This window comes from Artemia sp. Qi Xiang Cuo, chromosome 15 (genome assembly GCF_049724085.1).
Source record: "Artemia sp. Qi Xiang Cuo chromosome 15, ASM4972408v1, whole genome shotgun sequence".
NCBI classification, from domain to species: Eukaryota; Metazoa; Arthropoda; class Branchiopoda; order Anostraca; family Artemiidae; genus Artemia; species Artemia sp. Qi Xiang Cuo.
The window spans coordinates 42,652,907-42,774,802 of record NC_142808.1 but is presented as its reverse complement, the minus strand read 5'-3'; the positions used below and the strand labels follow the sequence as shown (position 1 = coordinate 42,774,802).

Genomic DNA, 121,896 nt, shown 5'->3' with positions numbered 1-121,896 from the left:
AGCTTCGGTTGAGCCAGAGTCTCAACCTTTATATCCCTTATAAGCGCTTTGGATCGCTCATTTAGATTTTTTACAACATTTTTTAAAACATACGCTTCAGATCTTTTGTTAGCACTTCTAAATTCTTTGTATCACTTATAAACGCTTTAAATCTTTCGTTAGCACTTTAGGTCTTTTACAACATTTAAGGTTACTTCTAAGCCTTTTTTATTACTTATATACGCTTTATTTTTGATAATCAGTTTACGTCATTTACATCGCTTTAAGTCACTTCTAAACCCTTTATATCACTTACAAACGCTTTAGATCATCATTTAGTTATAAAAGACTTAAAATGTTTATGCGCGATCTAAACCGTTCATAAGTGATACAAAGGGTTTAAAAGTGACCTAAAGCGCTGTGAAAGACCTAAAGTGATCTAAAATTCTATAAAAGACCTAAAATGCTTATGAGCTGTTCAAAGCGTTTATAAGTTATAAAAGACGTATAAAAGACTTAAATTGCTTAAGAGTGATCTAAAGCATTTAGACGCTTTAGATCGCTCTCAATCTCTTTAGGTCTTTTATAACGCCTTTGGATCACTTCTAAACCCTTTATATCATTTATAAACGCTTTATGCATTTCATTAGCACTTTAGGTCTTTTACATCATTTTAGGTTACTGCTAAACCCTTTGTATCACTTCTAGATGCTTTAGATCGCTCATTTAAAACATTTTAGGTTACTTCTAAACCCTTTGTATCTTTTATAAACGATTTAGATCGTTCATAATAACTTTAGGTCATATATAACGCTTTAGGTCACTTTTAAACACTTTATATCACTTATAAGCGCTTTGGATCATTAACATTTTTTACAACATTTTAGGTTACTTCTAAACCCTTTGTATCATTTATAAATGCTTTTGATTGTTCATAATCACCTTAGGTGTTTTATAATTTTTTCGGTCATTTTTAAACCCTTTATATCACTTATAAACGCTTTAGATCTTTCGTTTACTTTTTAGGTCTTTTACAACATTTACGGTTAGTTCTAAGCCCTTTTTATTACTTATATACGGTTTCTTTTTCATAATCAGCTTAGGTCCTTTACAACGCTTTAAGTCACTTCTAAACCCTTTATATCGCTTATAAACGCTTTAGATCACTCATTTAGGATTTTTATAACGCTTTAAGTTACTTATAGCTCATGGGTTAAACGCATTAGACCACTCTTAAGCACTTTAGGTCTTTCATACCGCTTTAAGTCACTTCTAGTCCCTTTATATCACTTATAAACGATTAAGATCACTAATAAGCACTATAGGTCTTTTATGAGCGGTCTATTAGCACTATAGGTCTATAGGGCTTATGAGCGGTCTAAAGTATCTATAAGCGACATAAAGGGTTTGGAAGTGACCTAATGCATTGTAAATGCTCTAAAAAACGATCTAAGGGTTCGAAAGTGATACATAGGGCTTAGAAGTAACCTAAAATGTTAAAAATGACCTAAAGTGCTCATAAAGATCTAAAGCGCTTATTAGTTATATTAAGGATTTAGAAATGACCCCCTAAAAAATACCTTAAGTGCTTATGAGTGGTTTGAAGTGCTTATAAGTGATATAGAGGGTTGGAGAGCAACCTAAAGTGAAAAAAAAAAAAAAAAAGTGCTTATGATGGTCTAATATGATTATAAGTGTTTATACATGTTTATAAATATCTAAAGCGTTTATTAGTTGCATAAAGGTTTAATAATACCTAAAAAGCAATAAAAGATCTAAAGTCCTTATGAGCGGTCTAATGCATTCATAAGTGATATAAAGGGTTTAGAGGTGACCTAAAGCGCTATAAAGAACCTGAAGTGCTGATGCGTGATCCAAAGCGTTGTAAAAGACCTAAACTGCATACGAGCTCTTTAAAGCTTTTTCAAGTGATATGAAGGGTATAGAAGTGACCCAACGCGTTATAAAAGACCTAAAGAGCTTTTGAGCGTTCTAAAGTGTCTATAAATGATGTAAAAGCCTTAGGAGTGACATAAAGAATAATAAGACATTGAAGTGTTATAAAAGACCCAAAGTGCTTTTGAGTGATCTAAAATTTTTAGAAGTTATATCAAGGATTTAGAAGTGACCTAAAGCATTATAAAAGACATAAGGAGCTTATGAGCAATCTGAAAAGTTTATGAGTGATATAAAGAGCTAAGAAATGATCTAAAAAGTTATAAAACACCTAAAAAAGGTTATGAGTGATCTAAAGCTGTCATAAGTGACATAAAAGGTTTAGGATTGACCTAAAGCGTTATAAGAGACCTTAAGTGCTTATGAGCTGTCTAAGGCTGTTCTAAAAAAAAAAACTTTAGTGCTGTTTAAAGCTGTTCTAAAAAAAAACTTTAGTGCAAAGAGAGAGGTATTGAGGAGAGGACGATCCCCCTCATATATATGACAATTTCTGTCCGTTTTAAGTTTTAATGTTGCTCCTTACTTTCAGTTGAAAAAGCTTTTTTTTAAATTTAATTTGAAGATTCAAGCTACGCAAAAAATAGTTGGAAATTAAAGTGTAAAAAAATGAACAGTCGTATATCTCCAATGAGTTACTTACTAAGTAATATAAAGTAACATTAAGTAATATAAAGGGCTTAAAAGTAACCCAAAAGCGCAAATGGAATACCTATGAGCTTATGATCGATCTAAAGTGTCTATAACTGATATAAAAGGCTTAGGAGTGACATAAAGAATAATAAAAGATCTGAAATGCTTGTGATTAACCTCAAATATTTATAAGTGATATAAAGGGTTTAGAAGTGACCTAAAGCGTTATAAAAGACATAAAGTGCTTATGAGCGATCTAAAAAGCTTATAATTAATATAAAGAGCTTAGAACTAACCAAAAGTGATATAAAAGACCTAAAGGTCTTATGAGCGGTCTAATGGGATTATAAGTGATATAAAGGGCTTGAAGTAAACTAAAGTGCTCATGAGCTAAAAGGTTAAGAAGTGACCTAAAGCGCTATAAAAAAACTAAATCAAAGAATTAAATCGTTTATAAGTGATATAAAAGGTTTAGTAGTGACTTAAATCTTAATAAATGACCCAAAGTGAGTATGAACGATCTAAAGCGTTTATAAGAGGCAAAAAGGGTTTAGAACTAACCTAAAATGTCGTAAAAGACCTAAAGTGCTAATGAAAGATCTCTAAAGTTGCCTCTACTTAATCAGGGCTAAAAATTCGGCAGTGTGTTATAACTAAGGCGTTGGTAATGTCGGTACTCAGAATCCAGTGACAACTGATGTTTATTATAAAAGGAAATAAAAGGAAAATGTTCTAACTCTAATGATTTTAAATACTTCTTAACCTCTTCTAGGTCTGTTGTCTAATATTGTATGGGTCTGCTCGTCCAATCCACGAATATCTACCAAAAAATGGATCACGTTAATTCTAGGCTATCGAATTCTTCTAATTGAAATAGCTACAGTTTACTAATCAGACAGACTTGGATACAAGTGTAACTAAAATTATTTGCATTAAATTATTGTTTCTCGGAACCTAAGAATAGCCTTTTTATCGGATCCCACTGGTAGTATAAAATAAACCAAGTTTCCAGTTTATATCCTGAAAGGGAAGTTAATGTTCTTGGAACTTTGATAAACTTCAACTTTCTAAAGCAAATTGGATCTTTGGACGGAAGAGATTGGAAATCTTAATTTAGTAATTTAATTCCTCTTTCTTCCCTAGCCGATCTGTAGAAGATCAGAGTCGCCTCTATATAATATTAACATGGGTTGAAATGCAAAGGTGGCTAAAAGAGGAAACAGTGTCCCTGTTTCGTATAACGTCAGAGAATTTGCTAGGGGAGGAATATTGTTTTGTCCTTTAGTTCCTATCTTCTTATATATAAGATTTTAATAAACGCTAAGTAAATTCCTAAGGTCACTAAGCTGGAAGGAGGAGGCTAAGGCTCATTAATTTATTCTTTAAGGTTAAGAGGTTCAAATTGTAATTGAACCTTAGGTTATTTCCATGTTCTAGTTCCTAAGACGAAACCAATTTTATTTCTATTTCAATCCTTAGAAAATGCTGTATTTCATCTAGGGTCTCTAAGTCTTTCTAACCAAATATACCCCAAATCACCCAATTATAATAAAATGTTTTGCTTTGGCTTCAGTACTAGTTTTTATTTCTCCCATATACGTATTAAATTCATTACTTAAACTGGTTTATCCAGGTCACAGAAATCTTTCAGAAGTTTACTTCTTATCTCAATTTTATCTTCAAAGGGGAATTCAGACTTCAATTGTTAACTTAATTCAACACGGAAATGGGATCTACTCAGCATGGTCTAAAGTGACGAAAAGGTTTAATATTATTATTTTAACTTTACATTTAAAGAAATTGAGCCAAGGTAGATACTTGCCATAATTCGTTAAGAAGGTGACTTACCAAGAGTTCCTTTCTAGTCCCCTCTCCTCACAAGAATACCCCTATATTCTCTCCCCCATACGTTTTATTCATTTGTTACTTGATTCGTTTAGTAACCTTTCCTTGCTTTTTCAGCCAATCAACAAGTTTTTGTTAAAAGGTAGATTTTTTCAGTATTTCAAGGCCTTGCATTCCTTCTTGTTTTATACTCAAAACTGGCCTAAATTATGTCTTCAAATATTTATCACGGGTTCAAAAGTCTTTCGATTCTTGGACAAAGAAGTTTCACTAAAAGATTTATGACTAGTTACGCAAAGTGAAATTATTTTCAAATTCAAGCTGATTTGAAATTGTCGCTATATTTCTGATCTATTGAAGAGAAAGGGAATTCCAAGCTTTGCTAAAATTGTATTACCAAATTACACAAAATTAAGGCCTCCTTACAATCTTCCCCACGTAAAATCTCGATAACCTGTATATAAATTTCTTAATTTTCTGAATATCAGTCCTACTGAAAGAATCCAAATATATATATTAAGAGTGTAAATAAGCTCTTTAGGTCTTTTATAACGCTTTTGGATCACTTCTAAACCCTTTATATCACTTATAAACGCTTTATACATTTCATTAGCACTTTAGGTCTTTTACATCATTTTAGGTTACTGCTAAACCCTTTGTATCACTTCTAGATGCTTTAGATCGCTCATTTAAAACATTTTAGGTTACTTCTAAACCCTTTGTATCTTTTATAAACGATTTAGATCGTTCATAATAACTTTAGGTCATATATAACGCTTTAGGTCACTTTTAAACCCTTTATATCACTTATAAGCGCTTTGGATCGCTTAGATTAAGATTTAGATTTAGCGCTTTGGATCATTTACATGTTTTACAACATTTTAGGTAACTTCTAAACCGTTTGTATCATTTATAAACGCTTTAGATTGTTCATAATCACCTTAGGTGTTTTATAATTTTTTCGGTCATTTTTAAACCCTTTATATCAATTATAAACGCTTTAGATCTTTCGTTAGCTTTTTAGGTCTTTTACAACATTTAAGGTTAATTCTAAGCCCTTTTTATTACTTATATACGCTTTCTTTTTCATAATCAGCTTAGGTCCTTTACAACGCTTTAAGTCACTTCTAAACCCTTTATATCACTTATAAACGCTTTAGATCACTCATTTAGGATTTTTATAACGCTTTAAGTTACTTATGGCTCATTGGTTAAACGCATTAGACCACTCTTAAGTACTTTAGGTCTTTTATATCACTTTAAGTAACTTCTAATCCTTTTATAACACTTGTAAGCGATTAAGATCACTAATAAGCACTATATAAGCACTAAGAAAGGTTTAGTAACCTTTCCTTGCTTTTTCAGCCAATCAACAAGTTTTTGTTAAAAGGTAGTTTTTTCCAGTATTTCAAGGCCTTGCATTCCTTCTTGTTTTATACTCAATTAACGTGACCTAAAGTAACGTAAAGTAAAAGTAACCCAAAGCGCAAATGAAATACCTATGAGCAAATGATCGATCTAAAGCGTCTATAACTGATATAAAAGGCTTAGGAGTGAAATAAAGAATAATAAAAGATCTGAAATACTTGTGATTAACCTCAAATATTTATAAGTGATCTAAAGGGCTGAGAAGTGACCTAAAGCGTTTTATTCATTCGTTACTTGATTCGTTTAGTAACTTTTCCTTGCTTTTTCAGCCAATCAACAAGTTTTTGTTAAAAGGTAGATTTTTCCAGTATTTCAAGGCCTTGCATTCCTTCTTGGTTTATACTCAAAACTGGCCTAAATTATGTCTTCAAATATTTATCACGGGTTCAAAAGTCGTTCGATTCTTGGACAAAGAAGTTTCACTAAAAGATTTATGACTAGTTACGCAAAGTGAAATTATTTTCAAATTCAAGCTGATTTGAAATTGTCGCTATACTTCTGATCTATTGAAGAGAAAGGGAATTTCAAGCTTTGCTAAAATTGTATTACCAAATTACACAAAATTAAGGCCTCCTTACAATCTCCCCCACGTAAAATCTCGATAACCTGTATATAAATTTCTTAATTTTCTGAATATCAGTCCTACTGAAAGAATCCAAATATATATATAAAGAGTGTAAATAAGCTCTTTAGGTCTTTTATAACGCTTTTGGATCACTTCTAAACCCTTTATATCACTTATAAACGCTTTATACATTTCATTAGCACTTTAGGTCTTTTACATCATTTTAGGTTACTGCTAAACCCTTTGTATCACTTCTAGATGCTTTAGATAGCTCATTTAAAACATTTTAGGTTACTTCTAAACCCTTTGTATATTTTATAAACGATTTAGATCGTTCATAATAACTCTAGGTCATATATAACGCTTTAGGTCACTTTTAAACCCTTTATATCACTTATAAGCGCTTTGGATCGCTTAGATTAAGATTTAGATTTAGCGCTTTGGATCATTTACATGTTTTACAACATTTTAGGTAACTTCTATACCCTTTGTATCATTTATAAATGCTTTAGATTGTTCATAATCACCTTAGGTGTTTTATAATTTTTTCGGTCATTTTTAAACCCTTTATATCAATTATAAACGCTTTAGATCTTTCGTTAGCTTTTTAGGTCTTTTACAACATTTAAGGTTAATTCTAAGCCCTTTTTATTACTTATATACGCTTTCTTTTTCATAATCAGTTTACGTCATTTATAACGCTTTAAGTCACTTCTAAACCCTTTATATCACTTAAAAACACTTTAGATCACTCATTTAGGATTTTTATAACGCTTTAAGTTACTTATAGCTCATTGGTTAAACGCATTAGACCACTCTTAAGTACTTTAGGTCTTTCATACCGCTTTAAGTAACTTCTAATCCCTTTATATCACTTATAAGCGATTAAGATCACTAATAAGCACTATAGGTCTTTTATGAGCGGTCTATAAGCACTATAGGTCTATAGGGCTTATGAGCGGTCTAAAGTATCTATAAGTGACATAAAGGGTTTGGAAGTGACCTAATGCATTGTAAATGCCCTAAAAAATGATCTAAGTGTTCGAAAGTGATACATAGGGCTTAGAAGTAACCTAAAATGTTAAAAATGACCTAAAGTGCTCATAAAGATCTAAAGCGCTTATTAGTTATATTAAGGATTTAGAAATGACCGCCAAAAAAATACCTTAAGTGCTTATGAGTGGTTTAAAGCGCTTATAAGTGATATAGAGGGTTGGAGAGTAACCTAAAGTGATAAAAAAATCAAAAGTGCTTATGATGGTCTAATATGCTTATAAGTGTTTATAAGTGTTTATAAAGATCTAAAGCGTTTATTAGTTGCATAAAGGTTTAATAAGACCTAAAAAGCAATAAAAGATCTAAAGTCCTTATGAGCGGTCTAATGCATTCATAAGTGATATAAAGGGTTTAGAGGTGACCTAAAGCGCTATAAAAGACCTGAAGCACTGATGGGTGCTTTGGGGGTTCTAAAGCGTCTATAAATGATGTAAAAGCCTTAGGAGTGACATAAAGAATAATAAGACATTGAAGTGTTATAAAAGACAAGTGCTTGTGAGTGATCTAAAATTTTTATAAGTTATATAAAGGGTTTAGAAGTGACCTAAAGCATTATAAAAGACATAAGGAGCTTATGAGCAATCTGAAAAGTTTATGAGTGATATAAAGGGCTAAGAAATGATCTAAAAAGTTATAAAACACCTAAAGTGGTTATGAGCGATCTAAAGCTGTCATAAGTGATATTAAGGGTTTGAATTGACCTAAAGCGTTATAAAAGACCTAAACTGCTTATGAGCTGTCTAATGCTGTTCTAAAAAAAACTTTAGCGCTGTTTAAAGCTGTTCTAAAAAAAACTTTAGTGCAAAGAGGGAGGTATGGAGGAGAGGACGATCCCCCTCATATATGTGACAATTTCTGTCCGTTTTAAGTTTTAATGTTGCTCCTTACTTTCAGTTGAAAAAAAGCTTATTTTTTAATTTAATTTGAAGATTCAAGCTACGCAAAAGCTAGTTGGAAATTAAAGTGTAAAAAAATAAACAGTCGTATATCTCCAATGAGTTACTTACTAAGTAATATAAAGAAACATTAAGTAATATAAAGGGCTTAAAAGTAACCCAAAGCGCAAATGAAATACCTATGAGCAAATAATAAAAAGGATTAAGTTAATTCTAGGCTATCGAATTCTTCTAATTGAAATAGCTACACTTGACTAATCAGACAGACTTGGGTACAAGTGAAACTAAAATTATTTGCATTAAATTATTGTTTCTCGGAACCTAAGAATAACCTTTTTATCAGATCCCGCTGGTAGTATAAAATAAACCAAGTTTCAAGTTTATATCCTGAAAGGGAAGTTAATGTTCTTGGAACTTTGATAAACTTCAACTTTCTAAAGCAAATTGGATCTTTGGACGGAAGAGATTGGAAATCTTAATTTAGTAATTTAATTCCTCTTTCTTCTGTAGCCGATCTGTAGAAGATCAGGGTCGCCTCTAGATATTATTAGCACGGGTTGAAAAATGCAAAGGTGGCTAAAAGAGGAAACAGTGTCCCTTTTTCGTGTAACGTCAGGGTATTCGCTAGGGGTGGAGTATTGTATTGTCATCTAGTTCCAATCTTGTTATATATAAGATTTTTATAAACCCTAGGTAAATTCCAAAGGTCACTAAGCTGGAAGGAGGAGGCTAAGGCTCATTAATTTATTCTTTAAGGTTAAGAGGTTTAAATTGTAATTGAACCTTAGGTTATTTCCATGTTCTAGTTTCTAAGACGAAACCAATTTTATTTCTATTTCAATCCTTAGAAAATGCTGTATTTCATCTAGGGTCTCCAAGTCTTTCTAACCAAATATACCCCAAATCACCCAATTATAATAAAATGTTTTGCTTTGGCTTCAGTACTAGTTTTTATTTCTCCCATATACGTATTAAATTCATTACTTAGCCTGGTTTATCCAGGTCACAGAAATCTTTCAGAAGTTTACTTCTTATCTCAATTTTATCTTCAAAGGGGAATTCAGACTTCAATTGTTAACTTAATTCAACACGGAAATGGGATCTAATCAGCATGGTCTAAAGTGACGAAAAGGTTTAATATTATTGTTTTAACTTTACAATTAAAGAAATTGAGCCAAGGCAGATACTTGCCATAATTCGTTAAGAAGGTGACTTACCAAGAGTTCCTTTCTAGTCCCCTCTCCTCACAAGAATACCCCTATATTCTCTTCCCCATACGTTTTATTCATTTGTTACTTGATTCGTTTAGTCAGCTTCCCTTGCTCTTTCCGCCAATCAACAACTTTTTGTTAAAAGGTAGTTTTTTCCAGTATTTCAAGGCCTTGCATTTCTTTTTGTTTTATACCCAAAACTGGTCTAAATTATGTCTTCAAATATTTATCACGGGTTCAAAAGTCGTTCGATTCTTGGACAAAGAAGTGCCGCTACAAGATTTATGACTAGTTACGCAAAGTGAAATTATTTTCAAATTCAAGCTGATTTGAAATTGTCGCTAATTTTCTGATCTATTGAAGCGAAAGGGAAATCCAAGCTTTACTAAAATTGAGTTACCAAATTACACAAAATTAAGGCTTCCGTACAATCTCTCCCACTTAAAATTTTAGAATAATTTTTGTTTTATAAGGAATAAAAGAAAGTAAATAGAAATTCACTAGATGCATTGTAACTCAATTTCTCTTTATACTACTTCTAGATGAAACCCCTGAGGCTTTTGACCTCGATTACTTACATATAAATTTCTAAATTTTCTGAATATCAGTCCAACTGAAAGAATCAAAATATATATATAAAGAGTGTAAAAAATGTTATACTTCGATGTCCAATATGTTGTTACATCTTTCCCTTTTTCTTCTTGCAAGGAAACTCGTATTTGCCTCACTTCATCCAGGCCAATGGTTGCTCTAAATCTATTCTAAAAGTAAATAAAAAGTAGATATTCAATTTCGTTTTCCTAATGTAGTAGAACTTATGCGAAGTTCTCAGCCAGAATCTTTATGAGTTCATGCGAATATTTTTAATCTATGTTTTTTTTTCGTATCGCGGCATCCGAAATCAAACCCCTGCTCTTGTGTTGCTAAGCACAGATAAATCGACTGTTTGATAACTTTAAGTTCAAAATTGAGCACATATTTAATAAAAGGAAGACATATTAATTGACCTTTACGAACAGCTTAATTTTATTTTCTTATTTGGGCCTTTTCAAACTGTATTCACAATTTTTTTCCTAATTGTAAGTGAATACTCGAAAGAGCATTTAAAGCTGCCAAAAGGTCCAGTAACAATGGAAGAATTGAAAAATCAAATGTAAATACATTCTACGATGAAAGAAAAAAAATATCTGTACCCGTTCTCTAAAAAAATACAGGCTATGAAATTTTGAGCTTTTCGAACATTCTGAACTCATCTCCTTTGTTGGAGACAGAAAAATCACAAATTGTGACTGTTTAAGTTAGTGTGTGGTTGTATTACAAGGAATCTCTTACATAATACCTATAATTCTTATCCTGCATTTGACGGACATTTTAAATCCTATCGGCAGTGCCTTTTATTTTCAACAATATTCTAAATCCCATGGGCAATGCGATTTAGTTTTATAATTATTCCTTGATGGTGCCACTACTAATTTTTACCAACGTGCAATATCTAATATTATCTCTAAGATAGGGGTAATTAACGCTAAGTTTATCTCTGCTCGAACATAGTTCATAATTTTTTACTGCCTCTTTAACCTGGCAGTACATATATACAAAGATACCATATTGTCTTAATTTATTCAAGTTTTTGACAGCTCCCATCTGCCCCCCCCCCAAAAAAAAAGGACTTGAATGCATGGAACAGATGACTCCATTAACTAGTTTTTTTTATAAAATGATCTTAAATTGACGTCTTTTTTTCTTGTCCGAAACATTCAGTGTATACAATAAGACATTCACGGGAACCAAGCGGAGATCTCCTAACCTTTTCCTAAGAAAATGGGACTTCCTTTCTTTCCTGAATTCGAAATTTTGGTTCTGAGCTCTACCCAAAATGTCAAATCTTAGAAATATTTCGCTATCCTGCTTACTTTAGAAACCATTTCAGTAGAATGCTAGCTTTTTTTGTCTCAATTCTTAACCTGGGAGACTCCAATCTAGTTTCAATATCATAACTACTCTGTAAGTATATGCATATGCAGCCTTTGTGTGCTGGGATACAACACTTTTTTGTATCCCTGTGGATGAGAACCTTTTTTTTTGCTTCCTAAAGAGGTGGACGCAACCCATTTTTGCATCCTTAAGAGGTGTCCTCTCAACCTCCCTCTGAAGTACATGACTCAATGTCATGACATGTCCATGACTCCCAGTCACACTAGGTCTACTTCTAACGGTTAACCTATATCTACAAAACTATGGAATGTGGGCCTGTGCCTTCCGGTGGCTCCCTAACCATCGCTCGGAGGCCGCAGTACTTTCGGCAAAAATTGTCCTAAAAATTTTCTTGGGGTTGTCTTATGGGTGCTGGAGCTAAACAATATTTTGCTTTATGTCCTGTTTCACTATAGCAGATACAGGTTGGAGGTTTTTCACATTCCAATTGTCGATGACCCCCGCGACCCCCGGACCCCCGCGAGTCCAGCATTTTATGCGAGTGTTTTTTCTTTCACTAAGTTTATTCCTGGAATAATTGCTCCTAGTTGGTTTTGGCATATCTATTCTAAAATAGCTAGACTCTCCACAGTTCAAACATTTTTTTGGGTTGTTTTTATAATCGCCTACGTTTTGAAATTCTACTCTGGAGTTATCTCTTTGTCCTCCAGGGGAAGTCTTGTCTCCTGAGTCAACCACCGTTGCTCCCAAAGACATGTCTGAGGAGTCCGTATGCATTAAATCAATCGATTCAAATCTCTTTGCCAGCGCTAATAATTCATCCTTGTCGTCTGTTGCTTTAGTTTTTTCATGAACTTTCCTTCCAACTGAAGGGACCATGCCACTTTTAAAAATACTAATAATTATATCGTCTGGCTTTATACCAGGAGATTTTTTTGCATACTCTAGTGTCTTTCTACTAATTCAAGAGTAAAATTGGTGTACCAACTCAGATGGCCTTTGTTTCTCGGATAGGAGTTCTTGCAGTTTTTGTGCGGCTGGTTTTTCATGGAAAAGGGATTCTTTTAAAAGTATTTCTAAATGGTCTAAATCTCTGATTTTAGACATGTCTGAGCTCGTCGCAAATCTTTGGATTTCTCCCCGTGTATAGCAAATAGCTTGATTAATCATAGCAAGGTCATTTTTTTCTAAAATCCTTTGTATTTGTTTAAGGGTCGTAATCCACGAACAGATTTCATTTGGATATGTTAGTAACGAGATAGGAGGGGCCTGTTCTGCTAATAGATTTTGAAGCCTACTTGTGACGGTGGCATCTCAATATTGCCCGTCTAGAGCGTTTATTCTAGACTGTGCTTGTTGTAATGCAATTTCTAACTCTTTGATTTTGTTTTCATTTGAACTCATGATGGTTCTTTTCTTATAAAATCTTGATGTGGGAAACGTTTTGAACCTTTAAATTGTTTGAAACTACTAAAATGAGTTAGTTTATAAATTACATAAGAATTAGCTCAATACCTTGACTTAAATTAACCCTAAAGGCTAATAGTATGATTACACTTTTGAAGATGATTAACCTATGACACTAGTATTAAAAAATTTTTGAGCAAACTACAGATGATACGGATACTGGAACTTTTAACCAAGAGAAAGAAAAGGAGAGGAACGACAGAATCTTCGGAAGGTAAAAAAGCTGTCTAAGCTTTCTTTTAAGTAGATTTATTTTTTTTTCTTTAATGAAAACATTTTTTAAACTTTTTTGTTGCTTCTGGGACTTACGATCATAGTTAGAAACTTAACACCAAACTAATTGGAATGAGACGAATAATCCCTTTTACCAAAATTTATAATTTTTTACTAATTCCCCCCCCCCCCCCGTAAACGAAAGTTCCATCGCACTTGAGTACCGCTGACACCAGTTGTAAGGTTGCTCCTACTTAATTAGGGCTAAAATTTGGTAGCGTGTTATCACTGAGGCTTGGGTAAGATCGGTACTCAGAATCCAGTGACAACTTATACTATTATAAAAGGAAATAAAAGGAAAATATTCTAACTCTAATTATTTTGAATACTTCTAAACCTCTTCTAGGTCTGTTGTCTAATATTGTGTGGGTCTGCATGATCAATAAACGAATTTTTACCGAAAAAAGGGTTAAGTTAATTCTAGGCTATCGAATGCTTCTAATTGAAATAGCTGCACTTGAATCATCAGACAGGCTTGGGTACCGGTGTAATTAGAATTATTTGCATCAAATTATTGTTCCTCGGAACCGAAGAATAACCTTTTTATCAGATCTCACTGGTTGTATAAATTAAACCAAGTTTCCAGTTTATATCCTGAAAGCGAAGCTAATGGTCTTGGAACGTTGATAAACTTTAACTTTCTAGAGAAAATTGGATCTTTGGACGGATGAGATTGGAAATCTTAATTTAGTAATTTAATTCCTCTTTCTTCCCTAGCCGATCTGTAGAACATCAGGGTCGCCTCTATATAATGCTAGCACGGGTTGAAATGCAAAGGTGGCTAAAAGAGGAAATAGTGTCCCTCTTTCGTAAAACGTCAGAGAATTCACTAGGGGAGGAATATTGTATTGTCCTCTAGTTCCAATCTTCTTATATAGAAGATTTTAACAAACGCTAGGCAAATTCCAAAGGTCACTAAGCTGGAAAAAGGAGGCAAAAGCTCTTTAATTTCTTTTTTAAGGTTAAGGGGTTTATATTGTACTTAAACTTTAGGTTATTCACAAGTTCCAGTTTCTAAGACGAAACTAATTTTATTTCTATTTCAGTCCTTAGAAAATTCTGTATTTCATCTAGGGTCCCCAAGTCTTTCTAACCAAATATACACCAAATCATCAAATTATAATAAAAAGTCGTGCTTTGGCTTCAGCACCAGTTTTTATGTCTCCTATATGTGTATTAAATTTATTACATAGCCTGGTTTATCCAAGTGACAGAAATCTTTTAGAAGTTTACTTCTTATCTCAATTTTATCTTCAAAGGGGAATTCAGACTTCCATTGATAACTTAATTGAACACAGAAATGGGATCTTCTCGGTATAGTCTAAAGTGACGAGAAGGTTTAATATTGCAATTTTAACTTTACATTTAAAGAGATTGAACCAAGGCAGATACTTACCATAATTCGTTTAAAAGGTTACTTACCAAGAGTTCCTTTCTAGTCCCCTCTCCTCAAAAGAATACCCCTATTTTCCCTCCCCCGTACGTTTTATTCATTTGTTACTTGATTCGTTTAGTCAGCTTCCCTTGCTCTTTCCGCCAATCAACCCCTTTTTGTTAAAATCTAGTTTTTTCCAGTATTTCAAGGCTTTACATTCCTCTTGGTTTGATGCCCAAAACAGGTATAAAATATGTCTTCATATATTTATCATGGGTTCAAAAGTCGTTTAATTCTTGAATAAAGGAGTGTCACTACAAGATATAAGATTAGTTGCCTAAAGTATAGTTATTTTCAAATTCAAAATAATTTGAAATTGTCGCTATGTTTCTGATCTATTGAAGAGAAAGGGAATTCCAAGCTTTACTAAAATTGGGTTACCAAATTACACAAAATTAAGGCCTCCTCACAGATATAAAACGTATATGAGTGATATAAAGGGTTTAGAAATGACCAAAAAAGTTATAAGAAACCTAAAGCGCTTATAAGTGATCTAGTAACCTAAAATTTTATAAAAGACCTAAAGGGCTAATGAAAGAGCTAAAGCGTTTAGGAGGGATATAAAATGCTTAGGAGCGACCAAAAAATTATAAAAGACCTAAAGTGCTTATGAGCGATCTAAAGCGTTTATAAGTGACATAACGGGTTTACAAGTTACCTAAAATGTTATAAAAGACCTAAAGTTCTTATGAGCGATCGAAAACGTTTATAAGTGATATAAGGGGTATAGAATACCTAAGGTATTATAAATAACCTAAAATGATTATGAACGACCTAAAGTGGTTATAAGTGATACAAAGGGCTTAGAAGTAACCTGAAATGTTAAAAAAGACCAAAAGTGCAAAAAAAAATCTAAAGCGTTTATGAGTGATATAAAACGTTTAGGAACGACCAAAAAGTTATAAAGGACCTATAGTACTTATGAAAGGTCTAAAGTGTTAATAAGTGACATAAAGGGTTTAGAAGTAACCTAAAATGTTATAAAAGACCTAAAATTCTTGTGAGCGATCTAAAGCGTTTATAAGTGAAATAAAGGGTTTAGAAGCGACCTAAAGGATTATAAATAACCTAAAGTGATTATGAACGAGCTAACGTGTTTATTAGAAGAAACTTAAAATGTTATAAAAGACCTAAAGTGCTAATGAAAGATCAACGAATTTATTATACCAAATAACAAGAATTAAACGAGACAAAATATAATTTAAATAATCACTCTTCATTGTCACTAAAAGTTTCAACTTTATGCCATTAGTGTTTTATCTGCAGTAATCGTAGAAGCAGCATTAAATGAGTACACACAGTGTCTTCTGGCTAGCTCAAAACCCACAACCTATGAAGGTATGAAGGTGACATTTTCACAGAATATTTCTGCTGTACTGATGACAACCTGCCATCTGTATGCAGGTGGTCAAAAGGGTATATCAACAATATCTTAGGAACAGTTTTGTGTGTTAAATTAAAATTTACAACGCTTGTCGGGGGGGATGTTGAACTAACCAAAAGACAAAATTTGCATCATAATATTATTCCTTCTAATCCTAAAACTACTGCTACTATTACTATTACTGCTACTACTACTAAATCTAACAAACAAAAGACTACTACTATTAGCTTTGCTCCTACTGCTACTACTATATTTACTGGTGCTACTACTACAACTAATAAACCTGAGGGTATTAAGGCGAAAATGTTCGGCAATATTGTTATTGTTTTGAAATAAATCGAAACACACTATGCCCATATATTTTGTCAAGAGGACGTATCAGCAATGCTTCAGGACCGACTTATTATATTAAGCTAAAAATTTCATCGTGTGTTGAAGGGGATGTTGAAAAACAGGGGGTAGCTGCGCTCTGATCACTTTGACTCTTGAAAAGGGGACTAGAACTTATGATTACCAACCCGATGAGTCCCTTCCAAAGCATATATGAACACCCTTTTTATGAAAATATTATGTGCTCGAAAGGGCATAATTTAAAACCCTTTCCCTGAGAGCTGTAAGGGGGTGGAGGAAGCTATCTTCCTCACATAAATAACTTCCAAAACCATCACCTACGATGAATAAAATTGTTATCTCCGGATTTTGACTGGGGGTGTTAAGGCAACTGATGAGCGTGGAGGGGGGGGGGCTCTTTGCTCTCAAATCACTTTGACTCTTCAAAATGGAATTTCAAATCAATTAAGCCCCATCCTCCATCCCTTTTGACGCTTAAAAAGAAATAGAATTTCCAATTTTTAAACAGATGAGCCTCTTCTAAATTTAAACAACCATCCCTTCCATAAAAACCTTAAATATCCACAGGGCATAAATTACAACCCTTGCCCCTAATCTCGGGGGTTCGTTTCAACCCCAAAAGCCATTGCATATGATATTTAGACTATTTTGAATAGAATGGATATCTAAAAATTTCTATTAGAAGCATTACGGGACAAAACGACGTCTGTGTGCGTGGGGGGGGGGGGTCAGCTGCCCGTCGATCACTTTGACTCGTAAAAAGAGCAATACAGCGTCAGATCACCAATCCAATGAGGCCCTTCAGAAGTTTATATGAATACGATTTCTATAAAACCTTATATGCCCCCGGGGCATAACTTACAACCCTTGCCCTGAGGGCTTTTGGGATTTGTTAGCCTCAAGGACATAATTTCCTGGCCTTTCAAATACCTTGAACAAAATGCCTATCTCAAAAATTTGATTGGAATTGTTTATTGAAATGATGGGCATGGGGGGAAAAGAAAAGGTAAAGGATGCGGCACTAGACCCTTAAGGTCCAAACCGGCGGTGCTGACCTCCGTTTCGTGGCCCTTCAGCCAGGAAGTGCAATGGGGGGCTGGGGGCCAGCCAACCTATGCTTTCGCAAACCCTTCCTGTTTAGCTTCCCCAGATTTCTCCAGGTACCCATTTAGAGCTGGGTTGACTCTGGCTAAGCTTACAGGGTCACACCACTGACCCACGTCCCAAACTAAGAAACTGACCACACCAGGGATCGAACCCGAATTCTCGGATTCTCAGCCCAGCGCGCGTCCACTCGACTTTTCGACTATTTTCGACTATTAAAAAGGCACTAATCCTCTCAATTTCTAACTGAATGAGCTCTTTTTTAAGCTTCTACAACAACAATTTCTATAAAAACCTTATGTACCCAAAGGGTATAACTTACAACCCCTGTCCTGAGGGATATGTGGGGGCGTCTTCCTCAAAGACATAATTTCCAGACCTTGCAATGCGTTGAACAAAATGACCATGTCAAAATGCTGAACGGAAGTATTTGGAGAAATGATGGGTGTGGGGGGGGGGAGGGCAGTGATTCTCACCCCTATTATTTTCGACTACTAAAGGGCAATAGCCTTCTCAATTTTCAATCGAATGAGCCCTTTTTGAAGTTTTTACCACAACGCTTTCTATAAAAACTTTATAAACCCCATGGCATAAATTACAACCTTAGCCCTGAGGGCTGTGAGGGTCATACTCAAAGACATAATTTATGGACCCTTCAAGTACGTTCAACAAAATGGCTATATCAAAATGTTGATCGGAACTGTTTGGGGAAATGGGGGTCTTGGGGGGGGGTCATTTGCCTTCCGATCGCTTTTGACTATTAATAAGGGCACTAGCCCTCTCAATTCTTAATTGAATTGACTCTTTTTGAAGTTTCTATGACAACATTTCTATAGAAATCTTATATGCCCCCAGGGCATAACTTACAACCTTCGCCCAAGGGGTTCCGGGGGGGGTTTTTCATTCTCAAGGACATAATTTCCCCAACCTTTTAACTACGTTGAACAAAATTGCTGTACAAAAATCTTTAGTGGATGTGTTTGGGGAAATTCTGGGTTTGAGAGGGGGGTTAATTGCCCTCCAATCACTTTTGAATATTAAAAACGTTAGTAGCCATTTCAATTTCCAATGGAATGAGCCATTTTTGAAGTTTCTACGACAGCACTTTCTGTAAAAACCTTAAATACCCCAAAGCATAACTTACAACCTTTGTCCTTGGGGTCTGGGGGGTTTGTCAACCCCAAAGACATAGTTTTTAGACCTTTCAACTATGTTGGACAAAATGGCTATCTCAAAATTTTTATTGGATGTGTTTGGAGAGGTGCTGGGCGTGAGAGGGGGCTTAGTTTCACTTCACTCACTTTTGACTATTAAAATGGGCACTAGCCCTTTTAACTTTCAATCGAATGAGCCCTTTGTGAAGTTTTTACGACAGCGCTTTCTATAAAATCCTTATATGCTCCCAGAGCATAACTTGCAAACCTTGCCCTGTGGGTTGTCGGGGGTTGTCATTCTCAAAGACCTAATTTCCAGAATTTTCAACTACATTGAACAAAATAGTTATCTCAAAATTTTGATTGGATATTCTTGGTGAAATGGTGGGCGTGAGAGGGGAGTTCTTTGTCCCCCCCCCATTCACTTTGGATTATTAAGAAGGGCACTAGCCCCTCCAACTTCCAATCAAATAAGCCCTTTTTGAAGTTTCTACGACAACTCCTTCGATACGAAGTGCCCTGGTCTAAAAGATAAATACTACATTGTGCCAACATCTTTCTTTAGTTAGGTATCGCTATTGCGCTGCTTATGATATACATAAGTATTTTTACTACATGAAGGAAACGAGACGAAAAAAGCAGGATTCCAATGAACTTGGCTGAAAATAAAACCAAGGGCAGAACACACATCTTTTTGTGCCCTTTTTCTTAAAAGGCCAAGGGACTTCAAGGTGATGATTATGAAGCGCTTGGTTTTCCCGCTATGATTAGGAGTATTCATATTTGTTAACATGGTAGATTATGAAGTATGTATTAGGTTGTGTTACCAAGCTTATCTTAAGCTTCTTCGCATGCTGACCAATGTTCTGCATTGCGCATGTACTAATTTCCTGATTCAATGCTTCCGGCTGGGACTGCAATGTGTGGTTGGGGGGCAAATCATCAGATGCTTCCCGTGTTTTCCCCCAAATTTCTCAAGGTACCCATTTAGAGCTGGGTCAACTCTGGATGAGCCTACAAGGTCACACCAATAAGCCCCATTCCAAATCAAATAACCAGCGACACCAGGACTCGAACCCCTGACCTCGGGATTTCAAATCCGGATCGCTAACCACTTCGCTAGGACGGGTTTGTTAGGAGGTGTAGAAACTCTGATGGGAAATATACCCTACCATTTCACAGCTTTGAAATTTCTTGGTAAGTTTTGAAATTTCTATTGCCAAATTTATCAAACTACATTGGATGCAGTTTTTGAAATCTTTGACAGCTTAAAAGATGTTTAGACTCGCTTATTTGCTAAAACATTGTAATTACTGCGAAGTTACTAAGTATGCTTATTGTTAATAAACATTATCATTCCAAATACAAACTCAGATGAAACTACACATGTTGAAGAAACGTATAGGTCAACTGCAGCTAATTTCTCTTTTTTAAGATTCCAGTTGTTAAGTGACCATCTATGTTGGTCGCTCTCTGTTAAATTTTGCATTTTACAGTGATTTCTGAAAATTGCGTAATCATTTAATTATGGCAACTATGCGATAGATTGTGGATGAATGAATGAATGAATGATTTTATTCAGTGATTAAACCCGTACAGAGTATTTCACTATTTAATCTACAAAATATAGCATAAAATATCAAAAACTGAGAAACACAAGCAAAATACTAAACACCACACAGAAATAAGGAAAAGGAAAAACGATAAATTGACAACAATTATTATCACTTAATAGTAATTAAATGAAGGAGAAGAAAAAAAAAAAAAAAAAAAAAAAAAAAAAAAAAAAATCATACAATATCTAGTCTCTTTGTTCGGTTCAAGTATTCCAAAACGGCATACCGAGCCTCTTTGATGAACCAGATAACATTAATATTAAAATTATTAGAGTAAGAAAAACCTTGTAATTTACATTGCATTTCAATTCTTTCATTTTCAAAAAATTTACACTCAAACAGATAATGATATAAAGACTCCTCGTCACCACAATCACAATATAGATTGTGGATAATTTAAAAATGGAGACACATGACTTGTTTTTAAGTTGCAGGAGAGGAGATTTGTACAGAGTAAAATATCTAGTAGAGCAGAAAGAATGCGACTTGAATTTTAGAGATAAATGGGATAGTACACCATTGTGAGATTTATTTTATAATGAAGTTTTTATGTACAAGTTGAGAATCCTTTATGAAGTTTTATAAGCTACAGGAGAGGAGATTTGCAAAGAGTAAAATATTTTGGGTAAATATTTGTATTAATTGGGTATTCAGATAGCTCAGAAACAAACTAGGGTGAATTTTCGTTATTCATATTATTGACTTACAAATAAACCACATGATGCCTTTTTTTGCTCTTTCCATATATAAGAATCATTTCTGTCAGAAATGAATTTTACCCCCCACACCCCTATATATACCAATTCAGGGTATATAATTGCACATTAGAGGGGTGGGGGAAAGTTTAAACACCTCATTTATAGCAGAAATAAAACTTAACCCCACCCCCCTAATGTGCAAATATATAGCCTACCCTGATTAGTATATAGCCTAGGGCTTGAGGTAAAATTTGTTTCTGACAAAAATTATTATTATATTTAGAAAGAGCCAAAAAGGCATCAAGTGGTATGTTTGCTTTATTTGTAAGTCAATAATAACAAAAAATTTACCCAAACTAGCCTAGTAAAATCCTTTTTTAGCTACTTTTGGCTATCTTGGAATGTGGTTAGGTTAGAAAAATTAAACTTTCAGGGATGGGTCTAAAGGATCTAGTATTTCCTCGGCAAGGGCAGATCCAGGATTTTTTTATGCGGGGGGCATAAAATAGGTTGATCCAATAAACTTGTGTTAGGAGCAAGTTGAATTAACAGAAACTTGCATTAATTAAGTAAATTAAACTATTTTAGAGTACTTAGGGCAGTGGCAACCCTCCCCCCTTGCCCCTCCCTTGGATCCGCCACTGATTTGCTCCTGTAACTGTAAGTAAAATTCATTTGAGTCACTAGTATCTCTGTCAGTGGGTTCTACAGGGGCATATACCACTATAAATGATAACCTCTACTTTTTAGTCATAAAATGAGCAATTAATATTCTATTATTAATACCATCCCAACCTAAACAGGACTTAGCAGCTGCCTTACTAGGTTGTTTTGTTTACTAGGCTGTATTTTCCTCAAGGGGTGCCACCCCTCAAGTTGGGATTGAGTTGGCAGCAAGGTCCCCAGTTTTGCAAGTACCTGCAACCCTTTGGAGAGGCCATTTTTCACAGATCTTATGGCCTGCTCCAGCTGTCCTCCTATAGAGGATCCTCCCAGGATGGTATTATATATATATATATATATATATATATATATATATATATATATATATATATATATATATATATATATATATATATACATATATATATATATATATATATATATATATATATATATATAATATATATATATATATATATATAAAATATATATATATATATATATATATATATATATATATATATATATATATATATATATGTATATATATATATATATATATATATATATATATATATATATATATATATATAATACCATCCTGGGAGGATCCTCTATAGGAGGACAACTGGAGCAGGCCATAAGATACAGATCTGTGATATATATATATATATATATATATATATATATATATATATATATATATATATATATATATATATATATATATATATATATATATATATATATATATATATATATATATGTGTGTATATATATATATATATATATATATATATTTATATATATATATATATATATTTTTTTTTTTATATATATATATATATATATATATATATATATATGTATATATATATATATATATATATATATATGTAATCCTTTTAATTTTATTTATATAATCCTTTAATTTTCATTAGCTTAAAAAGGTTATGCCTCTCCTTTTAAAGTTTCATCAGTTTAATTTACAGTCTAGTTTATTCCTTTGTTAATCTTGTGTCTAGGGTACTGTCTCAGTGCCTTGACATTGCCTAATTTCTGAAACTATTTTGTAAAAATGAAGTGCAAAATTTCACTCTTGTTTTCTGGCTCTTTTTTGTCACAATCAATGTATTTAATGGGTAAATGGGTTGAAACAAAAGACATGCATTGGCAGAATGCATGGGAAGTAAATAATTTGAGATACATATTTGCAAAATAGGACAGATGGATTGGAAGTAAAGTACAGCAGATCTACATGCAAAATGTCTTAGCTACTTCTGCCACATGTAACTTGTTTTTCTAGTTTTTGTTTTGTCATAGTTGATTCAATTTACAGGTACATTAGCTGAAACAACTGAGAAGCATTGGGAGAATAGATAGGACATATATAATTTGGGCTATATATTTGGACATCATGAAGGGGGGAGTACAGTAGGCTATAGTGGGGTTGCATGCAAAATGTGTTAACTATGATGATTCTGCATATTATAAAGTAAGAATTATTTTCTTAAGATAGGAAACATATAATTTGCACTATTTATTTCCACATTAGGGGCAGGGGTATAGTATAGCAAGGCTGCATGTAAAATATGTTAGCTATGATTAATCTGCATATTATGAAGTACAAATAATTGTTTTCTTAACATGTTCCATTTTCTCCAGTTAGTTCTCTAGGGAAATACCTTAGATTTTCATCCTGAACCCAAATATGGCATTTGTTTCCATTACAAATTCACTTTTAAGCCCTTTACAAACTTTCAAAGATGATACCTTTTTCTGTTATTTTACATACAGCTCGTATACCTGTGTAAGTGTCAATCTTGTTAAAACTGGTTTACCCATAAATTGAATGGACAGTGACAAAATTGAGAATAAATTAATGCATAGAAAATATTTAACATAAGCTATATATTTGAGGGGCTAGGTAACTATTGAATTTGCAATGGGAACGAATCTTATATTTGGATTTAGGATAAAATTCTGATTCTGGTGGTAGGCTTGTTTCTTAGCTATATAAATACTCTGTTAATTTAAATATTTACCAATCATATTTAGAATCCTTATTTAGGCTAAGCAACTTATTTTAATCCAATAAATCTACTTCAGTCTTCAGAAACTATCAAACAGATCCAAATCAAGGTTTGATCTGAGCATTGTTGCCATGCATTTTACCAGTGTGCCATTTGTTGTATATTATATTTCTTGTGGCACAGTTTGGCTGTTTTTGACCAAGCTGGGGTATTTTTTATGTATTGGTACTTCTTTATGACTCTACGAAAAATTTAATCCATGCTTTCATATGTGACTTTCCCAATGAAATGTTTACTTCCTTGTTGTTGAAAATAAATTAATGGGATGATTTTTGCCATAGAACTGATTAGACATTTGATTTTCTTCAATTGTTGAATAGGCTCTGATCTTTATCTAAAAATAGTTTATTAAAATATTTTAGAAACTGTTTACATATTTAATACAAACCCTGTTTTAAGATTGCTACATTAGAAACTTTTGGTATAGATAGACTAGAGATTTGGGGTCATTTCATTAGATGTCACTTAAATGCACAGGAGTGTTATAATTAAAATATCCAGTTAAGCTTGACATTTCAGTGTAATTCTGCACCATAACTCCCAATAAATCATCTGAAATGTTTATGGCATGTGCTTCTGTGTGTATTTTAACTCACTATTAAAACAAAATATAAGTGTAGTGTATATTCTCCCATGCAAAGGTACTGAATCTCTGGACTGATAGAAGGAGGCAAGATATTTGCCAAAAAACTCCTATGATCTTACAGAGATCTGTATGTGTTTCTAATTGTTTTGGAGTTGCAAAATCACCCTAAATAACTTAGAACAAATGTGGACAGAGATTGTGATAAATATTTAAAAGAAGTGCTATTCTGAAGTCCTTAGTGCTGCCCTGTTGTGTAAGTAAACCTGATAAGAATCATGTAATTATATATATATATATATATATATATATATATATATATATATATATATATATATATATATATATATATATATATATATATATATATATATATATATATATATATATATATATATATATATATATATATATATATATATATATATATATATATATATATATATATATATATATATATATATATATATATAAATATATATATATAAATATATATATATATATATATATATATATAAATATATATATATATATATACATATATGCATTACAATGAATATCTAAAATTGGTTAATATCAAAATTCACTGGTGAATGTCCCAAATACCCTTTTTCTCCTTGTATTTAGTTAGCATTACTGGTCAAATTGTTTAGTTTTATTCCAGGTTTGATGGTGACAGGTAAGGTTAGGTTTTTAACCCATTTCTGAACTTTATAACCTAATTTAACCTAACTTTTATTTTTACCATCAAAGCTTACATAAGACTGAAAAAGCTGATTTGCAGACCTAACTGAATCCAAGCAGAGAAAAGGGGAATTTTGGACATTCACCTGTGAATATTGACATTAACCAGATTTTGGACACAGTAACATAAACATGACATTATCTCTCTGACACCTTAGATTAAGGAGGTTATATTTCTTTTAGATTTTCAAAAGGAAATTATGGAAAGGTACCTCTGTGAGGGGCAAGGCCGTACCCAGGATTTTTTTCGGAGGGAGTTTTACTAAAAAAAAATAAAATTAAAAATTAATTTGATGGTTAAAGAAAAAAACATCATAAAATGCATACAAAATTTGTTTATATCCATTTTTGTTACGTTTTTGAGTCAAACATTTTTTTTGGGGGGGGGGGTCCAACCCCCCCCCCCCCTCTGGGTACAGCCTTGGTGGGGGGGATCTTATCACTAGGGCTGTTGGATCTTAAAAAGAATCGCTGGGAAATAGGAGCTAATTTTTTAGTTTTGCCTTTTGGGGATAAGAATCCCATCGGACCTTTAATTTGCTAATTATATCATTTCATGATCTGATATGTCTTTCTGACTTTTGTTAAATTCCCCCTCCCCCCCCGCAATACTTCAAGAATGAACGTATCTCAGGGTTAATGGGATAAAAAAATTTTCTACTATATCTTTTATTTCAGAAAAGAAAGCAGCAATAGAAAAGGTTATTAGTTAAATGGTGGACCTTAGAGTTTTTGCTCATGTTCTTGGTTTATGAAATTAGCCGAAATGTCACTCTGTTTTTTTTTTTTTTTTTTTTTTTTTCAAGGCCCTAATGTGAAACTTTCAAAAAGTGTTGGTGGTAAGTCACTACAGATAAAACTGGAAAACTAATGTTAGAAAGGTCTTGAAAAAGAAAATGCTTATTGATGCAGATTTGCTTTAAAAAAAAGATTTCCATTTCAAACGTTTGGGAAGATAATTGTATTGTAGATGCAACACTTTCAACTACAAACTGACTGCATTTGTTGTATTCAAAAATGCTTTAAGTGAAACACTTGTAAAACATGAGCATAAAACCAGATAGTTTTGGGGTGAGGAGCCCCGCTCAAATACATGATACTTCATGTTTGTTTTGGGTTTTAATGTTGCTCTTTACTTTCATTTGAGAAAAAAACTTTTTTATTGAATTATTTGACAAAGAGCCAGCTCGTTTGGTAATAAAGTTGTTTTGTTTTTCTTCCTTGTAGATTTTGCAGTTTAACTCCTGCTTAAGGCCTTTTTTTATGAGCTGGAAGGTGGAGCTGGCTCAAATTTCCATAGTTTTTTTTTCCATTATTCATGGCTAACGAAAACCTGTCAGACCATTATTCACAAGAAGACAAGAAAATTGAATCTAGAGTCAAAAAGCATTAAACAGTATCTAGTCAAAAGCATTTTTGGTGCTAAGCTGGCAAGTGGCTTTTGGTGCTAATTTCAAGTTATTGTGTTCATGTATATAATAAAACTTCTAATTTTGACTTTTCTTTTTCATGTCATTATCAATTACTTCAAGAAATCACCACAATAGCATTTTTAAAACTCACAAAAATAATCACCAAGTCCAATTATTAGCGTTGGGTTATACCATAAAAATTGATTATAACTATGGCAGTGTGGTCAGTTTTTAAACAGTTTGCTTTTAGTCTCATTATTCATGACCAGTCATTGTGATTTGCATCGTTTTTTTTATAGGCACTCATTTGCTGCTCAGACATGTCTTGTTGCAAAAAAAAACCTTAAAGAGGATAGCCCAGCAAACTTTGGAAGCTTTGGTTATTTTGAACAGGATTTTTGGTGAAGATAATGACATGGAATTCTGTTACTTACAAAGTGTAGTTGTCAGATTATGCTGTTTGAAATATTCTAAATTCTGTATTTAGTGTTGTTTTTAAGATTTTTCAATGTAAAGAGAGGACATTACCTCCAAATGGATTTCAAGTGTTTCCCTAGGGATAATAGTGTCCCCTTGATAATGTAGGCTATGTTGTTGGCAAAAATTTGATGCTACAATTGTGCCTTTTAGGTATTATGCATGCTTGTGTGGACATTCAGAACTGGTGGAATATCTTCTGGTAAATGGTGCGCGATGTGAAGCCAATACATTTGATGGTGAAAGATGCTTATATGGATCACTGACAGTGCACATACGGAATATTTTATTAAGATTTAATATTGTTACTTCACATATCATCAGAAGAGATTTATTTGAAGAGTTCTTAAGGAAGTATGTTGCTTTTTAAAAGTTATTTTTTGTCTAACATATATAATTAACGGTAAAGCAACTTAAAATGTCAAGCATATAAAAATAAAAATAGTGAATGGTATTGCACCAAAAAATTAAGAATTTTTTGGTATATTTGGCTTAGTATTTTAAGGGTATAGAATCGTTGTATATTTTCACTATCTTAGGTGTGCATAGGCTTGTCCCTTAAGAGGGATTGGGGTAGGGAGAAAAACCACAAGACATTTCCAGGGGTCAGGATGTAAATAAGTCATTGTTTAGGTCAATATTTTTAAGTTTTCCAGTGGGAGGTCCTTTGGTTGAATCTCAGGAGAGTGGAAGATCTTTTTTCCTGGTGAAGGTACATGCATCAATGTTAGTCCTTATTATAAGAAACAGGGCAAATTCGTATTTTGGAGAATTCATCAATCATCCACAATCAAAGCAGTTCATGTGCTTATTTTTTATTTTATTTAGGAGGCTATTGAACCATTCAAGTATTCCTGCTAGTCATGCCACGTGCTATGTATGATCAGCATACGTGTCCATTGCTCTTGTAGGGAGAGAGGAAACTTTGTTTTGGAGTATAGCAGTCGAGGCCTTGAAGAACTCTGTAGTTAATCTGGAAAGAAAAACATATGCTTCTAATTTGATAATATTTAGTTAATATTTGTATTCTACTCTTCAATTTTTCTGAAATTTTCAGGTTTTTTTGGTTCCAACCTCACCCCACCGCCTACTTTTTAGCAGAAAGACAAGTAGTTTTTTCTCCCACCAATTGGCTTGTACTTTCAGGGCAAGTACCTTTGGCCAATGTGATATCAGAATAATATGTTTGCTAGTGTATGTCCCTTCTTTAAATTTTATTCGTTGGAAATTTACAAAACAAGAATCTTGAGCCAAGGGTACAAAAGGGATGGAATTTCAAGGTGCATCTCAGTTTTGTGCGTCACCCATCTTCTGTGGGACATTTAATGAATAGATGGAGACGTCAAGGAGATCTCATTCATTAATGTGTAGACTTCTTTACTAAAACAAAACTATTTTGGACAGTGTTGTTTTTTTGTGGCATAAAGAATAATAAAACGAAATCCTAATCAAGTCTACAGGCAGGAATAAGAGAATCTTTGTATAAATTTATATCTTGTTTACAATTGAATCTTATTTTTTTTTCTATTTTTCCTGTTGGTTCCATTTTCCCCCAATTAATAGAAAGTTGATACAGTGGAACACTTAAGACATCAAATGGTAATTATTGAAGCAGCCCTTTTGAATTAATTGCTTATCAGACTAACGAAACCAAATCAGTTCTTTATGACATATAAATAAAAATAAGATAAAAAAAAACTAAAAAAATGGAAAATTGGCATGGTTCTTTACAATATATAAATAAAAAATCAGATTAAAAAGCCCCAAAATAACAAATGAAAAAAGAAAAAATGGGAAAAAACCTCACAAGTTGTCTCAGAACTGGATTGTGTAACATTACAATTAAAAATAAACCTTAAAAATATGGTGGTTTTTCAGTGCCAATGATATTCCAGCTTTTAGAAGTTTTTGCGGTGACACCTCTGTCATTTGAGATAGTTTCATAGTTTAAGTTCGTCTTGATTATTCTTTCTTATTTTTGTCCATCTTAGCTTTCTTTTGTTTATAGTGAGTTTTTACGTTTTATCTTTGACTTGATTATTCATTTTAATCTCTGTTAGTCTTTTATTTTGATTTATGATATATGAATTTAAATTCGCTCTTTTTGAGTTTTTAATATAGCTCTTAACTATTCTTTGAAAAATCTCGTATTATGTCTGATTTTATAATATAAAATGTAATACAAAAGAGATCGCCTAAGTTTGATATACTGCATAACATAATATTTAAAATAAAATATAGGATAATATAGCCTAAAATTACGTTTATCTTCAGTACACTGCTACTATGGTATAGTATGATATAATTGAAAAGAAAAATCCCGCAGAGTAATGACCAAAAAGAAAAAAAAACATTAAAAAAAACCATACAAATACGATTAAAGGATTCAATTTAAATTTTTGATCCAAGCGATTAAAGCACAGAAAACCATTTGGAAACACTAAAACAAACAAACACAGAAAATCATCACAAAGCACTCTCACGATGGATTATACCTACACGAATAAGCCGCGCCAGATTCTTAATACTAATAAAACACCCATTCCCCAGCAATTTTTCCACCCAAGGCTCACCCCCCCCCTCATCCACTCCAAAAACTTCCTTTCTCAAGACCCTTAACCCTTCACACTTCCCCAAAAAATGCAATAAAATTTCCTCCCACTCTCCATACATCAAGCAACTGTAAGCATCACTCTTCATTCTAATCCTTCCCAAATATCTTCTTCTTTCCCCCAAGTAGCATAAAATTCCTCTACAAGAAATTCCCACTTAATATCCTTCCTAGATAGCCCAGCTCTAAAATATATCCCCTCCCCCCATGCCTCTTTTGCCGTAGAATAAAAACCAAGAGAATCAGATGTTCTGATTTGGTATCCCCACTTCTGTATTTCCTAATTGACTAAAATAGAATATACCTGTTTGGACACCTCTCCCACATGCCAACCCCTACCATACCGTTTATTCCATTCACCTGACATTCCACATGAATCCAAAATTGCATTAATCTGCTCCATCCACGAACATCTTCTTCCATCTAACAGAGACTCCGCCAATGCTCCCCTCACTAGTCTATGGTTTTCCATATTTATCCCTTTTTCCCAATACTTCACAATTTTTGCTAGCCTCATACTTCTTAGCGACAAAATTCCCAAAGCACCTTTAATAACTAAACTATTAAACCTCTCACTTAAACTTAGCATCCTTCTATAACTTTAGCGGAAAATCTTTCTAATATAACACCCTTATCAAATCCCCAAAACTTCTGCTCCACACTCCATTACCGAACTAATCTAGTCTCAAGCACGCGCCTCTGTACTTTAATATCTCCAAGGCCTAACGACCTAAAGAGACTACTTAGGACCATTCCCATTACCCTATTCCCTTTTTTCAACTAATTCTAAATGCTTGCCCCACTTACCCTCCTTTGTTAAACTACACCCCAAATCAATAAACCCATCCACAAAAGGTGAATTCTGCATTCCAAACCTTACCTCCTCTTTCTCCCCCTTCTGACTTCTCCCAAAAACCAAAACTGCTGATTTGCTAACATTATGTACTAACTTTTTCTCTCGTAGATTTCCCTCTAAAATGTCGAAAACCGTCTTTATGTTTTTTGCTGAGTCAGCCAACAGAACAATGTCGTCAGCAAACATTAGAACAAAAAATAGCGTCAAATTAAGCTGTACCACTGGCGCCTGATTTTGCTGAAACTTATCCTCTAAATCATTCACATACAGTGCAAACAATCTTGGGGAAACTGTGCAGCCTTGCTTTACTCTAAGTCTACTTACCACAACTCTAAAGACAGATTTCCCAACCCTTCTACTATCTTAACTAACAAATAAATATCAACTAATATTTTTACAAAGCGTGTTGGAAGTTTCTGTGTTGGAAGTTCTTTGTTTCTGTTAGCTTTATAGTTTAATTTATTATATATGGTTTTATATTCGCTCTTTTTAAATTTTAATGCAACTCTTTACTAATCTTTGAAAAATCCTCTCATAATATGTTTCATTTTACAATATAAAAATATAAAATAAAGTATAATACATAAAATAGCATAAATATAATATACTGCATAACATAACATATAAAACATAATATAGTATGATATAATATAAAATTATGTTTGATTTTCAATACACTGCAAATGATATTTCGGCCTTTTAAAGTTGATGGGGTTGACAGCCCCACTCTAATTTTGGGCAAATTCTTGTTTTATGTTTGTCTTGATCATTTATTTTTCTTTCTGCCCGTCTTAGTTTTTGTTCATTCCTAATAATGTTTGTAGATTTTCATGCTTGACTTAGTTATTAATTTTAATTTCTGTTAGTTTTATAATTGGATTTATTGCAAATAACTTTTTTTTTTAGTTTTAATAAAACTTTTTACTGTACTTTGAAAAATCCCTTTATGATTTTCTGTTTTGATTGATTAAAAAAGAAAAAAAGATGGCTGCTCTTGTGGCTCTTTTCTTCTTTTAAGTACAGTTGATCCTACATTTTTGGTTCGTTCAAGGTAAAATTTGTGCATATTGACAAGTGGCTAGTGAATCAACCTGTTCATTTAAGGAAATTTGCACCAAGGAGACGTTACCCTATGCATACTTGAATGCCTGGCCATTCAAGTCAAGGCAAATTACTGTTTTTGGCGTCATAAAGGAATAACCCTGCGCTATAGCATCGGCCGAAGCAAGGATTTTTGTAGTTAAAATTTAGTCTTATTTTGTACCCAAATTAGGTGAAATATTTGGTTGTCATTTTACTTGGACCCTGATATCCTTTTTTGCGTTGCCTTCTTTGTATGATAAGCGTATGCTTTCGCCCTGGATGTACTTCAGAATCATTACAACATCTTCAAAATGTGAATGAAAGCTATTGCCTTCTGGTATTATGAAAAATGGAACGGTCTCGAAAAAAATTAACAATCTAAGATGATAAAAGAATAGGAACTATCCTGAATAGGAAGAAAGGCTGTCGCCCTTTCAGTCTTAATGCCAAAGTGTCATCTAGACTCTACTGAAAACTCTATATGGTTCTCCAAATTCATCTACAAATTAACTTGAACATGTTGAATGATAGTTCGTAACTGGAAATGTCTAGTTTCCAGTAAAGCCAATATCTTATTTATTTTCAATTATTATATTTATCTTTTTTCTTCTATGACATTTTTTGTGTTAATATTACTATACCCAACAGCCAGCAAGGGCTCTGAGATTGTTCTATTTATAGATATGTTTCGGTTTCGGAATAATCGAACTTGGGTATCACTGTCCCCCCTAACAGTCCTATTTGATATTCTCATATTTCTATAAAATTACTACTAAATAGCCTTTGCTAAGCTGTTCTCAAAGGGATGATCAGCTGGGCAATGTAGATGAAGCGGATCAAAGGCTGGTTGAGCATGCAATGTCCTGGAGATTCTCCCTTTAAGAATAGAATAGCAAAATATTTTTCGGTAATCATTTCGAAACTAAGAAAATGTCAGTTGCTACCGTTAGGTCTCACAGCGGAAATATAGATACCTTACTTGGTATTTTACAGAGTATCATTCCTTTGATGTTAATTGTTATTATTTTCTTTTATTCTTTTGTATTGTTTTTTTTTTTTTTTTTTTTTTTTTAGGTTTCTTGAATCTGGAGAATATAGTGACGCAACTTTTATTGTTCATAAATTGAAATTTTCACTACTTTTAAAGCACCTTTTTTTTTTTTTTTTTTTTTTTTTTTTTTCTTATTACTTGAATCTGGAAAATTTAGTGACACAACTTTCATTGTTCACGGCGTGAAATTTCCACTACTTTTAGAGCACCTTTCTTTTATTGTTAATTTTTTTTTCTTAGTTTATATTTATTCTAGATTACTTGAATCTGGAGAATTTAGTGACACAACTTTTATTGTTCATGGAGTGAAATTCCCTGTGCACCGATGTATTCTTTCAGCAAGATGTGGCTATTTTAATGACATATTCCAACAGAAATGGAAATATAAAAATGTCATAAAGTTAAATAATAAACTTGTAAGTTTCTATTTCATTTACATTCTTGATAATTGTTTTATTTAGTTTTTATCTCATGTCTAGAGTAGGTTTGTTTGATGAATTGTATTTTTTATTTTTGTTTTTTTTTTGTGAATTTTGCCTTTATGTTTCTATAGAAAAAAAATCACAGGATTCGATGGATTTTTGGAAGAAGACGAGGTGACTGAAGTTTATTAATTATAATTATCCATTTAAGATGAAATAGAATAAAAAAAAAGATAAGTAAGAATAATTCAAACAACTTGTAATAGGACCTCGTGGAGACAGTAAAACCTTCAAAAGTCGAATGTCTTCAGTTTTGTTATGTTTTGTTATGAAGCATAATTAGTAGATAAAGTTTGTTTCTTTTCTTTAATTTTTTTTTTAAGAAGCCCCTTAGAAGTACTTTTAACTGTAGTCTAACGAGACAATGGGGAAAAGAGGAACTTAAAAGAAAGAAAAATTCAGAAAAAAAACTGAAATTCTCCTAAGTTCAGTTTATATATCCTAAAAAAACTGAAAAATTCTCCTAAAAACTGAAATATATACCTCTAACTTGTAAATTGGTCTCTTAAATGCAGTTAAAAAAAAACTTATTTGAGGGCGTTACGTAAAGTCCACGGGAGCTATCCCCCTCTCCTTTCTTCAGCCATTTAGTAAATAACCCCCACGTCCAAATAAAAATCCTGAAACGTTTTTGAGTCAAATAGAGCCAATGGTATTTTTGAAAGTCTTACGGTACAAAATTACTATCTATAAAAGTAATATAAAACTATATTAATATACAGGAATAACTATATAAGACTGTATACTATAATAATTATATAAAACTTTATTGCAATCAAAAGCTATCTATAAAAAGACAAAATATTGACAGATGCAGAGCGGAAACTTTGAAATAATACATTTTAACAACCGTTCAATACTTCGATTTTTCGTATTTGTAGGACTTTATAATTCCAGGCCAAACCTGCTAATGATAAGGCAGGTAACTTTCATTTACGCGTATTTAAAATCGCGTTTGAAAATAATGTAATTTCATCCTTTGCCTACTATTTATTAATCGTCAGCGTGAATCAATTAAAAAAAATTTTCTGAGAGAGCTGTTTCAAGGCTCATTTTTAAAGAAAATTACTAAATCTCCGTGCTTTTCATATTAACAACAAAAAATGTTTTAAACAAAATACATTTTGTATGTATCTAAGATTTGGAAGTGAAGTAAATCGTCTTAGTTGGTGATATCAAATGATGCCAGCGGAGTACTGCATTTTCCACAGTTAAATGGAAGGGCCCAAGTATTCTATAGAAACATTTATTTAAAAAAATGTGTATAAAAATCTCATGTTTTTTTTTTGATAGATGACTCAGTCCATTTTTCTGTATGTGATTGACCATTGCATTCAATTCAGATTATTATTTCGCTGGTCTCTTAAATCTGTTTTATCAGCGCTAATCTGTTTTATCAGCCTATAAAAATTCAATTTTGAATCTTTCTTAAACTTTTTTTTTATCTTTCAAATTTAATATAGAAATTTTATATATTCGTCTGTATTCAGACTAGCGCTTTACTGAAACCTGTGATTGCTTTAGGCTTTTTAGAGAGTTAAAATCAAATTCAAGTTTGCTTTTTAATCTACATCTACCGTATGCTTATACATTTTATTACTGCCTTCATGACAAAATGAATCCGAAGATATTTTTAGTTTGTTGGGGAATTTTGCCCTTTGCCAACTTACTAATTGAAAAGAGTGTAAAGGCACCTAGTGATTTGAATCCAGATATTTGAACTTCAGAAGATACTCTTTTTTTATTTTAGAAGCTAAATTCGTTAATTACCTGCGTTGATTTGAAATTCCTCGCCCTGCTAGTTTAATTAAGCATATTTGAAAGACGCAGTATTTTGCCCTTTGCCCACTAAATCATTTGACCAACTAATTTAACTAAAAACTTTTCGAAGTCCCTTTGGCCACTGAGTAATTGAAAAGAATGGAGAGATATGTAGTGAATGTGCAACCAGATATTTAAACTCCCGAAAATCTTCTCTTTGATTTTAGTAGATAAAATGGCTGCGTTAATTACCAGGAATAATTTGAAAGTTGTACATCCTTTTGCCTACTAAGTATTAAACATTTTCCGAACTAATTTAACTGAAAACATTATATAGTCTTGTAATTTTACCTCTTGCCCACTTAATAGTTGAGAAGAGTGTAGAGGTGCCTTCTTCTCGAATATTGAACTTAAAAATACCTGTGTATAACTACTTACTTACTTTTTCGCATGCTGACCAATGATCGGCGTTACGCAGGTACTTATCTCCTGATTCATTGCCTTCGACCGGGATTGCAATGCGTGGTCGGGGGCAAATCATCCGATGCCTCCCCTATTTTTCTCCCAGATTTCTCCAGGTACCCATTTAGAGCTGAATTGACTCTGACTGACCTTACAGAGTCACACCATTGACTCCCGTTTTAAACCAAAATAAACAGCGACATCAGTACTGGAACCCCTGTTCTCAGGATTTCAAGTCCAGTGCACTAGCCACTCAGCTAACATGGCTAATCGTCCTAGCCGAGTAGTAGTAGTTAATACTACTATTACTAACAAATCACTGCAGCACCAAGGCCCTTGAGGCAACCATAGCTGCGCACGTTCCTTCTCCATTCCAAGCTTCACTCTTTACCCCCTCCCATTAAGCTCGAATTTCCGTTAAGTCCTGCCTTATGACCTCTTCCCATTCCAGTTGGGGACAACTTTCCTTTTGTCTAGTCCCAGATGGCCAAACAGCATTTGAATAGTTTTTTTTTTTTAATTACTGTTAATTTTTTTAATTATGTGCGTGAATTAGAAACTATGTTTTTAGGTGAAGCCTCAAGCATTTCGATCTCTTCTACAGTTTTTATATACAGCTCGTTTGGATTCTCAGCTTGTGGACTGCATACGCCTAGCCAAGCAGTGTAAGCTTAATGACCTTAGACATGAACTAGAAGAGGCTGTGAAAAAGGTGGACTCTTTTGGTAAGTTAGAAAAGAACTAGAAATTAGGAGGAGAAAGTATTTGGTAAAAAAATCAAATAAAGAAATTAATTTCTTAGATCACACTTCTTTTCCATTTACAGAATTTAAGAAAAAAAAGACTGGTATAAATTAATTGAATTTCATTGAATTTATTTATAACCCGCTGAAATACAATTATGAACGGAGTATAAAAAAAAAGAAAAAAGAAGAAGAAAAGAAAAAGAAAAAGAGGGATAATGACAAATAAAACGAAATTAAAACTCATAAAACAATCGCACAAGCATAGTAATAAACCAGAAAATGACAGCTCAAGCCAATGTAACAAGCACATAGACAAGCAAGAATAAAACAAGGGTAAAACTTATGGAACAAGCAAGCAAACAAATAATAAACCAGACAATCACAGATTATATATAACAAACACAAAAACAGTAGATGTGAAAGGCCTATTGTTTTATAAGGGAACACCATGGGTGTCCATTTATTCCCCTATTGTAAGCTACAATGAACCAGCCGATGATAGCTTTGGAGTCAATTAAGCCGTATTTCCTATTGGCCCAAGAGTTACTTGTGAGGGGGGGGAGGGACTGAGAAGATATTTAGCATACCGGTAATAAATTCGTCAGAGTTGCTTTTATTCCGTTGCAGAAAAGCTACCTCAAAAAGATGCAATGTATAAAAAATTTTGGAGTGTATATGATTTGTATAATTGTGCTAGCAGCCGTTGTTTGAAAGGCAGTATATTGGAAATTATTCCACCACAGACACTGGATGTCTACAACTGGAAGTGGCGAACGAGAAGCTCTTTAGTTGTATTAGAGCATCTGCCGGTTGGTAGGCTAATGTAATTCATTTACGATTTAGGAGCAGCCAATACTCCATTAAGATCAACATTAAACCCATCGGGAACTGGGCCCCAGTTGAATAGTACCACTTCTGACTTTTCAGCGCTAAATTGAAGATTTATTTTTGAATACTCTCGACTTAAAATGGAAAATTGTTTCTCAAACGCCAGTACCGTTCGGCTGGGGTTAAAGACATCGTCCGCATAAGCAATAAGAGACCCATCAATCCCTTCTAAGATACAGAAAGAAACTGCTTGAGATTGTGCGTCGAGAATACAGTTGTTAAACACAATTGGGGATGTAAGGGCGCCTTGCCTTACTCCGCGACGAACAGGTATGGTTATCTTTGTAATTATTCCATGAGGCAGATTAACAGTGACATTTAAATGATCATACATATCACACAAAGCGCGAATAACACAGGTACTGACCTAACGTTTATGCAATCATGTGAGTATATCTTCTTGAATTCTCAAATTAAACGCATGGCTAGCACCAGGAGTCCCCAGAATAAGTGGCTCTCCTGATTCATGACCAACCATCACAACTACAGCCAGTTCATTTGGTGTATGATCGCACCCTATTCCCTTCTGGTACCCAGACTGGTGCGGGGGCACATGGCATTTATTAACCAGCTCAGGGATTGTCAACTTCTCAAAAATTTTACAAAAAGTTGTAGTTACCGTTGTTGGCCGATATGATGAGCACTCATTTAGGGGTTTATTTTTTTAGGGACAAGGAGTAAGACGGCCAATTGAAAACGATGCAGGAACTATTCCTTTTGTAAACACCATTGGGAAAAGTAGGGCAAGGTGGGAAAAAAGAAAAGGAGTTCCATATAGGAGGTGTTTGACGCAAACGTGATCTGTACCTCTTGAAAAAGGTTTCTTAATTTTACGAATTATATTATAAATATCCAAAACTGATACAGTAAACACTGATTTGTCCCCTATCGAAAGTATATTTTCGAGTGTAATTTTGAAAGGATTTTCTATTAGTCTGTCTAGTTCAGAAAACTCTCTGGATAGATGTTGTTCCCTTAGTTTAGAAGGAACATAAAATGATCGGTTGGGCTTTTGTTTTTGTTTATGTGTTAAATTTTTGCACAGTATTCCAGGGCTGCTGATAGTCTTTTCAGAAAAACCGGATCAAGTAGTAGTTCTATGTTTCTATAACTCTTTTGAAAAACGGCGTTTGGTGGATAAACAGATATAGTCTGCCACACGAGTTCTGGGGCGGCCGCAATTTATCCAGATATTTAGCCAGAATTTGGCCCTATTACAAGCCTCAACAAGTAAAGAATTCTGGGACCAGCCCTTGACTTGGGATCCGACTCGTACTTTAATGCGAGGGACAAACTGCTTTTCTGCTTGTAATAAAGCATGTGAAATAAGTGACGCATATATATTTAACTTAATACGATTTTCATTAATTGAAGACGGCACCGAATTCTGGAGAAGCTCAAATGGTATTTTTTTTTATCTTCGCGAGAATATTATCAATACAATGCTGGTACTGGGGTATAACAATCTTATTCCATTCTACCACAGTACACCACTTAGAATCTTGGATTACCCATGCCCTGTTCAATTGAGGCCATAATATTGAAAGACAACACCAAATTGTCAGATACTACAAAATCATTTAGCATAGTTACAGTTTCTTCAGGACTGGAATTGCTCCCGGAAACAAGCCTATGGTCAAGGTTACACACTGATCCTGGGCTGTGTTTATATGTTAAATCAGCAGATTTTGGTAAGATAGCAACTTCCTTTGTAATCAGGCTTAGAGGCAGTGTCGCACGCAAATTACCATTTTTCAATAGGTCACAACTAAAATCCCTCGACAAAGACCAATAGAGGTGCGAGGTTCTGAGTTTACACAGAAATTTATCTAATTTACTGCATACTAGAACAGACTTCGCTTCAGAACTTTCGTCTCTATAGTCTGTTGGCAGGTATATTAACAATGACAGTATCACCCACTTTAACTGCAAGGAAATGGTCAGATTCTGCAGACAGTTCGGAGTTAGTTTGTCTATCTATTATTGTAGAAAGTCCACCTGAGGGGCGGCCCCGTTTTCTGGGCCTTTTTGCGGCTACAAAGTGGAGTACATGTGATGGCACTACATCGAGTAGTTTCATATTGTCAGCAGAGAGAAGATGTTCCTGTATGCATGTGATTTCTTTAGTAAGGCAAAGTTGTTCCACCACGGCGATTTTTGCACTGAGACTACCATTTACGTTCCATGACAAGACGCTCTTTTTAATATAAGGCTCAACCATTTCGAGCAGAATGGCTTTTTGGCTTCAAAGTCTCGTTCAACGGGCAGTTATCATGGTAGCACGTGTGTTTGGTGCTTTGACAACTCCAACAGCAGATCGGATTCTGGCATGGGCTTTCTTTCGTCGCACCGTCGTAATTTTGGGCACAACGGCTGCATTTCTTGGTATTTTTGCACTGTGTCGACATATGGCCGATTTCATGACAATTAAAACAACGTTTCGGGAGAAAAATAAATTCTTGTATTTTGAAACGCTCGAAGTCAATTTTAATCGTCATTTGTGGGCGGTATCAAAAGCATCTCTACTTGAAAAATGCAGCTGGAAGGTGCGTTATTTCCCACATTGTTCGGCTTTCTCACAGCCGGCTATTAATCTTTGTAAATCCTCAGCACTTAGAGACTCGGCAATCCCTTTAACTACACCGTTGTGTGAGGGGGTTTTGATTTTTACACCGGAACTCTGGTTTTCATTATTAATCGCAAGCAGCAATTTCTCTGCAGTAGCCTTCAGTGCATTGGCCAAACGCCATCTAATTCTTCCTCGTCTTAGCTCAACCTTAGAAGCAGCAAGCGATTCGCCACACGCAGATTCTATAAACGCTTTCCGCTCTGATGGGGTTTTTAGTGGCGGAGGATTTGTAACAACTACAGAGTAAGACAGTTTTGTGGGGGCATTTGGTTGGGTAGGGAAACTAGTTCGAGTAAAAAGATTTAAGTCACCTTTATTCAGTCGTTCCATTAAGCCTTCAAAACGACGGCACATATCATTTACTTTGGTAGTTACGCATGCAGTTATCTCTTCTCCGCATGCAGGGACCTCGGTTGGCTCAAAAATGACGAATGTAGGTAGTTAACGCTTTTCTTTAGCTAATTTCGCAAAGGAATTTCACAATCTCCAGGACATTTTCTTCATCTTTAACTGATTTACAGAAGGGGCCGGTAGGCCATATTTTTGTAGGATCAATTCTTTCGCACTCAGTATATTATCTCTGGAAAAAAAACTCCACAGCGCGATTAATAATCAATTGATGTTTTATTCCGGCTAGCATTACTCTTGAAAGAAAATTTAACACCGCATTCCAAATGATGTTTTCCATGTCTATATTTTATAATCTTAAATCACGAATATATATCCAAAAATCCACCTTTAGGTTGATCTTTCATCAACTTTAATTACTACATTAAGTCAGTCCAAAAAATATAAGCAGTACCAGATTGCGTCAGAATGAAAAGTCACTTAATACTTTAATCCTTTTGAGATACAAACAATTCACATAAGTGTTTTCGCTTTGAAATCTAGTTTAATGCTGATAAACTAATAAATTAATTTAAAAGTGGAACAAAACCAAAATAAAATTATTTGTTTTGTTTTGTTGTTTTGTGTGTTTTTTTTTTTTTGCCTTTTTCTTTATAAATTGTGTTTAATTTAATTTAACTTACCTTTTGTTCCCCCGTTGATAAAGGCTCCCGGATGTGGAGTCGAAATATTGGGTTCTATGATTTAAAGTTTGTTGGGTTTTTTTTCACTGTTTTTTTATTATTTGTACCTGTTTTTCCCCCTTAAATTCTGTAAATGGAAAATAACATATTTAGGTAAGCTAGAAAAGAATGTATATCTTATTCATCTACCAAAGTCTAAATGCTCGCAAAGGATAAAAAAAGACTAAAAAGGATTAAAAAAGTCTTTCTTTTCACCGAGTGAAGCTCGGGACTATGATGAAACGATGGGTTTTTAGCGTGTCTTTGTGAAATTCTGAAATCTTGTAATTGTTTCAATCTGGAAGCTGAATATTCCCAATGTACAAAGGCTAAAGTCTTGCGAAATATTTACAGTGGTTTTTCCTGGCAATATGACTAAATACGATTTTATCAAGTAAATAAATATAAAATATATAAATAAATAAAAATATAAATATAATAATATGATAAATATATAATTATATAATAAATATAAAATATAATATAGTAAATAAAAATATAATAAATATTTTATCAAGTAAATAATATAAATATTTTCTAATTATTAAAAAGAGAAACAACTCTTTTTTATCGAAGTGCAATTTTCATCTGAAGCTTTCAATTAGGTTAGGATTATTAGCTTACCTGTCAGGAATTGCTGGGTAATTTATACCCAGAAAATATGAATAATGTGAACGAAAGCAATCGTCAATTTCATTACCCGTCGCTCATTGCTGTGATCTTGCATTTCTATGACCCACCCCCTCCCCAGTGGCGAATTCCCCCCCCACAGTAATAACGATTTAGTTTTTAAATTATCAGTATTTTGAAAATCTCTTCCAGAAAACTCACCCTGTGGGCATTTCCCAACCCAGAAAATTCCTTCTGCTGTAAACTTCATCTCAAGGGAAAATCCCCCCCTGAAAAATTTCTCTCTCGAATTAGTAATGATCGAATTTTTAAATGTATAAGAATATGTTTAAAAAAAATTCCCGCCTCCCCCGAAATATCTCCTGCGAAAAAAACGATCGTAATTTTAAGTTTATAAGTATTTAAAAAATTAGGTTATGATTATTAACTTACCTGTCGGGGGCTGTTGAATGGTTAATATCCGCAAAATGTGAATAATGTGAACGAAAGCAACTATCAAACTGCTTACCCGTCGCGGGTTGCTATGACCCCTTCCTCGCTTCCCCCGGATAATTCTCCCTGCGTATTAGCAACGGTCCTTTTTTTAATTTAAAATTATTTGGAAAATACTTACCGAAAAATCCCCCTTACCACCTTACATTTGTTCCCCCCTTATTAACACCCACCATAAAAAATCCCTCCGCGTATTATTAACGATTATTAACGATTAAATAAAAAGACATTTGGAAAGTTCCCCCTCCCCCTAAAAAAAGTTCCTCCTTCCCGAAAAATACCCCTCCCTGCAACCCTCCCCCCGCAATAAACTTCAGAACTGTCACAACTTTCGCCTCCTATCATTCTCTTTTAGTTTCTTGTTGCGTATTATCATCTAAACTTTCGTTTACAAAATTCACTCCGTTCGTTTGTTCGACATTAGTTCAGTATTAAGCTGCAGAGTAATACTGCATAATCCGTATCTTGAAAGAAACTTGAATGTCACCACCCAATGCTACCCACTTCCTTGGGGCCGCTTGACGAAAAACAAGATATTTAACGGCCTTTAAGAAACCTGGTTTTTCTGTTTTCTCCAGAAGTCATCCTGCTTTTATAAGAAAACTATGAATAAGATTATAGTCCTTACCTTATGATCATCTAGATCAGAAAGTGGCGAATACAATGGTCTATAATTTGTTTTACTTCGATAGAGAATGAAGATATGCAAGACTCCTAGCGAGACCCTATTTTTCGATTACATTTTAGGTGTTTTTGCAATAACTTTTTTTTAAAAATGAAAAAGAATTAAAATAAAAATACTCAAGAGTATAATCTTCGCTAATAAATGGGATCTCCATCTTCTTCTTGTGGTAAAGTACGCAGATAACTAAGCCTTCAGAAATTTTACATGGGAAATTGATAAAGGGAACAAATACTTTAACCGGCTTTTTCCGTTTTTATTTTCGTCTAATCAGTCAAATCAAATATATATTTAGATTCTCCTTCAATTCTATTTTCAAAACTGTACATTATTCGAATTATAGGTAGTCTGTCTACAGAGTTTTGAAATCTAGATTTTTCACTCTCCCAGATTTCCTTAACTAGATTTTTCAATCTTACTTACAGCATGTACAAAACCTGGTACAAAAGTTACAACAGTACTTGTTGAGAAGCCAGCACTCTCTTCAGAACTGCAGCAAGATTTAGGTGTTTTGGCTGAGCAAGCTCTGCCCTCAGAACTTAGTGATTGGATTGTTGGCTCTGAACTGCCGCTAATGCCATCTGTGCCTTCAACTTTTGTAGACGTTTGCTTCTTTGTTCAAGGTCATCGCTTTATGTGCCACAGAGTGAGTTTCTTCTTTATTTTATTTTTTTTTTTTGCTTGTAGGGGAAAATCGAGTGAAACTGTGGGGCTTTTACTTAATTTGGGAAGGGGATTGCATTGTTTAAATTTCCGTTTATGTTTTTTTTTAGGGAAATTTGTTTTTCAAAAATGGGAAGGAAATGACTTTTCGTAAAAAGTAAAAATTTTGGAGATATTCAGTGGTTGAGCATAATTTTTCTGCTCATTCCAGTAGTCTATGTGGGGACTTTCTATGACCCTCGGTTGTTCATCTTTTTTCCCGTCTATTTTTCAAATTTTGATAAACTGTCAAATCCGTGAAGGGGTGGAAGCGAAACAAGGTTTGCCACTATAACAAACACTTGAATGAGAATACGAAAGTCCTGACGAGTCCTTGACGAATTCCCTGGTTGGGCATAAAAGATTGAAGCTGATCTGTTGGTGTGAGATAGTTTTGGGTCTCTACTCCGTCATAAGCTACATCCTCCTTCCCTACCTCCGAAAGGGAAATCCTGCTTGCGGGGCCTTGTGGTGGCGTCAGGTTGGGCCTTTCACTTGTTGGCCTAACGGAAACCGTGACTGCAAACAGAGCTGTGACCTTAAGGATTGGTGCCACATTCTGCACTAGTAAACAACACTGCATATGCACTGGATTCTGATTAACGGATAATTTTTCAGAGTTATACTTTTTTTTTTGGGGGGGGGTAGGGGAAACCTCTTCCTAGCTAAGTTACCATTATGAGTTGCCTCGCTGTACTAACATATTGTTTGTAGAATGAATATAGAATGTCTCGGAGGTAATAGGCTCGATAAAGCTTGTGAAGGATTTTGACTCTTGTGGATAGAAGAGCATTGCCAAATGTCAGAAACCATGTTGCGACCAAGATTAGCCAAGGATTGCACAAAGCCTCCATTCATACTGTAAGTTTCAGGGACTTATTGCTGTCCGGTTTAAAATTTTATATATACTTATTGCTGTCAGGTTTGATAATTAATGTCAAGAAGACTAAGTTGCGAGGGCTGGTAATAAGTGGTGGCGGAGAGGTGATGTTAGCTAACGGGAAGATCGATATCAGCTTCACTTACCTAAGTAGTCTTATCAAAGGCAACGCACCAGCGCTGCCTAAGTAATGAACGAGCGGGGAACCATCTGTTTTTGTTTTTTTCCTCACGCTCTAGGCTAGTCGTATCGAAGAATTTATTTCGGAAAGTCTAAAAGAGACCCATTCAGTTAGAAATTAGATTGGCCAGGTTACGTCGTTTTTGCCAGGATTGAATGTTGAACAACTAGCCCCCCCCCTCCCACGTTACTAACTCTCCAAAATACGATACGAAGACTTAGTTAGACAGCTAATTTTCTTAGCATAGTTGTTTTCCAGATAGATGTTTTTGAGGAGGACACTCCCCCACAACCCTCAGGGCAAGGGTTTTAAGTTATGCCCTGGGGGCATATAAGGTTTTTATAGAAGGCGTTGTTGTAGAAACTTCAAAACAGGCTCATTCGATTGAAAATTCAAAGGGCTAGTACCCTTTTTAATATTCGAAAGTGATTTAGAGCAACTAGTCCCCCCCCCCACGCCCATCATTCCCCCAAATACATCCAATCAAAATTTTGAGATAGCCAGTTTGTTCAGAGTACTTGATTTACAGATAGATAATAAGTTTTTGATGAGGACACACCCCCACAACCCTCAGGGCAAGGATTATAATTTATGCCCTGGGGGGATATACGGTTTTTAAAGAAGGTGTTGTCGTAGAAACTTCAAAAAAGGTTCTTTCGATTGGAAATTCAAAGGGCTAGTCCCCTTTTTAATAGTCGAAAGTGATTGGAGGGCAACTAGCCCCCCTCCGCACGCCCATCATTTCCCCAAACACATTCGATCAAAATTTTGAGATAGCTATTTCGTTCAGCGTAGTGGATTTCCAGATAGAAAATATGTTTTTGAGGGGGTCACTCTCCCACAGCCCCCAGGGCAAGGGTTTTAAGTTATGCCCTGGGGGTATATACGGTTTTTAAAGAAGGCGTTGTCGTAGAAACTTCTAAAAAAGCTCATTCGATTGGAAATTCAAAGGGCTAGTGCCCTTCTAAAAGTCGAAAGTGATTGGAGGGCAACTACCCCCCCCCCCACGCCCATCATTCCCCCAAACATATTCATTCAAAATTTTGAGATAGCCATTTTGTTCAGGGTAGTTGATTTCCAGATAGAAAATATATTTTTGAGGAGGACAGTCCCCCACAACCCTCAGGGCAAGGATTTAAGTTATGCCCTGGAGGCATTTAAGGTTTATATTGAAATATTTGTCTTAGAAACTTGAAAAAGGGCTCATTCGATTTGAAATTTAAAAGGGTAGTACCTTTTCTAATATTCAAAAGTTATTGGTGGACAACTAACCCCCCTCTCACGCCTTTCTCCAAACACATCCAATAAAAATTTTGAGACAGCCATTTTGTTCAACGTAGTTGATTTCCAGATAGAAAATGTATTTTTAAGGAAGACACTCCCCCAAAACCCTCAGGGCAAGGATTATCCCTGGAAGCATCTAAGGTTTTTATTGAAATCTTTGTCGTAGAAACTTAAAAAAGGGCTCATTCGATTTGAAATTCATAGGGATAGTACCCTTTTTAATAGTCGAAAGTGATTTGAGGACAGCTAACCCCCCTCTCATGCCCACCTTTTCCCCAAACACATCCAATTCAAATTTTTAGATAGCCATTTTACTCAACGTAGTTGAAAGCTTTGGAAATTGGGTCTTTAAGGATGACAACCCTTCCCCCCACAGCCCTCAGGGCAAGGGTTGTAAGTTATGCCCTGGGTCATATAAAGTTTTTATTGAAAGCGTTGTCGTAGAAAATTCAAAAGGGCTCATTGAAGTAGAAATTGAAAAGGCTAGTGCCTTTTTTAATAGTTTAAAGTGATTGGATAGCGACTAACGCCCCTCTCACGTCCACCGTTTTCCAAAGCACATCCAATCAAAATTTTGCAGGCCAAACTATAAAGTCTTAAAAAACGAAAAAATTTAAAGTATTATTTTCTTTTTCCCTGAAAAGACTATGTCAATATAAAACGAACAGAAATTAATTTAAAAAACTTTTTCCAGAAAATAAGTTTTTCAAAGAAAAATAAAGAACTCCATTAAACAAAAATTATCAAAACTTGACTAAAAAAATAAACCAAGCGTGAAACTACAACAAATCAGCATCGATAAATAAATTAAACCCAAAACAGAACAGTAATTACAATAATTAACTGAGTCAAACTCAAAAGAGGCAGAAATTAACATAAGTTGGGCGCAAAACCCTAAGCCATCCCAAAGCCAGAACAAAACTTGCACTTTACTGAAAAAATAAAAATGAATGTGCATTGTCAGTTTAATATACATATACTGATATTTAATAATCAAAATGTTAATATTATTTGATTTATTAAACTTATAAAAGTAAGAACGTTTATATTTTTTTTCAGCAAAGTGCAAATTTTGTTCTGGCCTTGGGAAGGCATAGGGGTTTTGCGCCAAACTTACGTTAATTTCTGCTCGTTTTGAGTTTGACTCGGTTTATTATTGCAATTTTTGTTCGTTTTGGGTTTCATTTATTTATAGATTCTGATTTATGATAGTTTTAAGCTTGGTTGATTATTTGATTTTAGTTTTGCTAATTTTTTGTTTAATGGAGTTCTTTAATTTTCTTTGAAAAACTTATTTTGTGGAACAAGTTTTTAAATTAATTAATAAAGAAAATAGGGTCTGTGAAGGTGTTAAAAGTAGAATAGCTAAGGTCAGAGTATTTTTAACAGTTGAAAAAGTTTTGAAGAATAGGAAGTTAAGGTTGCCAACTAAGATTAGAATATTTGAAACTACAGCGTAGACAGTGGTCAAGTATGGGTCTGAAACACATGCGCTCCGAAAGACAAAGGAGGATTTGCTAGATGTTTTCCAGAAAACTTTTCTACGGTTTGTTTTGGGTAGTCGACTGGCTGACCAGAGTACAAAGATGGAAAAAGCCTCATTCTAAACAACCAATGCTTCTTATAAAAAAACCCAAATTGACTCTCCTTTACGAATGATGATTGCAGAGAATCCATTCTTTTTAACGAGGAAAAACCGAAATTTAGAGACAAATTTTTTGACTCGCGAAATATTCTGCGTTGACCCCCCCCCCCCCCCTTTTTTTACTTTAAGGCTACATTTATCCACGATCAAAGACACTCTGCCCTCCAGAGCATGGCCTTTTGCTAAAAGCTAATCCTGAATAAATGTCAACAGTTCAGAGTATGCTTTAACTCACAAATAAATTTTACCTTGAAACAGCAAAATTTTAAACAGTAAATTGTACTGTGAAACAGTAAGCTGTACGACTAACGTGATTGAGACGTTGAAAAGTCTACCAAGATTTAATATTTTATTGGACTCTATAATTAAAGAGCAGAAGATATCCTGAAGAATCTCAAAAAATTGTAGCTAATGGATCTTCTGAAGATACATTGAAGGTGAAGCACAGGTTTGACTTTAGATAGTCTATTTGAAAATGATGGGTTCTTTGCGTTAATCCTATTTAATATTGAAGAGAACTGAAACCGAAATCACTGGGATACAATACATCATGATACAGTCAAATTGTTCTGTCAATATTTTCTGCTATGCACAAGAATCAGGCACAAGAATGTTTTAGGACTTTCCTCCAATCCAAATAGAAACAGGGCATGGAGCAGGTATCGCTGACGCAATGCCTGTATGTCTTTCAAAAGTAGAAAGTGCCAAAATCAGCATGATAGCTTCAATGTTCCTATGCTTCTAGGAGAAGCTAACTTATGTAATGAACCGTTTTTGCTGGACTCCTGCAATTGTTTTCAGGTAGTTTCGCCATTTTCAGTAAAAAAAAAGAAAGAAATGAAAATAAAGACAACAAACGGGTCTATGGACAGTAAATGAAAACGAAGAGAAACAAAAAAATCTAATCAATGTTTCGCCCGTCACAAACAAACTAGAAACTAAAACTATAAAATATAATTAAACAATATATATGAAACTAAAATAGACTAACATAAAATATATAATGTACAATCACTCTTTGGTTACTCTTTGTCAGTTACTTTTGTTGTTTCATGAAGATAGCTGCCAATTGTAAATGTGAGTAATCGTGTATTATATATTTTATAATAGTCTATTTTAGTTTCATATATATTTTTTAGTTATATTCTAAAGTTTTAATCTCCAGTTGTTGTTTTTTTCTGCGCTGAAGACGCCTTGTTGTAGACGGGCGAAATATTTGTTTGATTTTTTGGTTTCTATTCGTCTTCCTTTACTGGCCATAGACCCGTTTGTTGTCTTTATATTCAGTTTTTTTTTTTATATATCATGACTGGTCAGTTCGGCTCTAGATCTTTTATTTTCAGTTTTATTCTAGCAATTTCGACATTTTTAATTTTTGATCAAGTAATTTTGCCATTTTCAATTTTTTTTTTCCCAGTAACTTCACCTTTATTTACTTTTTGATGACCTAATTTAAGTCATTTTTTAATGCATTATTGTGTATTAACTTCTTGTTTAAAATTCTTGATTAAAATAAGATGTGTATACTTAGTTTCCGTTGTCGACTTTCCTGTTCTGACTCAAGAGGGAAAAATTCACGATATTGAGTGTTCAGATTTGTACCAGTTGCCCATTATCGTTGGGAGCTGTGGGGGGCTACTGTGGTGAGAAACTTGGAATCTCTGCAGTTTGTATGTTTTAAAAAAGTAGTAGGCTTCCAAAATTGTTTTAGTAGTTTGGTTCTTAAAGCTGACCTGGTTTACCCTTTTCGTGTCACAAGGGGATAATATAGATGATCAAATTTTGGTTACAGACACTGCACTTGCCCTATAAATGTTTAGTGGAGGTGGCTTACAATGAGATAATGAAATCTTCTAAAAAGGCAACATTGCCAAAACAGGTTAAAGCCCTGCTGGATAATGATACCTTTTCTTGGGCATGGAATGAGGGCCGGGGTTCCCACTTTAAACCTAATAATTTCTTCAGGTTGTTTGATTCTGACCTTCAAGGACTAGGAGATTCAGGTTTGGCTTACTGGTGTTGAGAAGTCATATACACTAAGATTTTATAAGCAGATTAAAGTATTGTATGGAGAGGCTGAACTTACCGCGGGGGGGGGGGGATAGGGGCACCGAAGCGCTGGTTGCAGATGCGAGAAAATTGTGAGACATTGCGGATGGTACATTGGGATTCTTATGATGAAGGGGGCCCGGGAGGTGGGTGTGCTTGCCTCCTTTGTGGGGAGTATGAGGATGACCCGGACCATTTTCTGAGTAATTGCCAAAATTTGGAGAACTTGAGGAACATTTTTTTTTGTGGGGATGCATCACGACTCCCAGGTATCTTGGATACCTCCTCTAGGGAGCTAATTATTGCGGTGGAAAGTTTTTTAAGGATTTTCGAGAGGCATGGAAGATATAATTTCAATGTGTTACATACTATTGTTTGAACTGCCAATTTAAATATATAATGAAATCTAAATAAGAAAAATAAAAACAGACGAAAAATATGTGGACAGAATTGTTTTATTAAAAGCCAAGAATTGAAATTTTGATTGATTCATCCTTTTCATCTTCAAATAGTTTTAAATGTGGATGATCAAGAACGATGATCGTTATCCCATTACTCAGAACATACATCTTATCTGAAATACCAAATATTGCTCTTTTCATAGCTTCCATTTTGTAGTGCCGGGTTTATTAGTTCAATTGCAGTATGTTCCCATTTTCTGGAAACGTTCGAATGTAAATTGGACCATATGCAAAATTGAAGACCCTTGCCCCTGGAACAGCAAATGCGACGTCACAACTGGTGCTCTTAGACTCTTAGAGGCTGTTTTCACGAGGACTCGAGTTGAACTCGAGTTCAACTAAAATCCTCGTGAAAACGACGAAAGATAGAGGCTGTTTTGACGAGGACTCGGGTTGAACTCGAGTTCAACTAAAATCCTCGTGAAAACAACGAAAGATAGAGGCTGTTTTCACGAGGACTCGGGTTGAACTCGAGTTCAACCAAATTCTTCGTGAAAACAACGAAAGATAGAGGCTGTTTTCACGAGGACTCGGGTTGAACTCGAGTTCAACTAAAATCCTCGTGAAAACAACGAAAGATAGAGGCTGTTTTCACAAGGACTCAGGTTGAACTTAAGTTCAACTAAAATCCTTGTGAAAACAAAAAAAGATAAAATCCATCTTTTGTTCAACTCACAGAAGGATTTTCAACTTAGAATTCTATGCATATTGACATTCTACTCTGCTATTAACACAGAGTTGAACAAACGATGGATTTGAGCTCAACTTCGAGTTCAACTTTAGATGGATTCGATGAGGATTTACGCAAAAACATACATCCAGCACGCAAATCCAGCGCGAAAACATAAATCCACGTGGAAGTTGAACTCGAGTTCAACTCAAGTCCTCGTGAAAACGGCCTCTTAGTAATGTACACAATCGTTTGTCACCGTACTTAACTTTACAATCGCCTTTAAGATTTTGTCAGATCACGTTTTGACCGCTGAATAAAAGTTAAAAGAAAAGCGAAGAATTAAAAAAGAAGAAATTAGAAAAAATAATGAAATAGAAAAAAATAGAAGAAATAGAAAAAAAGAAGTAGATATTTATATAATCTATTTATATATAGAGATACTACAAAAAAAGGGCAAAAAAATGATGCCTCTATAATCCCATATTCTAAGATAACTATTGTAAAATAGAATAGAAGAGTAGGCGAAAGTAGTGTTGTCATTCTTCGAAAAAGCTTCAACTTGAATTGAGATCGGGCAAAGCCTCGGCCTGAAGAAAACAATCATTAAATAGCTCCCTTAGATTCATTAACAATAAAAGCAATAATCCTGTTTAAAACTCTGTTTCTGCTATTTAAATAGTTGGTCACAGTCAGTAAAGCCGTACAACAGAAAACTATTTCCTCTCTGAGCTAACATCTACAAATTTTCTTATCAACATTTTGCGCATCTTAAATTTTGCGTGCTTGCATCGCCAATAACAACATGAAAATACCCCTATTTTTAGTTCTGTATTCCTACTCCCCTAGAGGGTTTCTCCAGAAAGTTTCTTCATAGAATTACCCCTATGGTGAATCGGAAAATCGACCTTTCCGTGGAAATTCCCTCCGCGTGGAAAACTCATATCGAATGTATGAATAAATTTTAAAACGTAGTTTTTTTAGTTTTGTTTTTTATTTTAATCATATAATTTTTCATCTTTTAAAACAGAAAATGGTACAATGGAACTGTTGTAGTTTTGTTTTTAAGTGTATGATCCAAAAGGAGTAATGTAATTATTTATAATTATTTTTCTTTAGGTGTTTTTCAGTGGAAGGAGCGAATACTTTCGGGCACTTCTATCCGATCACTTCAATGAATCACTAAAAGACTACTCCCAAGGGATTATGTACATTAACTTACATGATATTGAGGCAAAAGTTTTTGCTTGTATTGTGCATTATATCTACGAAAACTCAGTTCAGGTGAGTAGTTTATTGGATTATTTTATGATCTAGTTTATTTTAAATACTGGTGGAATCACTGCCGGGTCTCTAGTGGAATCACAGTGGCTTCTGTTTAGCATCTAATTTATTGTAAATGCTAGTAGAATCACTGTTGTATCTTACTGTGTTAAATCACTAGTGAAATCAAAGTGGCTTGTTTTAAAATTGTTTTTAACATCTCAAGTATTAGTGAAAATTCTGTTGGATCACTAGTCGAATCACTGAGGAATCACTGTGGTTTGCTTTTAAGATCTAGTCTATTTTAAAACACTATTTGGACCACGTAAAATTGCTAGTTTATTTTTTGTTTTTTATTTTATCTAAAAATGCGTGTTTGTGCAGCTATTGTGATTCGATTTTGTTTCTCCTCGTTCGTGTACTACCTCGTTCGTGTACTACTACTAACACTAACAACTCAGTGTAGCATATATATCACGATTATTAGGAAATTTAATATAAAGGGAATTTTATATTGAATAAAAAGAAAATTAGGTTCCCCGAAATGTCCCCAAAACTTAACGGTAGTGACGATTGACAATATGTGTTTTGTGTTAACGTTCGTGAGTTCTGCCGAATTTTGCGGGAATCCATTATCCACAAATGTTTCGGGATATCCCAGAAAATCCACGAAATAAAATTGGGCTTCCCGAATTTTCCCCAAACATCAATGGTAATAAAGTTTGACACTACTTATTCCATGTTAACGTTTGTGAATTTACGAACGTTAATTTTGGGGAGATTTTAGAAAACCCAATTTTATTTTGGGGATTTTTTCGGAAACTAGATTAATTTAATTCAGTATTTAATTTATTTTATTTTATTTATCTGTTTATTTTATTTTAATTTAAACATTTAATAAGAGTTTTTTATTTTAAAATGCACGTTTGTGCATTTATCGTGATTTTTTTTTGTGCTTGCAAGGTTTATATACAGCTGCTAACGCTGCTAAAAACTCACAGTAGCATATATACTACAATTATTCTATTGTTCCTGAAAATTTTTCGGCTATCAGTAAACTTACTCAAAATAAAATTAGGTTTCCCGAAATTTTCCCAAAAAATAACGGCAACGAAAATTGGCAATACAAATTTCATTCTAACGTTCGTGAATATACGAGCGTTAATTTTCCTTGGGATTTTGGAGAACTCAATTTTAGTTTATTTTGGGAATCTTCGGGTTAAGTTCGAAAAATTTGAAGGTAATTGATGTGCCGAAATATCATTATATTTTATCAATATCCATATTGATAAATTATGCCAGTTTATAATATCGATATTAACTAATTACACATATTTTATATTGATAAATATTATGTCAAAGTATTTTATGTTAACGTTCGTGTGTATGAAAGTTAATTTTTGGACAAATTTTGGAAACCCCAATTTTTTCTTGGGATTATCTTGGAAATCGTAATTTATTTCATTTATTTATTCAAAATATTCCCGTAATTTATTTCAACATCTATTTTATTTATTTATTTTTAATTTATTTTAATTTTTAAACTTGAATTGTTAGTCTTAAAGGTTTTTGTTTTATTTTAATATACGCATTTGTGCAGCTGTTGTTGTTTTTATTTCAAGATTCGTATACTACTAATACTAACAAATCACTATAGTAGTTATATTTAGCTGTCACTAAATTTCCCAGAAAGAAAACTGGGTTTCTCAAAATCTCCCTGGAAGAAAACAAAATCTTCCCGAAAACTAACGGTAATGACGATTGACAATATATATTTTGTGTATACGTTCTTGAATTTCCAGGAATATTTTGGGAATCCACTATCCCCAGATTTTTCAGAATATTCCCAAGATTCACGGTAACGACAATTGACAATATGTATTTCATGCTAATGTACTAAGGACGTCAAAATGAAAATGTTTTACCACCTGGACCCATCTTAGGTTTATCTATACCAGCGTTTCCAAATCGAATCGTGAAAACTAATATGAGGAAACTAATTCGGTAAATATTATAATGCTTCCTGCTGTTAAAAACTTAAAGATGTTGCAGAAACCTGCAAATAAATTACTATCTTCTATCTAGAAGGAAAAGTTCTATCTAGAGTTTTCCGTTACGCAATATTTCATATTGAGCCTTCATTGGATACTCTATAATCGTTTATCTTCTGTCTACCGTTACCCAAAGGAAGTTTTCAACCTTTTTATGTTGCACTTGGACGTGTCATCTATTTATTTTTGTGTGTGTTTATGTCTTGTGTTTATTGTGAACGTGCCATGCGTATATTTTATGTTAACGTTCGTGAATTTACGAACGTTTAATTTTCGAGAAGATTTTGGGGATTTTCTGGGAAATTTTAAATAACTTAACTTTTTCTTTTTAATTTATTTTATCTTTTTTTTTGTTTATTTTGATTTGAAAACTTTAATTAAAAATTATATTTTGTAAGTTTTATTTTGAAAGTTTTTATTTTGTTTTAAAATGTGGGTTCGTGCAGTTATCAGTTTTTTGTTCGTTTTTTTTTTTTTTTTTTTTGCTTGCTTGCAAGATTCATGTACAATTAATAATAATAACAGATGGCTGTAGCATATATATCGCAAGTCGTAACTATTCTATTATACCTGAAATTTTGTTTCTATAACTATATTTCTTCCAAAGAAAATTAGCTTTCCCGAAATCTCCCCAAAAATTAGCGGTAACAATGATTGATAATGTTTTTTTCATGTTAATGTTCATAAACTTATGAACATTAGTTTTCGGAGAGATTTTGGAAAATCCAATCTTATTTCAAGGATTTTGCGGGAAATTTTAGTTGATTTACTTTATCATTTTATTTCGTTTAATTTATTTTTATTTAAAAACTTTTATTAAAAACTTTCAAAAAGTTGTCTAACAACTCAATGCAGCATTTATATCACAATTATTCGACTGTCCCTGAAAGTTTTTTGTCTATCACTAAATTTCCTCAAAACAAAATTCGGCTTTCAGAAATCTCGCCGAAAATTAACGGTAACGAAGATAAACAATATGAATTTTGCTAACGTCCGTGAATTTATGAATGTTAATTTTCGGGGAGATTTTAGAGAACCCAATTATTTTCAGGGAAACCCGGGGATAATGGAAGCGCTGATATATCAATCTTTGAATTGTGAAATGTTCTTTAAAATAACTTAATGAAATAATGAAATAAAATGAAATAATTTTTAATTTTACCTTCAATATATGCCAAACGAAAAAAGCTGTTAGACCTTTGAACATTTTTTTACACTTAGCTTTAAATATGAATTTTTAAAAGAAGAGAGATTACAGAGTAAATACTCGGCCCCTACCACCGCCAAATGAATATGAAGAATGTTTCATGAAAATTCAAAATATAAGACATAAATATACTCTTTTTGACGGTGTTTTAATACTTTTTTTGATGATACATTTTTTTCAACATGTAGAGCAAAATTTTTGTTCCTTCTAGATCTTGAAGAATATCTTGTATGGTATTCTCATTAGAAAAAAAAATAACCCCCACTTCCCATGCTAGATTTGTAAAATACTTTTGCGGTATTTTCATTGAAAAATTGCTTCCCCTAGATTTAGAAAAATATCTTTTGGGGCATGCCTATGGCTAGAACCTAGCCCTAGGCATGCTTTGATACAATAACCTTTATTCTGTTTTGGTAGTTCACAGAGGAGATTGTGTATGACGTCCTTTGTGCAGCAGATATCTATCTCTTATCTGGTTTGAAGAAGCTCTGTGGAAATTTTTTGGCAACAGTGTTAAACGATGAATGTGTTGTGCCTTTGATTCGAACGGCTAGGATTTTTCAACTGCCCCGATTAGAGAATCAGTGCACGGAGTTTCTTGCAAAGAATCTAACTACGGTGAGTTTTTTGTTATAGTAAACATATGAATACGTTTTTTTAAAACGCTCTTGTTGTGGATGGGAGGGGGGGCGTCATAGGTAATCTGTTTAGTAGATCCGAAACCACCGGAAGTGTGATGGATTTTTCTAAATGGCTTATCAGTTTTACTAAATGCTGGGTAAGTTTTTTAATACCCCAGTAAACTAAGCACCCTTTGTCCCTTTAAACCCGTCCATAAAACTTATAAACTATTCTTAGTTTATGAAGAGGAGGGAGGGTCCTTATTAGTGGAGATATCACTAGCAGAATAATTTTTTCGAGGAATTTTCTTGATGGCTGCTCAGCCTTACCCAATCTAATTACACGGTAAGTTTAATAATAATCAAGTGGCTGGTTATAATAATAGCACGGCAAGATTTTTCTATTAAACATGTGCAGAAGTTTCTTTAAAAATATTCTTAAAACATATGGAATGGGGGTTTCCCCGTTGGTAGAAGCGTTACTAGCAGGAATAGTTGCGAGAGCCAATGGAAATTTCAATGTTGCTTGTCTGTTTTATTGACTTTTTTTCTATGCTGAAAACCACTAAATTATCTGGCTAACACCCATTTTTTCTTCTGTTTTTACCGACTAGATTGGCATATTGGGTTGAGAGGGAAGGGGGGGGGGACAATACTAACGGAAGAGATGCCTTTGCTCATTTGTTTTTTAGCTAGTATGGTAATTATGTGCATTTAAAAGATAGTAGAGATTTTGGGTAATTCATTAGTCATTTCTTTAATTAAGGTTGAAGTTTTCTGTGCAATTTGTGGTGTCTTATTTTCTGTTCTTCTATGGTTTCGATAAATCAGTGAAAGATATGGGCGTAGCTTCAGAATTTTCTTTGGGGGGCGAAAGGGATCCACATCCCGGAGGTCTGGAAGTATGGGATGTGCTTTGGGGGATCGGGGGGTTTGGGAGACCCTCTTTTGCAAAATTTTTGAAAAATAGAGGCATAAACGTTTCCTTAAGCTATCCGGAAACTTATCGAGAAATAATTTTACAATGGATACCGAACAACAAATGGTAAAAAAGTCTTCAAAAGTACATTTTTCTTCAAGCAGTAATGATGAAGGTTGCTATTTGGAAAAGACACTGCTCAGTTAATTTCAATAATTTTGCACAGTACATAATAAACAATTCACACACATCAAGCGAATGTAAATTAAAGTTGGCAGTCATGCTTCCAGGAGTGGAGGATCATTGGTGAATTATTAGCGCCCGGCGTGTGCGGTGCGTATTTATTTTTGTGTACTAACCTTAGCTAATTTGACAGTGTATGTATATACAAATCTTTAAATTTGCCAACCGGCCAACCAGTATTTCAAGCATAGGAGTCCAGCTGGAGAAAAGGAAACATATCAAGAAAACAATTTTTTCTTCCTAATATGTAAAATAATCATAGTTAACATATTTTGCAGGGGGAGAGCCTTTATCTTGACTCCTTTGCTTGTTTTTCCAGTTTTTCTAAGAAATTCTTGAATTTCTTAGAGCCATATATTCACAGAATATATACCCCCGCCCCCCAAATGTGTAAATATATCTTCAATATAAATATAAAATCCATTTGCATGGCAAATGAACTTTACTCCCATATTAGCCATGTGGTGGATGTCTGGCTGAATAGTATAGAGTATAAAATAAATTGTTATAAATCTGTGTTGTGTGCCATTGATCATAGCACTAAATTCAAAGCCATAAATTATTTGTTTGAGTCATTAATAAGTTGAGCTATCACTAATTTGCAGTAAGTGATATTATGTATTGCTGTTTTAAGTGATATTTTGTTGATAAAGGTGGACCCCTGATAAAAGCAACTTATTTCTTAGTGTATATTACTCAGTCAATTGGGGCTATATTTCTTACAACCAGACCAGGTCGTAAGAAGACATGTTAGGAAAACAATTCTTACTTAATAATATGTAAAATTATCCTAGTTGTCATATTTTCTTGGGGGAGCACGTTTATCCTCGCTATTTTCCTTGTTTTTCATGTTTTTCAATGACATTTTTCACTATTTTGCCTATTCTCTAAGTCTTGGATGGCAGTGATAATGTTTAATTTTCATATATAGACTATTTACTAAACAGATAAATGCAGTCAAATTTGTTTATTTTTTGCAATTTTCTTATAAAAATAGTGGGGATAAAGGTGTTCCCCCTGGAAAATATGTTAACTAGGATTATTATACATACTAAGAAGTAAGAATTGTTTTCTTAACATGTCTCATTATGGCCTGGAGTGGTTGTAAACTTATACCCAATTGGGTACCTTACACCAATTATTCAGTCAATTTATGTAAGGTTGCAGAGATGTTAGAACAAAACTCATTTTTTAGTGTATATTCCGGTTCTATTGGGCAGTAAATCTGCACGCTTTACTGCAGAGGTCCCTAATCTGCACCTTTACCATTTTATCTCTCTCTCTTTTTTGTTTTGTTTTCTTTTCTGTTTTTTTTTTTTTGTTTAGTAGTCATCTTATTCACTAAAATAAGGGTATAACAGAAGAAAAATGCAAAAAAAAAGGCACTTTGTAATGTTTAATATGGTCACTGGCCTCCCCACCCCCAAATTTCTCTTAGGATTTTGCTTGCTGCATTTGTCCCAGTTTTTTCCTGCATACTTTGTGCCTCAAAACAGTAACGTTTCTCCTCTTTATATACCTTCACAACATAGGCTAATATCCCTTTTCCGCTGTTAATGCCGCTCTTAAGGACTATGACTCCGTCAAGGGATGAGACATTGTCTGATTTTTTAAGAAGGTTGACTTGCAAGGTTCTTAGTCAGCTCCCAGAAAATCTATGCCAACTGCATGCGGTTTCTGACCGGTATGATGGAATTTATGGAATCAAGGACCCAACCGGCTCACCAGTGTGCTTAAAGGACAGTAGTGGCTGCCATAGACAAAGGGGCGAGCAGAGTTTGAAGGTCAGTACCACATATAGTGACAACATCAAACTCGGTGATTCCTGGCAATCAAATCCTAGAAGTTCTTTCTGCAAAGCTAACTTGATGGCTTTTGTTTGTGAGTTTTGGTGCAATCTTGGAAGTAAAAGTAAGAACTTTGATATTATACTTGCTGGAGGTTTCCTGATCGTCGACATGTTGGGATATTGCCTAGAAAAGGATCTCTGGAACCTTTGCCTCCTCTTAGTCTTGAGCTTGCAAGCACACATGAAGAAGCAGACATGCGTGTAGCAGTCCATGTTGCTTCCAGCTTTAGGAATGGAAGTTCTTCTGTCATTGTTCGGGCCAATGATGCAGATATTCTGGTGAACATTTGCAACACTCCTCTACGCTGTTAGCTACGAAAGAGAACAAAAAGAAAGAGCTATTCCTCCAATTTCCTGACAGAATTTTCCCTGTGCACGAGCTAGCTATTTCTCTTCCATGGGACATTATTGACAGCATTGGACTTCTACACTGCCTTAGTGGCACTGACACGACGAGCTTTGCATATTCTGTGGGGAAGAAGACATTTGTGAAAGCAGTTTTGAAATTTGATCTTGTTAGTGACATGCCGAAACTGACGAGAAAAGTCAAGATTGACCTCGTCAATATATCAAATTGTATTGAGGAAGTGACGGAGGTGGCAAGAAAAGTAACAATCGCAGCTTATGGAAAGAATTCTACTGACTTTAACTCCTAGAATGACTTGTGAGTGCATTTATTCCATAGGAAAAAATCGTTAAAAAATTCTTCCGCCCACTGAAAACAGCTTTAAATATCACATCCTTAGAGTTGTATATCAGTGGGGAATCGTTTTACAGGCTATGGAGTCTGAACCAATAGTTTTAGACCCCTTAAATTTCGGATGGGTATACAGTGACGCTTTTGAGGTTATTCCTCTGACAAATTCATTGTCGCAGTGGCCGATTTCTATAAGCCGTATTGCAGTTCATTGCAAGTGTAGAAATGTGTGTAATGGAAAGTGTTCCTGTGCTGGAATCCGCAAGTGTGACTTGCTTTGTGCTTGTGCTTGGTCATGCGATCTCTCTGAAAGTGACGACTAGTTTGACTAAATAATAACTTAAAATACATTGCTAAACATATTTAAATTATGTATATTCGACCAATCGTATTTTAATAAAATTGTAAAAAGCAAAATCTTGGAAAAGCAGCTTGAAGCATATTGAAGCTGTTGTGCTTGGAGCAGGATTATTTTTTCTGGTGTGGTAAATTTCCGATCGCCTAATGTTTTGGCTTGGTATAAAAGAGACAACTACAATTTTCTAGTAGAAAGCTGGATTTAGTCTGAGTGAAATAGAAAAATCAACGAACTTAGTTGCAAAAAACCACCAAGCGCACCTTTGGCGCTTATATTCCTGAGATATTCGTAATCAGCATGGTCTCAGATTGCTATTTTGTTAGATTTTCAACTTTTGTTCCCCGATTACCACGCGAAATGTTTAAATTTGAAAACATGGTCATGATTTTAAGTTTAACGAAATACCCACAAAATCGCTACTCTTCATTGGAATCATATGCGTCTGCTACACACGAGAAACCTGAATCTTCTTGAGGTTCATAATGTATTTTTGTCAACATCTGGAAACTAAATAGATATATTATTTATTTAATTATTATTTACTAGTTATTTATTTAGTTTTAAAAAGTTGATTCTTTCCTAGATTGTGCCAAAGCAGATTTCCAGTTTAATCATTGACAGACGAATAATTATTCATTCTGATTCTTTTTCGTTTTGGCCTTCTTTGATATTTTTTATTCTGAAATTTGAATTCTGCCCTTCGGGGCTTATGATAGTGGATTTTTAAAATAAATATCTGAGCTAGCGATAGGCCAAACTTAAAAATTTCATGTGACTCTTGGCTAACGGCCAAGTTTAACCTTAAAATTTTGCAGAACTCGGCCTCTCTTATTTTTTCTGTTTCTGAATGTAAAAGCCGGATAGCCTCCTGTATGCCCGAATTTGGTTGTCCAATTTTTAGTCCCTCATGTTTTAATGATAAAATACTTAACAAAATAGGAAAATTCAGAAATAATTGGTATTATTTTTCTCCTGGTTATGAGTAACAAAAATATATATATATATAATATATATATATATATATATATATATATATATATATATATATATATATATATATATATATATATATATATATATAAATATATATATATATATATATATATATATATATATATATATATATATATATATATATATATATATATATATATATATATATATATATATATATATATATATATATATATATATATATATATATATATATATATATATATATATATATATATATATATATATATATATATATATATATATATATATATATATATATATATATATATATATATATATATATATATATATATATATATATATATATATATATATATATATATATATATATATATATATATATATATATATATAAATATATATATAATATATATATATATATATATATATATATATATATATATATATATATATATATATAAATATATATATATTTATATATATATATATATATATATATATATATATATATATATATATATATATATATATATATATATATATATATATATATATATATATATATATATATATATATATATATATATATATATATATATATATATATTTACCCGTGGTCCATCTATATTTCGGCGGACGATATTATGTATTGTTTCATTGTTTCATTCTATATGACAAGTGCGTTATATTTTTATTCCTATTTTTTCTTGCTCCAATTTTTTACTGTTGTGCTTGATGCGCTCTAGATAAAGTCACTTCAATGCAGGTTTTCTAAAAAAAAAAAAAAAAAGTCTGATAGATGCAATTCACCCTTTGCTTGAATCATTTGCGTCTACTACTCAGAGAAATCTGAACCGTTACGAGGTTCTTAATGTAATTTTACCGACATCTGGAAACTAAACAAATATATTGTCCTTTATGATGAACAATAGGCAGCATGCATTTTCTTAATGGTCCTTACGCTTATTTACTGTGCGAAATCATTGCTATTGAGTCATATTTAATGTTAATAATAAGTATAGATAAAAATAAGAAACCCATATTAATTTATTACGACCAACTGTTTTTTTTTTTTTTCATGTAGACGTAGCATGTTGTGAATATTTCCTTGTGTTATCTAGTATATTTTTAAGATACTTGACAAATTGTAGAATTCCTTTGAAATTTACGTTAATCTTTAAGAAGAATCATAATTCGTTCTCCTCTAAAATTTGAAACAATACTAGGCTACTACCATGCAATGTAATTCAATTATATTACTGCCAGTCGTCATAAAAATTACCAAATTTATCTCAAAAGCATTCAGTCTAATTAAATTCAATTTCAGTTGGCGTATCAGTTTAGTAACGTCACTCCCCGGAAAGAAACTCTGTAAAGTCCTGGAAGCTATCTTAAAATATTCTTTAATACTCATGCATATCATTCCCAAATTGAAACTGCTCTACTTAACCCCCCAAACCCCCACTCCCTAATGGATAAATATATAGCCCAAATTATGTTTTAGTTTCCCAATTTTTTTAGTTTTTTTTTTCTTGGAGAGGAAAAGTAATAAATTTACATCTCAATCGGAATTCTTAGCTCAATTATATAGTCATTTAGGATTCTTCTTGAAAACGACAGCTAAATCAAGAATTAGTGGTCTTTTATCTATGGTCTTAAAATACATAGCTATGCAGCTGCTATCTATAATTATTTTTTTGTAGATGGTGAACAATGAAGATTTTCGCTCATTGATTGTAGAGGATGCTAAAGCTTTGAAAGATCGGCAAGAAACCGATACTATTGAAGTTTTGGACGATATACGCTATCATATTACTGGATCTTTAGAAAGTCTGAGATATGAGGTCATTGATAAGGCCAATGAAAATCTTCGTCTTATCGAATATATGTTAGAAGATATGGGCCTCGATGCTTAAGATCGGTTCTGGTCTTTTCCTAATTTTATGAACATTGTTTTCTAATTTCTTAATTTTATTCTAATTGCCAGCTTTCATTTATTATTCGAAGCATTGTTTCTGTCTTAGCAATATTGTTGCTGTTGTGTTATTTCTATTTTAGCAGTACTCTTTTCGTTTTAGATTGTAACATTTATTTTTTATTTTTTTCATGGCTGTGTTGCTATTGTTAACGGTTCTTATAATTTTTAATTAAAGCGAGAGTTGATAGAGTAGAGAGTAGAAAGGGAGGTAGACAGAAGAATGAAAAAAGTTGGTGTTAGATAATATTGATACATTTTTTTTTTAATATTTGCCTGAAAACAAAGATATCATCTTCTTAGAATCATTCTTTACAGGTGTAGGTAATAAAGTTTAAATATTAAAATATATATTAAACTTTTTTTTATAAACACGGCTACCATATCTATATATAATTATTGTCATTAAAAAAAAAAAAAACTACCAAAAATATTATTATAACAAAAAGCAACTCATCTTCAGTTTGATTATGGCTATGGCGGCGCTAATTTATTTATTGGAGAGACTTCGATTTAATTTTCATATAAAATTTAGTTTTGACGAAAGTACCAAGTATTTCTTTTGACTTTAGCTCGTCCTTTTTATATAGGTTTTAAGTTACATAGTCATGGAAGTATTAGAATTGGTAATGCTTCTTTTTTTAGTCGCAATTATACCGTTTTGTTTTTGCCTTTACAAGTTATTATAAATTTTAATTTATTGTATTACTTTATGTTTTATTAAAAATCTTGTTAGAAAGAATTTGAGGTAATTGCCGGGGATTGTTCATGTAGAACAGCTCGTTGATAGGAAAAAAACATTTGGTGCAGAAAAGTATATAGTACCTAGGATAGGTCCAGGCTTGCCCAAAGTCATACAGCTAAAAGTCGTGGGGTGCCCTTCTATCAAGTCAAACAGCAGCTTAAGCGCTATTTGTAGGATTTAAAAGGTGACCGTAGTCCCTGGCTTGCGCTGATGCGCTATTTTCATTGATTGCGCTGGCTTGCGCTGATGCGCTGCTGATGCGCTGAATCGAACGTCATGACATTGAAAGACAACTAATATGTTGACATTTTGACTTGATTGACTCCTAGGAGTTTCAAAAATAATCTCCTTGGACTAGGGAACGCTGAAGGGGTGCTCCAGAATATTTACTTAAGTAGAAAAAATCTGCTGTATAGGCAGCCATTGGTAGGCTACTCATGATGAATAAGGAAGCCTTGAAGTTCTGTTTAGGTTAGGAAGGTGTTAATAATACAATTTTAGTTGTACACTTCATGACTAAGAGTTCATCACCTTCATATATCCCCCCCCCCCCTCCCGTCTAGATTTATGAGATTTTTTTTATATTTTCATTGAAAAGGCCCTTTTTGGTATTTTCATCGGGAAAAGAATTTACAAAACTAACAAAATTGTCTCCCCACCCCTGCTTTTGAAAAAAAACTACCTCCCCCCGCCAGCATTTTTGTGAATTGGCGCCACAGGGGGTCATAAAAAACAGACTGATGTTAACAGTTTTGACCGATTTGAATTCCACAAACAGTTGCAGGAACAAATAGATAAGATTCCAGGTGGAAGTATGGTATTTTTATTAGAATATTTTAAAGCTCAGGTTAGTACCAACAGGGATATATGGTATGTTAGTTTGTAACGCATTTGGATTAGATAATGAAAATAACAATGGTAATATATCTCAACAATTTTATAAGACATATTCAACGAGTAGAGAGCCTCACCTACCTATTCCAACTACCACAATTCATTATAACATCAATCTGCCTGAAGCCAACACAGAATTGCATTTTCTCCCCCTCCAATGTCTTCGAAACTTCACTCCACCCCTCTCAAGAAGTTTCAATTCCCTTTAAATCCTTCTTTATGTCTTCTCCCCACTCTATCGGGAACAATCAGTTTTATTTTACCCTAGAGTGATGGCCAAAAAGGACGATCTCAAACCAAAATCTCTTCCAACAACGTATCATTTTCAACAATTGTGAATTTTTTTTTTCTCATCCTCTAGGCAAATGTCCAATTGAGGTGACCTATAGGATTTGTCATCGCCCTATTGATTTGATAGCGTCTTATATGGATATTAACTCGGTTTTTGTAACTTTAGAATCTTATTCTTTTTAACTCTGCTCTATATTTATAACGATGCTAATTAAACATCTAATAAAGTTTAGCTCAGCATCTCCCTTTATGAAAGACCCTTTTTTTCTACAAGCATCTTGAATAAATATATTTTATCTTCAATAGAATGTGGTTTATCTTCACTTTTTTTAAATGGTTATTGCTAAAAATGCTGAGGTTATTTTCTTTAGCCTTTTTGATACACCTAAGAAAGAATTGTTTTACTTTACATAAAAAAGTTTCACTATCTGCTTCTTTTTGCAGTTCTTCGTGTTTATTTAGTAATTTTCCAAGCAAACCTACAAATTTTTGCTTATTTTCGTCGGTTTTTAATGGATCCGCTTCTATAAAGATTCTAAAATATTTAGGGGAAAGTTTGTAACCTTTAAGATATAACTACCATATATGTCTTTTCTTTAACACTTTTGCTAACTGCAACAGGAAGAGGTGTGAATTTACATAGTAGCCATGGTTGAAGGTTATATTGAATATTTTTGCATTTATTCCCTTTTATTTCCCTTTTTATATCTCTATCTCTTTGTAGTTTGAAGTGCTGCAATACATTTTCCCAATCATCTAACCTGTTATTGAGTTTTTCTAACTCACTACTGATTTTCGCTTCATCAATCCCAAAATTTCCAGTTGGTTTTTCCGTTTTGCGGTCTATTGAACAACAATGGTAACATCCGTAGCGTCTTAATTTAGTCACTACTAAATATGTATTTCTTCCCTTAAGGGCTGGGCACACGTAGCCATTTCGGGAACTGATTTCAAAATCAGGGCCGATTTTAAAGGAACTGGGCGTAAAAGGTATTGTGAAATTTTTTCTATTGGCTTGTAATGATTTATAAACTCATCTCAGATTTTCTTAATGATTCTCCAAAAATATATAGATAAAAATAATTATTTAGAAAGAGTGCTATTTGATAAAATAACCAACTACTGAACTTATAATCAAACTGAGAACTAAGCTGAGATCAATCAAGTAACTATTAATAAACTTCAGTTGAGTATTTGTGTCCATGATTTTTTGTTTTGAAAATTTTGCGCAATAAATTTTTTTTTCAACTACATTTTTCTTATCGGTATCGTTTATCCACGGATGCTGAAATCAGTTCCCAAAATCAGCTACGTGTGCCTATCCCTTTAGCCTTGTGAATTTCTACTGGATTTAGAAGTGTATCTTCGTCGGTAAATTGGTTTATAACATCTGTATCAGTTAAATTTCCTTCTTCACCCTTTCTATGGTAGTTTGGTAATTTTATGAGATCTTTGAAAGCATGCTCTAATCCTAAGTTTAGAGATCTAAAAAATGCTAAATGAATTCCCGCAGCACCCAAGCAAGTATCATGGTCATTGGTTTGCTTTTTAGCATAACCGCGTTTTATATCGCGGTTAATTGCATTGTTGTTCGACCAACTGCTTTAATAGAGGTTTCGTTCATCTTTCATATGCAATGCTTCTCAGCTACAAAATACTTGCTTGGATTCTGAAGTAGCTAGAATATAAACTGGCCAAAACATGAATAACGTAGCTATTCTGGTGGTGCGCGCATGTAGTGCTGATGATACGCATTATTCCAATTTTGTAAAACTGCGGTTGTATTCTGCTGACTATAATAGTTTGGATTTAAAGAGGGAAAGAAATTATGCACAACATAGTTCTTGTTTATTTCTGCTTGAGCCACAGTGGTATAACCAGGGCTATCCTTGCGGTCTACCTGTAGTTCAGGTAGATTGATAGCCTACGCTTTGAGGGTGATATTTTTCGTGATCAGGGTAGATTTGTTTTGGGACTGGAGTGAAATTGGCATTACCTTGTTCATAACTGATGCAAAACTGTTTTTGAGCAAAGTTAGCCACAGTGGTATAACCATGGCTATCAATCGTGTCTACCTGTAGTTCAGGTAGATTGACAGTGTGGGTTCGATAACCTACACTTTGAGGGTGATATTTTTCGTGATCAGGGTAAATTTGTTTTGGGACTGGAGTGAAATTGGCATTAATTTGTTCGTAATTGGTGCAAAACTGTGCTTCAGCAAAGTTAGCCATAGCTGTATAACCACGGCTATCATTGGTGTCTAACTGTAGTTCAGGTAGATTTACAGTGCGAGTTCGATAACCAACACTTTAAGGTTGATATTTTTCGTGATCAGGGTGAATTTGTGTGGGGACTGGAGTGAAATGGGCATTACCTTGGTCATAGTTGGTGCAAAACTGTGTTTGAGCAAATTTTATCCAAATGTTTCAAAGTACAATAGTGGAAAAAAATTACTTTACTAAACTCTACTAAAAACTTTGCTTTTTAGCATAACCGCGTTTTATATCACTTTTTTTCACTGTTATGCTACTCAAATTTACTTTCCAATCTTTCATCGTAAGAGTTGCCAAGATTAAAGATATGGGATACAAGATTTGATCTGGTCCTTGACTAGAGACCTGAATAGGATCTGCAAGTTGATCTGGCACTTGATTAGAAGCCATACAAGGACTTAGTGGGTTTTAATTTATCATGGGATAGTAGTGATCAAACGCATCAGATAATTCTTTGTTAATGAAGACTGGAATTGTCACGCTAGTGAAATTGTTCTCGTCCTTGCGTTTACTTGCGACAATATCTGCAAGCTTTATATCAGCAACATTTTTTATCACTTGGTATAAAGCCGTAGGCTTAACATTCTTTGCTTTGAAGTTAATATACATTAACTTTTTACTGCAGTGGAATAGTCACCATGTTGTCTACATCGCTACCAAATTCTTTAGCTCTGAGCTTGCTTTTTGTTCCAGTGCAATCGAGTATTATCGGATTTTCGGCCAGATGCTTTTTACGTGCCTTTTCAAAGCTTGTGATCTCTTCTGTTTTATATTCAACGTTACCAGTTGATACAGCTTTTCCTTTCATCTCTTTTCCAAATCTTCTATAAAGATTTTGTTGTCACTATTCTGTAAGCTTTGGTCCATTTCTTTAAAGAACTCGTCATCTATTTATAATCCTTTCAATATCTGATGAGTTTTTCTAAAAATGTTATTATCTATTTTCAAGTTAATATTCCTTGTGAATTCCTTGCGCTTCTCATAAAGAGTAACTGGTATTCCAAGTTGTGAAACGATCGCTGCCATGAACGATCCTACTGGACGGGAACCTACAATAAGTACACGATTACCTTTTTCGCGTTTTTCTGTTACCATTTTCGTGTCCAAGTTAATATTTTCAGCAGCACGGTGTAAAACTCGTTTCTTGAAGTAATTTTTCGCATTTGTGCTACCTTTATCTGCTATTAGTACATATTCAATATCTGCCGGTCTTTCTTCACCCTTCATAATTTCTTCTGTCGCAGGTGATATTCTAACACAGTCGTTACTGTTAGAACCATTATTCCTGCTTTTGGTAATAAGAGTTTCATTGTCAACTGTAATTTCTTCTAAATACTTTTTTCTTGAATGTTGAATTTTAGAATTATATGTGCTCGATTTGTCAAGCGAATATAATTCTAAAACGCGCAGAAACTTTAAAGCTCAAGTCACAAGTTTTCGTTCGTTTTGGATTTACAGTTCTGCTATGGTTTTGATCACTTGTTTCTTCAAAATGTCTTTTTCTTGACGGCTAAGTTTCGAAATGAATGTGCTAAATTCATAATGTAATCGGCTAGAACTGAATTCATCCATAACAGGTAGCCTACAGACGTGCTCAAATTTTCAAAGCTCAGGTCACCAGTGTTTCTTTTTTTGGACTTACAGCCTTGCTAAATGGGTCACCCATTTCGTCAAAAAGCCTTTTTCTTGACAGCTCAAGTATATAAATGTTTGCAACCGGCTTATGAAGTAATCGTGTGGAAATACATTCTGCCTTATCAGGTACTGACCAGCACAAATTCGTAAAGTTTAAATAGTGACTTTTCCTTTCTTTTGAATAAGCAACCTTACTAGAACCTGAGTCATTTGTTTGTTTAAAATACTGTTTTCCTGACGTTTTAATTTTAGAAATGTCAGGTTTGTCGTGAAATAGGATATAATTACTATGAGCTCTGCTTGTTTTCTCTCATATTTACAGCTTTGCTTGGGCTTCGGCCACTCCTTTCTTCCAAATGAATTTGACCTGCCTTTAATTTAGTGGAAATACTGTCGGCCTCGACAGGTACAGACGCGCTCGTATCTACAATACTTCCCCTCCAAGTTTTATTCTTTTTAGATCTATAGTCATGGTGGAATCTGGCTTACTTGTTTTCAAAGTAGTTGAATTTGCAATCTAAGAAGGACAGTTATCTAGGACAGAAGGACAGTACATAGATAATTCTAGATTACAATTTTTGTAGTTTCGAAAAGTAGAATTCTTACAAAGATACTGTAAATACTTTTGCAGCTTACATAATAACTGTTTACATTTTATTGTAAAAAGAAACATAAAAAAACATTTTATGTGATAATTTTTGTTTATGTAACACCTGTGGTGTGACGGCGTTATACACTGATAAATCTCAGAGAATAAGGCTTGAATAACGAGGAAAATCTGTTGACTTGAAAAACAAGATAAGTTGCTTGAATTACGATATTCTGCATATACGGTATCTTTTATTTTCTCCGCAGCTATGTCACTTAATCATCGTAGAGAGCTGTTAAAAGGCTCATTTTAAAGGAAATTTCGTAATTAAAATTTTTTTTTTTTAATTAAAATCAATAAAAAAAACTGCATTTTTGTTAAACACTGTAGCAGAAAATGTTATAGACATTATCTTGCATACGACAATCAGCATAAGATTTCATTTTTAATCCGGGTTGCGGCAGTAGCTAGCAACCTAGTAAGAGACGATCATGGCCAATACCAAGAAATGTAATTGAACATAACTACTGAAAATAGAATCAGATAAAAACAAGAAGTAATTATTAGAACCGCCCTGTGCGAAAACCCTATATGGGAAACTTGCCGTCCCTTCGCTTGAATAACAAGGACATTTTATCAGCTTGAAAAAAATGTAAGTTGCTTAAACAAGGATATTCTGCATATAAGGCATCTTTTTTCGTTTCCTCCTTAGATAGCTTGGTACTGGAACATCATAGAAAGCTTTAGGGCAATAAAGCTTTATCAAGCAATAAAGCCTGATTCTAGGAGATATTCACCTGGAAAAGAGAGCAAGTTGCACCAGCTTAAGGACAATGCAAACATGTCTGAAATTAAACTGAGGAGTAAAAAAGGTCAATTTTGTTCAAGTGCAGCTTCAGTGCAGCACAATGGCAACTTAAAGCATCAATATCAAGAGACAGACACATTTCAAAGATATCAGTATGATGATAGCTTGCCTAAGCTTAGTACAGATGCTAGTCAACATGAAAATGGTGTCAACTCATCACCAAAATGGCTATACTCTGAGGGTACCAAGGATGACATAGCTACAGCTCATCAAATTCAGCCAAAATACTCACATGAACGAGTAAATTGTGGTTGTCAATGTAATATTGGTAGAAGTTTACTCCCAACGCAGTTCGGTGCCAATGATGACCGAAGTGACACTACTATTGGTTTAGGGCAAGTCTATCTTCATAGGCAGAAATGTTCACGTAAATTCTACCAAAGTGAGACTGGTATAAAATTTGCTCAAACACAGTTTTGCACCAACTATGACCAAGGTAATGCCCATTTCACTCCAGTCCCCACACAAATTCACCCTGATCACGAAAAATATCACCCTCAAAGTGTTGGTTATCGAACTCGCACTGTAAATCTACCTGAACTACAGTTAGACACCAATGATAGCCGTGGTTATACAGCTATGGCTAACTTTGCTGAAGCACAGTTTTGCACCAATTACGAACACTCGAATAGCTACGTTATTCATGTTTTGGCCAGTTTATATTCTAGCTACTTCAGAATCCAAGCAAGTATTTTGTAGCTGAGAAGCATTGCATATGAAAGATGAACGAAACCTCTATTAAAGCAGTTGGTCAAACAACAATGCAATTAACTAGCGAAAATAGCAGAACATATACGATTATTTAAAATTGATCCTTATTCACATCCTTTTTTTTTTTTTAATTGATATGTAGATCCTTTCATATAAATTAGTTTTACTTGCAACTGTTGGCTTAGTTGTCTGAAGCTGTTGTGTTAGTTTTGGACGCAACTGTTCGCTTAGTTGTCTGCAGCTTTAGGTTTAATTGTACCCGCAGCTAATAGCTTACTTTTACTTGCAACTGTTGACTTAATTATCTGCAGCTGTTAGCATAGTTTTAGATGTAACTGCTGGCTTAATTTTCTTCAAATTTTGGTTTAGTTATACCCGCAGCTAATGGCTTAGTTTTACTTGCAACTAAACTGTTGGCTTACTTGTCTGCAGCTGTTGGCTTAGTTTTAGATGCAACTGTTGGCTTAATTGTCTGCAGCTTTTGGTTTATTTGTGCCCGCACCTAATGGTTTAATTTTACTTGCAACTGTTGGCTTAATTGTCTGCAGCTGCTGGCTTAGTTCTAGATGCAATTGCTGGCTTAATTGTCTGCAGCTGCTGGCTTAGTTCTAAATACAATTGCTGGCTTAATTTTCTGCAGCTGCTGGCTTAGTTCTAGATGCAATTGCTGGCTTAATTGTCTGCAGCTTTTTGTTTAGTTGTACCCACAGCTAATGGTTTTAGTTTTACTTGCAACTGTTGGCTTAATTGTCTGCAGCTGTCGGCTTAGTTTTAGATACAATTTTTGGCCTAATTATCTGCAGCTTTTGGTTTAGTTGTACACGTAGCTAATGGTTTAGGTTTAATTGCAACTGTTGGCTTAATTATCTGCAGTTGTTGGCTTAGTTTTAGATGCAACTTTTGGCTTAATTCTCTGCAGCTTTTGGTTTATTTGTGCCCGCATCTAATGGCTTAGTTTGACTTGCAACTGTTGGCTTAATTGTCTGCAGCTGTTGGCTTAATTGTCTACTGCTGTTAGCTCAGTCTTGGATGCAACTGTTGGCTTAATTGTCTGCAGCTTTTGGTTTAGTTGTACCCGCAGCTAATGTTTTAGTTTTACTTGCAACTAGTGGCTTAATTGTCTGCAGCTGTTGGCTTAATTGTCTACAGCTGTTAGCTCAGTCTCGGATACAATTGTTGGCTTGATTGTCTGCAGCTTTGGGTTTAGTTGTGCGCGCAGCTAATGGTTTAGTTTTACTTGCAACTATTGGCTTAATTCTGTGCAGCTGTTAGCTTAGCTTTAGATGCAACTGTTTGCTTAATTGTCTTCAGCTCTTGGTTTAGCTGTACCCGGAGCTAATGGCTTAGTTTTATTTGTAACTGTTGGTTTACTTGTTATAATTGTCTTAATGCTTAATTGTCTGCAGTTTTTAGCTTAGTTTTAGATGCAGCTGTTGGCATAATTGTCTGCAACTGTTGAATTAAGTGTACCTGTAGCTGTTGGCTTAGTTGCACCTGCAGCTGTTTGCTTTATTGTACCTGCAGCTGTTGGCTTTGTTGTACTTGTAGCTTCTGGCTTAAATATGCCTGCAGCTATTGGCTTAGGTATACCTGCAGCTATTGGCTTAGTTTTACCTGCTGCTGTTTGCTTAGTTGTACTTGCAGCTGTTGACTTAGTTTTACAGGCAGCTATTGGCTTAATTGTCTGCAGCTACTAGATTAGTTGTACCTGTAGCTGTTGGCTTAATTGTATGCAGCTGGTGTTTTAGTTGTATCTGTAGCTGTTGGCTTAGTTGTAAATGCAGCTGTTTGCTGTTAGCTTAGTTGTACAGCTGCTTTTTGCTAAGTTGTACCTGCAGCTGTTTGCTTTATTTAACTTGCCGCTGTTGAATACCAAGAATTCAAGCGACAATCAAGGGAGCGAGTACCAAGTTGACGAATGATCTACCATTGCTAGTTGTTGTCAGCAATGAGTACTTAAATGTTGAAGAAAAATCTATAGAAAATCTATTCAAGAAAACCGAAACCCTTTTTAGCATATAAAACAATTTTTAATAAACAACTTTATAAATAGTACTGTGTCACTTTATTCTTAAGGCTCCGGAACCAATATTATACAAATAAGAGTGTATTTTTCACCATGAATTTATTCAGGCGAAATATATCCAAATATTTCAAAGTACAATAGTGGAAAAAACTTACTTTACTAAACTCTACTAAAAACTGCTTTTTAGCATAACCACGTTTTATATCACTGCTTTTTCACTGTTATGCTACTCAAATCTACTTTCCAATCTTTCATCGTAAAAGTTGCCAAGATTGAAGATATGGGATACAAGATTTGATCTGGTCCTTGACTAGAGACCTGAATAGGATCTGCAAGTTGATCTGGCACTTGATTAGAAGCCATACAAGGATTTAGTGGGTTTTAATTTATCATGGGATAGTAGTGATCAAACGCATCAGATAATTCTTTGTTAAGGAAGACTAGAACTGTCACGCTAGTGAAGTTGTTCTCGTCATTGCGTTTACTTGCAACAATATCTGCAAGCTTTATATCAGCAATATTTTTTATCACTTGATGTAAAGCCGTTGAATTAAAATTCTTTGCTTTAAAGTTAATATACATTAACTTTTTACTGCAGTGGAATAGTCACCATGTTGTCTACATCGCTACCAAATTCTTTAGCTCTGATCTTGCTTTTTGTTCCAGTGCAATCGAGTATTATCGGATTTTCGGCCAGATGCTTTTTACGTGCCTTTTCAAAGCTTGTGATCTCTTCTGTTTTATATTCAACGTTACCAGTTGATACAGCTTTTCCTTTCATCTCTTTTCCAAATCTTCTATACAGATTTTGTTGTCACTATTCTGTAAGCTTTGGTCCATTTCTTTAAAGAACTCGTCATCTATTTATAATCCTTTCAATATCTGATGAGTTTTTCTAAAAATGTTATTATCTATTTTCAAGTTAATATTCCTTGTGAATTCCTTGCGCTTCTCATAAAGAGTAACTGGTATTCCAAGTTGTGAAACGATCGCTGCCATGAACGATCCTACTGGACGGGAACCTACAATAAGTACACGATTACCTTTTTCGCGTTTTTCTGTTACCATTTTCGTGTCCAAGTTAATATTTTCAGCAGCACGGTGTAAAACTCGTTTCTTGAAGTAATTTTTCGCATTTGTGCTACCTTTATCTGCTATTAGTACATATTCAATATCTGCCGGTCTTTCTTCACCCTTCATAATTTCTTCTGTCGCAGGTGATATTCTAACACAGTCGTTACTGTTCGAACCATTATTCCTGCTTTTGGTAATCAGAGTTTCATTTTCAACTGTAATTTCTTCTAAATAATTTTTTCTTGAATGTTGAATTTTAGAATTATATGTGCTCGATTTGTCAAGCGAATATAATTCTAAAACGCGCAGAAACTTTAAAGCTCAAGTCACAAGTTTTCGTTCGTTTTGGATTTACAGTTCTGCTATGGTTTTGATCACTTGTTTCTTCAAAATGTCTTTTTCTTGACGGCTAAGTTTCGAAATGAATGTGCTAAATTCATAATGTAATCGGCTAGAACTGAATTCATCCATAACAGGTAGCCTACAGACGTGCTCAAATTTTCAAAGCTCAGGTCACCAGTGTTTCTTTTTTTTGGACTTACAGCCTTGCTAAATGGGTCACCCATTTCGTCAAAAAGCCTTTTTCTTGACAGCTCAAGTATATAAATGTTTGCAACCGGCTTATGAAGTAATCGTGTGGAAATACATTCTGCCTTATCAGGTACTGACCAGCACAAATTCGTAAAGTTTAAATAGTGACTTTTCCTTTCTTTTGAATAAGCAACCTTACTAGAACCTGAGTCATTTGTTTGTTTAAAATACTGTTTTCCTGACGTTTTAATTTTAGAAATGTCAGGTTTGTCGCGAAATAGGATATAATTACCATGAGCTTTGCTTGTTTTCTCTCATATTTACAGCTTTGCTTGGGCTTCGGCCACTCCTTTCTTCCAATTGAATTTGACCTGACTTTGATTTAGTGGAAATACTGTCAGCCTCGACAGGTACAGACGCGCTCGTATCTACAATACTTCCCCTCCAAGTTTTATTCTTTTTAGATCTATAGTCATGATGGAATCTGGCTTACTTGTTTCCAAAGTAGTTGAATTTGCAATCTAATAAGGACAGTTATCTAGGACAGAAGGACAGTACATAGATAATTCTAGATTACAATTTTTGTAGTTTGGAAAAGTAGAATTCTTACAAAGATACTGTAAATACTTTTGCAGCTTACATAATAACTTTTTACATTTTATTGTAAAAAGAAACATAAAAAAACATTTTATGTGATAATTTTTGTTTATGTAACACCTGTGGTGTGACGGCGTTATATACTGATAAACCTCAGAGAATAAGGCTTGAATAACGAGGAAAATCTATTGACTTGAAAAACAAGATAAGTTGCTTGAAGTACGATATTCTGCATATACGGTATCTTTTGTTTTCTCCGCAGCTAGGTCACTGGAACATCGTAGAGAGCTGTTAAAAGGCTCATTTTAAAGGAAATTGACGTATTTAAAAGCCTTTCGTAATTAAAAAAAAACATTTTTAAAATTAAAATCAATAAAAAAAACTGCATTTTTGTTCAACACTGTAGCAGAAAATGTTATAGACATTATCTTGCATACGACAATCAGCATAAGATTTCATTTTTAATCCGGTTTGCGGCGGTAGCTAGCAACCTAGTAAGAGACGATCATGGCCAATACTAAGAAATGTAATTGAACATAACTACTGAAAATAGAATCAGATCAACACAAGAAGTAATTATTAGAACCGCCCTGTGCGAAAAGCCTATATGGGAAACTTGCCGTCCCTTTGCTTGAATAACAAGGACATTTTATCAGCTTGAAAAACAAGGTAAGTTGCTTAAACAAGGATATTCTGCATGTAAGGCATCTTTTTTCGTTTCCTCCTTAGATAGCTTGGTACTGGAGCATCATAGAAAGCTTTTTAAGGGCTCATTTTAAAGCAAATTGTCACATCTAGTGCCTTTTGTAATTAATTTTTTTTTAATATAATCAATTTTTTCACGAAAAATTGCATTTTTCTATAACATTTTAGTAGCATATGTTATTCCTAACAGCAATTTGTCACATCTACGTGCCTTTATAATTAATATCTGGGCTGTAGCGATAGCTAGCAACCTAATAAGCGACGATCAAAGTACTGAAAAATACAATAGCCCATAACTTCTGAAAATAGTGCCAGATCAAAACAAGAAGTACACTTAGAACCGCCTTATTTGAAACTCCTATATAGGAAAATTACCGTCCCTTGGCTTGAATAACGAGGAAAATCTATTGGCATGAAAAACAAGATAAGATGCTTGAACTACGAGATCTGCATAAACGGCATCTTTTTTTCCAGTCTGTTCCACTCTGATAGTGGGCCACTGAAACATCATAGAGAGCTGTTTAATGGCTCATTTTAAAAGATATTACCTCATCTAATGCCTTTTCAAATTGTAAAAAATTAATTTTTAAAATAGAATAAATTTTTTAAGAAAAACTTCATTTTTCTTGTACAAGATTGATGAATGACGTCATAATCGTAGGTTGTTATATTAAAATACGATCATTAGAAGAATAAACCATTTTATGTACTGAACGTAGTTAGCTGCCTGATTCTTTGAGGCTAGTCTCTTAATATTCCAAAGAAGAAAAAGCCATAGGCTTTTTCCTATTTGCAATCAGGGCTTACATAAGGATCGGTCTTAAGGTCCTTATTTTATATTAAAGAACGAAGCATAGCTAATAGTAATTACTATAGATTTTTAACCCAATTAATTTCCTTTAAAATGAGCTATTGAACAACCCTCTACGATGTTCCAGTGCCAAGCTATCTCTGGATACAAAGAAAAAAAGAAAAAAAAAATATCCCGTTTGGGGAGAATAACGTGGTTAAAGTCAATTTTCTTGATTTTAAAGCCAATATATTTCCCTTGCTGTTCAAGCCAAGGGACAGAAAGTTTCCTGTACAGGGGTTTCGGACAAGGCGGTTCTAATGGTGTACTTTTTGTTTTGATCTGACTCCTTTTTTAGGAACTATGGGTTTTTATATTTCTTAACATTGGACGTGATCGTCTCTTACTAGGTTGCTAGCTACCGCTGCAACCCGGAAAAGTATTTATTTTTAATTACAAAAGGCACTAGATGTAGCAATTTCCTTTAAAATGAGCTATTATACAGCTCTCTATGAATTTCCAGTGCCCAGCTAGCTGAGGAGAAAGATCAAGCGGAAACAAAAAAATATCCCGTTTGTGGAGAATAACGTGGTTAAAGTCAATTTTCTTGATTTTCAAGCCAATATATTTTCTTTGTTATTCAAGCCAAAGGGCGGTAAGTTTTCTTTATAGGGGTTTCGGACAAGGCGGTTCTAATGGTGTACTTTTTGTTTTGATCTGACTTTTTTTAGGAGTTGGGGGGTTTTATATTTCTAATCATTGGAGGTGATTGTCTCTTACTAGGCTGCTAGCTACCGCTGCAACCCGGATACCATGTAAGTCTCTGCCGTAATTCCTTCTGTTCAAGATTGAACTAATTACTATTAATTCGCTAAAGTTCGTTCTTAACTATAACATAATGTCGTGTTTTTCTATTCACGTCATAGCTCTAATAAAACTATGACGACATTCATTATTTATCTAGTAGGGTTTCAGACAAGGTGGCTCTAATGATGTACTTTTGTTTTAATCTGACTCTATTTTTTAGGAGGTCTGGGTTTTTATATTTCTTAGCATTCGACTGATCGTCTCTTACTAGGTTGCTAGCTACTGCTGCAACCCGGATTCACATGAGAGGCAGCGTGGCCGAGTGGTCAAAGGCGCTGGTGTTAGCCACCAGTCTTTTCGGAGGCGCGGGTTCAAATCCCACCGCTGGCATATGATTACTCAAATATTCTAAATATTTTTGCAGTTTACAGAGTTTTGCAATTTTTTCTCATACCTTTTGCAATGTCATAATATAAATACTGTAATCTTAACTATAGTGAAGTTGCCTATGCAAGTTAGTATAGGGAAGAGTTCGATCTTTATTATAAATAGCTACCGCTGCAACCTGGAAAACCACAAAATATCAGTTAGTATGGGAGAGAGATCGTTCTTTACTGTAAGGTGTTCCAGGAGTTTGTTCTAAATCATTAGTCTTACAAACACATATACTAATAACCCTAACAGGCTCGTTTTCGCCATAATTGAAAAACATTGCTTTTCCTTCGCTGCTGATATGTATACTTGTATATACATTTTTATTACTGCTACATAAACTGCAATTGCTCCTTCCAAAATTAATATACGAATTTTCTAAGAAGTACGCCTCCGTATATTCGCTGTGTTGTCGAACATTTTCCATTGCATCTATAAACTGATCCGCAGTTGCCAGTCCATACCTTGGAAGCTTTTCATTAAACTGACAACATTTCTTTTGGATATTACTATGAAGCTTTGCCAAAGAATTTCTAGCCGACTTTTCAGCAGCATCCGCTCTTTCAAAGAGAATTTTAATCTGTAATTTTGAATACTTTTCGTGATCCCGATAAAACATGCGTAAAATGTTTCTCAATTTACAAAGATCAGCCTGCATTTTTGCCATCTTCTTGTATTTCTGAATGTAATTTATCCCTTTGTCCTTATGCGTTCTTCGGTACAACCTCGCAGAGAATTTAATTTTTTCATTATAGCTTTTGTCACCCCAGTATCTACCCATTATTCTGGTAGCAACTTTTTTCTTATGTTTGTTTCGGTAATCTGTATCATTATCATACCTTTCCTTGCTCTTTTGTCTAGCCTGCTCAATTGTTGCTTCTCTGTAATCTTCATCATTACCATACCGTTCCTTGATCTTTTGTTTGGCTGTCTCAATTTTTGCATGTCTATAAACTACATCATTGTGATAACACATCTTGCTGTTTTGTTTTTCTCTCTCAATTATTACTTCTCGATACGCCTGGTCGGTGGAATACCTTTGTTTTTCTCTCTCAATTATTACTTCTCGATACGCCTGGTCGGTTGAATACCTTTGTTTTGCTCTCTCAATTAATAATTCTCGATACGCCTGGTCGGTTGAATACCTTTGCTTTTTTCTTTTCAAGTTACTATCTCTGTTGTTTGTGTAGCACTGTTTTTTCAACTTGCGTATAGCTTGCTTTGATCTAACCATTATCTAATCCAGAATGAGAGAATTTATAGTTTTGACTTTTCTTATATACTAATTATGACGTCACGGCGTAATGATTTTATTTCATGATGTCATGGCGCAATGGTATTATTTCATGACGTCTTCGGAAACAACAATATAATTTCGTGTTTTTCTATTCACGTCATAGCTCTAATATAAAACTATGATGACATTCATTATTTATCTATTAGGGTTTCAGACAAGGTAATTCTAATGATGTACTTTTGTTTTGATCTGACTCTATTTTTAGGAGTTTTGGGTTTTTATATTTCTTAGCGTTGGACTGATCGTCTCTTACTAGGTTGCTAGCTACTGCTGCAACCCAAATTCACATATATATTTATTTATGAGAGGCAGCCTGGCCGAGTGGTCCAAGGCACTGGTGTTAGCCACCAGTCTCTTCGGAGGCGTGGGTTCAAATCTTACCGCTGGTATACGATTATGTTTGAAAGACTGCAGTGTGAAAAGACATCAAAAATGCAGTTTTTGGTGGAAAAATTTATTCTCTTTTAGAAATAATTTATTTTAGTTACTATAGATTTTTAACCCAATTAATTTCCTTTAAAATGAGCTATTGAACAACCCTCTACGATGTTCCAGTGCCAAGCTATCTCTGGATACAAAGAAAAAAGAAAAAAATAAAAAAATATCCCGTTTGTGGAGAATAACGTGGTTAAAGTCAATTTTCTTGATTTTCAAGCCAATATATTTCCCTTGCTGTTCAAGCCAAGGGACAGAAAGTTTCCTATACAGGGGTTTCGGACAAGGCGGCTCTAATGGTGTACTTTTGTTTTGATCTGACTCCTTTGTTAGGAACTATGGATTTTTATATTTCTTAACATTGGACGTGTTCGTCTCTTACTAGGTTGCTAGCTACCGCTGCAACCCAGATTTATTATAACAACCCGGATACCGCTGTAACCCTGATAACAAACAGGAAAATATTACAAACAGGAAAAAGCCTACGGCTTTTTCTTCTTTGAAATAGTAAGAGACGAACCTCAAACGATCAATTAGCTAACTAAGTCAAATGCATGCAATAACTTTTTATTCCAAAGATCGTCTTTTAATGTATTATTCTTTACTGTAAAGTTTGTAATAAAAATGATTCTATTTAAAAAAAATTTTTTTATAATAACAAAATATTTTTAACCCCATTAATTTCCTTTAAAATGAGCCATTAAACAACTCTCTACGATGTTGCAGTGCCAAGCTATCTATGAAGTTACAAGCCAATACTTTAATTAAGTGGCGTATAAATTTAGCATAGGCAAGCGGTCGTTGTTTATTATATTTTTATGAGTTAGGGGTTTTTATATTTCTTAACATTGGACGTGATAATCTCTTACTAGGTTGATAGCTACCGCTGGAACCCGGATTACAAAACATTTTTAACCCCATTAATTTTCTTTAAAATGAGCCATTGAACAACTCTCTACGATGTTCCAGTGCTAAGCCATCTGTCGAATCACTAACCTATACTATAATTAAGTGGCGTATAAAATTTAGTACAGACAAGAGGTCATTCTTTATTTTACATGTCTTATTAGGTTGCTAGCTAGCGCTGCAACCCGGATTTAAAATGAGCCATTGAACAACACTCTACGATGTTCCAGTGCCGAGCTATCTGTGGAATTACTAACCTATTATAACTGTAATTCATATTTTTAAATCTATAATCTTCGAAAATTTGAACCTTTTATAATTTATAATGATGTATAATATAAATACTGTAATCTTAACTATAGTGAAGTTGCGTATGCAAGTTAGTATAGGGAAGAGTTCGATCTTTATTATACTTTAATGTACATGAATGAGACCATTTACAGTTTTGACGTTTCTTATATAGTAATTATGACGTCACTGCATCAAAAATGCAGTTTTTGGTGGAAAAATTTATTCTCTTTTAGAAATAATTTATTTTAGTTACTATAAATTTTTAACCCAATTAATTTCCTTTAAAATGAGCTATTGAACAACCCCCTACGATGTTCCAGTGCCAAGCTATCTCTGGATACAAAGAAAAGAGAAAAAAAAAGAAAAAAAATATCCCGTTTGGGGAGAATAACGTGGTTAAAGTCAATTTTCTTGATTTTCAAGCCAATATATTTCCCTTGCTATTCAAGCCAAGGGACAGAAAGTTTCCTATACAGGGATTTCGGACAAGGCGGTTCTAATGGTGTACTTTTTTTTTTGATCTGACTCCTTTTTTAGGAACTATGGGTTTTTATATTTCTTAACATTGGACGTGATCGTCTCTTACTAGGTTGCTAGCTACCGCTGCAACCCGGATTGCTAGCTACCGCTGCAACCCGGATTAAAGTATTTAGATAAATATTACCTTGAATTGTAAACGAAATTTCGACCAATGATCTTTGGTTAGAAACTGGAAAAGACGCATTTGTTATTTATAACGCCGTAAAAAATTTAATGAGATGATGTAGGCTATGAATTTAAACTGCTAAAACAAAAGACGGGGAAAAAGCTTTCTGAGATAAAGATTAACAAAATAGACAATGAAATCTATGGTTGGGAAACAAGGAATAGCAATGACTGGTAAAAAAAAAACGATGCTTTACTCATGCCTTGCATTGAGGGGAACCGAGTTCCAAATATTTTCTCATTTTGGCCAACCAATGGAAATCTGACAGCTAGCCAAGGCTTGCCTAAACGGTCTTTTGTTATCATTCAATATAAAGATAATATTCCTTTAAAATAAATATATACTTCTTTAAATAATTTCAAACTATATAAATGATTTCAAATTGAGCACTTAAATGGCTGAAAAACAAGGAACAGCGACGAATGGCTACAAAAACGATCTAAATATGTCAAGATTGAATTCGTATTTTTCACAGGGTGGCTGTATCGAGCCTTTGTTGACGTCATGACATCAAGAAAAGACCCAAATTGCCTGCGGTTAGAAGACAAGTGACAATGAGATCCATATATAGAAGCTGGCCACGGGTCGAGTGCCAAGGCATGACGGCGAAGCTGCCGGTTTTCCCGTACTCTTATTATATGCACCTTGTATTAAGGGTAACCGAGTTCCAAATATTTCATCATTTTGGCCAACCAATAGAAATCTTACAGATAACCCAGACATGCTTACACGGTCTTTTACTATCATTAAATATAAAGATAAAATTCCTTAAAACCTTTAAAATGAATGTATACTCCTTTAAATAATTTGAAATTATGTAAACTCTTTTGAAATGAGTACTTAATTGGGTCTCTAAGATGGTCCAGTGCTCCACTAGCCTTGGAGGAGAAACAAACGGATAAAAGATTATTCCAATTCTGAATTTCATGGTGGCAGCCGTTTTCCTTGTTTTATCGAGCCGATGTATTTTCCTCCTTGTTCAGGCCAAAGGACTTTATGTTTCATGTATTGTGTTTATGGTCATGTCAATTCTAATAATATATTTTTTTTTTCGATCTTATATAGTTTTCAGGGCTTTCAGGCTGATTTATATCTGGTTACTATGGTTCTACTAGGTTGTAGCTACTGCTACAAACATGATGATGCATGTAATGACAAGATAATGTAACACTTTAGTATGGTGTCATATATCACTAACCTCGCTGCCTGAATCTCTGCGGCTCATTCTTTATCACAAATGAATATGAACCAAAAAAATATTCTTCGGTTAGAAGACAACCGAAATCGACAATCGCAACGAATCAAAGCAATGACGCCCTATTAAAACTAAAATCATGAGGGATTTTTTATTATAGAAGAAATAACTTCATTTATAGTACAAGAGTGAGGGTTTTTGTGAGTCTTTATGAGCAAAGATCCATAAGAATAATGATTGAGTTCATTACTAATATTCCAAGTAGATAAATTCGTCTGCCAAATATTTACATAAGCCAATATGTGTACGGAGCTCAGAAAAGAAAATTTCGTTAAACAATAGAATCTAGAATATGGCTCAGTCTCAAAGAATCAAGGTTTTACTGTAAAAAAAAATAAAATAAATTCGTTAAAACACTACTCGAAAGAGATACCATAAAAAAAAAACTTCTATAGACTATTTATGCTTGGTTTCTTGCAAATAAAGTTATCACTGAATCAATTTGGCGGTACATCTGACGCCACTCAAGGTTATTTTAAACCACCTTCATATGACCAAATGTACTTTTCAGATCCTGATGAAGCTGTTGATGAACGTCTGGCACATCCTCTAAATTATGGGATCCTTGATGGATTTGTTGAAATAAATATTGCGGAACTAAAACAATTCTGTCAAAGGTAAAATTTAATTATTCGTTAAAAGGTAGAAAAAAGTGTTTTTGGTATCTAAGACAGGGTTCTAGGGGTTTACCCCCCTGCCGATCACCCCCTGGAAAATACCCCCCCCCCCGGAAAATACCCTCCGGAAAATACCACCCAACGGTGGAAAATACCCCCCCGCGGAAATACCCCTTGGAAAATACCTCCCCCCCGTGGAAAATACCCCCTCCCCGGAAAATACGCCCGTGGAAAATAAGGCTTTCTAAATTTGAGAATTTAATTTTAGTTTGATTTTTTTAGTTTCCGTAGGGGGAAGGATTTTTGGTACTTGTGTATTATGCGCCACTCACTCAAGTTTACGCTGTGTAAAATTCGAGAACACACCGGCTTTTTCGTTAATTTCTTCTTTACTTTGGAAATAAATTCAGGCTATAGATTTGCACATTGGGCGGGGAGGTAAGGTATAGGCGGTCTTCATGCAAAATGTGTTTGGTACAATTATTCTGCATATTAGATAGATAGATAAGTGTATTTTAAAGCCAAACATACGGCCACGGCCACAGTAAAATAGCATAAATAAAAGGCACAAATAACATAAACTTTGATGAGTGATCATCATAAAACACTTAAATGAAACACTTCATTAACCTAACAATAGTACTTAATACTTGGAAAAACGGTCATTGAAAAAAAAAACGCTTAACACTTGGAAAAAACACCTAAATGCAACATTACATTTACTTTATACCGGGATTTTTTTTTCTTTTAGTTAACACAGTTTCCAGTTACCTCGCTATTCTTCTGTAATTTTTAGTGGCCATATACCTAGAAAGAACTATTCTCTGACTTTAAACTGTCCAAACACTTTACCCCCGCCCCTTATGTGCAAACATATAGCCCGAATGATTTATTTTACCGTACATATATTTTGTTACTTGTCTTTGTCTTGTCTCGCTCTAAGCTGAAAAAGAACTAACGAAGAAACCGGTTTGTTCTCGAGTTTTACACAGCGCAGACTTTAGTGAGTGGCCAATAATACACAAGTACCAAAGTCCTTCCCCATACGGAAATTAAAAAAATAAAACTAAAAAAAAATTGCAAATTTGGAAAGCCTTATTTTCCACGGGTAGGTATTTTCCGGGGGGGGGGGTTATTAACTGGGTGGCCATTTTCCGTAGGGGAGGATTTCCACGGGTGGTATTATCGGGGGGTATTTTCCCCGTGGGGGGGGTATTTTCCATGGGGAGTGTTTTCCTTGGGGATATTTTCCGCAGGGGGACACTCTCCATGGAGGGTGTTTTCTGGGGGGTATTTTCCGCGGGGGATGGGGGGGGGGTAATAGCCTGGGGGTAAAAGCTGGTCACTATAAGACGGTATGTGAAATTTGACAAGATGATTATTGAATTCGAACAGCTAAAGTAAGAGGCATGGAAAAAATGTGTGAGGTGAAGGTGAACGAAACTAATACGCAACAAGGTCTATGGCTATGAGACGTGCGATAACAAGCGTCTCAATGTATCATTAAGCAGTTCGTGGTAACGAACTGTATAGTAAGAGCGACTCGTCTTAATAGTAACCGAAACGGAATTTCGGAAAGGAATTTTGATAAATCAAAAAGACCAAGAAGCAAATCTGCAGTTAGAAAACACATGACAGCGATGACCTCATCGATTCATACACGAAATCTTTGGTCAGAGAAGAAGCAACAGAGAGTCACAATGAATCCCAGAAGAGTACAAATCATATGGAATATTTGATTCTATGAAGAATAGATAGGAAAAAGGAATTGATTTCACGACAAAATTTCTTAATTCAGTTAAAAGTGCTGATTTTCCACCTCACCACTTTAAAATAACGAATAACAGGATAATTATGCTAATTTTTAATTTAATGATCACATATATAGTCTGATGCGTGCCCATGTTAATGGTAATAAGTAAACAGCATGTTTGCAATAGTAGCTAGAGCCCATAAGGGAACTAAGCAACCAACAAATTTGAATAAGTGTTTTGAAAAAGCTGTCATTTAAATCCAGGTTGCAGCGGTAGCCAGCTGTCTAGTAATAGACGATCACGTCCCATAGTAAAAAAACAAAATAGCCCATAACTCCTAAAACTAGAGCCAGACCCAAAAAAAGAAGTACACTCTTAGAACCTCCTAGTCCAATACCCCTTTATAGGAAAGTAATTATCCCTTGGCTTGGATAAAAAGGAAAATATATTGGCTTGAAAAACATGAAAAGTGGCTGCAATCACGATATTCTGCATATACGGCATTTGGTTTTTTCTTTTTTTTTCTGTTCCTCAGATAGCAGGGCACTGGAACATCGTAGAGAGCTTTTTAATGGCTCATTTTAAAGGAAATTGCCCCATCTAGTGCCTTTTGTAATTAATTTTTTTTTAAACATAATCAGTTTTTTACGAAAACCTGCACTTTTCAATAACACTGAAGTAGCTCATGTTATTATAAAAAAGTAGAACAATGTAATAACAAATGTTATTAACATCATCTTGCATATGAAGATCAAAATGGTATTTTTAACATAATTAAAAGCATGTAGATACAGTTATATAAAATGTAGTAATTCCTTTAGAATTTAACAAAAAATCTGATTGGTGAATTGAAATTAGAGTAATTCCTGAAAATTTTAAATTTCAAATAATTTTATTTCATGAATAGCTAAAGTAATTATGTAAACAGCAAAAATATTTATGGTGTCTGATTAATAATTTTAATTTCTTAATTAAACCTAGAAAATTATCTGAAAATTAAAAAATTAGTTTTGTTTTTTGATAGGTTCTTACTATTCGACGCGTGATTGTATGGGTTTTAACAAGTAATTATATAAGGAATCGATCTGGTTAATTATAATTTAATTCAGGAATAATAACTACCTCATGGATTTTTCTTAATATAAAATCTTATTGCGAACAGATATAAAAGGTAGTTGAAAAAGATAAAAATTTGTATAATGGTAAAACAAATAACAAGTTAAAAACAGATCAATCTGTGGGATAAGGGTGAGATAAAAACTGGAAAAGATTAGGTCATAAGAAAAATAAGTCTTAAAAGCTATTTAACACATCATGCCGTCACTGGCTGAAATGTTGGCAATTTTATATAAAAAAAAAACGGCTTACTCATGTCTTTAATTTTCCCAAGCATTATAACTTAACTTAAGTAAATAACTTGAAAATAAAAATTGCATAAAAATTTTACACAGATTACCACTCAATTCAACAGAGCATATTTTGAAAAGAGCGCTTTGGGGATTTTCAATTTGTGAATAAACTCAACTTCGGTTAAAGCGTACTTGAGCGAAACCGGCTTTGAAAATAGTTATGAAGTATTAAGCGATATTTAATATGTTAATAACAGGGACTGAAGAATATCGTAATTTTGCAGGTGACGCAAACCGATCTAGGACTTATAGGGTCTCACAGCATATTGCAGATATTGCTGACAATTTTCATTCTGGATCATATGCAATTGAAATGGCTAAGGGGTATTTTGAAAAATTAAAAGACGAGTTGATAAAAAAAACAAAAACAAATATAAATAGATGTTTTCAAGGTAAAAAACTTTATGAAGTGGCAATAGCTTGTTTTTACAAAGCCTGTGTAGAAAAGGAGATACCAATATCCTTAGAAGAGATAGTGGCGAAACAGAATGTCAACAGGAAGAGCATTATACAAATTGGAAACTCTTTTGAAAATGGCTTCGGGGTTATTCATCCAAAAACTTACGCTACTATCTTTTGCAATAAACTAGATTTAAAAGAGAAACATGTAGGGCAAAAAATGGTGCGACTGGCAAGAATTATAGCTGATAACATTTACGATTCAAGCACAGCCTCTGGAAAACAGCCACGCACCATTGCTGCAGCCAGTATAGTGATGGCAGCAGCACGTTTAAAAGTGAAGCTTGCAAGAGAAGAAATCTCGAAGTGCTCTAAGGTACATAGATCTGTTATAGGACGCTGTTATACGGCGGTGAAGAAACATAGCGATTGTTTGTGTGGAGAATGTAAGGCTTTAAACTGCAAAATATGCAAAAGAATTAAAAGAGAACGTTTAAGACCAGGTGATGATAAATGTAAACTTGACAAAACGATGGATGATGAAAATTCGTTTATAAGGCCTAATGAGGTCAGCTATGATCAAAATAACGATCAGTATGATCCCTATAATACTTCAAAACTGACACATCAACTCATGCCTCAAAATTCACATCACGGGACTCACACAAAACATGCCCCTCAAGACCCTGAATTAACTCCCCAAAGAATCCTCTATGTCAGTTTGAACGAACAGCAGCTGGATCTTAACAATAACCAGTTTAATATCTGGAACCAGGCAATAAAGCCTGATTCTAGGAGATATTCACCTGGAAAAGAGAGCAAGTTGCACCAGCTTAAGGACAATGCAAACATGTCTGAAATTAAACTGAGGACTAAAAAAGGTCAATTTTGTTCAAGTTCAGCTTCAGTGCAGCACAATGGCAACTTAAAGCATCAATATCAAGAGACTGACACATTTCAAAGATATCAGTATGATGATAGCTTGCCTAAGCTTAGTACAGATGCTACTCAACATGAAAATGGAGTCAACTCCTCACCAAAATGGCTATACTCTGAGGGTACCAAGAATGACATAGCTACAGCTCATCAAATTCAGCCAAAATACTCACATGAACGAGTAAATTGTGGTTGTCAATGTAATATTGGTAGAAGTTTCCTCCCAACGCAGTTCGGTGCCAATGATGACCGAAGTGACACTACTATTGGTTTAGGGCAAGTCTATCTTCATAGGCAGAAATGTCCACGTAAATTCTACCAAAGTGAGACTGGTATAAAATTTGCTCAAACACAGTTTAGCACCAACTATGACCAAGGTAATGCCCATTTCACTCCAGTCCCCACACAAATTCACCCTGATCACGAAAAATATCACCCTCAAAGTGTTGGTTATCGAACCCGCACTGTAAATCTACCTGAACTACAGTTAGACACCAATGATAGCCGTGGTTATACAGCTATGGCTAACTTTGCTGAAGCACAGTTTTGCACCAATTACGAACAAATTAATGCCAATTTCACTCCAGTCCCAAAACAAATTTACCCTGATCACGAAAAATATCACCCTCAAAGTGTAGGTTATCAAACCCACACTGTCAATCTACCTGAACTACAGGTATACACGAGTGATAGCCATGGTTATACCACTGTGGCTAACTTTGCTCAAAAACAGTTTTGCAACAGTTATGAACAAGGTAATGCCAATTTTACTCCAGTCCCAAAACAAATTTACCCTGATCACGAAAAATATCAGCCTCAAAGCGTAGGCTATGTAACTCACACTGTCAATCTACCTGAACTACAGGTAGACCCCAAGGATAGCCCTGGTTATACCACTGTGGCTCAAGCAGAAATGAACAAGAGCTATGTTGTGCATAATTTCTTTTCCTCTTTAAATCCATACTATTATAGTCAGCAGAATACACCCGCAGTTTTACAAAATTCGAATAATGCGTATCATCAGCACTACATGCGCGCACCACCAGAATAGCTACGTTATTCATGTTTTGGCTACTTCAGAATCCAAGCAAGTATTTTGTAGATGAGAAGCATTGCATATGAAAGACGAACGAAACCTCTATTAAAGCAGTTGGTCAAACAACAATGCAATTAACTAGCGAAAATAGCAGGACATATACGATTATTTAAAATTGATCCTTATTCACATCCTTTCTTTTTTTTAATTGATATGTAGATCCTTTCATATAAATTAGTTTTACTTGCAACTGCTGGCTTAGTTGTCTGAAGCTGTTGTTTGAATATTTCAATTCAAGCTAGAAAAATACCTTAAAATGTTAAAATTAGTTTTATTTTTGGTTAGGTTCTAACTACCCGATGTGGGATTTACTATGTATTTTCAGACCAAAAAATTCAATTTTTTAATATACTTTATTTTTTAGTTTAGAATCGCTAAAGTTATTATGTAAACTGCAAAAATATTTATGATATCGGACCAATAATTTTAATCTTTTCATTCAAACTAACAAAATACCTGAAAATTTAAAAATTAGTTTTATTTTTTGTTAGGTTATGGGTACTCGATACGAGTCTTAAGAAGTGTTAATTAGATAAGAATATTATTTCTTGTTTTGTAATAAGATGCCTTCTAAGCGAGTTATACGTAATTTAATCCGGGTTGCAGCGGTAGCTAGCAACCTAGTAAGAGACGATCACGTCCAATGTTATGAAGTATAAAAACCCCTAACTCCTAAAAAAAGAGTTAGATCAAAACAAAAAGTACACCATTAGAACCGCCTTGTCCGAAACCATTATAAAGGAAACGTACCGCCCTTTGGCTTGAATAACAAAAAAGATATTTTGGCTTGAAAATCAAGAAAATTGACTTTAACCACGTTATTCTCCACAAACGGGATATTTTTTCTTTCTTCTTCTTTTCCACAGATACCTTGGCACTGGAACACCATAGAGAGTTGTTCAATGGCTCATTTTAAAGGAAATCTCTAGATTTAGTGCTATTTGTACTTAATTTTTTTTTAAATGAATCATTTCTTACGAAAAACTCAATTTTTATATACAATATTGATCAATGACGTCATAGTCGTTGGATGTAGTTAGTACATAAAGGCTCGATCATCGAATTTAAGCTGAGACTAAGTAAAGGACAATTATTTTACAGTAAAGTCCGGGTTGTAGCGGTAGCTAGCAACCTAGTAAGAGACGATCACGTCCAATGTTAAGAAATAAAAAAAACCATAGCTCTTAAAAAAGGAGTCAGATCAAAACAAAAAGTACACCATTAGAACCGCCTTGTCCGAAACCCCTGTATAGGAAACTTTCTGTCATTTGGATTGAACAGCAAGGGAAATATATTGGCTTTAAAATCAAGAAAATTGACTTTAACCACGTTATTCTCCACAAACGGCATATTTTTTTTCTTTTTTTCTTTCTTTTCCACAGATAACTTGGCACTGGAACATCGTAGAGAGTTGTTCAATAGATCATTTTAAAGGAAATTAATTGGGTTAAAGATCTTTAGTAACTAAAATCAATTATTTCTAAAAGAGAATAAATTTTTCCACAAAAAACCTGCATTTTTGATGACTTTTCATGCTGCAGTCTTTTCAAAGATATTTGATTTTCGTATATAAATCATAATCGTATACCAGCAGTAAGATTTTTATAATAAAGAGCAACCTCTTGCCTATGCTAAATCTTATAGACCACTTAACTATAGTATAGGTTAGTAAAGTTTACATAAAGGACTGATTATAATAAAGAACGAACGCTTGCTCATAGTATCTGAAATATTAATTAAAATTAGTAGCTCTAGCTTTAGTGGAAGTATTATCATCGGTAAAATTTTCTAGAGTATGGTGCAATAATTGACTTACTTACATGCTTTATTCTCTGAAATTCGTCTCTTACTACTCAAACTAAGAAAAAGCCGTAGGCTTTTTCCTGCTTGTAATACAATAAAGAACAAACTGTTGCGTATACTAACTTGCATAGGCAACCGGGTTGCAGTGGTAACTAGCAACCTAATAAGAGACGATCACGTCTAATGTTAAGAAATATAAAATTACATTAAAGAACGAATTTTACCCTATAATAACCGAAGGATTAAAATAATAGTTAGTATTATAAGGAACAAACCGTTGCCTATGCTAACTTGTATATGCCACTTAACAACAGTATATGCCTGTAGAGTTATATTTAAAGACAATGTATAAAAATTCCCCACGACTGGGAATTGAACCCCTGTTACCCGCGTCACAAGCGGGTGTATTTACCATTGTACTAGAACGAACGCTTTCTCATAGTACCCACTATACAAGTTTGTATAGGCAAGAGTTCGTTCTTTATTGTAATATATGTAACTTTCACTTTATAAGTCTTCGATAGTCTAATGGTAAGCACGATAGTCTAATGTTACATGGGAGAACGGGGTTCGATTCCCCGTTGGCGAGAACTTTTAATGTAATGAATGAAATCACTATCCATTAAATTTAAAATTTAAAAAAGAAACTTGTTCATTTACATCCTGGCTAAAATAATGGAGATAATATGAATGAACCACGGGGTTCAGTTTCTTTGGGCTTGAGTTCGTTTTTTAATTGTAAATACAAACAGGAAAAAGCCTACGGCTTTTTCTTCCTTTAAATAGTAAGAGACGAAACTCAAACAATCAAGTAGCTAAATCCAATGTATGGAATGGTTTGCTATTTCAGTGATCGTCTTTTAATGTTATCGCAGAGAATTTAATTTTTTCATTATAGCTTTTGTCACCCCAGTATCTACCCATTATTCTGGTAGCAACTTTTTTCTTATGTTTGATTCGGTAATCTTCATCATTATCATACCGTTCCCTGCTCTTTTGTCTAGCCTGCTCAATTCTTGCTACTCTGTAATGTTCATCATTACCATACCGTTCCTTGATCTTTTGTTTGGCTGTCTCAATTTTTGCATGTCTATAATCTTCATCATTGTGATAACGTTCCCTGCTCTTTTGTCTAGCCTGCTCAATTGTTGCTTCTCTATAAAGTTTATCATTGTGATAACGCTCCTTGATCTGTTGTTTAGCCTGCTCAATTCTTGCTTCTCTGTAATGTTCATCATTACCATACCGTTCCTTGATCTTTTGTTTGGCTGTCTCAATTTTTGCATGTCTATAATCTTCATCATTGTGATAACACATCTTGCTGTTTTCTTTTGCTCTCTCAATTATTACTTCTCGATACGCCTGGTCGGTTGAATACCTTTGTTTTGCTCTCTCAATTATTACTTCTCGATACACCTGGTCGGTTGAATACCTTTGCTTTTTTCTTTTCAAGTTACTATCTCTGTTGTTTGTGTAGTACTCTTTCTTCAACTTGCGTATAGCCTGCTTTGATCTAACCATTATTCTAATCAAGAATGAAAGAATTTTCAGTTTTGACTTTCCTTATATACTAATTATGACGTCACTCTATTCACGTCATAGCTCTAATATAAAACTATGATGACGTTCATTATTTATCTAGTAGGGTTTCAGACAAGGTATTTCTAATGATGTACTTTTGTTTTGATCTGACTCTATTTTTAGGAGTTTTGGGTTTTTATATTTCTTAGCATTGGACTGATCGTCTATTACTAGGTTGCTAGCTACTACTGCAACCCAAATTCACATATATATTTATTTATTAGAGGCAGCCTGGCCGAGTGGTCCAAGGCACTGGTGTTAGCCACCAGTCTCTTCAGAGGCGTGGGTTCAATTCTTACCGCTGGTATACGATTATGTTTGAAAGACTGCAGTGTGAAAAGACATCAAAATGCAGTTTTCGGTGGAAAAATTTATTCTCTTTTAGAAATAATTTATTTTAGTTACTATAGATTTTTAACCCAATTAATTTCCTTTAAAATGAGCTATTTAACAACCCTCTACGATGTTCCAGTGCCAAGCTATATCTGGATACAAAATAAAAAAAAAAAAGAAAAAAAGAAAAAAATATCCCGTTTAGGCAGAATGTTGTAGTAGCTGCCACTTTTTTTGATTTTCAAGCCAATATAATTCCCTTGCTGTTCAAGCCAAGGGACAGAAATTTTACTATGCAGGGGTTTCGGACAAGGCGGTTCTAATGGTGTACTTTTTGTTTTGATCTGACTCTTTTTTTAAGAACTATGGGTTTTTATATTTCTTAACATTGGACGTGATCGTCTCTTACTAGGTTGCTAGCTACCGCTGCAACCCGGATTAAGCCAAAAAAGAAAATATTGGTTAAAGAAAACCTTACTGAAGAAGTTTCAAGCTCCTATCTTCAAAAATGTGTAATTTGGTATTTTTTGGCAGAATTGCTTAAAAACTCAAATATCTTTCAAAAGTCTGCAATATGAAAAGACAAGTGATAAAAGTGAAGAGAAGTGATAAAAGCGACAAAAATTCAGTTTTTTTGTAAAAATTATTCTTTTTTTTTTTTTTTGGTTTTCGATTAAAAAAGTCACTAGAACTTTCAATTTTCGTTTTAATGAGCCCTCTTGCAACATTCTAGGACCACTGGGTTAATACAACCACCCCTGGTAAAAAAAAGGGCAAATAAACACGCATCCGTGATCTTTCTTCTGACAAAAAATACAAAATTCCACGTTTTTGCAGATAAGAGCTTGAAACCTCTACAGTAAGGTTCTCTGATACGCTGAATCTGATGGTGTGATTTTCATTACGATTCTAAGACTTTTAGAGGGTGTTTTACCTTTTTCTCCAAAACAGGGCAAATTTTCTCAGGTTCGTAACTTTTGATGGGTATAACTAAACTTTACATATTTGAAATCAGCAAAAAATCTGATTCTTTTGATGTATCTATTGGTATCAAAATTTTTAGAGTTTCGGTTACTATTAAGACGGGTGGCTCTTACTATACAGTTCGTTACCATGAACAGTTTGAAATTTGAATCCCCATCGGAACGAATATATTAATATATTGAAGTTAAAGCAACATCTCTTAAATTTAAAGTTTAAAAAAGAAACTCAGTTTAGCTGCCTTCTATCTAAATATAGTAACTTTAATATAAATTAATATAGGCAAAAGGTTGCTTTTTATTATATTTGTGATGAACTATATCGGTCCTTTATGTAAAAACAGGAAAATACCTAAGCCTTTTTTCTTCTTTGGAGTAGCAAAAGACGACTCTCAAAGAATCGGGCAGCTAACTAAGTACAATTTATGTAATGGTTTGTTCTTCTAATAATCGTCATTTAATATAATGTTCTTTATTATAAAATATTCACATAGATATGTGAGGCAGCGTGGCCGTGTGGTTTAAGGCGCTGGTGTTAGCCACCCGTCACTTCGGAGACATGGGTTCGAATGCCGCCGCTGACAGTATTTTAGACCAAAGCAAACAAATTATGTGTCTGGGTTAAAAATTATAATCTTATTTTGTTTACTTTGGACTGAAGTTCGTTCTTTACTGTAATTTGTGGAGAATAACGTGGTTTAAGTCAATTTTCTTGATTTTCAAGCCAATATACTTCCCTTGCTGTTCAAGCCAAATGACAAAAAGTTTCCTATACAGGGATTTCAGACATGGCGGTTCTAATGGTGTACTTTTTGTTTTGATCCGACTCTTTTTTAAGGAGCTTTTTTTAGGAGTTAAGGGTTTTTATATATCTTAACATTGGGCGTGATCGTCTCTTACTAGGTTGCTAGCTACCGCTGCAACCCGGATCAAGCCAACATATTTTCCTTCTTATTCAAGCCAAGGGACGGTAAGTTAGCTATATAGAGTTTTTGGACAAAGTGGTTCTAAAAGTATGCTTCTTGTTTTGATCTGAATCTTTTATCAGGAGTTATGGGTTTTTATATTTATTAATATTGGACTTGGTCATCTCTTAATAGGTTGCCAGCTACCGCTGCAACCCGGATATCAAAATAAATTAGTTACTATGGCCTAGAGTTAGTTCTTTACCATATCGTAACAATTTATTTTATGATAATAATTGTTTTTGTTAATTACAAAAGGTTTCTATATATAGCAGTATCCTTTAAAATGAGCCATTACTTTACTATGACCACGAACTGTTTGATTTAATACAGTTCGGTTCCTTATTGTTCGGTTCCTTATTCGGTTCCTTACAGTTCGGTTACAGTTCGTTCCTTATTGTAAAAAGTATTACAAACAGGAAAAAGCCTACGGTTTTTTCTTCTTTGAAATAGTAAGAGACGAACCTCAAACGATCAAGTAGCTAAGTAAGTCCAATGTGCGCAATAATTTTTTATTCCAATGACCGAATTTTAATGTATATTCTTTTAACTTATGTATTGGTATCAAAAGTCTGTTTTATAGAGTCTCGGTGACTATTGAGTCGTGTTGCATCTTACTTACAGTTCATTACCATGAACTGTTTGAAAGCTGTTTTTATTTAAAATCAAATGTAACCTTGTATGACGTCATATATACCACACACCTCTTTTTTTCCTTGTTGTATCAGTGCTACGAATAGATTTCGTTCCTTACAGTAAACTAAAGAAAATTTTTTCTCCGTTTTAGTCTTAAATTATAATCTAATTTTAGTTACTATGGGCTGGAAGTTTGTTCTTTCCTTTATTATTCTAGTTTCAGTTAAAAAATAAATTTTTTGTCGAAACCCCCCAAAAATTACTGCATTTTACATAATAATGGATAATTGTATAAAAAAAAACTAATTGACAAATACCATTTATGATGAACTATATCGGTCCTTTGCGTAGATTTATTCTTTTCAAAAATAAATTAGTTACTATGGCCTAGAATTCTTTCTTTACCATAACGAACTATATCAGTCCTTCATGTAAGCTTTATTAACCTATACTATTGCTAAGTGGCCTATAAGATTTAGTATAGGCAAGAGGTCGTTCTTTATTATAATCTAATGGTGTACATTTTGTTTTGATCTGACTCTTTTTTTAGGAGTTGGGGGGGTTTATATTTCTGTACATTGGAGGTGATCGTCTCTTACTAGGTTGCTAGCTACCGCTGCAACCCGGATAACCCCATTAATTTTCTTTAAAATAAGCCATTGAACAACTCTCTATGATGTTCCAGTGCCAAGCTATCTGTTGAATTACTAACCTATACTATAACTAAGTGGCGTATAAAATTTAGTATAGGCAAGAGGTCGTTCTTTATTATAAATTGTTATTCAAGCCAAAGGGCGGTAAGTTTCCTTTATAGAGGTTTCGGACAAGGCGGTTCTAATGGTGTACTTTTTGTTTTGATCTGACTTTTTTTAGGAGTTGGGGGGTTTTATATTACTTAACATTGGAGGTTATGGTCTCTTACTAGGTTGCTAGCTACCGCTGCAACCCGGACTACCCCTGGAACCACCATATATCAGTTACTACGGGTGAAAGATCGTTCTTTACTGTAATACTTTATTATGAAATAAATTACAAACAGGAAAAAGCGTACGGCTTTTTCTTCTTTGGAATAGTAAGAGACGATCCTCAAATAATCAGGCAGCTAACTAGGATTATAATTTGTTCTTTAACATAAACTTCATTAATCGGATATTTTAATATATCCTATATGGTCTAGAGGTTGGGATAGCTCTCACCCAGTAGGCTTGAGTTCAATTTCTGTTTGGGAAATTTTTACTTATGATGATTTCTTAAGGAACATAATTAAAATTTCTTAATGTAATAAAAATAATTTGTTTTAATTACAAAAGGTTTTTAACCCCATTAATTTCCTTTAAAATGAGCTATTGAACAACTCTCTACGATGTTTCAGTGCCATGCTATCTGTTGAAGTACTAACCTATACTATAATTAAGTGGCGTATAAAATTTAGTATAGGCAAGAGGTCGTTCTTTATTATACTACCGCTGCAACCCGGATTGACAAATCAGATTATGTAAACCCTGATTACAACTTCGAACATTAGAAGCTCTAAACCTTTTATAATTTATAATGAACCACATCGATCCTTTATGTAATTACTATCTTTGTTTTTTTGTAGTACTGATTTTTTAACTTGCGTGTAGCTTGCTTTGATCTAACCATTATGTATTCATGAATGAGACCATTTACAGTTTTGACGTTTCTTATATAGTAATTCTATGGTGTAAGTTACAAATTGTCAATACAATACAGCTAAGACTGCAACCATGATACGATAGCCAATCCAAATACTCTTACACACCTTTTAGTTAGTATAGATTAGAGTTCATACTTTATTGTAAATTTTGTAAGAGTTATGGGTTTTTATATTTCTTAATATTCGACGTGGTCATCTCTTACTAGGTCTAGCTACCGCTGCAACCCGGATTTAGTATAGGCAAAAGCTCGTTCTTTATAGTAAACTATATTTAAAATCAGTATAAAAATCCGATTCTTTTGACGTATCTGTTGATATTAAAATTCCATTTTTTAGGGTTTGGGTTACTATTGAGACGGGTCACTCCTACTATACAGTTCGTTACAACAAACTGTTTGATTTATGTATTAAAAACAAGCATCTATATAATGGTTCCTTTTATTACTTCAATTACTATGGGCGACAGTTCGTTCCTTAATGTATAATTTAACATATACTTCATTCATTCATAATCTATTATTAATGTCCAAGAATATCATCATCCCTGCAGAGTATCATCTTCGTATGATATCAATCCCTTTGTATCTTTTCAACATGTTGTAAACAATAACCTTTTCAATGTGATTATAATAGTCTTATATTTTCAACTATAGCCGATGAAACTCACATAGTCCCCATGTATAATGGACTTTATCGGTCCTTTATGTATGATTCCTTAATAGGGGTTTCGGACAAGGTGGTTCTAATGGTATACTTTTCGTTTTGATCTGACTCTTTTTTTAGGAGTTATGGCTTTTATATTTCTTTACATTGGAGGTGATCGTCTCTTACTAGGTTGCTAGCTACCGCTGCAATCCGGAAAAACTATAAATACAAACAGGAAAAAGCCTACGGCTTTTTCTTCTTTTAAATAGTAAGAGACGAAACTCAAACAATCAAGTAGCTAACTAAGTCCAATGTATGGAATGGTTTGTTATTTCAGTGATCGTATCATTATAATGACGTCATATACACCATAGACCTCTTTTTCTTTCCCCTGTTGCATTAGTTACTATAGATATACTTCGGTCCTTACTGTAACCGCTGCAAACCGGTTATCGCTGCAATCTGGATAGCTTGCAGCTATCCCTGGAACCACCATATATCATTTACTATGGGCAAGAGATCGTTCTTTACTGTAACGAGGTATTACAAGATTCAAGAACAGGTAGTGAACTTTCTATATCAATGGACCGGTAACCTGCTTTGTCCTGCAATTTTGAAGAAACCTGTACCACCTTTACTCAACAAACTATTAAAAAGTTCAAGAACAGCTAGTGAACTTTTTAAGTCAATGGACCGGTAACTTGTTTTGACCCAGAAGTGATTATTTTGTTTTGTATAAAAGTAGTTTTTTTGAATTTTGATAAGTTAGTAACTCTACTGATGGTGAAGACCGACTGTGTCATGAAAATATTTAGAGCCTTTGTTTTATATTTTCGTTTCACTGTTTAATAAAAGGACATATCCCTATTTGGAAACTTGTACCACCTTTACTCAACACAGTATTAAAAAATTCAAGAACAGTTAGTGAACCTTTTAAGTCAATGGACCGGTAACTTGCTTTGACCCGGAAGTGATTATTTTGTTTTGTATAAAAGCAGTTTGTTTTAATTTTGATAAAATAGTTAAATAGTAATTCGAAATTACTATAAAGTTCGTTAACATGAGCTGATTGACAATACTAATGGTTAGAGTTCGTTCTTTAAGTTATCATATACTGTTAAAATTCTTTGTTATTTAAGCGCTTCTTAGTGTAGTGGTTAGCACTTAGGACTTTGAGTCCTGTGATCTGAGTTCAAATCTCGGTGATCGGTGTTTATGAAATGTAGGTTACTTATACTACCATTTAAGTTTCCGCCGTAATTCTTTCTTTTCAAAATTAAATTAGTTACTATGGCCTAGAGTTAGTTCTTTACCATATCGTAACAATTTATTTTATAAAAATAATCATTTTTGTTAATTACAAAAGGTTCCTATATATAGCACTTTCCTTTAAAATGAGCCATTACACAGCTCTTTAGTATGACCGTTAACTGTTTGATCTAAAACTTCAGTTACTATGGGTTACAGTTCGTTCCTTATTGTAACTTGATTTTCAAGCCAATATATTTTCTTTGTTATTCAAGCCAAAGGGTGGTAAGTTTCCTTTATAAGGGTTTCGGACAAGGCGGTTCTAATGGTGTTCTTTTTGTTTTGATCTGACTATTTTTCTAGGAGTTAGGGGTTTTTATATTTCTTAACATTGGACGTGACGTCTCTTACTAGGTTGCTAGCTACCGCTGCAACCCGGATAACGGTGTACTTTTTGTTTTGATCTGACTCCTTTGTTAGGAACTATGGGTTTTTATATTTCTTAACATTGGACGTGATCGTCTCTTACTAGGTTGCTAGCTACCGCTGCAACCCGGATGTAACTACACCTGGAACCACCATATATCAGTTAGTATGGGAGAGAGACCGCTCTTTACTGTAAATTAATTTCCTTTAAAATAAGCCATTGAACAACTCTCTACGATGTTCCAGTACCAAGCTATCTGTTGAATTACTAACCTATACTATAATTAAGTGGCATATAAAATTTAGTATAGGCAAGAGGTCGTTCTTTATTATATCTTCGAACATTTGAACCTTTTATAATTTATAATGATGTATAATATAAATACTGTAATCTTAACTATAGTGAAGTTGCCTATGCAAGTTAGTATAGGGAAGAGTTCGATCTTTATTATAATTCTGGGCACTTCTTATTGGAAATATTCAGTTTTATTATTTTAATATTTTGTCCCCTGGAATTTTTATTATTTGTGGCCTGTTATAACAGTTTTGTATTATTCGTGTTTTTTTATTTTTGTATTTGTGTATTATTGTATTATTTGTATTATTGTATGGTTTGTATTATTTGTATTATTGTATTATAATTTTGTATTACAACAGTTTGGGCCTAAAATATATTTTCTTGATTTTCAAGCCAATATATTTTCTTTGTTATTCAAGCCAAAGGGCGGTAAGTTTCCTTTATAAAGGATTCGGACAAGGCGGTTCTAACGGTGTACTTTTTGTTTTGATCTGACTCTTTTTTTAGGAGTTGGGGGGTTTTATATTTCTTAATATTGGACGTGATCGTTTCTTACTAGGTTGCTAGGTACCGCTGCAACCCGGATGATTATAAACAGGAAATAGACAACAGCTTTTTCTTCTTTGGAGTAGTAAGAGACGAATCTCAAAGAATCAGGCAGCTAACTAAGTCCAATGTATGCAATGGCTTGTTCATCTAATGATCGTCTTTTAATATAATATTTTTAACCCATTAATTTTCTTTAAAATGAGCCATTGAACAACTCTCTACGATGTTCCAGTGCCAAGCTATCTGTGGAATTACTAACCTATACTATAATTCAGTGGCGTATAAAATTTAGTATAGGCACGAGGTCGTTCTTTATTATATTCAAGGCACTGGTGTTAGCCACCAGTCTCTTCGGAGGCGTGGGTTCAAATCTTACCGCTGGTATACGATTATGTTTGAAAGACTGCAGTGTGAAAAGACATCAAAAATGCAGTTTTTGGTGGAAAAATTTATTCTCTTTTAGAAATAATTTATTTTAGTTACTATAGATTTTTAACCCAATTAATTTCCTTTAAAATGAGCTATTGAACAACCCTCTACGATGTTCCAGTGCCAAGCTATCTCTGGATACAAAAAAAGAAAAAAAAGAAAAAAATATCCCGTTTAGGCAGAATGTTGTAGTAGCTGCCAGTTTTCTTGATTTTCAAGCCAATATATTTCCCTTGCTGTTCAAGCCAAGGGACAGAAAGTTTCTTATACAGGGGTTTCGGACAAGGCGGTTCTAATGGTGTACTTTTTGTTTTGATCTGACTCTTTTTTTTTAGGAACTATGGGTTTTTATATTTCTTAACATTGGACGTGATCTTCTCTTACTAGGTTGCTAGCTACCGCTGCAACCCGGATTGCTTGGACAAAACCAGTATGTAACCATTAGTTGGAATGAAACCATTGTTCTCTTGGGGACTTTTATATAGTACTCATGACGTCATGGTTTAATGATGTTATTTCATGACTTCATGGCGTGATGATATTATTTCATGACATCTTCAGGAATAACAACATAATGTTGTGTTTTGCTATTCACCTCATAGTTCTAACAAAACTATGACAACATTCATTATTTATCTAGTAGGGTTTCAGAAAATGTGGTTCTAATGATGTACTTTTGTTTTGATCTGACTCTATTTTTCGGAGTTCTGGGTTTTTATATTTCTTAGCATTGGGCGTGATCGTCTCTTACTAGTTTCCTAGCTACTTCTGCAACCCGGAATCACATATATAGTTACGAGAGGCAGCTTGTCCGAGTGGTCTAAGGCGCTGGTGTTAGTCACCAGTCTCTTCGGAGGCGCGGGTTCTAATACTACCCCTGGTATACGATTATGCCGTCATTGATCTATCTTTAATATGAAATATGCAGTTTTTCGTAAGAAACTGATTCTTTTTTAAAAATAATTTGTTTTAATTACAAAAAGTTTTTAACCCCATTAATTTCCTTTAAAATGAGCCATTGAACAAGTCTCTACGATGTTCCAGTGCCAAGCTCTCTGTGGATAGTATAGGCAAGAGGTCGTTCTTTATTATAATTAACTTATGATGATTTCTTACGGAACATAATTAAAATTTCTTAATATAATAAAAATAATTTATTTTAATTACAAGAAGTTTTTAACCCCATTAATTTTCTTTAAAATGAGCCATTGAATAACTCTCTACGATGTTCCAGTGCCAAGCTATCTGTTGTATTACTAACCTATACTGTAATTAAGTGGCGTATAAAATTTAGTATAGGCAAGAGGTCGTTCTTTTATTGTATACTTGTATCCTTAAACCAGGCTTATCGAGTAGGACAAAATTAATATGTAATAAAAATTTATTGTAATATTATGGTATAAAACTTTTCAAACATATCAATAATGAGATTTATCGAAAAATGGTACATGAGAGTTTTTCCAGAATGATTTACGATGTTTAAAATCCATTCCATAGAATGACCTCTTATGTTGTCTCTTGAAGGGACACTTTTTCTCTGCTCTTAGGTCAAATTCATCACAATATTCAGTGTTATAGTAAAATATTGTATTTGCATGTTAAAAAATTGAGAGGGAGTAGCCAATCCGGACTTGGCCTAATTAAAGATAGGAATGGGGCCGCAATTAGCGATAAGGAAAAAACAAAAGAGAGATGGGCAGTACATTTTGAGAATTTGCTTAACCGAGATAGAGTCGCAGGAAAAGATATATAGGAAAATGAAAAAGGTTCTAATGCCTTGGATGTGAAGGAAGATTTGTTTTGTCAGGAGGAACTAGCAACAGTACTAAACGGATTAAAAAATAGTAAGGCTCCAGGTGCTCATAGGGTGGTAAATGAGTTTCTTAAATATGGTGTCTCTGAGGTTAGAATTAAGTTACTGAAGATTATGAATATGATTTTTGAAAAATGGGAAGTACCTAACGAGTTTAGGAAAAGATTAATTAAGCTACTTTATAAAAAAGGTGATAAAAGTGAGTGTGGTAATTATCGAGGCATTACAATGGTCTCTGTAGGTAGTAAATTACTTGGTAATATGATACTTCTTAGACTGAGAGATGCCGTAGACAAAGTTTTAACAGAAGAACAGTGCGGTTTTAAAAAAGGTAGAGGATGTGTTGACCAAATTTTCACTTTTAGGCTAATAATTGACAAGTGCCTGAGTTTTCAAACACCTTCTTTTAATTCTGTTGATAGAAGTGCTTTAGCAAAGGTTTTATTCTTGTATGGTATACCAGACAAATACATTAAAGTGATTAGCGCTATGTACGAGAATAACACCGCTGCGGTTGAGGTAGAAATGAGGTTCGCAGCTGGTTATTTGTTAAATCAGGAGTTAAGCATTGTTGTGTTCTATCCCCCTTTATATGGATTATTTTGATGGACTTTGTTTTAAGGATCACAAGAAAGGCAATGGGAGACCATGGAATCAAATGGGAAGAAAAAAATGTCCTGAACTTAGATTATGCTGATGATTTGAGCATCCTAGATGAAAATGTGAGCAAAATGAATGAACTGTTAGAGGTTTTGCGAGTTCACGGTGCTAAAATAGGTTTTAAAATTAATGTTCAGAAGACGATGTCACTAAGGCTAGGAATGAGTTAAGATGAAAAGGTGACGTTGAGAAATTAAAAGATTGATAAGCTGGGCAGCTTCACTTACCTTGGTAGTATGATTAGTGAAGATGGTAAAAGCAGTGAAGATGTTAAAAGTAGTATAGCGAAGGCTCAGGGTGTTTTTTCACAGTTAAAAAAAGTTTGGAAGAATAGGAACTCTGCAAGCCAAGATTAGAATATTAGAAGCTACATTGATGACAGTGCTCAAATAAGGATCTGAAGCATGGACGCTCCGAAAAGCGGATGAAGATTTGCTAGATGTATCATAGAGAAAATGCTTAAGGTTTGTACTGGGTACGCGGCTTACTGACCGTATTTCAAACAATACGCTATGCGCAAAATGTGGTTCAATACCGCTCTCTAGGGCTATAATGAAAGAAAGGTTGAGGTGGCTAGGGCACGTTGTGCGGATGAAGGATGACAGATTGTCGTAGATTGTTCTTTTTTGCCAACCGTCTAGGGCTAAACGGAAAGTAGGTCGTCCCCGTCTGGGTCGGGAGGTCGTCAAAAAGGAAGATTTAAAGGAAACTGGAACTTCGTTGCGGGTTTAAAAAGGGAGGCGTTGAATAGATTGGGGTGGAGAAGGAACGTGCGTAGATGTGTTGGCCTCAGGTAGCTTGGTGCTGCAGTGAGTTGTTAGTAGTAGTAGTAGTATTTCTTGCATTGTAGACATTTTTCTCTGAGTTTTCATCACTGTCTTTTATACTATATTTTGAGATATCTCTGTAGAGAAAGCCCTGTTTTCTACCTCTCTTCTTTCGATCTTTCTCTTTCTTTTTTGTCATATTGAACCTTGTTTTATGTGAGGTTACTTGCAATCTGTATAAATTTCTCTCCATATCAAGCAGAATTTTTCTCCTCATTTTCTGCAGATTCTTCTCGTCTATTCCTCCGTCCACACTGTCTAAGCATGTTGTAATAGGTCCAAGATAACAGTCAAAATCATGATAATAACCATTACGCATGGAACAGTCAAAATAAAAAAAATATTTCTAACTCTACAAGATCAACCAAAGGGTCAGGCATATCATGACGAGGGACAGGTTGCCCAGGCATTGTCGACCTGGAAGGAGAAAGATGGGGTAAGGATGGGCTAGCCTTCTTCGACTGTTTTACATCATTATTCCTTGCCCTTTTGATTGGGGCTGGCAACAGGGGGAATTCCTAGAAAAGAAAATAATTTAGTATAAAAATTAGCCAATTTAATGGAGGGACCCCCTAAGTGATGATCATGTAATGATAGAGGAGGTAAAAGATGCAGAATTTCTTTCCTATAATCAAATGCTTTTCTAGATAAATTGAGTCTAATTTTACTATTCCCCCCTAAATTTAAGTCGTTGTTTCCTAGCCTTCTAAATCAAAGTTAAAAAAACTTAGCTTTCATGCTCCCCGCCAAAATAAAAGAAACTTTTTTCAAAGAAAGGTGTAGAATTAAATAATTGACAACAGTAAAGCTAAATATGTTTTTATATGAGACTGCTTAAATGTATTACAGTAAAAATAATAGGTTCCTAGGATAGGTTTTCCCGCTTTTTCAAGAAAGCAAGAAAAATAAAACTTGCGAGGTATGAGCAAGGCCTAAAAATCAAGTTATCAAATAATATGCAATAGTAATCGTCCCTTTATACGCAGGAACTTATAATAAAAGAAAAGAAAAAACTAGGAATTCAAAATTAAGAGAAATTTAAATTGATCCCAACCTCAAAATACCTTCTCAGGGCCAATTTTGTCTCTTTTTTAACCCTCCTCCTTTCCATTATAGCATAAAGTAGAATGGGAGAGGAATAAATGTTTTTTATTACGCCCCCTCATGCCCCCTCCTCCTTACACGTGATTTCCATGTCCTAAAACACCCCTATTGCGCATTAATTTTGCAGAAAATAGAACATAGTTCAGACAACTTAGAATTATGTAATGCTTCATTTTGTTATAATTGCTGGCAATCCTTTTCCTTGTGAAGGTTATTTACAAAGCATCCCTCTTTTGACACATTCACCCATGTTTTTGTTTAGATCGCAAAGAGAGAAGATTCTATTTTGATGAATGCCAAGTTTTTAAAACACATGATGGAAAAAAGACACTTTTGAGTAAAAGGGAATAACTTCTATTGAAATAATTAATTGGTAACGAATGGGGGAGGGGGGGTACAGAGTGAAAAAAAGATATTTTATGCTTTCAAACGACTATAAACAAAGCATAGTGGAAGGTTTTCTTTTGTAGGGGGGGGCTATATGGAAAAAACCGGAGCCAGGAAAAGGTTATAATAGAGAAAGTGAATTATTTCATTGTAGGAGTTATCAATTATTTCAGATTTTTGTTGTGTCTTCAACTAGTTATATGAGAATGATTAGAAATTTTCCTTATCCTGCCTATTGATAGCGTACTCAGAACACATGCGGATCTTTGACGGGAAAGTCCTCTATGGCTTTTAATAGAAAAGCATCGTGAGGGACTTCTAGCACCTGGGGAGATATATTTGGACCAGTGTAGGAGAAAAACACATGGTGAGGTATGTTTGGACATGTATAAGTGCATAGAAAAACAATATGGCTTCTACCACCTGGGAACGCGTCTAGACATGGGGCATTTCGCCAAGAAACATGGCGGGAATTTTGCCGGCTAGAAACAGCATTTATTTTTAAATATATCGAAAGAAACAAACATAACCATCATAACATAACCATTATAACCATATAACCAGTGGGAAAAGAAGGCAATTGAATTTTTTTAATTTGAAGTTTAGTGTTTATGTTTGTAAGGGAAGACCAGCGTGGCGTCTGGGTGGTCATTTGTCTTACGGGGGAAGGTGTTGAGGTTTCAACCCTTGTTATTTTCTTTTTTTCAGATAAATGACATGTTATTTTTTCGTAATTACATTTGCTTAGATTTAATTATAGTATAATTTTCAGTGATAAGTTAGTCATGTTGCTATGCTAGATTCTTTTGCAATAAGTAAGCTTTCGAATTAAATTCTATTTTCATCTTCCTCTTCTGGGCCATTGAAAGATAATGCTATGCAAAAAAGCCAATGGATTTGAACTCTAATTCATTAAATTGGTTCAAGCCGCTCTGGGGTCCACCCCAATAAAAGTTTCCCTTTTATTAAAATTTTTATTTTGGAGTTTTATTTGATTTGACATTGGAAAATATACGTGAGTTGGTATGAGATTTGTTCCCCGAAGCCTGTAGGGGTAGGACTAGAGTTCGCGAGAAATACCGTCATTAGTATTTCGACAAAGAGGTCTGTTTAACCTCCAAAGAAGTAGCAATAGATATCAGGGGTGACCCAGGTAGTGGAACTCTTGGCTTAGAATTTGGCTTTTTTGATCGTTCGATCACGTTACCATACCCTGGAACAGTGTATACCCTAATAAGGTATTACCATACCCTATATTTACATTATGGTAGTGGTGGCAGCGAGCCATTCCGCATCAAATATTTAGTACCAGCGATGGTTACCACTCCAACAGTAGGTAAAATAGATCCCAACAAGGGAATAGTTATTGAAAACACACTTTAACATTTATAGCTGTTATTTTGCCTATTTTATTTATTTTATTTTATTTAATCAGAATCGCTTCTAATGTGCGTTTTACACAGGTATTGCATTTATTTTTGATATTACACTCCTAGAACTCAGTGTTCATTTTAGAATCAAACTCTTAAGCTTCATTTGTTTTGTCCTCTTTTATTTATTTGTTATATTTGTTATATCTAAAATTAAGTATATCTAAAATAATAAAATCTTATTATTTGTTATATCTAAAATTAAGAGAAATTTAAATTGATCCCAACCTCAAAATACCTTCTCAGGGCCAATTTTGTCTCTTTTTTTAACCCTCCCCTTTCCATTATAGCATAAATTAGAATTTGAGAGGAATAAATGTTTTTTATTAAGTCCCCGCATGCCCCCTCCTCGTTACACGGGATTTCCATGTCCTAAAATACCCATATTACACATTAATTTTGCAAAAAATAGAACATAGTTCAGACAACTTAGAATTATGTAATGCTTCATTTGCTCTAAGTGCCGGCAATCCTTTTCCTTGTGAAGGTTATTTACAAAGCATCCCTCTTTTGACACATTCACCCATGTTTTTGTTTAGATCGCAAAGAGAAAAGATTCTATTTTGATGAATGCCAAGTTTTTTAAACGCATGATGGAAAAAAGACACTTTTGAGTAAAAGGGAATAACTTCTATTGAAAGAATTAATTAGTAACGAATAGGGGGGGGGGGTACAGAGTGAAAAAAAGATATTTTGTGCTTTCAAACGACTATAAACAAAGCATAGTGGAAGGTATTTTTCCGTATGGGGGGGATATATGGAAAAACCCGGAGCCTGGAAAAGGTTCTAATAGAGAAAGTGAATAGCTTCATTGTAGGAGTTATTCATTATTTCAGATTTTTGTTGTGTGTTCAACTAGTTATATGAGAATGATTAGAAAATGTCCTTATCCTGCCTATTTATAGCGTACTCAGAACACATGGGGATGTTTGACCGAAAAGTCCTCTATGGCTTTTAATAGAAAAGCATCGTGGGCGACTTCTAGCACCTGGGGAGATAAATTTGGACAAGTGTAGGAGAAAAACACATGGGGAGGTATGTTTGGACATGTTTAAGTATATAGAAAAACAATATGGCTTCTACCACCTGGGAACGCGTCTTGGCATGGGGAATTTCACCAAGAAACATGGCGGTAATTTTGCCGGATAGAAACAGCATTTATTTTCAAATATATCGAAAGCAACAAAGCTAACCATCACAATATAACCATTATAACCATATAACCAGTGGAAAAAGAAGGCAATTTAATTTTATAAATTTGAAGTTTAGTGTTTATGTTTGTAAGGGAAAGTCCCCGCATGCCCCCTCCTCGTTACACGTGATTTCCGTGTCCTAAAACACCCCTATTGCGCATTAATTTTGCAGAAAATAGAACATAGTTCAGACAACTTAGAATTATGTAATGCTTCATTTGTTCTAATTGCTGGCAATCCTTTTCCTTGTGAAGGTTATTTACAAAGCATCCCTCTTTTGACACATTCACCCATGTTTTTGTTTAGATCGCAAAGAGAGAAGATTCTATTTTGATGAATGCCAAGTTTTTAAAACACATGATGGAATAAAGACACTTTTGAGTAAAAGGGAATAACTTCTATTGAAATAATTAATTGGTAACGAAGAGGGGGGGAGGGTACAGAGTGAAAAAAACATATTTTTTGCTTTCAAACGACTATAAACAAAGCATAGTGGAAGGTGTTTTTCCGTATGGGGGGGGGATATATGGAAAAACCCGGAGCCTGGAAAAGGTTCTAATAGAGAAAGTGAATAGCTTCATTGTAGGAGTTATTCATTATTTCAGATTTTTGTTGTGTGTTCAACTAGTTATATGAGAATGATTAGAAAATGTCCTTATCCTGCCTATTTATAGCGTACTCAGAACACATGGGGATGTTTGACCGAAAATTCCTCTATGGCTTTTAATAGAAAAGCATCGTGGGGGACTTCTAGCACCTGGGGAGATAAATTTGGACAAGTGAAGGAGAAAAACACATGGGCAGGTATGTTTGGACATGTCTAAGTACATAGAAAAGCAATATGACTTCTACCACCTGGGAACGCGTCTTGGCATGGGGAATTTCGCCAAGAAACATGGCGGGAATTTTGCCGGCTATAAACAGCATTTATTTTCAAATATATCGAAAGCAAAAAAGCTAACCATCACAACATAACCATTATAACCATATAACCAGTGGAAAAAGAAGGCAATTTAATTTTATAAATTTGAAGTTTAGTGTTTATGTTTGTAAGGGAAGACCAGATTGGCGTCTGGGTGGTCATTTATCTTACGGGGGAAGTGTGTTATTTTCTTTTTTCAGGTAAATGACCTGTTATTTTTTCGTAATTACATTTGCTTAGATTAAATTATAGTATAATTTTCAATGATAAGTTAAAGTCATGTCGCTATGCTAGATTCTTTTGCAATAAGTAAGCTTTCTAATTAAATTCTATTTTCATCTTCCTCTTCTGGGCAATTGAAATATAATTTTATGCAAAAAAGCCAATGGATTTCAACTCTAATTCATTAAATTGGTTCAAGCCACTCTAGGGCCCACCCCAATAAAAGTTTTCCTTTTATTGAAATTTTGATTTTGGAGTTTTGTTTGATTTGAAATTGGAAAATATAAGTGAGTTGGTATGATATTTTTCTCCCGAAGCCTGTAGGGGTAGGACAAGAGTTCGTGAGAAATACTGTCATTAGTATATTGACAGAGGGGTCTGTTTAACCTCCAAAGAAGTAGTTAGAGATATCAGGGGTGACCCAGGTAGTGGCACCCTTGGCTTAGAATTTGGCTTTTTGATCGTTCGATCATGTTACCATACCCTAGAACAGGGTATACCGCAATAAAGTATTACCATACCCTATATTTGCATTATGGTAGTGATGGCCGGGAGCCATTCCACATCAAATATTTGGTACCAGCGGTGGTTACCATTCCAACAGTAGGTAAAATAGATCCCAACAAGGGAATAGTTATTGAATACACGCTTTAACATTTATAGCTGTTATTTTGCCTATTATATTAATTTTATTATATTTAATTTAAATCGCTTCTAATGTGCATTTTACACAGTTAATGAATCTACTTTTGATATTGTACTCCTATAACTCAGAGTTCATTTTAGAATCAAACTCTTAAACCTGATTTTTTTTTGTCCTCTGTGTACTAATAAAATATAAACCGTTCAAATGTGTGGGTGGCATAGTCCTGTTCTATAGATTTTCTGGTTATGGTGGACCTATCTGACACAAGGTATGTCATTTCTTCTTTAAGTTTGCCTTTATCAACAGTAAAACCAAATTTTTTTCTGATACTTTTTCTTGAAATCTATCATTGAGTTTGATAAAATTTCTGCTTCAAATGATGCCATGTCTAACTACTTGTGTTTTGTTTTAGAAATCCATTTTTCATCGTTTGGTTAATTATATCTACAATGCAGTTAAATACATTGACTCTAAAAGTAATTGTCAATTGGTTATCTCTTCAGGAGATGATCAATTGATCGTCTGTTCAGGAGATGGTCAATTTGGCCCGTCTTCATATCATTCCCTACCATTTCTTTTTACTTTCCTAATTCTTTTGGTCCTAAAAGCCGTATCAAAGGACAAAATTCCTTAATTTTGTATTATTCAGACAATGCTTATTTTTTCTATGTCAAGACAAGTTTTTTTAAATCAGTCAACGTTTCACTCCATCGAAACGCATAGATTTCAGTCTTGAAACAGATGACTTTTACAGCCTCTATATTTGCACGTAGTCCAGATTTTATCTCGGAAGTAATGTTTGCTTGTCCCAGTGTCTGTCATTGTCGGTTTGCATGTCTGAATTTATCTGTTTGTATGCATTTTTGTCTCTCTCACTCTTTAACCCTGTGTGTGTGTGCGGGTGTTTGCTTGTTGCAGTGTCTGGCTTTGTTGATTTGTACGGCTGAATTGTGTATTTGTATGTGTTTTTGTCTCTCTCATTCTCTAAGCCTGTATTTGGTCATAAAATTACCCATAAGTTATTATGCCACTCAAATGATGATAAGCCAAATAACTTTCTTATGATATTGTGAACCGAGAACTAGCAGGTACAAGATCAGAGGCTGTTATTGATGCTGAAACTAAAGATCACCATCTAGTAGTGTCTAGGGTTCATCTAGAGCTAAAGAATAGGAAGCGTAATTACCTTCTGAGAAGCTATGGTGTTGGTACTCTCCACAATAATCACTTGAGAGAAAGTTAATTCCTGAACCGGAGAGTCTAGAATTTAGCAATATAAAAGATGGACTGAATAATTATAAAAAAATAATTTTGTAAAGTCACTAATGGTGTCTTAGGGAAGAAAGGTAGAAACACAACTAGGAGTATTGGTGAAAATTCTTTATCTTTAATAGGGAGGAGGAGTAGCCTACTAGAATTATTTGAGTGATAAAACATGTATCAAAAAGAGGAATATAAACGACATAGAGAAATAATTTAAATATGAATTAAGCTGGTGTAAAGTGGAGGCAAAGTTGTTGAAGATTTGGAAGATGCAGCCGGACACCGGCTTTTAATGGTTACCCTGAAAGGGTTTGAGATAAAAATGGCTTAGGGCACCTCGTGTGTCTAAAACCAATTCCCCCATTAATCAAAATGTCTTTTAAAATATAGTACCCACAATTAAAATGCACCTACTAGCTCTTTCGATTGTCAGCACTTCTTTTATTTTTCCCCTTAATTTGCCCTGCGCCTTCATCAATGTATCTGAATTTATAGAAATTACAAAAATGATTATGTTTCAATAAAGTACGTTTAAGTTTCTGACCAAGAACTGGTATATAAGGTGAAAAGAACTATCGGTCTTGGATTTTCTAGGGTTAGCCATGGCTTGATGCCCGTAACTATTTGATTTTAATTCAATTGATTTTAATTTAATTTTATTTGAAAATTAATAGGTCCAGTAGTTAAGAGTCTTCGTTTTATTGTGTTTTTATACTTACTTTGTTTTTATTTATTATTTCATTTATAAATTTTATATTATACCCATTGCAAAGGGGAACAAATTCTACATACCCTATCCATTAATGATGTAACTATTCTTTTTTTTAAACAAAACTTGGTGACATGACTGAAAATTCAGATATCTTTCGTTATGATTCGGTGTTCTATATATTGAAAACAGCAAGGTGATATATCTTTTTGTTGAAAAATCATTGAAAACGGCAGCCTTTCTTGTATTTCCAATTCTAGTGTTTTTTTTTGTGTGAAACCTGTTTAAAAAGTCAATAAACAGATTTAAGGACTCAAATATATTATCCAAAAAGAGTGTAAAATGTCCATAAACCTACCCCAGAAAAAAAAGCCAAACGAAAAAACTGAATAGAAGACTTTGCAATAAAATTCCAGAAAAGGTTAATGAAAATAGGACATATAGTCAAAATAAAAAATGGCTTCACTTTGGGCTTTTCTTAAAAATAATCAAGAGATATCATTTTGTTCATTGTGCAGAGGTGATACCAAATTAAATGAAAAAGGTAACAATCCTAAAACGCTTTATTTTTATTCTGCAAAAAGTTTCCTTAATTGATTTTCTTGTACCGTTCCAAAAATCCTCTATTTCTTTATGTTTTAAGTAACACAGTTTATCAATACTGGTGATAACTTCAGTTTTATTGAGTATATCTCTTGTAATTGAGTATAAGTTACTGAAGATTATGAATATGATTTTTGAAAAAGGGGAAGTACCTAACAGTTTTAGGAGAACTTAATAAGCCACTGTTAAAAGAAAGGTGATAAGAGTGAGTATGGTAATTATCGAGGCATTAGTCTGGTCTCTTTAGGTCGTAAATTACTTAGTAGTATGATACATTTTAGACTGAGAGATGCTGTAAACAAAGTTTTTAAGAGAAGAATGATGCGGTTTTAGAAAAGGTAGAGGATATGTCGACCAACTTTTCATTCTTAGGTTAGTAATTGAGAAGTGCCTTAGTTTCCAAACAGCTTTGGTCCTCAATTTTATATATTAGGAGCAAGCGTTCCATTCTGCTGATAGAAGAGCTTTGGCAAAGGTCTTATCCTTGTATGGTATATGCTAGCTACCGCTGCAACCCGGATAGTAAGAGACGAACCTCAAGTAACTACCCCTGGAACTACCATATAACAGTTACTATAGATGAGAGACCGTTCTTTACTGTAAACAACCCGGATAATTGACAAACACCATTTATGATGAGCTATATTCGTCCTTTATGTAACTACACCTGGAACCACCATATATCAGTTAGTATGGAAGAGAGATCGTTCTTTACTGTAACAACCCGGATCATAGCTCTAATAAAACTATAACGTCATTCATTATTTATCTAGTAGGGTTTCAGACAAGGTGGTTCTAATGTTGTAGTTTTGTTTTGATCTGACTCTATTTTTAGGAGTTCCGGGTTTTATATTTCTTAGCATTGGACCCGCTTAGCAACCCGGATTAAGTGACCTGTAAAGTTTAGTATAGGCAACAGGTCGTTCTTTATTATAACTATAGTTAAGTGGCCTATATAATTTAGTATAGGCAAGAGGTCGTTCTTTATTATAATAATCTAATGATGTACTTTTGTTTTGATCTGACTCTATTTTTAGGAGTTTTGGGTTTTTATATTTCTTAGCATTGGACTGATCGTCTATTACTAGGTTGCTAGCTACTGCTGCAACCCAAATTCACATATATATTTATTTATGAGAGGCAGCCTGGCCGAGTGGTCCAAGGCACTGGTGTTAGCCACCAGTCTCTTCAGAGGCGTGGGTTCAATTCTTACCGCTGGTATACGATTATGTTTGAAAGACTGCAGTGTGAAAAGACATCAAAATGCAGTTTTTGGTGGAAAAATTTATTCTCTTTTAGAAATAATTTATTTTAGTTACTATAGATTTTTAACCCAATTAATTTCCTTTAAAATGAGCTATTGAACAACCCTCTACGATGTTCCAGTGCCAAGCTATCTCTGGATACAAAAAAAGAAAAAAAAGAAAAAAAGAAAAAAATATCCCGTTTAGGCAGAATGTTGTAGTAGCTGCCACTTTTCTTGATTTTCAAGCCAATATATTTCCCTTGCTGTTCAAGCCAAGGGACAGAAATTTTACTATGCAGGGGTTTCGGACAAGGCGGTTCTAATGGTGTACTTTTTGTTTTGATCTGACTCTTTTTTTTAAGAACTATGGGTTTTTATATTTCTTAACATTGGACGTGATCGTCTCTTACTAGGTTGCTAGCTACCGCTGCAACCCGGATTGAGGTGATCGTCTCTTACTAGGTTGCTAGCTACCGCTGCAACCCGGAAAATACCATTTATGATGAACTATATGGGTCCTTTATGTAAGTTTATAGCTACCGCTGCAACCTGGATAATGAACTGATTACAAACAGGAAAAAGCCTACGCCTTTTTCTTCTTTGAAATAGTAAGAGACGAACATCAACCAATCAAATAGCTAACTAATTCAAATGTATGTAATTGTTTATTAGTCCAATGAGGGTCTTTTAATGTAATTAATTATAAAAGGTTCTTATATGCAGCAGTTTCCTTTAAAATTTTCCATTACACTCATTATTATGACCACAAACTGTTTGATTTACTACTTAAGTTACTATGGGTTACAGTTCGTTCCTTATTGTAATTTGGGGAGAATAACGTGGTTAAAGTCAATTTTCTTGATTTTCAAGCCAATATATTTCCCTTGCTGTTCAAGCCAAGGGACAGAAAGTTTCCTATACAGGGGTTTCGGACAAGGCGGTTCTAATGGTGTACTTTTTGTTTTGATCTGACTCCTTTTTTAGGAGCTAGGGGTTTTTATATTTCTTAACATTGGACGTGATCGTCTCTTACTAGGTTGCTAGCTACCGCTGCAACCCGGATTGCTAGCTACCGCTGCAATCCGGATTTATGTAACTGCCACTGGAACCACCATATATCAGTTACTATGGGCGAGACATCGTTCTTTACTGTATTTTCATTGTTATTCGTGCCAAAGGTCGGTAAGTTTCCTTTATAGGGGTTTCGGACAAGGCGGTTCTATTGGTGTGCTAATATGTTTTTGTTTTGGTCTCTTTTTTTAGGAGTTAGGTGTTTTTATATTTGTTAACATTGGACGTGATTGTCATTTTCTAGGTTGCTAGATACCGCTGCAACCCGGATTAGGAATCAGCCATCTCTACAGCCATGATTCTGATGGAAATTATATAATCCCTATTTTTGCTTCAGGTAACATGGGCTAGGTTTCATTCTTTATTTCAATTTTTTTTAATAACAAGCTGACATATTTTCTTGGTTGTTTAAGCAAAGAGACTCCAGGTTACAGCTTGCGCTGCAACCCGGATCCAGCTGCAATCTGGATAGCTTGCAGCTACACCTTGAACCACTATATATCAGTTACTATGGGCAAGACATCGTTCTTTACTGTAACTTTGCCAAAGCATTTCTAGCCGACTTTTCAACAGCATCCGCTCTTTCAAAGAGAATTTTAATCTGTAATTTTGAATACTTTTCGTGATCCTGGTTAAACATGCGTAAAATGTTTCTCAATTTACGAAGATCAGCCTGCATTTTTGCCATCTTCTTGTATTTCTGAATGTAATTTTTCCCTTTGTCCTTATGCATTCTTCGGTACAACCTCGCAGAGAATTTAATTTTTTTATTATAGCTTTTGTCACCCCAGTAACGCTCCTTGATATTTTGTTTGGCTGTCTCAATTTCTACTTCTCGATAAACCTGGTCGGTTGAATACCTATGCTTTTCTTTTTTCTTATATTTGATTCGGTAATCTTTATCATTGTGATAACGCTCCTTGATCTTTTGTTTGGCTGTCTCAAGTTTCGCATGTCTATAATCTTCATCATTGTGATAACACATCTTGCTGTTTTGTTTGATTACTTCTCGATACGCCTGGTCGGTTGAATACCTTTGCTTTTTTCTTTTCGAGATACTATCTCTGTTTTTTTTTTGTAGTACTGTTTTTTTAACTTGCGTGTAGCTTGCTTTGATCTAACCATTATGTATTCATGAATGAGACCATTTACAGTTCTGACGTTTCTTATATAGTAATTATGACGTCACGGCGTAATGATTTTATTTCATGACGTCATGGCGCAATGGTATTATTTCATGACTTCTTCAGAAACAATAATATAATTTCGTGTTTTTCTATTCACGTCATAGTTCTAATATAAAACTATGATGACATTCATTATTTATCTAGTAGGGTTTCAGACAAGGTAGTTCTAATGATGTACTTTTGTTTTGATTTGACTCTATTTTTAAGAGTTTTGTTATATTTCTTAGCATTGGACTGATCGTCTCTTACTAGGTTTCTAGCTACTGCTGCAACCCAAATTCACATATATATTTATAAGAGGCAGCCTGGCCGAGTGGTCCAAGGCACTGGTGTTAGCCACCAGTCTCTTCGGAGGCGTGGGCTCAAATCTTACCGCTGGTATTATGTTTGAAAGACTGCAGTGTGAAAACACATCAAAAATGCAGTTTTTGGTGGAAAAATTTATTCTCTTTTAGAAATAATTTATTTTAGTTACTATAGATTTTTAACCCAATTAATTTCCTTTAAAATGAGCTATTGAACAACTCTCCACGATGTTACAGTGCCAAGCTATCTCTGGAAACAAAGAAAAAAGAAAAAAACATCCCGTTTAGGCAGAATGTTGTAGTAGCTGCCACTTTTCTTGATTTTCAAGCCAATATATTTCCCTTGCTATTCAAGCCAAGGGACAGAAATTTTACTATACAGGGGTTTCGGATAAGGCGGTTCTAATGGTGTACTTTTTGTTTTGATCTGAATCCTTTTTTACGAGCTATGGGTTTTTATATTTCTTAACATTGGACGTGATCGTCTCTTACTAGGTTGCTAGCTACCGCTACAACCCGGATACCTCTGCAACCCGGATTGCTAGCTACCGCTGCAACCCGGATATTATTATAATAATGGGTTATGATATTTCATAGTATTGGATGTGATTGTCTCTTACTGGATTGCTAGCTACCGCTGCAACCCGGATTATACTATTACTATTAATTATTATTTTAGTCACTATATCTAGTGTTTGTTCTTTATAGTTATCACTGTGAATATATAGAGGCATAATTGTCCTTTTCTTAGTTTCAGCTTAAATTCGATGATCGGGCCTTTATGTAATTTTATATTTCTTAACATTGGACGTGATCGTCTCTTACTAGGTTGCTAGCTACCGCTGCAACCTGGATTAAAAAATTATTATCCTATCTCTATCATCTTATTATCATTATTATCATAAGTCTTCGATAGTCTAATGGTAAGCATGCCCACTTGTTACCTGGGAGAAGGGGGTTCGATTCCCCGTCGGGGAGAACTTTTAATATGTTGAATTAAAAGCACTATCTTTTCAATTTAAAATTGAAAAAAGAATCTTGTTTATTTACATTCTAGCTAAAATAATGAAGATAATATGAATGAACCACAGGGTTCAGTTTCTTTGGACTTGAGTTCTTTTTTTAACTATAAATACAAACAGGAAAAAGCCTACGGCTTTTTCTTTTTTTAAATAGTAAGAGACAAAACTCAAACAATCAAGTAGCTAACTAAGTCCAATGTATGGAATGGTTTGTTATTTCAGTGATCGTCTTTTAATGTAAATAACCCAATTAATTTCCTTTAAAATGAGCCATTGAACAACTTTCTACGATGTTCCAGTGCAAAGCTATCTCTGGATAACAAGAAAGAAAAAAAAATATCCCGTTTAGGCAGAATGTTGTAGTATCTGCCACTTTTCTTGATTTTCAAGCCAATATATTTCCCTTGCTGTTCAAGCCAAGGGACAGAAAGTTTCCTAGACAGGGGTTTCGGACAAGGTGGTTCTAATGGTGTACTTTTTGTTTTGATCTGACTCCTTTGTTAGGAACTATGGGTTTTTATATTTCTTAACATTGGACGTGATCGTCTCTTACTAGGTTGCTAGCTACCGCTGCAACCCGGATTATACATCACTGAATATATGGAGGTATAATTGTCCTTTACTTAGTTTCAGCTTAAATTCGATGATCGAGCCTTTATGTAAATTTTTTAACGAAATATATATGTTTTCTTATATAGTTTATTCTATAAAATAATAAGGGAGAAGAAAAAGTTAATTGCTCCTAAATCGTATGGGATAATTTTCAAGCTTTTTTATTAAATCTTAGACACCATATACTGAATGATATATTTGTAATAGCGGTTACCACGGTCTTGTGGAAATGGACTTGTCATTCTGCTAAGAAGGATTTGAGTTCAAAACACTGTGTGGTAACGATTATTCTGGAGAGGGTCTGTCCAGATATTAAGTGTATGAAAAGGCATTGAGCGTTATTTTGTTCTATTTTAATTAAGTCTGGTTTCAGCAGGTGTCCATTCCTTAGATTTTGTTCGAAAAAAGAATTATTGATTTCCATGGAAGTAGCAGTAGTCTGAAAATTTAGTGCCGCCATTTGAATACCACATTTCCAAAAGTTCAGACTCATAAAATTGGATGATAATATTCTATATATACCAGATTACAAACAAGAAAAGCCTATGGCTTAAATTAAATATTTAAGCTGCTACTGGCTAGAGTTTGTTATTTATTATAAAAAAAATGTAACATATCAGTTACTATGGGAGAGAGATCGTTCTTTACTGTAACTTTTCTTGATTTTCAAGCCAATATATTTCCCTTGCTGTTAAAGCTAAGGGACAGAAAGTTTCCTATACAGGGGTTTCGGACAAGGCGGTTCTAATGGTGTACTTTTTGTTTTGATCTGACTCCTTTGTTAGGAACTATGGGTTTTTATATTTCTTAACATTGGACGTGATCGTCTCTTACTAGGTTGCTAGCTACCGCTGCAACCCGGATAATCTTGACTTTCTAGCCAATATTTTTTCTTTGTTATTCAAGCCAAAGGGTGGTAAGTTTCCTTTATAGGGGTTTCGGACAAGGCGGTTCTAATGGTGTACTTTTTGTTTTGATCTGACTATTTTTCTAGGAGTTAAGGGTTTTTATATTTCTTAACGTTGGAAGTGATCGTCTCTTACTAGGTTGCTAGCTACCGCTGCAACCCGGATTTTTATTCCAATGAACATATTTTAATGTAACTATTTCATTTTTTACTATGGGGCGTTATCGTCTCTTACTAAGTTGCTAGCTACCAACGTAACCCAGATTCCAGTTACTATTGGGTTCGTCCTTTAATGTAAATAAAACCATATTAGTACTATATCCCTAACTATAATTAAGTTGAGTTATCTATTCTAGTATAGGCAAGAGGTCGTTCTTTATTATAACTTTAGTTTTTACTATGGTGTGTGGTCGTTTCTTACTAGGTTGCTAGCTACCGCTGCAACCCTGATTCTTTGCCAGAATTGCGATTTGCTCTTTTCTTGAAAATTTTTCATTTACCATGGGCAATCGGGTCACCTAGTTGACCCGAGTTCGATTCCCGGTAAGAGATATTTTTTACCTCTGATGATTTCTTAAGGAAAATTATCATCTATATAACGATTCCTTAGAACACTTCAGTTACTATGGACTACAGTTCGTTCTTTATTGTAGTTGAAATTGTAAGAGACGAGTTTCTGAAAACAAAGCATCAATTTAAGCCCAAAATGTTCCATGTTTATTTCTTTCCTAGGTTACAGCCATCTTTACAGCTATGATACCGATGAAACTAACATATTCGTCATTTATAATTAACCAGACCGATCCCTAATATAATTTTTTAGTGTAATAGCGAAAATATTATCATGCCTTATATTTAAATGATATTTCATTAGTCTTTGATGGTCCAATGCTAAGCATACCCACTTGTCGCTTGGAATAACGGGGTTCGATTCCCCGTCGGAGAGAACTTTTAATATATTGAGTAAGAAGCAATATATTTTTAATTTGAAATAAAAAAAGACTCGTTTTAGTTACATCCTAGCTAAAATAATGAAGATTATATGAATGAGAAACAGGGTTCAGTTTGTTTGGGCTTGAATTCGTTCTTTCCTATAAAGCTCGTTACCCCGAACTGTTTGATACATGATACCATTTATGATTGATCCTTTACGTAAATAATTAACCAGACCGATCCCTAATATAATTTTTTAGTGTAATAGCGAAATTATTATCATGCCTTATATTTAAATGATATTTCATCACTCTTTGATGGTCTAATGCTAAGCATACCCACTTGTCGCACGGAATAACGGGGTTCGATTCCCCGTCGGAGAGAACTTTTAATATATTGAGTAAGTAGCAATTTATTTTTAATTTGAAATAAAAAAAAAAGACTCGTTTTAGTTACATCCTAGCTAAAATAATAAAGATTATATGAATGAGCAACAGGGTTCAGTTTGTTCGGGCTTGAATTCGTTCTTTCCTGTAAAGCTCGTTACCCCGAACTGTTTGATACATGATGCCATTTATGATTGATCCTTTACATAATTAATTTCCTTTAAAATGAGCAATTGAAAAACTCTCTACGATTTTCCAGTGCCAATCTATCTGTGGAAAAAAAAAGCCGTTTGTGGAGAATAACGTGGATAAAGTCATTTTTCTTGATTTTCAAGCCAATATATTTCCCTTGCTGTCCAAGCCAAATGACAGAAAGTTTCTTACATAGGGGTTTCGGACAAGGTGGTTCTAATGGTGTACTTTTTGTTTTGATCTGACTCCTTTTTCAGGAGCTATGGGTTTTTATATTTCTTAACATTGGACGTGATCGTCTCTTACTAGGTTGCTAGCACCCACTGCAACCCGGATTAAAAATTATTCTCATATCTTATATGTAACTTTTATTTTATAAGTCTTCGATAGTCTAATGGTAAGCATGCCCACTTGTTACCTGGGAGGAGCGGGTTCGATTCCCCGTCGGGGAGAACTTTTAATATGTTGAATTAATAGCACTATCTTTTCAATTTAAAATTTAAAAAAGTAACTTGTTTACTTACATTCTAGCTAAAATAATGAAGATAATATGAATGAACCACAGGGTTCAGTTTCTTTGGACTTGAGTTCGTTTTTTAACTATAAATACAAACAGGAAAAAGCCTAGGGCTTTTTCTTCTTTTGAATAGTAAGAGACGAAACTCAAACAATCAAGTAGCTAACTAAGTCCAATGTATGGAATGGTTTGTTATTTAAGTGATCGTCTTTTAATGTAAATTTACTAACCTATACTATAGTTAAGTGGCCTATATAATTTAGTATAGGCAAGAGGTCGTTCTTTATTGTAAACTATAATTTTCACCTGACTCTTTTTTTAGGAGTTAGGGGTTTTTATATTTCTTAAGATTGGACGTGATCGTCTCTTACTAGGTTGCTAGCTACCGCTGCAACCTAGATATTCTTATTTCTGCTACTATGGGCTAAGGTTCGTTCTTTCATGTAAAACTAGCCAAACATTTTTTAAGCCTGATGAAGATTTAACTAATGTGTCAAAAGTAAGGTTGCAAGTCGACGATTTTGTTTTGGCCTTATTATAATTGGTATGGTGAAATAATAATACGCATATGGCTCTTAAATCATACTTCTTTATGGTTCAATATGGTCTAGTGGCTAGGATAGTTAACTTTCACTTAACAGGCTCGGGTTCGATCCCGGGGTGGGAAAATGTTTAACTCTATAATCTTCGAACATTTGAACCTTTTATAATTTATAATGATGTATAATATAAATACTGTAATCTTAACTATAGTGAAGTTGCGTATGCAAGTTAGTATAGGGAAGAGTTCGATCTTTATTATAATTTGTTATTCGAATGATCGTCTTTTAATGTAAGGCGGTTCTAATGGTGTACTTTTCGCTTTGATCTGACTCCTTTTTTTAGGAACTATGGGTTTTTATATTTCTTAACATTGGACGTGATCGTCTCTTACTAGGTTGCTAGCTACCGCTGCAACCCGGATACCGCCGCCACCAAGATATGTTTCAAGCTACTGCTGCAACCCGGATACCAGTTACTATGGGCTATACTTCGTCCTTTAATGTAACGTCTCTTACTAGGTTGCTAGCTACCGCTGCAACCCGGAATACTATAATTGAGTGGCGTATAAAATTTAGTATAGGCAAGAGGTCGTTCTTTATTATATTTATTATATCTGTTATTACAATGATCGTCTCTTAATGTAATAACCCCATTAATTTTCTTTAAAATGAGCCATTGAACAACTCTCTACGATGTTCCAGTGCCAAGCTATCTGTTGAATTACTAACCTATACTATAACTAAGTGGCGTATAAAATTTAGTATAGGCAAGAGGTCGTTCTTTATTATAAATTAAAATTAAAAAAAAAACTCGTTTTATATACATCGTAGCTAAAATAATCAAGATAATATGAATGAACCACAGGGTTCAGTTTCTTTGGGCTTGAGTTCGTTCTTTACTATATTACATAATCCCTATTTATGTTTCAGTTAACATGGGCTAGGTGTCGTTCTTTATTGTAATTATAAACAGGAAGAAGCCTACGGCTTTTTCTTCTTTGGAATAGTAAGAGACGAACCTTAAAGAATCAGGCAGCTAATTATGTCCAATGTATGCAAAGGTGTGTTATTTTAATGATCATCTTATAGTGTAACTTTAATATGAAATATAAAATTTTTCGTAGAAT

At 34.1% G+C, this 121,896-nt stretch overlaps 1 protein-coding gene and 1 long non-coding RNA gene across 2 annotated transcripts; one reads left to right on the top strand and one right to left on the bottom strand.

Moving 5' to 3' along the window:
* Positions 1 to 3,276: 3,276 nt before the first annotated feature.
* On the bottom strand, positions 3,277 to 20,619 carry LOC148943688 (uncharacterized). The gene is made up of 3 exons (XR_016142921.1): positions 20,570 to 20,619; positions 10,227 to 10,327; positions 3,277 to 3,385 (listed from the first exon to the last, which is right to left on the bottom strand). It is a non-coding gene; the product is annotated as an uncharacterized LOC148943688 (long non-coding RNA).
* On the top strand, positions 20,481 to 63,259 carry LOC148943687 (ankyrin repeat and BTB/POZ domain-containing protein 1-like). The gene is made up of 8 exons (XM_089100908.1): positions 20,481 to 20,806; positions 27,109 to 27,309; positions 32,813 to 32,972; positions 35,839 to 35,986; positions 42,824 to 43,044; positions 51,390 to 51,554; positions 55,209 to 55,409; positions 62,159 to 63,259. The coding sequence occupies exons 1-8, from the start codon at positions 20,688 to 20,690 to the stop codon at positions 62,369 to 62,371; spliced, it is 1,428 nt and encodes a 475-aa protein (XP_088957034.1). The 5' UTR covers positions 20,481 to 20,687; the 3' UTR covers positions 62,372 to 63,259.
* Positions 63,260 to 121,896: the final 58,637 nt, after the last annotated feature.

What these genes read in the sequence shown, in the direction of transcription:
- LOC148943687 (XM_089100908.1), top strand. Translation starts at nt 20,688, where the DNA reads ATGGAGACACATGACTTGTTTTTAAGTTGCAGGAGAGGAGATTTGTAC. An exon ending in AAATGGGATAGTACACCATT is followed by an intron (nt 20,807 to 27,108) that starts GTGAGATTTATT and finishes TGTGCCTTTTAG; the next exon opens with GTATTATGCATGCTTGTGTG. An exon ending in TAAAGTTAAATAATAAACTT is followed by an intron (nt 32,973 to 35,838) that starts GTAAGTTTCTAT and finishes TTTTAGGTGAAG; the next exon opens with CCTCAAGCATTTCGATCTCT.